Here is a 144179-nt window from a genome sequence, read left to right on the forward strand (position 1 = left end):
AAGCCTTTCTTTTGTAGTTGGAAATGAGGTATCCGTAGAGGTTGCATGACCCTTTAGTCCTGATTGGATTTTGTTGGCTCTTGGTTGTCCTCGCTTGGCTTTGGATGAAAGCTTGTGTTGCCTAATTTCTCTCGGTTGTTCTAGATCGAGCTACAATTTTGGGTAACCATATTTAAGTTTTACCTTCATAAAAACCTTGTGCTTCAAGTAGCTTGACTGGAATCATCCGATGCTTCATATGTCTTTCTTAGGTAGTTTTGTTGAAGTCTGACTTTGGCACCCGTACTTTTTGTGTAGCTTGCTTCCAAGGTCTTTTCTCCTACCTTTTGTTGTTGTTCTTTTGCCTACGTGAGTTGTTTGTTTTTTGTTGATAACTTGCCTTGCTCCTTGTATAACTTCTTTCTTGAGGTGATTAGATCTAAGCTATTACTTTAGACCTTTTCGCCCAGACATTAGTGTTTCCTTGGAAGTAGCCTTGAGTAGTGATTCACTCATTTGATGCTACCCACCCAACCACCTTTGGTTGTTGAAGTTGAGCCTGTGCTTGATGTATCCAAACTGAATCTCTGACTTTGATGTGCTCTTTGGATACCAATGCTTGGTTGATACCCTTCGGCTTCTTCTAGATGCTTTTTTGTGATGGAAACTTTGGTTGATAAATTTTTTTCTTCGGTTTCCATTGCATTGTTGATGGTGTGGCTCTTGATGCGGAGGCCATGTTGTAAGTTGGGTGGAGGTTTGTTGAAGGTAAAGTTGTCTTGCGAGGTTGATCTTCCTTAGTATTTACTATAGCTTTACCCTTTTCCACGATGGTTGGCAACTTCTCTGCATGGATTTGAGAAGCTCTTACCGTTGTCATTGTCAAAGCTTTTGGTTTTGTCAAAAGAAGATGTTCCTCCAGCTTTCTGTCACGACTAGACTCTCTTTATGTGATGGGAGTCAATTATGTGGAAAGTATCCTTGTACTCCCTAGTACGCAACTTGAGTACGACTTCTCCCATGCCAAAGCTAGGAATCATGTAATGTACCCAACATTTTCCAATACAAGTATTTCATTTACTTTGCAAATATTTGAGGTTTGCATTTTGAAAGAGCATTCTAGTGAACAATCGGATCAAAAATTGGACTTTAGAACTATTAATTATGAAACTTATTCACTTGAAAACAATAAGGTTGATGGGAAACTTAAGCCTAAAAATTGTATCTAAAGATAAGAGTTGACTCTTCTGTAAAGAGAGAGTAATTTTAGGAAAGGGAGAGCAATTTTGGGAAAGGAGGAGTAATTTTAGAGGAGAAGGAGTAGGAGGAGTACTTTTAGGAAAGAAAAAGAGGAAGAGCTTAGTTTAGAGCTCTTTTCTTGAGAGCCAAGTTTCATCCAAGAGGTTCGAAATCGCGAATTGAAATCCGTGTCTGTAAAAATAAAAATAAAAATAATAAAATAAAAATCAACCGTGAACGTGCACAAACTTATATGTCCTTCCTCTCTCTATTCTTAGCTGGCCTTGAGAGTCTATATAAAGACCCCTCTCCCTTCACTTTGAGAACACACACTCTTAGAAGCCGAAGCTCTCTTGCCTTGATGTCGGAGTTACCTTCTCTCCCTCAACCTCTCTCCCTCAAGCCATCTCCATCTCCAACTTCTTTCTCTACCATCATCGTGTTACCTCTCAAATTCTTCAGTTCTCTTTCTCACTTTGTCTCTTCTCTTTTGCGATATGATGGCCCCGAAGCGAGTGACTCGAAACTCGAAGGACTCTCATGTTACTCCACCTCCAAAAAAGATGCAGAGGAAGGCATCTACTGCTCCAAACGTGGCTCAAATGGAGGTATTGGTTGCGGAAGAAGTTGAAGCCGTCCAACCTCAACCACGAGAGGTAGTCGAACGTATTGCTAATCGGGTAAGATGAATTTATAATTTTGCATCATTATACATGATGACCGGTAACTCGAGCCTAAGAATTCCTTTAAACTGTCCAAAAAATGTGATTATATCACAAGAAACAAGCATATGATTTCATAGAGTAGAGAAGGAATTGTTTGATTTATGATCACTGTTTGATAAACTATCTCTTTTTTATATTAGAAGTTAATTAATTTTGTTTGAAAAATCACATAAAGAAAACAATTGCTGAAAGAATATCATGTTTCCAGATGGAACTCGCGGTTAGCGAGGTGATTCCGCGGTTAGCGAAGATTAAGCTGAGGTTATCAGCCCTCTTTTGTTCTCTTGCAGTTAGCAAGATACCTTGCGGATAGCAGGATGCCTTGCGGTTTCGAGATGCTTCCTTGCGGTTAGCGACTGGGAAGTATGCGCATTTTTCAGTTAGCGAATAAGTAAATCTTTTGCAAAGGCTTTGTTGGTTAGTCAGAGAAAGTCCGCGGATAGCGGCAACTCTTAAGAATAATTGAAAGATTCATTTTTGTTGAATTATAGGACTGTCTTCATTAGACCATGTTTGAAAAAGAAATGTTTTGGTGATGTTTGAAGGGCTGGATGAAAGAATCTGTGTATGGAATTACTTAAAGAATATTGTTTGTATATGTAAAACAGTGTGGTAGTAATTAGAAAACAAGTTAAAAAGTGTATGGGGTGGAAAGTGGGGGCTGGATCAAGTTGCCCGTCAAGGATAGGTGGTCTCGATTAGTCGAGAAACTCTCCACTCCCTCTTATTAAGAGAAGCTAAATTAGAGACTCATTGTGCCAAGAGTCGAGATGGCTCAAATCGACGTGACATAAAATTACTATTTAGTTTAGACTAAGTCTCATATCATATTTATGGTTTATGGATGGTGGCCTTGCCTCTTAAATGTGGGAAAAAAAGCGTTGTTTATGGATTCTAAATATGTCAATGGGATTTCATCTTTATGTTAGGGAATAGCTTCATTAGAATCCTAGACTTATCGACCTAGCTTGTGGCGTATGACCCTTATAACCACTTAAATGATGGATAGAGGACTTCCTCTCTTCTGTTGCTCGTATCTCTACTTTGTGGAAATAGAGTAGGGTGTTGTCAACGGAAAAGGAGAATAAAGGAAGGCCATCTATCAAGTCGCCCCAATCTTCTCGGGGTTGGGGACCTCACAATTGGTATCAGAGCCTTAGGTTTAAAGTTTGGTTTTTTAACCGTCTGTACTACTCTTGGGCTTGATTGCATGAACACTTGCTTGACACTATTACCCTATCTGTTTTGTAGCACGGGTTTATGGACACTAACTGCTTAACTATCTTTAAGGAAATATATCACACTGCTTTCCAATCACCAATATTCGAATTTCGTGAGAATGTGTTCCGCATCCTCGACAAGGTTTTTGCACCTCACATCAATTTTGATCCACCAAATGCATGGTTATATACAAGTCATTGGGTTCGTGGAATAATCTTTGCTATTCGAGCATGTCACATTGAACACTTGGAGATTGACTTTCATCAAATCAAGTGGGTTGGAGAATTGAAGCTGGTTTCATACTTTCAATTTTACAAAGCACCACTGACTGTCATGGCCCCTGATGGAGTCACAAATCGTAATCGATGGGTTTATGACAGAGTGACATCAGTTATTCCTACCAATTGACTTGTTATTGACAATCACACTCGATCAACCTTCAAGGAAAAAGATTTCATTGGCTACCCCAAGCTTCCTCTTGTGTTTCGCTTCTTACATCCACATCATCAACCACCAATCTTTTACGACATGTCGGCTGATGTGTATTACAACTATGGTTGAGATCTCTATTGTATATTATTATGGAGAGATCTTTTGTAGACCCCTATATGGATTTTTGATGAGTTTATGAATAGTAATGTTTTGCTTCAAAAGAATTGTTTGACTGGTTAAGTCATTTGATTGAGTTGTTTTTCTACAAGGAAATTGTTTGACTGGTTAAGTCATAAAAGTGAGTTTTTTCTTTTTTGGTTGGATTGGATGAGTCATGAATGATTAAGTCATTGACCAAGTTCTGATGGGCTGGGCAAGTCATGATTGGTTAAGTCATGTGACTCAGTTTTGATGGATTGAATAAGTCAGAATTGGTTGTCATATGGTTAAGTTTTAATAGACTGGGTAAGTCAAAATTGGTAAAGTTATGTGGTTAAACCTTTAGTGGACTGGATAAGTCTAAGTCTAGAAAATACCCTAATGTTTTGGGTTGTTACAAATATTAATGTTAATATATGCATATACTCAGGAGAACCCTCAAATCCCTCCTATAATGGAAAACCCTCAGAACGATGCTATCTATACGGAGATTCAGGAGAAGAAGTTATTGGTGAAACAAATGCAACCACCTTCTTTTAAAGGAGAGGGTATTGATATTGAGAAGTATGCAAAAGTATGGATTGAAGCTATGGATGATTACTTCTTGGCTACAAAGACTACACCTGCAAATCAAGCGATGCTAGGGATGTTTCGTCTCTCTGGTGAAGCGAAATTATGGTGGAAACAACATTGTTGTGACATGGGAGTATAGGAGAACTCCGAGAGTTGGAGGGGAATTAAGCAGGCAGTGAAGGAAAGATACTTACCTACTACACACGAAGCATTGAAGATGAATGAGTTCTTTAGCTTGAAACAATACAGTTTAACCTTGGAAGAGTACTACTCAAAGTTTGTAGGGCTTAGGCATTATGCTCCGCCAATGACCATAGAGCAGCAGGTAGCCCATTTTTGTCAAGGTTTAAGAGAACCAATCAGCTCACGATTAGAAGCCATGAAACCTACTACTGTGCAAGATGCTTTACTACGAGCTAAGCTCTTAATGAAGGAGCAAGGGATTAGAAGGAGAGTTGAACAAAATTAGAGCTTTAATGGTGCCAGACGTCCAATAAGGCTTCCCAATAATAATGGACAACAACCACAAAGATCTTATGTTGCTAATGCTCAAACTCCTTCACGCTTGGATGTTTGATGCTTTGAATGTGGAGAGTTGGAACATTATTGGAACAGATGTCCACGTCTGACTAATAGAGTAGCAGTAACAATTGAAGGAGATAAAAGACACCATCCTTTTGGACATAACAATGGACGAGGTGGTGGATGAGGTAGAGGACGAGGAAGAGCAACAAGAGCCTTTGGAAGAGGTCAAGGTAGGAATGCCCATATACATGCAGTTTTAGGAGAGCCTACCCTTGGTGAAGAAGAAGAGAGCAAGAATTTATGCAGCTATTGAGAACCCTGGAGCCCAAAGACAATTTGTTGTTATTCAAACACCAAAAACCCATCAAGGTAGACCTTTTAATCTCCTCATTGATTGTGGCATTACTCCATTCTTTTCTATTCCTAAAATGCTTGCGAAAGTTGAGCCTAAATAAAAAACAAGCTAAACCCATGACAATAGAATTGGCTAATGGGAAAACCGTGGTATCAAGATATTCTGTGGGAACCCTTGACTTTGAACTAGGAGGACATGCTACTTTAGCTTTCTTTAGAACCTTAGCAGTTGGGATGTATGGTGGAATTCTTGGGATGGATTGTTTATCTAAGAATCACACTAGCATCCATTGTGGCCCAGGTAGTATGAGCTTTAGAGATAGAAAAGCATAGCAAGTCGAAGTACAGGTAAATAATGAGATTCCAAAGATTCAATTAGTTAAAGCCAACCGTCTACTCAAAGGTATGAAGGCCAGACAACAAATATTTGTGGTCAAGCTGAACAAGATGGATTCAAAATCAAGCGTTACAAAACCCTCTTGGCTTCATGAATATTCAGATGTCTTCCCTAAAGATCTCACCTCTCTTCCTTCAAATTGAGAGATTGATCATGAGATAGAGATTCTTCCAAGAAGTAAGCCAATGTCAAAGAGACCTTATAAAATGGCGCTACCAGAGGTCATTGAATTGAAAGAACAGCTTCATCAACTTATAAGACAAGGATTTATTAGATCGAGTAAATCAAGTTGGGGAGCTCCAATACTCTTTTAGAAGAAGAAAGATGGGACTTTATGACTCTGCATTGATTACAGAGGACTAAACCAGGTAACAGTTAAGAACAACTATCCTATCCCACGGATCGATGAATTGTTGGACAGACTACATGGTTTGAAGGTCTTCTTAAAGATATACCTAAGATCTGGTTATTATCAAATCACAATAAAGGAATCAGATATTCCAAAGACAGCTTTCAACACCCGATATGGACATTTTGAGTTCATAGTAATGTCATTTGGTTTCACTAATGCTCCGGCTACATTCAATAGATTGATGCAGGATATTTTCAGGTCGTTCCTAGATGACTTCGTTCTTGTCTTCTTTGATGATATTCTAATCTACTCAAAGGATGAAGAAGAACATGAAGACCACCTGAGAAAGGGGTTGGATATTCTTCGAGAACACAAGCTATATGCAAAGATGAGAAAATGTTCATATTTCACTCCAAGGATTGAGTATTTGGGATTTATTGTTTTGCATGAAGGAATCTCAATGGACCCTGCTAAAGTTCAAGACATTGTTGAATGGCCTCAGCCATCAAATGCAAGTGAGCTTAGAGGATTCTTGTGAATCATAGGATGGTATAGAATCTTTATAAAGGATTATGCAGTGATTGCTTCACCCTTGACCGATCTTTTGAAGAAAGGAGTGAAGATAAGTTGGGGACCACTACACCAAGAAAGATTTGATCAACTTAAGCAGTATGTGACTACAACACCATGCCTAAAGCTACCAGATTTTAACCAGGCCTTTGAAGTCGTCATTGATGCTAGTGGAATAGTAGTTGGAGGAGTATTAGCTCAAAAAGGCAGACCAATAGCTTTCACCTCACGTAAGCTTAAGGTTCATGAAAGGAACTACCCCACCCATGACCTTGAACTATTGGCAATCATTCACGCTCTGAAGCTATGGAGACACTACTTATTGGGAAGGAAGTTTCGACTCATAACCGACCATAAGAGCTCAAAGTGGATTTTTACACAAGCAACTTTGAATATGCGACAAAGACGATGGGTAGAACTTTTGCAAGAATTTGACTTTGACATTATCTATTGTCCCGAAAAAGAAAACACGGTTGCAGATTCACTCAGTTGAAAACCTTTTTTGAGCCTCATATCTATACCCAACAACCCAATCATTGAAAAGATTAAGGAAGTTGCGTCATCTGATCTAGAGTATCAAAGACAGGAATTTACAACAGTGGGAGAATAAAAACATCAGACTATGCCAGGTACAGTTCCTCCCCTTAACCTTGTTCGATCTGGGGATTCAAGAACATACCTTCAATGTTATACTTCTCGCATGATGCACCTTGTCTCTACTATAGAGATAGGTTATGTGTACTCAAGGACCCTAACTTAAAGAAGGCTATCTTATTTGAGGCCCTTGATAGCCCTACTTCAGGACACCTAGGATATGCGAAGACTCTCAATGCCGTACACAAAAGTTTCTATTGGACTGGGCAAAAGACAGATATTCTACGTTATGTTTGTCAATGCTTGACATGCCAAAGGATTAAAGCTGAGAGAAATAAACTTCCCGGTAAAATTCAACCATTGGACATTCCGCAAATGAAATGGGAATGCATAGGTATGGACTTCATCATTGGATTACCTACGGTACAAGGAGGTTATAATTCACTCATGGTAGTTGTTGACCTACGCACGAAGGTTGCGCATCTCATACCAGTCAAGACAACCTTTACCGCCTCTGACATTGCACGACTATTTGTTAAGAGATTTTTAGATTGCATGGATTGCCCAACGGATTGTAAGCGATCGAGATGTGAAGTTCATTCAAAGTTTTGGACCTCACTCTTCAAGACAATTGGAACAAAGTTAAACTTTAGTACCGCATGCCATCCTCAATCAGATGGTCAAACAGAAAGAGTTAACCAAGTCATTGAAGATATTCTTAGAGCTTATTGCAGTAGAGAACCTAAGCGATGGATTCAATTTTTACCTCTAGTGGAGTATTCTTACAATGCTTCTCATCATCAAAGCATTGGTATGACCCCATTTCGTGGCTTGTATGGTCAAGAATGTCTCTCCACTCAACTTTTCTGACCCTACCATCAGAGTTGAAGCGTCAAAGAAAATGCTGGAAGAAATGAAAAATCAAACAAAAGCCATCCGAAAGGATATTCAGGCAGCTCAGGATCGTCAAAAGCAGTATGCGGATAGTAAGAGATCCGAAAAAAGATTTAAAGAAGGTGACAAGGTTTTTCTTCGGATTTATCCAAAGAGAAGTACCCTATCACTTGGAAAGTACAAGAAGCTTAGTCCATGTTATTGTGGCCCTTATGAAGTGACCAAGTGTTTAGAAATCCAAGCTTACAAGTTGAAGTTGCCAGCTCACATCATAGTCCATGATGTATTTCATGTAAGCTTATTAAAACCCTACATCCCTAGTGATAATCAACTCCTCAATGATGAACAATTTTTCATGCCTACTCAAAACATCTTGGAACTCCAACCTTCTAGAATTTTAGAGTCTCGAGAGAAGATCCTTTGAAATAGAGTTACACCTTATTCAGTGGCAAGACTATCCTGAAGAAGATGCAACATGTGAAGATGAAGCCACCTTAAAGAAGGACTATCCTCACTTTTTCTCGAGATGAGGATATCCCGAATCCCTAAGTTGGGGAGATTGTAATGTACCCAACATTTTTCAATAAAGATATTTCATTTACTTTGCAAATATTTGAGGTTTGCATTTTATTAAGTCAAAGAGCATTCTAATGGAACGATCGGATCAAAAAACGGACTTTAGAGCTATTAATTATGAACCTTATTCACTTGAAAACAATAAGGTTGATGGGAAACTTAAGCCTCAAGATTGTAACTAAAGATAAGAGTCGACTCTTTTGGAAAGAGAGTAATTTTAGGAAAGGGAGAGCAATTTTAGGAAAAGGGGAGTAATTTTAAAGGAGAAGGAGTAGGAGGAGTACTTTTAGGAAAGAAAGAGAGGAGGAGCTTAGTTTAAAGCTCTTTTCTTGGGAGCCAAGTTTCATCCAAGAGGTTCTAAATCGCGCATCAAAATCCGTGTCCGCAAAAAAAAAAAAAAAAAAAAATCAGCCGTGAACGTGCGTGAACTTATCTTTCCTTCCTCTCTCTATTCTTAGCTGGCCTTGAGAGCCTATATAAAGACCCCTCTCCCTTCACTTTGAGGACACACACTCTTAGAAGCAAAATCTCTCTTGCTTTGACGTCGGAGTTACCTTCTCTCCCTCAACCTCTCTCTCTCAAGCTCTTACCCTCAAGCCATCTCCATCTCCAACTTCTTTCTCTACCATCATCGTGTTACCTCTCAAATTCTTGAGTTCTCTTTCTCACTTTCTCTCTTTTCTTTTGTGATACGATGGCCCCAAAGCGAGTGACTCAAAGCTTGAAGAACGCTCATGCCGCTCCACCTCCAAAAACTGATGCAGAGGAAGGCATCAACTACTCCAAACGTGGCTCAAGCGGAGGTATTGTTTGCAGAAGAAGTCAAAGCCGTCCAACCTCAACCACGAGAGGTAGTCGAACGTGTTGCTAATAGGGTAAGATGAATTTATAATTTTGCATCATTATACATGATGACCGGTAAGTCAAGCCTAAGAATTTTCTTAAACTGTCGAGAAAACGTGATTATATCACAAGAAACAACCATACGATTTCATAGAGTAGAGGAGGAATTGTTTGATTTATGATTACTGTTTTATAAACTATCTCTATTTGATATTAGAAGTTAGTTAGTCTTGTTTGAGAAATCACATAAAGAAAACAATTGCTGAAAGAATATCTTGTTTCCAGATGGAACTCTCGATCAGCGAGGTGATTCCGTGGTTAGCGGAGATTAATCTGAGATTATCAGCTCTCTTTTTGTCTCTTGCGGTTAGCAAGATGCTTGCGGTTTCAGGATGCTCCCTTGCGATTAGCGACTGGGAAAGTATGCGCCTTTTGCAGTTAGCGAATAAGTAAATCCTTTGCAAAGGCTCTGTTGGTTAGACACAGAAAGTCCGCGGGTAGCGGCAACTCGTAAGAATAATTGAAAGATTCATTTTTGTTGAATTATAGGACTATCTTTATTAGACCATGTTTGAGAATGAAATATTTTGGTGATGTTTGAAGGGCTGTATGAAAGAATATGTGTCTGGAATTAATTAAAGAAAATTGTTTGTGTATGTAAAACAGTGTGATAGTAATTAGAAAACAAGCTAAAAAGTGTGAGTATTGGGTGGAAAGTGAGGGCTGTCTCAGGTTGCTGGTCAAGGATGGGTGGTCTCAATTAGTCAAGAAACTCTCCACTCCCTCTTATTAAGAGAAGTGAAATTAGAGACTCATTGTGCCAAGAGTCGAGATGGCCCAAATCTACATGACATAAAATTACTATTTAGTTTAAACTAAGTCTCATATCATATTTATGGTTTATGGATGACGGCCGTGCCTCTTAAACGTGGAGAAAAAGGCGTTGTTTATGGATAGTTTATCTTTATGTTAGGAAACAACTTCATTAGAATCCTAGAGTTATCGATCTGGCTTGTGGCGTATGACCCTTATAACCACGTAAATGATGGATAGAGGACTTCCTCTCTTCTGTTGCTCGTATCTCTACTTTGTGGAAACGGAGTAGGGTGTTGTCAACGAAAAAGGAGAATAAATGAAGGCCATTTATCAAGTCGCCCCAATCTTCTCGGGGTTGGAGACTTCACAAATCTGCATTTTTGAACTTGTGTACACGATCTCCTCTAGCTCGGTGATTGGCGGCTTTTCCATCGTTATCCACGTACCATAAGACATTAGATCCTTTGTGGATTTTGGATCTATCACAACTGAACATACGATTTTGAGTCTTGTTTCTCTGCATATGATGGATTCAATTGTCATAGGAGACAGTCGATCTTCTTCCTTATCCTTGTTCTTCTCTTGATCTTGCCTTTGTTGAACATAAGATGTTGAATTTGAAAACTCTTTTCCTTCATTTGTTTTCTTTTGTGCTTTTTTTGAAATCAACTTCTTTGAAATAGCTTTTGTCAATTCTTCAGGTATGTCAATGATGACATATTCTTGTAGTTGCTCTTCTTCCTTTATTTGCACTTTGGTATCATGTTCCAAGACATAGCCATATGTCTAACATTTTTTACTTTCACACTCACAGACCTCATTAGCTTCCCCTTCAACACCTTTATTGTAAATAAGGGAGTGACGTCACAGCCACTTGAAAGTTCATCTTTAGCATCATTTTGTGATTTGTCACTCCTCAGATCATGGTATTCATTGGCTTCATAGAGGTTTTTAGTTTCTTGGACTGCCAAAACCATTAGAAAGGGTCTTATATCATAGCCCTCTTCATTGCAAAATTTGGTAATTGTTACCTCATTTACGCAGACATCAAGAGTCACCAATATTTGATCCCACATAAAGGGTTGACCTTGGAGCTATAACACCCAATGTCATCCATGAAAACGCGAATGAACTTACCCAAGAAGGGACCAAACACTCTATTCATCCATCCTTGAAAGGTAGCATATGCATTACCAGCCCAAAAGGCATTCTTTTGTAGGCAAAACAACCCCAAGGAGTAATGAAGGTTGTCTTCAATCGATCTTCAATCGCTACCAAGATCTGAAAATAGCCAAAAAATCCATCCATGATTGAGTAACGTTCATGAACTGCAACCTGATTGGGATTTCATCTAGAAAGGGTAGTGGATAATGATTCCTTTTTGTGGCAGCATTCAAAGGTTTGAAATCAACACAAATCCTAAATCTTCCGCTCTTCTTGGGCACAATAACAATTGGAGAGACCCATTCGGACTCCTCCACTTGAAAGATGAAATCTGCTTCCAAAAGCTTCGTCACCTCTTCATGAAGTGCCTTCTCATGAATGACCCCCAATCTCCTAAGCTTTTGGAGATGAAGCATGGATTTCACAGAGCAGTGTCTTTGAGCTGCTTTGGAAAGCTCACAATCAGGAGATGTAGTGAACCTGATAAGGCCACTATCATACAATACGACACCTGGCCTAAGATCTTAGATAGTGAATGAAATTTGGGTATCAAACCAGCACAAAGTAGCATAATTTAATAAACCTTCAATGTACTGAATTCAACTTAAATAAAAATTGAGCACTACCATGAATTAGAAGTACGCATTTTTTCCCCTCACGGAGAGATCTTCAGTTCAAGCCCCGTCAGATAGATCTTACAAGTCTCATGGGTGGGTTGGTTGGTGGGTGTAAGAAGAGCAAACCGGAATAACCTTTATATCACCCAGATGTGGTAAATTGTTTATGTCAGTTCCCTCTTGAGTAGGTCGTAAGTTCAAACCCCGTCGCATAGGTCTTACAGGTCTCTTGGAATTGTTCCTACGACGTTGAAAACTTCTTCTTCTCTTTTCCTCTCTCTCTAGGCATATGGTATATATAAAGACGAGCAATTCACTTCTGATATCTTTCTCATGGTACAATCAAACGTTTAAGCAACCTGTTTTAAAGACTCTTTGGTTCATGTCTAAAAGGGCCTCGAGGATTTCTTTTAGTGTCTTTTTTAAGTGGACATTGCATTTTGGTAAAAACCTAGGAAAACAGGCACTCAACTGTCCTGTTTTGGGACAAAACTAGTATTAAGGAGCACCCAATACATCATTTCTTTTATCAAACACAAAAGCCAAACCTCTCCTTTATCAAGTAGAGTAAGGGGTACCGGCTGGAGGAAATTCAAAAAACTCACCGAGATACCCGTCTGCAAAGCAAGGAGCCTCTTCTATTTTTGTTGTCAAAAGTCTGTACAATGCAGTGAGCTGCTCAACAAGCCCAAAAGCTGCGAGGTCCATCCCAAATTTAAGTTACTGGTGACACCTTATACAAAAGCACCCGAAACGTCTGTACAATGCAGTGAGCTGCTCAACAAGCCCAAAAGCTGCAAGGTCCATCCCAAATTCAAGTTACTGGTAACACCTTATACAAGCTGACACATCCATGATCACCCACAAATACATACATACACCAAAACTGCGAGCATATATGACAATTTTTAAACAAACCGATATCTAAAACATCTGACCACATTCTCTCGCAAGTGCGGCTTTTCAAAATACAAGTCTACTTCTTGAGGAGCAACTTCATGACAGTACAGCCCATAGTCCCCATCATTGCACCCTTCAAATATCTGTTTTGCTAGCCACTCCTTTTCGCAGGCCCTCAAGTGAGCATCCTCCTCCTTCGTACCTTCCCCTACCAAGCGATAAACAAAAACTTTCTTCCTTTGGCCAATCCGGAAAGCTCTACTTATGGCTTGCCGGGATACCATGGGGTTCCATTGCACATCAAGAAGCACAATCCTGGAGGCCCCAATCAAAGAGACACCTTCCCCACAAGTTTTAATAGAGGCAAAGAGAATTTTGGCCTTGGAATCCTCATTGAACCTGTCTATTGTACTCTCCCTTTCTTCGAGCGATGTGCGCCCTTCGATCCTTAATATCTCTTTGTTGAGATGCCAACCCCATGTCTTCTTGAGTACCCTTTCAAGAAGATCAAAGGGATCCAAGTATTTGCTGAAGAGAACAACCTTCTCTTTCATTGGCACAGCTAGCTGCAACAGGTCGAGGATGAACATAATCTTGGAACTTGCTCTAGGATCCTCCTCATCATCATTCCATTGGATACCACTGCAATGTGCAGCATCATTGTCAACTTTGAGAAGCACTGGATGTATGCAAACTCTCATGAACTTGGTGAAGAAATCCAGCTGCTTCTCTGTCTTCCTTGCCAATGAGGAAAGCAACTCTTGCTGCTTGTCAGTCAGCTTTAAATATAATGTCAAATCAATTAGCCCGGGCAGATCTGCCAAAATCTGACCCTTGTACCAGTGTACAAAGGGCTCAGACAGCTGTCGAAGCTGGCTGATTGCTTGCCTTTTGTCTTCCTCTTCCCCCGACCTGATGGTCTCTCCCAAATCCTTGAATATATCTGACTCCACGGCCTCTCTTCCTGATCGTTTCCTAGGGCTTTTGGATGGGGTGGAACCCCCCTTTGCAGAGAAGGATTTTGCTTTCAGAAAGTTTTCCAGCAGCCTCTTTGTGCATGAAACATTAGAGCTCATGAATTCCGGTTTCACAAGATGATAAAGATTATACAGCTCGTCAAAGTTATTTTGAAAGAGCGTGCCTGAAAGGAGCACACGCCGCTTGGTGCGCACTAGTGACAAGCTTTGAGTGATCTGGGCTTTCTTGTTTCTGGGGAAATGGCCTTCGTCCAGTATAAGGATTCCCGGAGCATCTACAAGCAACTTCCTTATCTCTGGGAAAGCTGCCGCATCTTTGTCACCTGTCAATGTGGAAAATGCTGAATAGCCTACCATCAAAACACTCTTTTCTGCCTTCCATTGTCGAAGCATCTGAAGTTGGCGATGTCGCTTGAGCTGATGGCCCAAAGCATCTGTGTTGCTGTAGTCCTCCCCTTCCACTGATTTGGCTTCTTGAAGATTGAAAATCACGATATCATCAACCTTCCACTTGTGAAATTCTCTCACCCAAACAGAGAGCATTCCCTTGGGTGCAACAATGAGGGGCTTCTCATCTGGAAAAGCAGTCTGAAAGCTCTGAAGAAAGGCAATCACCGTGAAAGACTTGCCTGTTCCAGGTGCATGTGCCAAAATGCAGCCACTTGGTTCATCCTGAACAAGATTTCGTTCAAGAAATCTGAGACCCTCCTCTTGGTGCGTGCGTAATTTGTCCTTGTACTGTGGATGCAATGCGAGAGGTTTGATTGTCGGTTTGTGCACACACAGACTTTCCGATTCATCGGAACACTGCTCCACTGCTGGTGCCCTCGGCAATTTTGCCACAGCCAGTTCCTTTCCAGTGTGCCTTCTACTGGACTTCTGCAGATCAACAAAAGCACCAATGCATGGTCTCAAGAAAAAAGCCTTAAAGATAAATGAAAAATAATGTTAAAACCAAGAATCAAAGCCAAATCGGATGTCAAAAGGATGTGCAAGCTGCAACCCCTGAACCCATGGTAATCAACAAACACAAATTCCATCCCTACATCCCCCCACTAAGAGAATAAGCAGTAAAAAATATTCAATGAAGCTATTCGTATTACAGGAGTCTCCTCAGCTTATTGCTTTTAAGAGTCTACTGAGAGGTATTAACTTCACCTAAGGAAGACGGGACCTTCTGGGTTGACCTTCCTGTCATTTGATGATATTGGTATCCTAATTCTTGTTTTGGGTTTTATGACGTCTGTCCTTGTTGTGGGTTTTATGGCGTCTGTCTTCCCGCAAGTCACTTGCCCATGTATATCACTGGCTATGACAATTTATAGGATTAGGGTTTTTGCATAATTTCCTGGACGTAACTGATCATTCCGTTCGTTTGGCCAATCACCGATTCTCTCTCTCTCTAGCCAATCTCATCATCAAGCCAGAATCCTTCTATGCCGCATTGCCATGCATTGACTTTCTCTCTCTAGAGATCGCTGATTTTCTCTAAACCTGAATTTTTTTTCCTTTGGACTAGAGATTTTCTCTCTCTAGAGTCTACTGATTTTTTGCCACTAGAACAATGCAGAATTTTCTCGTTCTAATAACAAAGATTGTCTTGAAAAAATAATATAAAAGAAGCGCTTTTTCTTTTTTTTTTAGAAAACTGCCAGCACTTGAAGAAGCAGACCAGGGGTAGGAGGGTTTGCTTTTGGTGCGCCTTGCCTCTACGAGACACAAAAGTGGGTTAACACATCATAAAGAAGGAACTAGTCTTTAAAGAAGTTGCTCCAACTCCCTAGAAAAGAACCCAAAGTTCGTGAACTCTCACTTTGGATACCCCGCAACGAATTATCACATCCTTTGACATTTCTACGCTACGCTTGCCTTCGAAGAGATGGCACAGTACCGATCTGAATGAAGGTGTGCAGGGATTAGGTGGGCCCCAATTTCAATGCCAGAGGGACCAATTATGTCAAGAGCTTCAACGCCAGGCTCCTAGAGCAGACGCTTTTGTCACTAGTTTCCTCTGGACTAAGAGGCCACAATTATCTACACTCTTAGAGCAGTGCCCTTGAGAGACCCATCTCGCTGACTAGTTATGGACGTGACAGCGACCAAGTACCTCTGTTCAGAGGCCCAGGTACTGCGGGACTTGCTTCGGTCTTCCCTTCAGTTGCATATCCAATCAATTTCCACATTATGAAGTTAGCACGATGTGATATTTTCTTGGGCATGCCTTGTGGTTCTACAAGCACTATAGCAAGCTCATGCAAGAGAACGAAAGATTCAATTGAAGCACAAAAATAAGGAGTTATTGAATGATTTGAGTCTTCTCATAGGTAAAGGAGCGACGATGACATCCTGAATGAATCTTCTAGTCCTCGGATTAAGTTTTATTTTATATATTTTTACAACACTATATGAATATGATGACCATAACTGATGACCTGGAATGGATGATGGCATTTTTCCATCACATCATGAGGGTGTTCACTACAAAAACTCTCCACCGACTTTGGATGGACGATCGCATTCAAAGAGACATCAACTGGGAACTTGCCCTTTGATGAGGTCCAATCTCATTTGCATTGGAATGGTGTAAATGCGTGACATACTTACTTTCCATATTGTTGGGAGTACAAAATTTTTGGCCATTGACAAACTTGCAAACGCACTCACGGTGTCTATAGCTAGCATATCCATGAGTTGGGGACTTGGCCTCTAATGAGGCCAAGTCCCCAACTCGCAGTGTCTGTAGCTAGCATATCCCTTTTTACACACTACCACCGTTGCACATGTATGCATGCATGTATGTTCCTTTGTGGGATTAAATTTGGGGAAACCTTGTGCAATGTAAAGATGTGTGGACATTTTTTTTCTCGTTGCTATATCCTTCAAGCAAGGACGCTTTGATTTTGAAGGGTGATATGTGACAGGTTTTTGCGTCAAGATCATTGCATTTGTTTGGCAATCATAGATTCTCTCTCTCCTAGAAAGGTGGCCCCTGCGAATTTGTTCGTCAAAGCCACAATCCTTCTACGCCACGCATTAACTTTCTCTCTCCTCTCTGTAGAGAGCGCTGATTCTAAACCTGAATTTTTTAATCTCTACTGCATATTTTCTCTCTCTAGAGTCTACTAATTTTTTTTGCTACAATGGAGCAGAATATTTTCTCTCTGCTGATTTTTTTCACTAGATTGCACAATATTCTCTCTCTAAGAACAAAGATTTTCTCTCTAAAATTGAATCTAGATATAGTATACAAAAGCGCCTTTCCTCCGTGCTATTGTTGCGGATCCTCTGGACTTATAAAAGCAACCCTCCGGGGTGTAATTGCTTGAACGCACTCTCTCAAATTTCAGTTAGTGTGCTCAGATTTCAGCCCTCCGAATTTTGTATCAAAAAATATCAATTGAATAAAGAAATACGGGACCAAGGGACACTGACAGTGGCAATTCATATCATATTGTATACGAGGGCTTCCCGTCCAATATCTTCTCTCAATCTCCGTTCGCTCTCAGCTTTAGTTCAGTTATTCAAGTTGTTTGTAGTTATGAAATGTTCCACGATTCTCCAGATTGTAGTTGTCTACGTGTTTTTGTTAGACATTGGTCTTACTTTCATCTCTTTCTCATCGCTTATGGCAGCCCAAAGCACTCATGGAGCTTATCACCTCTCCATGTACCTTGATATTGTATGACCATTGTAACAAGCATGACCACCTTGTTTCGCTTTATAGTTACTTGATAAGGGAGTAAGAGCCAAGCTAGATTCGGACCCGACTGGCGAGCACAAGTCCGACGTGGCAGTAGCACAAAATGTGGCAAAATTCGAGGCAAGAATGTTGTTGGATTTTGAGGCATGGTTTTGTCAAAGTTTCAAGCCCTAGTCCAGTGGTGGCTCTAGTATCTCCCAAGAGCACATTAGGGAGTGCAGGCTGTTTTGTGGTTGTGCCCTGGCCACACCTGAGGTGGAAGTATTTTCTCGACGGTGCACTCCACTGTTATGCCCACCCAGTAGGCTGACATGAGGCACGACCCCTGTTCCTAGGGTTACCCAAGGTCAAAGTCTCCTGTGTTTTGCATTTTCCCTTATAAAATGCGGGTAGTATGTGACATACTGCCCACGTTTTATTAGGCTCATGCATGTTTTATAGGGCCGTGAGGTTTCTTGGCTAAGTACGGCACTTTTGAGTTTCCCTTATGTATGCAGGACCCCCAACCCCCCCTTTTGTATTTGCATATCAGTGAGTAGTAGAGCTTGCCAATGTTTTGGGTCACACGCGCTCTCTAGCATGTGTTATGTGCCAAACCACCTCTCTAGCATTTTCTCTCACCAACATTTTTCCACTCAACGTTTTTGCATGCGATCGCATTCTCTCTAGCACTTCAATTTTCCACTTCTCCCCCTCCCTTGTTTTGGAGATTGCACAGCATGTCACGTACACATGGGTCTGTGTGCCACGTAGACATGCGTCATTGACTTCTAGAGCCAATTTTCCCTATTCCTAGATAGGAGTGTCTAGAATCCTACGAGGATTAGAACCAACAATTTTGTGAGCCTGTTCGCAAGACCTACATGTCCAGACGAGTCCATTAGATTAGGTTTTCCAGTTTTGGAACCCTCTATGCATAAATGGTTTGTACACTCGTTTTGACTAATCTTATTATACTATGGTGGGCATCTGGCATGACGTGCATATAATTTTAGGCTAGAGGAATCCAAGGAGCCATTCCCCGCGTCAGTCGGATTCTCAGGTGGGCGTGCGACAATTTCTATCACAAACAGCTGACGTGTCAAGCCACTGAAGAATGGAGCCCAACCTGCAGATCCTGGCCGAGGGGCCTAAACCCTAGTCCCTAAGTGAAGAAGCAGAGGCAGCAGAAGAAGTTTTACCAACTTGCAAAGTCTTGCCGAGTGGCCTATTTTTTAAGAGGAGTTCCCGCCAACTTATGGGACCCTGTCCGGGCCCAAGTGACCCAAAGGCATTTAAAAAAAGCAAGCCCACATACACAAGCATGTAGAAGCTGATGACGTGGCATCATGTACGGAATTCCGAATTTTACACTAGTTGCTGATGTGGCAGATTGCACAAATTTCCGCGTTTTACGCTGGCTGCTGACGTGGCAGAGGTGTACGGATTTCCGCAAAACGCACTGGCAGCTTTTTGGGTGTGGCACTTTTGGAACATATGCTTTTGAGTTTATTGCTTTTCATGTAGCTACTTTTGAGGCCAAGGGCCTTTAAATATGTGCGCAACGCTCATTCTCTGGCACGCTTCGGTGAGAAGGTGCAGAGCGCGAGTACCAGCATTGTACGAGTTCAAGCAATAAAAAGAAAAACCGAAAGGGACGCCAAGGTTTGGGGCCATTACTCTCTTTCCGCCACTCCGTGTCACGTGTGCTCTCTCTCTCTTTCAATTTCAGTTGTTATTGAAGTGCTAAAAGTCTGTTTAGTTTGTTATTTTCTATTGGCACGTGGTGCCCGTCCTGTGACAGTTTCACCAAGAAACTAACCCCCATTCAAACTTATTAATAAATCATTTTTATGATTTATTTTGAAGGAATTTGATAGAGGTTTTGTCCTAACTAGCCCTTCAGTGATTTATAAACCCAAATCCTTGCCTATAAAGGGAGCCAGGCACCCATCGATTGGCATCAGATTGCATAGCGCCAACAGTGGAGCTTCTCTAGCGTTTTGCTCCAAATCAGCCTTGGCGTTTCTTGCAGCTCCAGATCAGCCCTAGCGTTTTTGCAGATTTCAGCCAGCAATTCCAGATTTCAACTCTAGCGCTAGCTCCATACTTGCAGACCAGCCAGCGTTTTCAGATTTCAGCTCTTCTGTAACCGGAAGTGTGCGAGATCCACGAGCGCTAGCCTCTCAGATGCAGTCCGTTACTTCGGCAACCCATTGAGCTTCTCCTCGGCCGTTCCCTCGCCGCATCGAGTGCTCCCATTGCTATCCATCATAGCCATCATCAAGATCTGCGTTTTCAACCCTTCATTTGAAATTGTGTACAAGGGGGGTTCAACCCTTCCTTGAGTTTTCAACCCTTCATGATTCTTCTCACATCGGGAGTGCAATTCGGCCCCAAATCTACACCTGATGGTCATCCGCAATCCCACATCGAGAAGGATCCAAAGGTGCATCAAATCAGCCCCAAAGGTGTTTCATCTTAAAGAGTTACTACAACCACATTCCCCATTCTAGTCAGTAGAGTCAGCACTTGAGGTATTGCATGTGTGTACATTCCATTTATGCAATGTAACAAACTGTTGACGTGTCGACCTACTGAAGAACGGAGCTACCGGCCGAAGGGCCTAAACCCTAAGAAGAACAAGTAACAAAAGAAGTGTCACAAAGTGATGACGTGGTTGCCCAAGAGCAGAAACCCTAACCCTAATTTCTGCCAGAAACCCTAACTGCTGAAACCCTAATTTTGGAGACCCTAACCCTAAAACCTGCAAACCCTAATTCTGCTGCCAAAAACCCTAAAACTGCAGAAACCCTAACCCTAACCCTTAGGGCAGATTTTCGCATTTTGCGTTGGCTGAAGACGTGGCAAGCTGTACGGATTTCCGGGATTTACGCTAGCAGCTTTTGGCTTTGCTTTTGGACCAGAAGCTTTTGAGTTTTAAAAGCTTTTTACTATAGCTGCTTTTTAGGCCAAGGGCCTTTAAATATGAGGCTAGGGCTCATTCTCTGGGATGCTTCCTGGAGAAGGTGCAGAGTCTGGAGTACCGGCTTGTACTTTGATGATGCAATATAAAGAAATACCGAAAGGGGCGCCAAGGTTTGGGGCCAATACTCTCTGGGGTGGAATTCTGCCACTCTGTGTCGCGTGTCGTCTCTCTCTCTCTCAGTTCACTTGTTATTGAACAGCTGTTATTGAAGTGCTAAAAGTCTGCAGAGTCTGTTCTTTTCTATCGGCACGTGGTGCCCGCCTTCTGACATGCAATCTAAAGCAAATACCATCGGGTCTCTCTCTCTCTCTCTCTCTCTCTCTCTCTCTCTCTCTCTCTCTCTCTCTCTCTCTCTCTCTCTCTCTCTCTCTCTCTCTCTCCATATGTGATTCGAGCTAGGAGACGACCTAGAGCAGAGTGATATCATGCTCGATGGACACACCAAAGGGAGATCTACCGGATTCAAACACAGCATGAGCAGACCAAGCAGAGTGAGATACAAAAGAGTCTTCTCCGACCCGCCTGCTATACTACAAGGGCTCTTCACACCTTACCCCCCTATGCATGATATCCTACACTCCCAGTTTTCTATCGAATGGAGCTAGTTTGCATCTCATGATTGTACCTCCTAGTTTCACAGTTCCATCCCCTCATCATACTGGCACATGTATTACCCCACCTCCTATCAGATTACTGCACCCTTGTACCACCTTACCTCTAGCAGTCTTATATTACTTTAGTTCCGTTCTTTTTAAGCACTTCTATTCTTTTTTGGATACCCAGAGGATATATGGTTTTGTCTCATAAACCAAGTTCAACCTCTAGAAGACGTTAATAAAGCTCTCTCTCTCTCTCTCTCTCTCTCTCTCTCTCTCTCTCTCTCTCTCTCTCTCTCTCTCTCTCTCTCTCTCTCTTTTCAGGGAAAAATAAAAGGAACCATCATTCAAGCTAAAAGGAATCACTAATGCAAGGAAAGGACGTAAAGGATTTGTAGAAGTGTAAAACCTAGATCTTCACCATTTAAATTCCGCTGCACCTGACATTGTATCAAGGCTTTGAAGATTTTGCACTAATCCACTAATCCGCAGAAATCCTCTCATGTTTTTGGTTGTGTTGGCAACCCTTCAGTGTATACTCCTCCCTCTCTTGGAACAGCACGCGTGCCATTGCGCGTAGGACAGTGTGCCTTGAGCGTTGGAAAATAGCAACCAATTGTATACGCGGCGTTACATGTGGGGTGCGTCAACGAGGGGCTAGATAGTCTCCCGCAGAATAGTCTGCAACCTTCCTTGAACCAAGAGCGGAAATCCTTGCATGGTCAAGACTTGTAGCGGTATGGAGACCTCCACCAACCAAGAAGGCGAGCAAGTTTCACCCACGGATCCTCCCATGAGTCCTCTCTCTACCCCTCCATCCTTGCCACCCAATCCCATGGCTTCCATGATGTGGATGATGATGGAGATGATGATGCGGCTAGAAGAAGCACGTCGAGTAGATCTTGTAGAAGCGGCGGAGCAAGAGGAACATTGATTGGTGGCCGAAGCCGAGGCTCGTAGACGGGAGCGTGAGGAGGACGCCAAGGCTCGTAGACGCGAGCGAGAGGCTGAGGCCGAGGGCGGTGCCATCCGATACCTTTTCTTTGGAGCCGGATTATGAAAAGCTTTCCACGACCAATGCTATACGGACGACCAATGAACCAATTCTTGAGAAGATTACGTTCAGTAAGTATGACGATAAGATGGATGCTATTGTCCTTTATTCTTGGTTGCATCAATTTACATCTCATTTTGCGGTTGTTAAAAAGTTTGATAATAACAAAGTTCTCTTGGCTTCCATGCATCTCACGGGCGATGCCATTACCTCGAAGGATGAGTGCATGGAGACGAAGGAAGAAGCCCACAAGGCGGCTCACTCTGTTAGAGTTCAAATTCCTGTCCGGTGGTAGCTCCGATATCTCCCAGGAGCAGATTAGGGAGTGAGGGCTGTTTTGTGGATGTGCTCAGCCGTATCTGAGATAGACATACCTATTCTCAGTGATGCACTCCACAACGTTGCTCACCCAGTAGGCTGGCATGAGGAGGGATCCCCGTTTCTAGGGTTTCTCGGGGTCAGAAGTGAGTTTACATATCTATTAGCATTTTTTAGCCATTTATCAAGATCGTGGGGTTTTGCAGAAGGTAGGGAAATTCTGGGAATTGCCTATATATGCAACCCACCCCGTTGTACTTTTGGCATGTGTTGTGATCATTGCAGAGCTTCGGCGTTTGGGCACACTCTCTCTCTCTAGCGTTTTCTACTGCTAGTGTTTCCTGTGTGTGCAGCTTCACCCTCTCTCTAGCGTTTTTTTCCACCAACTCTCTCTCTCTCTCTCTCTCTCTCTCTCTCTCTCTCTCTCTCTCTCTCTCTCTCTCTCTCTCTCTCTCTCTCTCTCTCTCTCTCTCTCTCGCATTTCCACTTGCGATCTCTCCCTCCCTTGCTAGCGCTTCCATTCCCTTACCGTGTGCACATCCTCTCGGTGTGGCATTTCTTGCAAAGAATTCCCATGCCCGTTCGGTGGGCGATACACGCTAGGAGCTTGAGTATGAGGAGATCCATCGCGATAGATCCAAGATCTATTGGCTGCCTAGTCTGGAGAGGAGGTTTGCTCGCGGTTGCAGACAACTTCGTCATCCAGTTCAGTATTTTCCGTTGCACCTTTGACATGGTATCAGAGCCACGGCGTGCTCTTGAATTGGATCGCTGACTTGTGCGCGTTTTTGGTACTGAATTTCCGCGGCGGAAAGAGATTGTTTGCTGTTTTTCTGCATTTTTCACTCATTTGGGGCTGATTTCGGCTGTAGTGGGCAGATTTGCAGATTCTCTCACTTCTACCTCGACCTAGCCTCGTCAAATGCCTAATTTCTCCAACACCATGGAGAGGAGTGATGATTCTGATACAAATTCAGCCTGTGATAACGAAGTACACAATGAGGGTACAACCGGCGGTGGTGGTGAACTACCCATCAACGAGGAGTGGGGAGATTGGTCCCAGTTCTACTCCGGCGTGGATGATCAACCAATCAAGATACCTACCCTTCCTACTTTTCCCGTTGATTGGCAATTGAATGGAGACAACTATCAACGCTACCATGATGACAGTCTTCGACTCTTACTAGCTGAGGTTTTGTCTCGAGCAACTTTCAAAGCCAAAGGACCCTATGGGAGCAAATTTATGGGAGCGTGTCAATGCTCGAATCCGGTCTTTAATTATCCTCAACAGTACACCATCAATTATTAGCCACATAAGACGAAAGATGCAAAGTTGATTTGGGAAAGGCTTTCTTCACTTAATGATCGAGTTTCTTCAATGAAGCGGATAGCCCTCAAGGTGCAGTTGAGAACCCTCGATGCGAAGCACTCTTCCATGCGGGATCATATCAACAAGATGCACGACATTCAACAAGAGATACTTTGTTACAGGCTTGGGCACCCCAAGTCGGGAATCTGATACGACACACGAGAGAATCCCTTAAAACACTTAACAACTTTAAATCACAGTTCAATTCACTCGACACAGCCTGGCGTAGTTCCATGCCTAGAAGTATTGGCCCCAAAAGCTGGCACCCCTCTCGGCATTTATTTTTATATTAATGCTTGAGCAAAGTACAACTTCCGAGGGGACCACTGCGTCGAGATGCTCTGCAGAGTAAGGCCTTTAAGGGTCCATTTATTCTTACAAGGGATGCCCCAAAAGCAGTAAACTCAAAAGCAAATTGTACCAAAAGCATCTGGTCCCAAAATCTGTCATAAAAGCAATCAGCGCAAATTACGAAAATCCGTACAGCATGCCACGTCATTAGCTGCAACGCTTTTTGCGAAAAAACAATACGTAGCCACGTCAACAGTAATCAACGTGAATTCCAAGGGTTTCCGTACAGCTTGTCCACGTCAGCAATTTGTATAGTGCTGCCACGTCATCAATTTGAGACATACCCCCCTCTTGAAAGAATTGTAATCCCCCTATATTACGCCTGCATAATTAGACATGAGCCCTAAACCAATTCGGTAGACACTGACTCCAAGTACCGACACACTAGACGACACAAATCCAGCACTTGTACAAAGACGACAGTCACATCACATTCACATTCAAGTCATATCACATAGAATCCATTCAGATCTAGGACCATAATTCTCGGCAACGTATTTAGCAATCGCATCTAGATCCGCATCGGACCTCACTAATGTCAGATTAAGTAATCCCATATTGCGATCATGTCCATAGATTTCTCGAGACCGAAATGTTGCAATCATTTTGTCAATCATTCCATCTGCACTCAAGCACAATCATGTGTGAGTAATCATTTCCGGGAATTCCAATCCATCAATCAGATACTGAGTTCCTACTGAACAGACTGTTTCAATCATTCAGTTCTAGCTATATGGCCATCTCATCCCTCGGGAACTCTTGATGCGCTAACAACAGTTCCATTCAATCATTCATCATGATTTAAAATGCATGATTCTTATCGTTATTAGGTTCATTCTCGAGCTATCATTGCTCCAAATTTATCATCATCTCATTCTCGATCCTATTTTGTTCACAAATAGCACGATCTTCCATAAACTTTTTTTCTTTTTTCCGAGAAAAAGATCCTTCTAGTAGTTAATGAAAATTGCCCATAGGGCTACAACCACCTCTGCAAGAGAGGGCTACAACAATCATGATGGGGAGTGTAACAAACTGCTGACGTGTCAAAGCCTAAAGAATGGAGCCAACTTACAAATGATGTGGCTGCCCGAGAGCAGAAACCCTAACCCTAATTTTTGCCAAAAACCCTAACTGCTGAAACCCTAATTCTGGAAACCCTAACCCTAAAACCTGCAAACCCTAATTCTGGAAACCCTAACCCTAAAACCTGCAAACCCTAATTCTAGAAACCCTAAGAAGAACAAGCAACAGAAGAAGAAGTCCTACCAACTTATGGGGACCCCGTCCGATGGGGCCCGAAGTGACATAAAGGCATTAAAAATAAAGCAGAACACACTCAAAAGACTTTACACATCAAAATATGATGATGTGGCACCTGTACGGACGTCTCGGAATTCGCGGCGGATTTTTAGGGAAATCCCGAAATTTTAGGAAAATGATATTTTTGAGGTCAGCTTTTCATATTTGATGTTTTTAGGCTTTGGGCCTTTAAATATGAGCCTTGGGGGCCCTCTCTGGCACTCTTTAGCGTGCAGATTGCAGAGCAAGTGCTCCTCGGCTGTTGAATTTTGTGAATCGGCAATAATATAAAGAAATACCGAAAGGGGCGCCAAGGTTTGGGGCCAATACTCTCTGGGGTGGAATTCCGCCACTCCGTGTCGCGTGTCGTCTCTCTCTCTCTTTCAGTTCAGTTGTTATTGAAGTGCTAAAAGTGTGTTCAGTCTGTTCTTCTCTATTGGCACGTGGTGCCTGCCTTGTGACAGTGGTATCAGAGCATCAGGCGTGTGCTTTTTTGAAAGCATACCGGTCCTACACAAGAGCAGACAGAGCTATGGGAATTTTATTCGAGGTATCTTGGGCACTCCCACCCTTACTTCATCGCGCATCAGGCGCGCTCCCGTCTTCACCGCAGTGTCTTGCAGGGCATAAGCCAATTAAGATCACTTGCAAGAGAAGGATCCAGATTTGTTTCAAGTCACTGTTTTTCTCAGAAGCAGTGCCATGCAGGTGTTGATGTCTACAGCTACCAAGCAGCATACTCCAAGTACTTGGCAAGCTTTCAAGAAAATTTTTGCCCGAAGTTATATGGTTTCTGACATCTTCCTTCGGAGTGCAACTTCTGGCAAAGTGGGGTATCCTGAAATGCTTGCCATGGAAAGCCTAGCAGATTATGACTTGAAATTTCTCGACATCTCCCAGTAGATGTCTCTTCACGAGCAAATGACCTTGGAGGTTTAGTGTGATTGCTATCTCTTGGGACTACCATCGCCGCCAAAGAAACACTGTCTGTCCAAGAGCTGATGGACCATGCCGTGCTCGACTACGACCTCATGGAAGGAACCTAACCCTAATTTTTGGTGCAGGTTTCAAGATAGAAAGTCAATCGACTTTTCGAGCTCGACTAATGTCGAGATTGCTTTTTAAGTTTGAGTTTTGTTTGATCTTGTTTGGTGATCCTGTTTGGAATTTGTTTAAAATGGATGGTATCTGCTTTGAACCTGTTTTGGTGCCGATTTGAATTGTTTGACTCTCGTTTGATACTGGTTTCAATGGTTGGTGATTTCACTCCCGTGTGGAGAAGTAAGAAATACTGTTTTGGTATTGTTTGAACCTCGGAACGACGCAGGCCGATGCCTGGGGAGCGTTTCGTTGTATGTTTGAAAACCTCCGGACGACGCAGGCCAATGCCTGGGGAGCATTTGGTTGTATGCTTGTAAAATAATTGTTGTTGTGACTCTCGGCCCGGACCTGGATGGTTATGCGGGAGGAGTATTAAGAAGTCTGAGCAGTGGTTACTCTCAGCACCTCCAAACGACGTAGGCTGCGGTCTGGGGGGGGGTTTTGGTTGTAAAAGGCCTCTATATCTCCCAGCCCGGACCTTTTTAGGTTATGCGGGAGGAGTGATGAGGGAGTCGTTGAATATCTCCCGGCCCGGACCTTGTTAGGTTATGCAAGAGGAGTGTTCATCGGCGGCTTTATGTTTCTATGTCTTGTAACATGCATATGTGATCATTTGTGTTGCATTGTGATGTGCCAACCACTGAATATTCCTAATTGGATGAGATTGAATGGGTATGTAATTTTAGTGCATCAAGACACCCGTGGAAGATCAGTACGGTCTAGGTGTGATGGCTAATTTTACTACGCCCGAATATCAAGAGTTCCGATCTGGACGAAGGGAGAAGCTAACTCCTTGATCAAAACAGCCGATAGGAGCAGCTAACTCCTTGATCAAAAGAGCAGAAAGGAGAAGCTAACTCCTTAATAAAAAGAGCAAATTGATTGACCCTTGGAATGACCCTCGGAAATTTTGAGCTAACTTGAGTTGTTTTGCAGATATGCTGTAATCACGGACGATTACTCTCTTTCAAGAAGGGGAGATGTAACAAATTGATGACGTGTCAAAGCCTAAAGAATGGAGTCAACTTACAGATGATGTGGCTGCCAGAGAGCAGAAACCCTAACCCTAATTTATACCAACCCTGACTGCTGAAACCTTGATTCTTGAAACCCTAACCCTAAAACCTGCAAACCCTAATTCTGGAAACCCTAACCCTAAAACCTGCAAACCCTAATTCTAGAAACCCTAAGAAGAACAAGCAACAGAAGAAGAAGTCCTACCAACTTATGGGGACCCCGTCCGATGGGGCCCGAAGTGACATAAAGGCATTAAAAATAAAGCAGAACACACTCAAAAGACTTTACACATCAAAATATGATGATGTGGCACCTGTACGGACGTCTCGGAATTCGCGGCGGATTTTTAGGGAAATCCCGAAATTTTAGGAAAATGATATTTTTGGGGTCAGTTTTTCATATTTGATGCTTTTAAGGCTTCGGGCCTTTAAATATGAGCCTTGGGAACCCTCTCTGGCACTTTTTAGCGTGCAGATTGCAGAGCAGGTGCTCCTCGGTTGTTGTACTTTGTGAATCGGCAATAATATAAAGAAATACCGAAAGGGGCGCCAAGGTTTGGGGCCAATACTCTCTGGGGTGGAATTCCCCCACTCCGTGTCGCGTGTCGTCTCTCTCTCTCTTTCAATTCAGTTGTTATGGAAGTGCTAAAAGTGTGTTCAGTCTGTTCTTTTCTATTGGCACGTGGTGCCCGCCTTGTGACAAGGAGACTCTCCCAATGAAAAAACAGCATATGTACAATGAGGCTAAATCAAGAGATGGAAGGAGGGAAGAGCCACACAGGTGGACTGTAGTGCCATCTGAGCACACCCTGGACCAAAGTGAAGAAAGGCCCAGGACGTCAGAGTCGAAGGAAAGCCTCTCTGCGCTCCCGCATGCGGTCAGAGCTGCCCTGAAGTCGCTCGAACTGTCCTTTGAGAGTATGGATCAGCTCTAGCCATAGATCCCGAACAGTCTTTGCTAAAGGTACAAGGCGAGCCTCGAAGGTGCGGAAGCAACGGGCCTGCCAGATGAACCAGAGTGTCAGGCCACTGATGAGCTCCCAACACTCCTCTCTCTCACTGCACCACTCCTGTGGAGTAACCTCTGTAGCAGGCTGGAGTGTAGGTCGACCCCCCTGCATCACTATCATCCTGCTGGTGGAGGATAGCTCAAACTGAAGTGCCGGGCCCGTGAGAGTAGACCAAGCAACTGCTCCCCATGTGTACTGCTGAGCGGTGGAAAGAGTTTGCATCAGTCGAAGAACACGAAGCCACACCTGCTGTGCCAATGGACAGTCCCAAAGACAATGACGCTGACTCTCCACAAGATGGTCACAAGCTGCACGTGCGGCCGAGAGACCACTATGTACAAGCCAACTCCCAATTGTTGTAGCTCGGTGTGCTACCAGCCACTGGAACAAAGTAACTCGCCTCCGCTGTCTGGAGTCCCACAACCTCTCCCAAAAAGCTGCCAAGAACTCAATTGTGAGACCCTCCTCTTGCCAATGAGGTGCTGCAGCAGGACGAGCCTCTCTCTGCGCTGCCAGTATGTGACGTCCCAGTCGAACAGTGTACTGAAAGAAAGGGACACCTGGATGGTCTGCTGAGGAGAAAGGGTCCCTCCAAAGCCACTCTCCAAGATCCCATTGTACTCGTGCCAGTGGACAGCTCTCCCAAGCCCACGGTCTCCAGTGGCTAGTCTCGAGAGTTGTTGGGTCGGGATCTATGACACAAGTCCTCCCACAGATGCCCACCACTCGGATCCTCTGAAAACAACACTCTGCGACCTACGGAGCCTCTACTGCTGCAACTCTGTGTAAACGTCCCTCACCCTGTAGCTCAAAAAACAGGAAGGGTACAGTCTCTGAGCAGGCCCGAACTAAGATGAGAACCTCCAGTCGTGTGAAGGCTCCCATCCATCTGGGCGCTGCTGACTCGAGAGGTGTGAGCCACTCAGACAGGTGTGAGCCACTCAGCTGGTACTGCCTCTAAGATGTCCTTACACATGCTCTGCACCCCTCTCATGCCCTATAGCTGAATGCCTTGAAGCTCCTCTGACAAGCCTGAAAACTGTAACCAGTCACATAAAGAGCGTGCCGGACCCTCTGCCATGGGACGCCAGGAAACATGAGGCCGACTACCAACCAAGTGGCCTCTCTCAGTGCTAACCATGGGGTTCTAAACAAGGGGTTGTCTCAGACGCTCCTCCGTGCAAGTAGGTTGACGATGCTCTAGGCCTCTCTGCATTTGCTCCCAAGATCGGGGTAGACTCACAGCAAAGCGGTCCTCCAGTTTCCTGCTCAAGCCAACTCTGCGCATCTCTGTGAAAATCCATCTAGTCGAGGGCCGCCAGGGGCCTTCAGCTTGAGGCACCCTAGTACTAAGCCGTTGAAGCAAGAACTCCTTCCAGGGCTCCTCACGTGGAAGAAGTCCTCCGACGATAAACTTCCCAAGAAGGGCTCTACTCTGCTATGTTGGGTCTATGATCCCCAACCCTCCTTGAGAACAAGGAAAAGTAATGACCTACCATGCCACTTTGGCTCGGGCTATTTGAGTGTCACGCACTGACCAAAGGAAGTTCCTAATCAGCCTCTCTACCTGGCTGATACAAGAACTCGAGAAGATCCAACAAGAAGTGAAGTACCACAGAGTAGCCAACAACACATGGTTGGCCACTACAACTCTGCCTGAGCTGCCGGAGAAAGTCGTACGCTCCAATGTAACAACTTCCTCCTGATAGACAGGAGGAGGGGAGCAATCTGCTGCTCGAGAGACTAGTCCAAACCAACCTGACAGCCCAAGTATCGAACTGCAATCCCTAGGGGAATCCACCTGAAACCCTCACCTCGCATCCAATCTGGCGTAGGAGCACTACCAACCGAGAAAGACACTATCTAGATGCACAACAGAAAGTCTCAAGAGCCTGCTCACACCTGTGAAGGTTGGCCTCCTGGCCATCCAAGTACAAGGCTGGGTCTCTACAAACTCAGCGTCTAGTAGCTCATCTCCCCGAATAGGGAGCGCTAAGCCACGTAAACCAACCTGTTGTGAAACCAAAAACCTGCTCATCGCCTCAGCATAGAACAGAAAGAGGAAGGGGGCAAGAGGGCAGCCCTGTCTAACCGAACGTGTGAGCATGAATCAATCACCTCTACCTCCTGACAAAAGTAACTGACTGTGTGTCTGTCTGTACAAAGCTGACACCCCTCTGATCCAAGCATCTGAGAAGCCAATCCTACGTAGAGTGCCCTCCAAAAAGTCCCAGTCAACTCTGTCATAGGCCTTCTCAAAATCAAGAAGAATCACCAGATCCTCACCACGGAGCCGCACGAGGACAGAAGCCTCCCAAAAAGTAAAGATGTTGTCAAGGATACTATGCTCCTTGACAAAACCTGTCTGAGTCCCATGTATAATGCTCTCTAGAAGTGGCTGAATCCTCAAACTGAGAGCCTTGGCAAGAATTTTGTAGGCTGAGTTGAGGATGGTGATGGGGCGCCAAAGAACGGAAGGCTCTCCCTTCCCTAAGTAAAAGGAACCTTGAGCACAGTTCGGAGCACTCATCTTGAGAAAGAACAACATTCATTCCGCTGCACCTTACAGAAAATTTGTTTGATAAGCTACAATTGGGGAACATGAAAAACCCAAATATAAATTGCACATGAGGAGTTTTGTTGAACGTTGACTACTTGTCTAAGCTAGGATCTAGTTGAAAATTCTAATCGCAAATTCTACCAAATTTTAGAGCTTTCATCTCTTCAATTTGTGCAGAAAAAAATGCAATTAATCAGTTGTATTGATCGAAAGCTCTTCTAAAGAAGAATAATTCATTAATACAAAGTCCTTTCGGAGGGGGGTCGGCTCCCAAAAGTCCTCCGGCGAAGATATCCTAAAGACCGCGTTTCGCACAACGTTTGGTCTTTATGAATATCTAGTCATGCCTTTTGGCTTGACTAATGCACCGGCCACGTTCAATCGATTAATGGAGAAAATCTTTAAACCCTACCGCAAATTCACTGGAGTGTTCTTTGATGATATCATCATCTACTCCAAGTCCTTGGAGGAACACAAGCAACATCTCCAAGTGATTTTTCAAGCATTGAGGGAGAACAAGCTTTTTCTCAACCAAAAAAAAAGTGAATTTTTTCTTCAAGAGATTCAATATTTAGGTCATATTATCTCTCAAGATGGTATTCGTATGGATCCATCAAAATTAGAGGTAATAAAAGTATGGCCTAATCCAAGGAATCTACATGAGCTAAGAAGCTTTATTGGTATGTGTGCACACTATAGACGCTTCATAGCTAAATTTTCTCAACTAGCAGGACCATTACATGACTTGACAAAGAAGAACGTTAAGTATTCATGGATTGCTAAGGAGAAAAATTCTTTTCACATGCTCAAAGAGAAGCTTACCTCCCAACCAATCCTCATGCTTCCGGATCTCTCAAAGCCATTTGAGGTCTAATGTGATGCTTGTGGTGATTGCCTTGGAGCAGTCTTGCTTCAAGAAGGGCATGCCATAGCATATGAGAGCCGAAGACTCAATACAAATGAACGTATCTTAGGCATTTATGAGAAAGAGCTTTTAGTTGTTCTACATGTCCTAGACACATGGAAGCACTATTTATGAAGGACTCCATTTATTCTACGAACCCACCACCAAAGTCTCAAGTACTTCATGACGCAAACCAAGCTTTTCGACAAACAAACGAGGTGGGCAAATTTTCTTTCGCAATTTAATTTTCATATTGCTTAAATTGCTGGTAAGCACAATCAAGTGGCTGATGCACTTTCACGACGACCAAAAGTTAATGCGGTGTCTATAGCAACTCACAATGATCTATCTTCTATGATAGATAAGTATGCTACTGACCCTGACTTTAGAGATATAATGTCAGTCCTTGTTTTGGGAAAGAAAGAGGAACCATTCACCTTGTAGGATGGTTATCTTCTCCACGACAATAGGCTATGTGTTATCGACTTCCTTCGTGAGAAAGTCGTGTATGAATCCCATGCCCTTCCCTATGCGAGACATAGAGGCATTCAACCTACTCTCCAAGGAGTAGAAACGTACTTCTATTGGCCTACCATGAAAGTGGACATACAAGAGTATGTTTCAAAATGTGTAGTATACCAAAAGACCAAGTATGATAGAGAGAAGCAGCCTGGATTACTCCAACCATTGCCTATCCCAAATTCACCATGGGAAAGGAGAGTATATCCATGGATTTCATCTTTGGATTACCCAAGTCTATCCATGGGAATACGGGACTATGGACAATAGTCAACTGTTTAGCAAGCAAGCACACTTTATTCTTGTCAAAAAAACTAGTAAGGCACACCAAATGGCAACTCTCTTCATATCACACGTTTTCAAACACCATGGATTGCCAACATCCATCGTGTCAGATAGAGATCCTAGAATAACCAATAATTTCTAAAAAGGTCTCTTTGAAAATCTAGGAACAAGAGTGAATTTCTCTTCGGCCTATCACCCACAAACGGATGGCCAAAGTGAAATAGCCAATCTTACGATACTCGATCTACTAAAGACTTATGCTATCGAAGTAGATCAACGCTCACAATGGGAGAAGTACTTACCTCTTGTAGAGTATGCGTACAATAACACTATCCATACTTCTACGGGAAAAGCACCTTTTGAAACCATTGAGGGAAGACCTAAAAGTCCCTTGCTACTTAAAAGTACATGGGAAGATCTTCGCTGCCGATGAGTACAGCTGTGACCTACAAGAAGAATTTATAAAGATTAAGGAGGCTATATCTATCTCTCAACAAAGGCAAAAAGCTGTTGCTGACAAGCACAAACGATTGGGTATTACTTAAGTTTCCTAAGGCTCGATTGAGGCAAATGACGGGCAAAAATTCTAAGAGCAATCAAAAGTATTATGCTAAATTAGCAAAAAGATACTATGGTCCTTTTCAAATCTTGAAGCCAATCAATCAAATGGCTTATCAACTCAAGTTGCCCAACCATTGGCTCATACACAATGCTTTTCATGTAAGCCTACTTAAGCCCTACAAAGGAGAGCCACCAAGTGAACCAATTATTGAAGACCCTCGCGAAATCGAAGACCAAGAAGAGGTGCTACAACCCGAAGCTATCCTTCGGCGTGAAGACGAAGTACTACGATATGGTAAGATTATCCGATGGTATCTTATTAAGTTCAAAAATTATCCTTTTAAAGATGCTAGATGGATGCAAGAAATACAACTTAAGGATAGTATGAACCTTGTCAATGCTTACAATGCTACAATAGAGTAAGCAAATGTATAAATTTCTTTTAAATGACCAATGTTTTTGTCTTATAAGACTAGTTCTTTTTTTTTATTGTGCACAAATTTAAGTAGTATGACGACGTCTCTCAAATACGAGGTAGAACTTGTTACTCTACTTCGGAGAATGGAATGGACTAAAGAGCAGACAGGATTGCGGCAAGACACGATTGTGGCAAATATGTGTCACGTGACACATCCAACCCTATGTGTCCGTGGACAAGCTACAGCATGACCAGGGTTCAGTTCAATCAAGTCAATCTAGAATAGGGAGTCTGTTCGCAGATCGTGCATGTCCAGACACTTAGAGTAGATGCATATCCTCTGGTTGCACACAGCATGTCATCAGCATTACCATCAAAATCCATCAAGAGCATTTTCCAGTGCATTAAACCCATTTTCCCTATTTTTGACATTTTTCACTTATTATTTTAAGTGACTTTTGTTGGAAAGGAGGTATGGCAATTTTGCTAAACAAGTATATCAAGAAACCTAGTACTAGCACTTTCGGGTAGAAGAGGCAGCAGGAGCACCTTGCTCAATAGGAAACTTCTCAACAAGACCCCACCAGAGGCCTAGCGTTTTCTGCAAGAGATAGTAGAACCTAGCGTTTTTGGATTCAAGACCAACCCTAGCGTTTTGCACAGCAGATCAGCCCCGGCGACCACAGTAAACAGCAGATCCCCTAGCGTTAACAGATTCCACAGCAAGAAGACAATTCAGCCCTAGCGTTTTTGAATTGCAGTTCAGCCCTTAGCGTTCTGCAGTTCCATCGCGACAAGATCAACAAGTAGACCAGTGCTTTCAGTTTTCAGCAGTCAGATACCGCATTAGAGTCACCGAACCTCGCAGATCTCACCTTCCCACAGCAAATCCTCGCCGCACGGTGAGATCATCAAGGTTTACAGTTTCAGCCCAGAAAATGCAGATTTCAGCATCTGCGTTTTCAGTGCGTCATCGTCGATTCGTCATCATCGACATCGTCACCGACACAGAGTCAAAATTCAACAGATAAAGATTTGCAGATTTCAGCCCTTAGAGTTTTCAGATTTCAGCCCGTCTCGTCGTCGACATCGTCGGCAAGTCCAAGCATTGTAGAGATTTGTGCAATCAATAGTAGACCGCTCTCGCCATAGAGAGTGGGGCCTTCGGAGGAGGGTTTTGACAACATTCTAGTGTTGTATTCTTCTCTCTCTAACTCTCAGTCTCAGCACCTTCATTCACAGTGTTCACCACTTTGTTTGTGTCCATTGCACTCTCTCATTAGAGGAACGGAAGGCTCTCCCTTCCGTAAGTAAAAGGAACCCTTGAGGACAATTCGGAGCACTCATCTTGAGCAAAGTGCAACATTCACTTCCGTTGCACCTTACATTGGTATCAGAGCTTTGGCAGTGTTCTGTATCATTCAAGGAAAGAACCACAGAATTTTTATTTTTATTTTTTGGCTTGTTGTGGCCGCATGCAACCTAAGTCCACTTAGGCGTGTGGATTCCTAATCGTGTTTTTGAAGAGTGACAAGAAACCCAAGAAAGAAGGGCTTGTCCAGCCTCCCCTTGTGCCTCTTTTCACTCATTGAGAGCGGACAGTGCACTTCACGGCCGGCCAATTGACATGAGGTGGGAAAAAGCAACCTTGGTGTGAGCGCAAGGCCGCAAAGGGATGCGCCCGCGGAAAAGAGCAGAACTCGGGTGAAGAGAATATCCTTCTCTAGCACAGAATGCAAGCAAAAGAAGAACCTCAAGACCCTCAAGAACCCCAACAACCCAAGACCCGCAAGGACCCAAGTTCCTCGTGAACTTAAGAACCCAAGACTTCAATGGATGGTCATCACCCGAAGCGGAATGGATACTTCGCATGGATGTAATGAGCATGGGAGTGGCAAAGAAGAGTTTTCCCCACCAGGAGGTTTTTCTGACCCTCCCCCTTCCCCATCTAAGCCAAGGGTTGCACTAACTCCTAAGGAGGCTTTTGATCAAATGATTATGAACAGGAGGATAGAATGAGAAGCGCAACGCGTCGCCTTGGAGCGCCAGCGCAAAGCAAGAACAGCAGAAAGAAGGGCAGCCATAGACCGTGAATACGAAGAAAGAATGGTAGCCATAGCACGTGAACACGAAGAAAGAAAAGCAGAAATGGATCGCGAGAACAAAGCAAGACAAGCAATGAATAACCGACACATGAAAGAGATGTTGCGATTCTTTTCTCATGTGCAGGCACAGATGCAAGAGATTCTGGAAAAGAAGACTCTCTCAGACTCTTCTTCTCCAAAGCATGACACACAAGATTTGCATGATGATAAGCATGATGAATTGAATGATAATGATAAGCATGATGATTTGGATGACAATGACAAGCATGATGATTTGCATGATGATCAAGATGTGATTTCTCATGAGCATGATGATTTGCATGATCAAGATGTGATTTCTCACAAGCATGATGATTTGCATGAAGATAATGTGATTGTTCACAAGGATGATGTGTTAGTTGATACTTTCTCTAGTGAAGCTAACCTCATTGCAGATTCGATCAATCACGAAGAACCGATCTTGGCTCTCGAGTCGAGGTCCACAGAACTCCCACAAGAAGATTCGATCTAACACGAAGAACCGATCTTGGCTCTCGAGCCTAGGTCCAAAGAACCCCCACAAGAAGTATTCTGTGTTCGTATGATTAGTCAGCAAGCATTGTTCGAGTGTTTCATTCCTGATCGTTTCCTGTATTTTAGTCAGCGGTGTCTTTATGTGATCCCTTTTCATAGGCATGCCATATTGTACGTTGAGCACGATTCACTCATGAATGAGCACGGATATATGCGAATTTCTCATGAAAAGCTGAAAAGTATGCATTCAAGGAAGTCATATTCCATGTCTCTTCCTTGGCATGACACAGTATCCGAAAGAGCACAAGAAGGATTGAGCATCAAGCATGGGCATTTCCATTGTGTTTTTCCACAGTTGATTGATTTAGATCAAAAAGTCAAGATTCGACCCCATTGTTTACGTGTGGTTTGGCACTCTGTCTCTATTCATCTGCATTGCATGCTCGAAGGAATAGAATTTTTCCAGTCACTTTACATAGAATGGGTATGTTCATGTTTTTGTGTTGGAATTGGTTTCAAGAATTTTCATCCTCCGAGATTCTTGAAGAAGGTAGACGCATGACTATCGACAAAGTTGAAGCATTGAAGGAGACTCAGAAGACTTTGTGTCGCTTTCGGCACGGCCCAAAGAAGCAAGCGTTGCAGACCTTTACGAGGTTCAAGTATCGCATGACCCACGCATCGGAGTGGGCCGGTGAAGAGTCCTTTCCAAGATTCCAGACGCTATTGACGATCTCCCTCGACTCCATAAAGTTCGGTACCAGTACCTCACTTTGAAAAGGAGGGGATGTCACGTGACACATCCAACCCTATGTATCCGGGGACAAGCTACAGCATGACCAGGGTTCAGTTCAGTCAAGTCAGTCTAGAATAGGAAGTGATCTGGCAGTTTTGCGAGTCTGTTCGCAGACTGTGCATGTCCAGACACTTAGAGTAGATGCATATCCTCTGGTTGCACACAGCATGATCATCAGCATTACCATCAGAAGCATTTTCCAGTGCATTAAACCTATTTTCCCTATTTTTGACATTTTTCACTTATTATTTTAAGTGACTTTTGTTGGAAAGTAGATAGGACAATTTTGCTAAGCAAGTATATCAAGAAACCTAGCGCTAGCACTTTCGCGTAAAAGAGGCGGCAAGAGCACCTTGCTCAACAGGCAACTTCTCAACAAGACCCCCACAGAGGCCTAGCGTTTTTGCAAGAGACAACAGAACCTAGCGTTTTTGGATTCAAGACCAGCCCTGGCGTTTTGCACAGCATATCAGCCCCGGCGACCACAGTAAACAGCAGATCTCCTAGCGTTAGCAGATTCCACAACAGGAAGACAATTCAGCCCTAGCGTTTTTGAACTGCAGTTCAGCCCTTAGTGTTTTGCAATTCCATCGCGACAAGATCAACAAGTAGACCAACGTTTTCAGTTTTCAGCAGTCAGATACCGCATTAAGAGTCACCGAACCTCGCAGATCTCACCTTCCCGCAGCAGATCCTCGCCACACTGTGAGATTCATCAAGGTTTACAGTTTCAGCCCAGAAAACGCAGATTTCATCATCTGCGTTTTCAGTGCGTCGTCGTCGCATCGTCGTCATCGACATCGTCACCGACATAGAGTCAGAATTCAGCAGATAAAGATTTGCAGATTTCAGCCCGTCTCGTCGTCGTCCTCATCGTCGTCGACATCATCGGCAAGTCCAAGCATTGTAGAGATTTGTGCGATCAATAGTAGACCGCTCTCGCCATAGAGAGTGGGGCCTTCGGAGGAGGGTTTTGACAACATTCTGGTCTCGTATTCTTCTCTCTCTATCTCTCAGTCTCAGCACCTTCATTCACAGTGTTCACCACTTTGTTTGTGTCCATTGCACTCTCTCATTAGAGGAAAGGAAGGCTCTTCCTTCCATAAGTAAAAGGAACACTTGAGCATAATTCGGAGCACTCATCTTGAGCAAAGTTCAACATTCACTTCCGTTGCACCTTACACTAAATCTCCCAAGCACCAAATGGATTAGTCAACCATCTTGGAAAGATGTCGTAGGGTAAAAAGGGATCCTCTACCCGCTAAGCAAGATTGACTAATGACTAAGGCTTTATCTGTTCTACCTCATAGTCAAGGACGACTATGATTTCAAGAGAGAGGTAATGTCATAAAATCTAATATCTAACCAACCCAAATGATTTTCTCATATTGAACTGATCATTTAATGTGTCACGTGACACATCCCAACCCTATGTGTCCGTGGACACCTACACCGCAGCAGGGTTCAGTCAGTCCGATCAAGTTAGATTAGCAGTGATCTGGCACTTTTGTGAGTCTATTCATAGACCGTGCATGCCCAATCACTTAGCATAGATGCATATCCTCCGGTTGCACACAGCATGATCATCGGAATTCCCATCAGAATCCATTAGCATCAATTAGGGGAATTTTCCAATACATTTAGCCTATTTTCCTATTTTTGGTTATTTTCACTTATTATTTTTAAGTGACTTTCCAACAAAAGTAGGTAGGGCAATTTTGCTAAGTTAATATATAAGCAAACCCAACTTAGCACTTTCTGGCAGAAGAGGCAGTAGGAGCTTCCCGCTCAACAGGCAACTTCTCAACAGTACCCCCCCTCAGCAGTAGACCCTCGCCATCAACTACTTCCCTTTGGCGTTTCCTTCCAGCAAGCCATCGCCTACGAGTCCTCTTGCCTGGCGTTTTCCAACCTCAGCAGATACATCCCAGCCAGCGTTTTTCAGCCTTGACAACAACGCCGGCATTACTTGCAATTCAGCGTTTTTTCAGCCTTGTCAAAAACGCCAGCTCAGCAGTAGCAAAAACGCAGAATTCAGCAGTTGGATTCTAGTTGTTTTCCGCCTTAGAACAATAGCAGATCAGCCCCCAAGTTGGTTGCAGATGTTCCCCCATTTTCAGCCATAAAAACGCAGCCAAAACAGTCATTTTCAGCCACCGAAACAGTCCAAGAAATTCAGCACATAAAAGATCACAAATTCAGCCATCGAGTCGTCATCGTCATCGGCATAGTCCCATTGCATCAGTCCATTGCATACGCATTGTACACCTTTGTGCAATCAAAGTAAACCACTCTCGCCGACGAGAGTGGGGCCTTCGGAGGAGGGTTTTACAACCTCTCAGTGTTGTATCTCTTCTCTCTCCTTCTCTCAGTCTCATTCACTTGCACGCACAATATCCACTCACTTTGTTCGTGACCACAGCACTCTACAAGACGGAAATCTCTCTCTTTCCCTAAGAACTAAAAGGAACCTTGAGCAATAAAGATCACTAATCTTGAGAAAATACAACATTCATTCCGCTGCACCTAACATTGGTATCAAAGCTTTGGAAGTGTTCTGCATTACTCAAGGAAAGAACCACAAGAATTTTTTTGCTTCTTGTGATCGCACGAACCCAAGTTTACTTGGGCATGGCGATTCCTAATCGAGTTTTGTTGAAGAGTGACAGGAATCCCAAGAAAGAAGGGCTTGTCGAGCCTCCCCTTGTGTCTCTTTTCACTCATTGAGAGCGGACCGTGCACTTAGCGGTCGGCCAATCGACATGAGGTGGGAAAAAGCAACCTTGGTGTGAGCGCAAGGCCGCCAAGGGGTGCGCCCGCAGAAAAGGGTAGAACTCGAGTGAAGAGAAGATCCTTCTCCAACGCGATTTGCAAGCAAAAGAAGACCTCAAGCGCCTCAAGAACCCTGGCTTCTCACGAATCAAGGACCTCAAGAACCTCAAGACCCTCAAGAATCCAAGTTCCTCGTGAACTTCAGAACCCAAGACCCGCAAGAACCCAAGTTCCTCGTGAACTTGAGAACCCAAGACCCCAAGAACCCACAAGAACCCACGATTGCAGAATGATCATCACTCGAAGCGGATTGGATACTTCGCTTGGAAGTGATGAGCATGAGAGAGGCGAAGAAGAATTTTCCCCACCAGGAGGTTTGTCCGACCCTTCCCCGTCTACGACAAAGATTGCACTAACTCCTATGGAGGAGTTGGACCAAGAAAGAGAAGCAGAAAGAAAAGCCTACGAAGAAGATATGGCAGCCATCGAGCGTAAGTACCAAGACAGAATGACAGCCATAGCGCGTGAGACCAAAGCACTACAAGAACAGAGCGACCGACAAAACAAAGAGTTCTTGCGACTTTTTTCTCAAGTACAGACGTACTTTGCACAGAATCACGGAAAGGAGACTGTCTCAGTCTCTTCTTCTCCAAAGCATGATACACAGGATTTGCATGATTGTGTGAAGCATGATGATGATTTGATTGACAATGACTTGCATGATGATTTGAAGCACAATGATAAGCATGATGATTTGGAAACCAATGATTTGCATAATGATTTGGACGACAATGACAAGCATGAGGATTTGCATGATCAAGATGTGATTTCTCTCACAAGCATGATTATTTGCATGATCAAGATGTGATTTCTCACAAGCATGATGAGTTGCATGAAGAAGATGTGATTGTTCACAAGAATGATGTGTTAGTTGATGCTTTTTCTAGTGAAGCTAACCTCGTTGTAGATTTGATCAATCACGAAGATCCGATCTTGGCTTTCGAGTCGAGGTCCAAAGAACCCCCACAAGAAGATTCGCTAGAGCCCAAAGAAGCGATCTTGGCTCTCGAGCCTCCGTCCAAAGAACCATCACAGGAAGTATTATGTGTTCGCATGATTGATACGCACGCATGTTCGAGTGTTTCATTCGTGAAGGTTTCCTGTATTTTAGTCAGCATCGTTATGTGATCCCTTTTCCTAGGCATGACATATTGTATGTTGAGCACGTTTCTCTCATGGATGAGCACGAATGTATGCGGATTGTGTATAAAAAGCTGAAAAGTTTGTATGTCAGGAAGTCACATTCCATGTCTCTTTCTTGGCATGACATAGTTTCCGAAAGAGCACATAATAGTATGAGCACCAAGCATGGGCATTTCCATTGTGATTTGCCACAGTTGATTGATTTAGATCAAACAGAAAAGATTCGACCTCATTGTCTGCATGTGTTTGATGAACGGGTTGTCACTCCGTCTCTCTGTTCATCTACATTGCATACACAGTCTTTAGAGAAGACAAGATTTATTTCCTTCACTTTACATGGAATGGGTATGTTCATGGTTTTGTGTTGGAGATGGTTTCAGGAATTTTCAGCCATGCAGATTCTTGAAGACGACAGAAGCAGGTCTCTAGACGAAGTTGACGCAAGAAAGGAGATTCAAATGACTTTGTGTCGCTTTCGGCGCGGCCCAGAGAAGCAAACGTTGCAGACCTTTATGAAATTCAAGTACCGCACGACCCACACATCAGAGTGGGCCGGCGAAGAGTCCCTTCCAGGATTCTGGATGCTAATGGCGATCTCCCTCGACGCCATACAGTTCGGTACCAGTACCTCACTTTGAAAAGGAGGGGATGTCACGTGACACATCCCAACCCTATGTGTCCGTGGACAAGCTACACCACAACAGGGTTCAGTCAGTCCGATCAAGTTAGCTTAGTAGTGATCTGGCACTTTTGTGAGTCTATTCATAGACCGTGCATGCCCAATCACTTAGCATAGATGCATATCCTCCGGTTGCACACAGCATGATCATCGAATTCCCATCAGAATCCATTAGCATCAGTTAGGGGAATTTTCCAATACATTTAGCCTATTTTCCTATTTTTGGTTATTTTCACTTATTATTTTTAAGTGACTTTCCAACAAAAGTAGGTAGGGCAATTTTGCTAAGTTAATATATAAGCAAACCCAAGTTAGCACTTTCTGGCAGAAGAGGCAGCAGGAGCTTCTCGCTCAACAGGCAACTTCTCAACAGTACCCCACCCTCAGCAGTAGACCCTCGCCATCCACTACTTCCCTTTGGCGTTTCCTTCCAGCAAGCCATCGCCTACGAGTCCTCTTGCCTCGCGTTTTCCAACCTCAACAGATACATCCCAGCCAGTGTTTTTCAGCCTTGACAACAACGCCAGCATTACTTGCAGATTCAGCGTTTTTTCAGCCTTGTCAAAAACGCCAGCTCAGCAGTAACAAAAACGCAGAATTCAGCAGTTGGATTCTAGCAGTTTTCTGCCTTAGAACAATAGCAGATCAGCCCCCAAGTTGGTTGCAGATGTTCCCCCATTTTCAGCCATAAAAACGCAGCCAAAACAGTCATTTTCAGCCACCGAAACAGTCCAAGAAATTCAGCACATAAAAGATCACAGATTCAGCCATCGAGTCGTCGTCTCATCGCCGTCGTAGTCATCGGCATAGTCCCATTGCATCAGTCCATTGCATACGCATTGTACGCCTTTGTGCAATCAAAGTAGACCACTCTCGCCGACAAGAGTGGGGCCTTCGGAGGAGGGTTTTACAACCTCTCGGTGTCGTATCTCTTCTCTCTCCTTCTCTCAGTCTCATTCACTTGCACGCACAATATCCACTCACTTTGTTCGTGACCACAGCACTCTACAAGACAGAAAGCTCTCTCTTTCCCTAAGAACTAAAAGGAACCTTGAGCAATAAAGATCACTAATCTTGAGAAAATACAACATTCATTCCGCTGCACCTGACATAATGTGGGAGAATAAACGGGAACAAGGGTTAGAATATAGACATGTTCTTACAGGTCTATCTAAACACGGGGCCAATGGTAAAGGAATCCAAATGAGAGATGGTCTGTAGGCTAGCCAATGGAGCTTAAAAGACCTTAGGGTTAGCTTCATTGAAGATGTCATGTGTCACAAAGTGATGACGTGGCTACGGACAACAGAAACCCTAATTTCTGCCAGAAACCCTAATTTCCGAAAATCGCGGAGGCAGAAAAAAAAATTTGCTTTTGAGCGACACAAATCTTGCTTTTTCTCTACGCAATGAGAAAGAGAGAGAATGCTTTTGCTTTCAAGTTTTGACTCTTTGTGAGAGAGAGAGAGAGCAGTTGCTTTTGATTTGAAGCTTTTGGGGCTCTGCTTTTGGCATCCCTTGTAAACATTTAAATAAGTGGTTTGGGCCTTCACTTCTCAGAGCATCTGGACGCAAAGTCTGAAAGTGAAACCCGAGCCACTCTCTTGTACTTTGAATTGATTAATACAAAAAGAAATACCGAAAGGGGCACCACTCTTTGGGGCCAATATCTCTAGGCAAGGAACTCTGCCGGGCCAGTGCAAATCTATTGTGATCTGTGATTGTTTTGAAGTGGTTATTTGGTGCTGTCGCGATTAATTCTTGACTTGGAGTGTCCAAGTTTGTTACAATGGTATCAGAGCATGGCCGATTTCTCTTCTACGGGAAATCCGATCCCCAATTTTTTCTCCGCAGCACCTATGGCTCAGTCGACTCCCTATGCATCTGGAGATGCGGGCAAGGATCACAACGAAGACTCTGACAGAGTATGGCCCGCCTCGGCCTAGTCAGGCGGAGCAAAGAGAGATGAAGCGTCGTCAATTGATCGATGATGCAACAAAGATGATGCTCAGTTTTGCGAAGGATCCGAAATTGGCAAAATATATGAGCGAGACTTCTTTTCAGGAAGTGCATACGCAGTGGCAGAAAACCACTACACAACCCCTGAAACCCGCTCTCAAGAAACCTTCTCATCATAAACAGTATTCAAAGAAGGAATTACAAGAGGTGGTTGATGCACGGATTGCTCAGCTTTTTGACGCACAAAAGAAAGCCAAAAAGCACGACAGAAAGCAGAAAAAAGGCACTGACTTCCCAGGATATTTGGGTCGTCAGTCGACATTCGACAAGACAAAGAAACAGAAGAAGCGTGTTCGATTTGAAGGAGTACCCAAGTCTTCTTCTTCTTCTTCTGACAGTTCTTCTAGCTCTTCAGATTCGAGCGAAGAAGACAGAAAAGGTAAAAAGCGAAGCAAGAAACAAAGCTTCGGAAAGGGCAAGAAAAAGGCAAGGAAGGCTAAATCTCGCCTAGAGCCTAACAATTCTACTGAGGACTCGTCTACAGACAGCTCAGATTCCGATGACGGAAACTTTTATGCGAACAAGAAGAATTTTTACAAAGCCAACCAGTATGACTTTCTCGAAGATAAAAGCAAGAAAGTCCGAGAGTTTAAAGGTGGCCACTCGATCAAGTTTGATACTTTTTCAGGATACTCACATGCTTCGAAGCTTTGTCTTTTATACAGCAGTTTGACATCGCTTTCGCGGGAGGACGCTATTCAGAGCACTCCAAGATTCGGAGAGCTACCTCTTACTCTAAGGGGAATGCCCGTACTTGGTGGTCCACGCTTCTTTTAAACAAGACTGCGCCAGTTAAATGGCTGAAATTTAAGAAGCTTTTTATTTCTTCTTGGTTGACGCAAGAATATGAACGAGATATACGAGCTGCTTGGAACCATCTTCGGATGACCAAGAAAGATACAATCAATGCTTACTGTGAAAGATTCTGGAGCTCTTTTCTACCCGCCTCTTCATTCAAGAAGATCTCGTTCAGAGAACAGATTGAGCAGTTTACCTTGGGTCTACCTACAGAGATCCGAGATCACTGCTTGGAACAGAAGTCAGCTTCTATTCAAGAGTTGATGAATCATGCGAAGCAGGGCTTTGCCATTCACTCTGGCAGTCTGACCTACCCCACAGATGAGACCATGACACTACGAGCCGAACAGACTTCTAGGAATGAAAGTAAAAAGAAAAAGAGCAACCCAGAGAACAAGGATGCACGACCCAAGCTTACTCTTGAGGAGCGAGCTCGCTTCATTAGAGAGGGGAAGTGCTTTGGATGCGGGGAACATGGACATATCTCCGCAAAGTGCCCTAAAAAGGCACAGAAAGAACAGAATGATAAAGACGACGACAAACCTGAGAGTTCGAGAGCAGCTGAGGAACGTGGTAGAAAAGGCAGATAGAAAAGCAGAACTGGTACCACATGGCGTGGGACCTGCACCGAATCTAATGAATGAAAGTACAAACTTTGCCGCTTTTGGGGCAAAGTGAAGGATCATGAAGCTCTTTTGAAGGAGCCAAGGCCAACTTCTTTTCACTTGGAATTGGCGGCTCGATTTGGAATTACGCTCGACAGACTGACGCCACAGGCGGAGGTAGTTCGACTGGCACCCGGATGGGATGTTTCCAGTACAGCGAGCAATAGTACTTCACCGTATTGCTCTCCACTGTTGTTGGATTTGAAGAAAGACGAACCTTGGAGAATGTGCATCGATTATAGCGCTCTCAACAAAATCACCATCAAGAAAAGATTTCCAATTCCTAGGATCGATGATATACTCGACAGGTCACAGGGATCCTCGTGCTTTAGCAGGATTGACTTGAAGAGTGGATATCATCAGATCCGAATCGCGCCGGGAGACGTCTACAAGGCAACCTTTCGGACGACTTTTGGGTTATTTGAGTTTTTGGTGATGCCTTTTGGCTTAACCAATGCTCCTGCGACATTTAACCGGATGATGGACAGGATTTTTTAAGAGTACAGGCTATTTGTTGGCACTTTCTTTAATGATATCATTGTTTTCTCCAAGAATGAAGCAGAACATAGAGATCATATGCTTCAGAGATACATTTTTTTTGGGACACTTTGTCTCAGCAACAAGAGTGCAAATGGATCCGGCCAAGATAGACACTATTCGTGATTGGCCCGATTTGAAGAATGTCCATGAAGTTGAAAGCTTCTTGGGACTGTGTTCGTACTACAGACGGTTCATTCGAAAGTTTGCAAAGGTTGCTTCCCCTTTGCATATCTGATACAGAAAGGAGTCCCTTTCTCGTGGGGATCCACAGAGGTGATTGCCTTTCAAACATTGAAAGAGAAATTGACTACAGGACCAGATTTGACTTTGCCGGACTTGCAGAAGTCATTTGAAGTATTTTGTGATGCTTATGGTCGTAGTCTGGGTGCGGTCTTGATGCAAGAAGGCCATGTCATTGCTTATGAGAGCCGATTGTTCTCTAGGCCGGAGATGACAGCGCAGATTTATGAGAAAGAGCTTTTGGTGGTTATCCATGCTCTTACTCAATGGCAGCATTACCTACTCGGAGCGGATTTTACTGTCTTCACAGACCATCAGAGTTTGCGCTACTTCTTGCCACAAAAGCAGCTTTCGGAAAAGCAGATGCGGTGGGTGAACATCTTGTCACAGTTTCACTTCCAGATTGTCCATGTGCAGAGACAAAAGAATATGGTGGCAGATGCTTTGTCTCAGAAGCTGTTGGTTTTGGCTATTTCCGCGATACATCATAGAAGCTTCGAGGATATGGTCGATCAGTATGCCACAGATACAGATTTTGCTGATATTTTCACACGGATACGGGATGGGGAGACAGTAGCAAGATACTCCCTTCGGGAAGGCTACTTGATGAGAAAACCATGTTGTGCGTTACACAGCCATTGAGGGTTATGACTGAATGCCACTGTCCACCTTTTTACAGGTCACCGCGGCATTGCTACCACCATGAAAGGGATAGAGAGATACTTCTTTGGGCCGAGACTCAAAAAGGATGTGGAAGAGTTTGTGCGCAGTATGCCAGAAGGTCAGGTTTGACAGGCGTAAGGCACAGGGATTGTTACAGCCTTTACCCATACTCACCCACCCCTGGGAAAGTATTGCAATGGATTTCATTTTTGATCTCCCGAGAACACAGAATGATCACGATGATTTTCCGATTACATGGCACGTCTGAGACGATTGTCTCAGACAGAGACCCCAGATTTATGAGTTTGTTTTGGAAGGCAATTTGGGAGAACATTGGCACGCGGTTGCAGTTCTCGTCATCGTTCCACTTGCAGACTGACGGGCAATCTGAGATTGCCAATTCAGTGGTTTTAGATTTATTGAAGTCTTGTATCTCGGATCAAAAGACTCAATGGGAAAAGAACTTACCTTTGGTGGAATTTGCCTACAATAACAAGATACACTCTTCGACGAGGAAGACGCCATTTGGGATTGTTGAAAGTGTTGCGAAGGTTCCATCCTTCCTGAGCACGAAAGATTAGATATTTGAAGCAGATGAATATTCGCGAGATTTGGATACGGCTTTTGCCAAGGTTCGCGAGACTTTGCAAAAGTCTCAAGAACGACAGAAAAAAGGCAACAGATCGCCATCGTCGCGATTTGAAATTGAAGGAGGATGATTGGGTGCTCTTACGTTTTAAGAAGGCACGCCTAAGAAAGAAAAAGAGAAAGGAGAGGCTTTTTCCAAAGCTTAGTATGCAATACTACGGACCTTTCCAGATTACTGAAAAGATAAATGATGTCTCCTTCCGATTGAAACTGCCAGATACTTGGAGGATTCACAATGCATTCCATTTGGGTCTCTTGAAACCTTTTAAGGGTGATGTGCCCGATGATGGGGAGCCTGATGAGCAACCCGAAGTGGAAGAAAACGAGGAGACCCTTGTTCCTGAGCAAATTTTGGCACATAAAGATACGAAGAAAGGTAAAGTCCGAAGGCGGTTCTTGGTTAAGTTCAAGAACTTTCCTGCATTTGATGCGAAGTGGATGGAGGAGGAGGACCTAGCAGATACTCCTCGGATTGTGAAACTTTACCTCGATGCTAGCATAGTCTACTCCAAACGGAACCTGGAAATTCAGCTTGGCCAAAGATCTGGTGCAATGGGATGCACAAGAGGGGAGTTACTCCGCTCCTTTGTCAACAGATGCCTTGATTTTGATACTAAAGTCACTGATGTCTCTTTGAGCTTCACGGATACTAAGAGCTGACAGTATTCTGCTGGATGACTTTATGAAATGGAATTCTTGATAATGATACTGATTTGTTCTTGACTTCTCTTAAGTGCAGGAACTGATAGACGAAATGACAGCAGCATTTTGGTCTGATTGATCTCGAATAGACATGGTTGCAATAGGGGTTAGTCAATCGGACATCGATAGGTCCCAATTGGACCTAGATGTGATTGGTAGCTACATTACCGATAAATCATGGTCTAAGATTCGAATGAATGTTGAATGTCATGTGATGTCATGTGATGTCGTGTGATGTGACTGTCGATTTTGTACATGTGCTAGATGTGTGTTCCTAGTACGTAGGTACTAACAGTCGGTGTCCGTTAAGACGGTTTATGGCTTTTGTCGGTTTTGTAGGCGTAATCGCCGTCGATTACAATGCTTTCAAGAGGGGGGTATGTCACAAAGTGATGACGTGGCTACAGACAACAGAAACCCTAATTTCTGCCAAAAACCCTAAAATTCCTGCAAACCCTAATTTCTGTCAAAAACCCTAATTTCCGGCAATCGCGGAGGCGGAAAAAAAAAATTTGGGTTTTGAGCGACGCAAATCTTGCTTTTTCTCTACGCAATGAGAAAGAGAGAGAGAGAATGCTTTTGCTTTCAAGTTTTGACTCTTTGTGAGAGAGAGAGAGCAGTTGCTTTTGATTTGAAGCTTTTGGGGCTCTGCTTTTGGCATCCCTTGTAAACATTTAAATAAGTGGTTTGGGCCTTCACTTCTCAGAGCATCTGGACGCAGAGTCTGAGAGTGAAACCCGAGCCACTCTCTTGTACTTTGAACTGATTAATACAAAAAGAAATACCAAAAGGGGCGCCAGTCTTTGGGGCCAATATCTCTAGGCACGGAACTCCGCCGGGCCAGTGCAAATCTATTGTGACCTGTGAATTGTTTTGAAGTGGTTATTTGGTGCTGTCACGATTGATTCTTGACTTGGAGTGTCCAAGTTTGTTACATCATGTGCACATCTAACCTAGTGTATGTGGACAAGCTACTTCAAGTCTAGGGTTCAGGTCAACTTAGAAAGTGTATTGGCACTTTTGTGAGCATGTGTGTAGGCCATGCATGTCCAAGCACTTAGGGTAGTTGCATATCCTCTCACAGCATGATCATCAATAATACAGTCAATAGCCATCATGAGCATTTTACAGTGCACAGAACCCATTTTCCCTATTTTAGCCATTTTTCAGTTATCATTAATAAGTGACTTTGTTGGGAAACTGGGTAGGGCAAATTTGCTAAGTTCTATAAAAGAAACCTAGCACTAGCACTATCTGGCAGAAGGGGCAGTAGGAGTTCACTAACTTACAGCGCACCTTCTCAGTAAGACCGGCAGGTGACCTAGCGTTTCCAACCAACAACAAATCAAGACTAGCGTTTTGACTCAGATTCAGCCTAGCATTTTCAGCAATAGCCGATCAGCTCTAGCGTTTTGCAGATCCTAGATCAGGCCTAGCGTTTTTGCAGATTCCCGGCGACAGATCAGCCCCAATCATAAGCATTTTCAGTTTTCAGCACTTAGACTCCACAAGATCAGCCCCAAACCTCGCAGGTCTCACCTACCCGCAACAGATCCTCGCCGCACGGTCGGATCAACCAGCGTTTTCAGTTTCAGCCCGCTGTTCACAGATTTCAGCATCTGCATATTCAGCGCATCGCCACGTCGTCGCCATCGCCGTCCTCGCCGGCATAGAGTCAGAATTTAACAGTTAGCAGATTTTCAGATTTCAGCCCCTAGCGTTTTCAGTTTTCAGCCCGTCTCGTCGCCATCATCATTGTCGTCGACATCGTTGGCAAGTCCATTGCATCTAGACCATTGTACCATATTTGTGCAATCTCTCGCCATAGAGAGGGGGGCCCTTGGAGGAGGGTTTGACAACAGTCTGGTGTCGTATTCTTCTCTCTCTCAGTCTCAGCACCTTCATTCACAGTGTGGAAGGCTCTCCCTTCCGTAAGTAAAAGGAACCCTTGAGCACAATTCGGAGCACTCATCTTGAGCAAAGTTCAACATTCGCTTCCACTGCACCTTACATTGGTATTAGAGCTTTGGCAGTGTTTCTGTATCACTCAAGGAAAGAACCACAAAAAAAAAAAATTGCTTGTTGCAGTCGCACGTAACCCAAGTCCACTTGGGCGTGTCCGTTGCTAATCATGTTTTTGAAGAGTGATAGGTAACCCAAGAAAGAAGGGCTTGTCCGGCCTCCCCTTGTTCCTCTTTTCACTCATTGAGAGCGGACCGTGCACTTAGCAGCCGGTCAATCGACGTGAGGTGGGAAAAAGCAACCTTGGTGTGAGCGCAAGGCTACCAAGGGGTGCGCCAACAGGGAAGAGTCGAGCTGGGTAAGAGAAAAAACTTCTCTAACACAGATTGCAAGCTAAAGAAAGACCTCAAGAACCCAAGTTCCTCGTGGACTTAAGTACCAAGAACTCAGTGTACGATCATCACCCGAAGCGGAATGGATACTTTGCGTGAAGGTGATGAGCATGGAGGTGGCGAAGAAGAATTTTCCCCACCAGGAGGTTTTTCCGACCCTCCCCCTCCCCATCTACGCCAAGGGTTGCGCCAAATCCTATGGAGGCTTCGGTCAAGACGATGATGGACATGATGTTATAACAAGAAGCGCGACGCACCACCTTGGAGCACGAGCACGAAGAAAGAAAGGAAACCTTGGATTGTGAGCGTGAGCAAGCATGCTTGGCGGCCAAGGAAAGAACGGCAGAATTGGATCGCGAGCGCGAAGAAAGACCGTTAGCCTTGGAGCGTGAGCTTGAGCAAGCATACTTAGCGGCCGAAGACAAAAGGGTAGCCTTGGAGCATGAGCGTGAGCAAGCGCGCTTGGCGGCCAAAGACAGACGAGCGGCCTTGGAGCTAGAGCGTGAGGCGCAGAAAAAAACAACGCATGCAAGAGTTGGTCCTACAGGCACTTACCTCGAAGCCCGAGCCGATCAAAGATGTTGGTAGTTCATCAAGTAGCTCAAGCAGAGATTTGGACTCCAACAACCCCATCACAGAGAAGTTGACGTTCAGTAAGTATGACGGTAAGATAGATGCTACTATTATTTATTCTTGGTTGCATCAATTTAATGCTTACTTTGCGACAACTAATGTCACAAACAGGAGCGCATAACAACATAAAATACATTCGGATAAATAGAATTTATCACTTATTACTGAAGCCAAAGGATATAAAGAGAAATAGATAGAGAGTGAGAAGATCGACACAGTACTGGGGACTAGAAGATGGGCTGGTCCCCCCCCCCGTAATAGTATCTTTATTACTGAGGAGAAGTCTATACAAGCACTTGAACCGAACGTATTACCACGTTCGTTCTAGAATAAGACTTGATGGTTCCCGGAAGCCTCAGCTTCCGATTCCTAGGGTAAAACTGTTAGGTGCAGCGGAATGAATGTTGTATTTTCTCAAGATTAGTGATCTTTATTGCTCAAGGTTCCTTTTAGTTTTTAGGGAAAGAGAGAGCTTTCCGTCTTATGGAGAGTGCTATGATCACAAACAAAGTGACTGGATATTGTGCGTGCAAGTGAATGAGACTGAGAGAAGGAGAGAGAAGAGATACGACACCCGAGAGGTTGTAAAACCCTCCTCCGAAGGCCCCACTCTCGTCGGCGAGAGTGGTCTATTCCTTGATTACACAAAGGTGTACAATGTGTATGCAATGGACTATGCAACTTGGTCTATGCCGATGACGACGACGGTGACGACGACGAAATCTGAGATCTTCTAATCACTGAATTTCGGGACTGTTTTGGTGGCTGAAAATGACTCTTTTGGCTGAGTTTTCTTGGCTGAAAGATGAGGTTTCTAAGGGCTGAAAACTGATGGTCTTTACGGGCTGAATCTGCTACACTTTAGGTGAATAATGCCGGTCTTAATTTGCTGCTGAAATCCAAAAACGCCAAGGGCTGAAATTGGTCCTTCTGTCGCCGGGGTTCTGCAAATGCAAAAACGCTAGGCTGATCTGCTATGTCGTGATGATGCAGGGGCTGATCTGCTGTGCACAAATCGCCAAGGCTGATCTGATGCAAAAACGCTAGGTCTTCTGTGGAGAAAACGCCAGAGTAGTCGCGGGGGTTTGTCTTGCTGAGAAGTTGCCTGTTGAGCAAGGTGCTCCTGCTGCCTCTTCTGCCAGAAAGTGCTAACTTGGGTTTGCATATATATTAACTAGGCAAAATTGCCCTACCTACTTTTGTTGGAAAGTCACTTAAAAATAATAAGTGAAAATAACCAAAAATAGGAAAATGGGCTAAATGCACTGGAAAATTTCCCTAACTGATGCTAATGGATTCTGATGGGAATTCCGATGATCATGTTGTGTGCAACCGGAGGATATGCATCTATGCTAAGTGACTGGGCATGCACGGTCTACGAATAGACTCACAAAAGTGCCAGATCACTGCTAATCTAACTTGACTACACTGACTGAACCCTGCTGTGGTGTAGCTTGTCCACGGACACATAGGATTGGGATGTGTCACGTGACATCCCCTCCTTTTCAAAGTGAGGTACTGGTACCGAACTCTATGGCGTCGAGGGAGATCGCCAAGAGCATCCGGAATCCTGGAAGGGACTCTTCGCCGGCCCACTCTGATGTGTGGGTCGTGCGGTACTTGAATGAATGTCTGCAAAGCCTTCTTCTTTGGGCCGCGTCGAAAGCGACACAAAGTCTTCTGAGTTTCCTTTCTTGCTTCAACTTCGTCTAGAGTCTTGCTTCTTTCGTCTTCAAGAATCTCCATGGTTGAAAATTCCTGAAACTATCTCCAACACAAAACCATGAACATACCTATTCCATGTAAAGTGAAGGAAAAAAATCTTGTCTTCTCGAAAGACTATGTATGCAATGTAGATGAACATAAAGACAGAGTGACAACCCGTTCATCAAACACATGCAAACAATGCGATCGAATCTTTTCTGTTTGATCAAAATCAATCAACTGTGGCAAATCACAATGAAAATGCCCATGCTTGGTGCTCATAGTGTCATGTGCTCGTTCGGAAACTGTGTCATACCAAGGAAGAGACATGGACTGTGACTTCCTGACATACAAACTTTTCAGCTTTTCATGGACAATCCGCATACATTCGTGCTCATCCATGAGAGAAACGTGCTCAACATACAATGTCATGCCTAGTAAAAGGGATCACATAACGATGCTGACTAAAATACAGGAAACCTTCACGAATGAAACACTCGAACAATGCGTGCATATCAATCATGCGAACACATAATACTTCCTATGATGGTTCTTTGGACCGAGGCTCAAGAGCCAAGATCGCTTCTTCGGGCTCTAGCGAATCTTCTTGTGGGGGTTCTTTGGACCTCGACTCGAAAGCCAAGATTCGTTCTGCGTGATTGATCGACTCTACAACGAGGTTAGCTTCGCTAGGAAAAGCATCCACTAACACATCATCCTTGTGAACAATCACATCATCTTCATGCAACTCATCATGCTTGTGAGAAATCACATCTTGATCATGCAAATCATCATGCTTGTCTTTATCATCCAAATCATCATGCTTATCATTGTCATTCAAAACATCATCATGCTTCACACAATCATGCAAATCTTGTGTGTCATGCTTTGGAGAAGAAGAGACTGAGAGAGTCTTCTTTTCCGGAATCTCTTGCATCGGTGTCGACACTTGAGAAAAGAGTCGCAACATCTCTTGCATTCGTGCTTTCTTCTCGCGATAAAATTCTGCTTGTCTTGCTTTGTTCGCTCGATCAAATTCTGCTTCTCTTGCTTTGGCTTCTAAGCGTGCTTGCTCGTTCTCACGCGCTATGATTGTCATTCTTTCTTGGTACTCACGCTCGATGGTTGCGATTCTTTGTTCACTTTCTAACTTCCTGTCCATCATCCTCTTGTCGAAAGCCTCCATAGGAGTTAGTGCAATCCGTGTCGTAGATGGGGAAGGGTCGGAAAAACCTCCTGGTGGGGAAAATTCTTCTTCGCCTCTTTCATGCTCATCACCTCCAAGTGAAGTATCCATTCCGCTTCGAGTGATGATCATTCTAAAGTCGTGGGTTCTGGTGGGTTCTTGGGGTCTTGGGTTCTTAAGTCCACGAGAAACTTGGGTTCTTGCGGGTCTTGGGTTCTTAAGTTCACAAGGAACTTGGGTTCTTGAGGGTCTTGAGGTTCTTGAGATGTTCTTTCGCATGCAAATCGCGTTGGAGAAGGATCTTCTCATCACCCGAGTTCTACCCTTTTCTGCGAGCGCACCCATTGGCGGCCTTGCACTCACACCAAGGTTGCTTTTTCCCACCTCACGTCCATTGGCCGGCCGCTAAGTGCACGGTCCGCTCTCAATGAGTGAAAAGAGACACAAGGGGAGGTTGGACAAGCCATTCTTTCTTGGGATTCCTGTCACTCTTCAACAAAACACAATTAGGAATCGCCACGCCCAAGTAAACTTGGGTTCGTGCGATTGCAACAAGCAAAAAAATTCTTGTGGTTCTTGTGGTTCTTTCCTTGAGTAATGCAGAACACTTCCAAAGCTCCGATACCAATGTTAGGTGCAGCGGAATGAATGTTGTATTTTCTCAAGATTAGTGATCTTTATTGCTCAAGGTTCCTTTTAGTTCTTAGGGAAAAAGAGAGCTTTCCGTCTTATGGAGAGTGCTATGATCACAAACAAAGTGACTGGATATTGTGCGTGCAAGTGAATGAGACTGAGAGAAGGAGAGAGAAGAGATACGACACCCGAGAGGTTGTAAAACCCTCCTCCGAAGGCCCCACTCTCGTCGGCGAGAGTGGTCTATTCCTTGATTGCACAAAGGTGTACAATGCGTATGCAATGGACTATGCAACTTGGTCTATGCCGATGACGACGACGGTGACGACAACGATGACGACGACGAAATCTGAGATCTTCTAATCGCTGAATTTCGGGACTGTTTTGGTGGCTGAAAATGACTGTTTTGGCTGCGTTTTCTTGGCTGAAAAATGAGGTTTCTTAGGGCTGAAAACTGATGGTCTTTATGGGCTGAATCTACTACACTTTAGGTGAATAATGCCGGTCTTAATTTGCTGCTGAAATCCAAAAACGCCAGGGGCTGAAATTGGTCCTTCTGTCGCCAGGGTTCTGCAAATGCAAAAACGCTAGGCTGATCTGCTGTGTCGTGATGATGCCGGGGCTGATCTGCTGTGCACAAATCGCCAAGGCTGATCTGATGCAAAAACGCTAGGTCTTCTGTGGAGAAAACGCCAGAGTAGTCGCACGGGTTGGTCTTGCTGAGAAGTTGCTTGTTGAGCAAGGTGCTCCTGCTGCCTCTTCTGCCAGAAAGTGCTAACTTGGGTTTGCATATATATTAACTAGGCAAAATTGCCCTACCTACTTTTGTTGGAAAGTCACTTAAAAATAATAAGTGAAAATAACCAAAAATAGGAAAATGGGCTAAATGCATTGGAAAATTTCCCTAACTGATGCTAATGGATTCTGATGGAATTCCGATGATCATGCTGTGTGCAACCGGAGGATATGCATCTATGCTAAGTGACTGGGCATGCACGGTCTACGAATAGACTCACAAAAGTGCCAGATCAGTGCTAATCTAACTTGACTAAACTGACTGAACCCTGCTATGGTGTAGCTTCTCCACGGACACATAGGGTTGGGATGTGTCACATGACAAAAACCCTATTCCAAGGAACTTCCGTTCCTTATTCCAAATCCTTGAGAACCAAGGTTCTCACCTTCCAGACTTAGGGCATGATATCCCTGCAACTCTCTTTTCCAACTCTGTTTCCAAAGTCCTCTTCCCGCAGAACAACTCTGCTTTCCCAGACACGAAGTTCTTGGGAATCCCAACTTCCGGATCACAACTTGAGAGACTACGTCCCTCCGATCCGTGGATCTACTTCCCAAACTCGGGTACGAAACCCTTGGGCTGATCTGGCTCTAGTTCCTCAGAGCGCTTTTCTCCTGCAGAGGCTCATGCCTTCCTCTGCTCCTACTCCCTCAGTAAGAGGCAGTACACCTGCAAACAAATACTCATAGATCATAACATGAAAATGTTACCTTCAAAATCTTGACACTCGAAACGCAACTCGGTTCTTGAAAAGCAATTCCCCGGAAGAGATCTCTACATAGAAAATCCTCTCTTCCAATCCTACACACAAAAGAGGTGTGTTCTCGGGTTCCTTCTCATAAATCAGCCCCGTCTACAATGTTTATGGATACTTATTTCCAATGCTCCCTGTCACCCATCCGATGTGACGCATCAGAAGCACCCGTTCCTGGTGGCCTTACAGATATTCCCTTTCACAGTGCTCCTGTCATTACTTTGAATGACGCACTAGGAATACTCCGTACTCGGATGTCTCCAGTGAGAAAAACCCTCGCACTTAAAATTCCAATAATTCATTTAGAATTATTTTTCCTTGGTGTTCCAAGCGAGAAAACCCTCTCACTTATAAATCGAATAATTCATTTAGAATTATTTTTCTGTCAGATAAAGCCAATTTAGCAGCATCCCTCTCACTTATAAACGGTTGTCCTCCAGTGTAGAGGTCCAACTGAACTGCTTGGAAGAAACCGGAAAAATTCCAAATCTTGCTCAATGGTGAGTTGGGCTAGTCCTTTCTCAGTAGAGAACTTAAAAATTAAATTAAACAAAAATTCAATAATTCAATAATTCAATACTTACCTTACCGGATCATGTCTTTCCTCTAGTACCTCGAGGATATCCTTCACCTTTCATTAAACTTACGAGTCATGTAAGAACTCGTCGTTCGCGTCTTTCCAACAGATTGGAAGTTTCCTCATCCAAGAATCTATTAACTCAATTCCACCTTCTCAATTCCGAGAAGAATAATCCTCCTAGAAATCAATCTAGATCTATGTCCTTGCGCATAACCTTGCGCTATTAGTCCTGACGATATAAAACCTCTTGTGTCCTCCAGCATAGGGTATGTCGAGAGCATTAAGCTCGATGTCTTTCTTTCACAATTTGCGATCACATTAAAGAAGGTTCTTGTTCCGGGCCGTCGCTCAACGTAGGCGGATAGTTCCAATCCGAAGATTCCTTGTGCACGGCGGCACTTCCGCCAACAGTGTTTTCCAGACGCCCATTAGAGTCTCTTCCTTACAGAATCATAAAAAATGATTCACCTTGCGAGCATCAATGACGCCTTGCAAAATCTCAGGCAGATAGGATTCTAGCCATAGCATTTTCTGAACGTACATTCAAACCCGGTTCACAATAGAGCGAACACTCTTTGATTCTCAGGGATGTTCTCCCATATGTAATTCTTACCATTTTGAAACGGTTGGTGAACTATATTCTTACGAACATAATAGTTCATTCCAGCAACGTATAAATGCTACTTGACCTGCTCATGGAGAAACATATACAGCAACCAAAAGTTGCTACTGTAATGGTAAAAGCACATAGCGTACTCAATGATCAACGACCATCAGAAAACCTCTTCTCCGTAGAGAACTCAAATTCCTTCTACCGAACACACCTCAAATACAGATTCTCGTGTCGGAATATCCTTGCGCGCAAAAAGGCGCTCAAGAGAGTATAACAAACTCTCGTCCAGTTCCTAAAAAGGAAGTTGATTCATCTCATTCCGTTCAGCAGAAAAAAATTCAACTGGTAGATGACCCACCTTGGCATAGGTCTGCATCTTCATGTGTTATCCATGTACCCAAAGGTGTACATAATTCTTAAGTTGTGTTAGAGTTTCGGTGAACTTGGGAAATTACCTTCTCTTTGTAAGCTCCTTAGAGCAAAGACGCTCACCTGACAATTCCTTGGCTCGATCTTAGAACAAAACCCGCTCATCAAATAATCTAGGATTTTAATCCTTGAATTCCTCGAGCACAGGCCGTAGTCGTCGCTTGTTCCTTCCCTCATAAAGAGAGTGTTCATTCACTTGTGTGAAAAGCACTACCATATCTTCCCTTACCGGGTAGGGGGTGTTGGTTCATAAGGTACTCAAGCTTAGTGAAAGCTTTTCTTGGTTGAAGTCTTGGAATGGTTCCTTCCTTTCTGACGTCCTACCCGCAATAGCAAGTAATTTGTTGGTGAACTACCAGATACGAAATCAATAGTTGACCTTCCGGATGGTTGAGCAAACCAATTCATTGCATAAAGCAATGTTTCAATTCAATTCTACTCTCATAAACACTCGAGAGTGATCAGTCCTGGTTAGACACATACATATCTCGTAAAAGCAATACGCAGTTTATGGGTTCCTCAAAGATTTAACTTTGATCAAAGACCTACCCTCTTACTTAAAGTTTGAGGGTCTTCCTTTCAAAAAACTCAAGAGTTGGATTGAATTCCCTTACTCCAAACTTTCTCCGGATAGCAGCATATCCTTCGAGGAGAGGTAACAAAAGTTCGTTGTTTTTGTGTTCAATGGTTCCCGTCCCATTGTGGGGATTAGATTCCATGTACACTGAGGTGTACACTTTCAGCTTTTATTGCTGACTCCACCATCTGCTGCAAAGTATCTTGCAAATGGGTTTACAAAATTCGGGCAAAAGTCCTTCGTTAAATTTGTTTATCTTTCCTTCCTCAGAGAGGATCAAGAGTGGAGCTACCTTGGCAAGAGTGAACCACTACTTGTCACGTGACACATCCCAACCCTATGTGTCCGTGGACAAGCTACACTACAACAGGGTTCAGTCAGTTCAGTCAAGTTTAGATTAGCAGTGATTTGGCACTTTTGTGAGTCTATTCGTAGACCGTGCATGCCCAGTCACTTAGCATAGATGCATATCCTCCGGTTGCACACAGCATGATCATCGGAATTCCCATCAGAATCCATTAGCATCAGTTAGGGGAATTTTCCAATGCATTTAGCCTATTTTCCTATTTATTGGGATTTTCACTTATTATTTTTAAGTGACTTTCCAACAAAAGTAGGTAGGGCAATTTTGCTAAGTTAATATATAAGAAAACCCAAGTTAGCACTTTCTGGCAGAAGAGGCAGCAGGAGCTTCCCGCTCAACAGGCAACTTCTCAGCAGAACCCCCCTCTCAGCATAGCCATCGCCATCAAGTCCAACCCTTTCTAGCGTTTGTTCCCCCTTCAGGCAACCCCAAAGCCCAGCGTTTTTGGGATTGCAAAGCATCAGCAGAATCAGCGTTTTGACATCAGCAATTTCAGCCAAGCTAGCGTTTTTTTCTGGCGTTTTTGCATTGCTGCAGCGTTTTGACTTTCAGCCCCAACCTGCCGCCGCAGATACACAACATTTTCAGCCTTTAGCAAGATAGCAGATACATCCCAGATTGGTTGCCGAAGTTCCCCCATCTTTAGCCCAAGAAAACGCAGCCAAAACAGTCATTTTCAGCCACCGAAACAGTCCCAAAATTCAGCGATTAGAAGATCTCAGATTTCAGCCATCAAGTCGTCGTCGTCACCACCGTCGTCGTCGTCGGCATAGTCCCATTGCATCAGTCCATTGCATACGCATTGTACACCTTTGTGCAATCAAAGTAGACCACTCTCGCCGACGAGAGTGGGGCCTTTGGAGGAGGGTTTTACAACCTCTCGGTGTCATATCTCTTCTCTCTCCTTCTCTCAGTCTCAATCACTTGCACGCCTGCTTACTTCTCTCTTGGCTTGTCATGGCTTCTTCCTGTATCTTCCCAGAGTCGTCCCCCTTTACAGAGAAAGAGAGGAGACCATGCTCTGATACCACTGTCACAAACCGGAGCGCATAACAATAAAAAATACATTCGGATAAATAGAATTTATTACTTATTACTGAAGCCAAAGGATATAGAGAGAAATAGATAGAGAGTGAGAAGATCGACACAGTACTCGGGACCAGAAGATGGGTCGGTCCCCCCCCCCGTAATAGTATCTTTATTACTGAGGAAAAGTCTATACAAGCACTTGAACCGAACGTATTACCACGTTCATTCTAGAATAAGACTTGATGGTTCCCGGAAGCCTCAGCTTCCGATTCCTAGGACAAAACCCTATTCCAAGAAACTTCCGTTCCTTATTCCAAATCCTTGAGAACCAAGGTTCTCGCCTCTGGATCTCACCTTCCAGACTCAGGGCATGATATCCCTACAACTCTCTTTTCCAACTCTGTTTCCAGAGTCCTCTTCCCACAGAACAACTCTGCTTTCCCGGACACAAAGTTCTTGGAAATCCCAACTTCCAGATCACAACTTGAGAGACTACCTCCCTCCATCCGTGGATCTACTTCCCAAACTCGGGTACGAAACCCTTGGGCTGATCTGGCTCTAGTTCCTCAGAGCGCTTTTCTCCTGCAGAGGCTCATGCCCTTTCTCTGCTCCTACTCCCTCACTAAGAGGAAGTACACCTGCAAACAAATACTCATAGATCATAACATGAAAATGTTACCTTCAAAATCTCGACGCTCGAAACGCAACTCGGTTCTCGAAAAGCAATTCCTCGAAAGAGATCTCTACATAGAAAATCCTCTCTTCCAATCCTACGCACAAAAGAGGTGTGTTCTCGGGTTCCTTCTCATAAATCAGCCCCGTCTACGATGTTTATGGGCTGAAAACAGAGAAAAACAGCAGCTTGTCGCGACGGAAACACGCTCCGTAGGCACTTCTTCGCGAGGGAACTCACGCACTAGGTCTTGGCGACATCGGGTACACTTGGGAAAGTCCTGGGCATCACTGGCAACTGTCTTCTTTGTGGGTGAACTCTGCAGCAGCATCTCCTTCTTGCAAAAACTGGTCCTCCCTCTGAGTGAGTGCATGTGATGCTTTTATAGTTCCTAGCCACGGGCACGAATAGCTGCTCGCGTAGAGATCGCGGCCGGGTTTTTTTTTTTTTCCAAACAAAAAAAATCTTTTTTTTTTCGCTGTTCTGCCAGAAAAAGAGATAGAAAACGCTGGCTGATCTGTGGCCTTATTTATCAGATGGCTACCCACTTATTAAATGGGCGGCCGGCATATTTTAAAAATAGTCTGAATCTGCCCAAAAACTCAATAAAACCCTATAAGTTAAAAACAATGCTTTCACAGCACTTCCCAGGCGTCCCTGGATGCAATCACACGCACAGTTGCAATGCAAACATAGACTTCCTCGCGAGAAAGCATCTGCTTTCCCAAAAAGCAATCCTGCTTTCTCAGAAAGCATCTGTTTTTCCTCAAAGTTTCCTCTGAACCCATCTTCATTCAAGTGCTTGCTTTTCCTTGTGCACAATTCCAACACAATTCGAAATTTCCTCTCGACTATGGGTATCCCCTTTCCGATGCACCCGTCACCCACCTTGTGACGCATCAGGAATACCCATCACCTAGTCCTTTCCTACCGAACTTACGGTACAATCTCCTTCGCAATGCTCTATGTCTCTCATGAAGTGTTATGGTCATGTGAATGGTCAACACATGGTGGTCTTGTTTGATTCTCGTAGTATGCATGATGTGATTGGTGACTCTCTTGTCAAAAGAGCCGCTTGGAGGTTAGCAAGACATCTCCTCTCAAGGTGTCGATCTTCGCTCCCGGTATAGACTCTTTCATTACACGAGAGTGCCTTGATGTGTTATTCCCTGTTCAACAAGCCTCCTTCTGCAGAAAATTTGTAGTGTCTCCTCTTTCAGGATGTGATATGATTCTAGGCATTAGATGGTTTCGTGAGAATAACCCTCTCATTGATTGGGCGGACAAAACTCTCACTCTAAATGCCAAAAGTGACTCTCTCGTCATCATTCGCGGTGAGGAAGTTGATCATTCTTTACCTCTCATTTCTAATGTGCAGGCAAAGATTAAAAAGAAACAGGAGGAGGAGACTCTCAGAGTCTTTTCTTCTCCAAAGCACGACACATGTTTTGCATGATACAGATGTGATTATTCACAAGGATGATGATTTGCTTGATAAAGATGTGATTGTTCACAAGGATGATGGTTTAGATGATGGTTTTTCCAATGAAGCTAACCTCATTGCACATACGATCAATCATGCAAAACCGATCTTGGCTCTCGAGTCGAGGTCCAAAGAAATCACTCAGAAAGTATTGTGTGTTCGCATGATTAGTCAACACGCATTGTTTGAGTGTTTCATTCGTGACGGTTTCTTGTATTTTCTTCACCGTCTTTACGTGTTTCCTTTCCACAGGCATGCCGTATTGTACAATGCACATGATTTACTCATGGATGAGCACGAAAGTATGCGGATTTCTCTTGAAAGAGCACAAGAAAGATTGACCACAAGCATCGGCATTTTCATTGTGATTTGCCACAGTTGATAGATTTAGGACGACAAGTCAAGAGTCGATCTCACTTTTTGCGTGTGTTTGATGAACGGTTTGGCACTCCATCACTTCGTTCATCTACATTGCATACACAGTCATTTAGGATGACTAGTATTTTTCCAGTTACTCTACATGGAATGGGTATGTTCATGATTTTGTGTTGAAAGTGGTTTCAGGAATTTTTCTCCTCGGAGATTCTTGAAGGTGAACCTACGCCCATAGACGCAGTTGGGGCATTGAAGCAGCCACAAATCCCTTTGTGTCGCTTTCGGCACGGCCCAAAGAAGCAAGCGTTGCAGACCTTTATGAAGTTCAAGTATCGCACGACCCACGCATCAGAGTGGTTTGGTGAAGAGTCCTTCCCCGGATTCCAGACGTTGGCACTCTCCCTCGACGCCATACAGTTCGGTACTAATACCTCACTTTGTAAAGGAGGGGATGTCACATGCACATCTAACCCTATGTGCATGTGGACAAGCTACTTCAGGTCTAAGATTCAGGTTAGCTTAGGAAGTGTTCTAGCACCTTTGTGTGTCACATGACACATCCCAACCCTATGTGTCTGTGGACAAGCTACAGCACAGCAGGGTTCAGTCAGTCTAGATTAACAGTGATCTGGCACTTTTGTGAGTGTATTCGTAGACCGTGCATGCCCAGTCACTTAGCATAGATGCATATCCTCCGGTTGCACACAACACTATCATCGGAATTCCCATCAGAATCCATTAGCATCAGTTACGGGAATTTTCCAGTGCATTTAGCCTATTTTCCTATTTATTGGTTATTTTCACTTATTATTTTTAAGTGACTTTCCAACAAAAGTAGGTAGGGTAATTCTGCTAAGTTAATATATAAGCAAACCCAAGTGCTAACTTTCTGGCAAAAGAGGCAGCAGGAGCTTCCCGCTCAACAAGTCCCTTCTCAGCAGTACCCTCCAGAGCCTAGCGTTTTGGATAAAGACCTCTGCCGGTGTGTCCTCTTGCAGTACCGCGGCAACACGAGATCCCCCGCATCTTCCCCCCTTGCATCGTCGCCAAGACCACCAGCAGTAGCGTTTTTGCTCACCAAACCTCAGCACCAACATCAGCGTTTCAGCCTATGCACTAACGCCAGTACACTTCAGCCATTCAGCGTTTTGGTGGCGTTTTTCCACAGCTTGGCACCACAGCCTAGCAGCGTTTTTCAGCAGGTATAACAGCCCATAAAAACGCAGCCTTGACTCCGATCCTCAGCGTTTTTAGCTTGCGAAAACAGGCCATAAAAACGCAGCCTTGAACCAGGTTGTTCCAGCATTTTACCCAGCCCTAAGTCCCTTGCCAAAACAGGGATTTTCAGCCGTGTGAAGCAACCCCAAGACCACTCAGAACCATCAACAGTTTCCCCCCTTTGGACAGCAGATAGAAGTAGACCAATTCAGCCCCGAACAGTCCAAGAAATTCAGCAGATAGAAGAATACAGATTTCAGCCATCGAGTCGTCGTCGTCATCACCGTCGTCGTCATCGGCATAGTCCCATTGCATCAATCCATTGCATACGCATTGTACACCTTGTGCATTCAAAGAATAGACCACTCTCGCCGACGAGAGTGGGGCCTTCGGAGGAGGGTTTTACAAACCTCTCGGGTGTCGTATCTCTTCTCTCTCCTTCTCTCAGTCTCATTCACTTGCACGCACAATATCCACTCACTTTGTTCATGAACACAACACTCTACAGACGGAAAGCTCTCTCTTTCCCTAAGAACTAAAAGGAACCTTGAGCAATAAAGATCACTAATCTTGAGAAAATACAACATTCATTCCACAGCACCTTACATTGTGAGCCTGTGCGCAGGCCATGCATGTCCAGGCACTTAAGACTCAAGAGTAGTTGCATATCCTTTGGTTGCACACAGCATGATCATCAGTATTACAGTCAATAGCCATCATTAGCATTTTACAGTGCACATGACCCATTTTTCCTATTTTAGCCATTTTTCACTTACTATTAATAAGTGACTTTGTTGGGAAACTGGGTAGGGCAAATTTGTTGAGTTCTATAAAAGAAACCTAGCACTAGCACTATCTGGCAGAAGAGGCAGCAAGAGTTCACCAACTTACAGTGCACCTTCTCAGCAAGACCAGCAGGTGACCTAGCGTTTTCACCCAACAACAGATCAAGACCAGCGTTTTGGCTCACATTCAGCCTAGCGTTTTCAGCAGTAGCAGATCAGTCCTGGCGTTTTGCAGATCCCATATAAGGCCTAGCGTTTTTGCAGATAGCATTAGCATTTTTTAGATTCCCGGCGACAAATCAGCCCAAGTTATTAGCGTTTTCAGTTTTCAGCACTTAGACTCCGGAAGATCAGCCCCAAACCTCGCAGATCCCACCTACCCGCAGCAGATCTTTGCCGCACAGTCAGATCAGCCAACGTTTTGAGTTTTAGCCCGCTGTCCGCAGATTCAACATCTGCGTTTTTAGAATATCTTCGTCGCGTCATCACCATCGCTGTCCTCGCCAACATAGAGTCAGAATTCAACAGTTAGCAGATTTTAAAATTTCAGCCCCTAGCGTTTTCAGTTTTCAGCCCGTCTCGTCGCCGTCATCATTGTCGTCAACATCGTCGGCAAGTCCATTGCATCTAGACCATTGTACCAGATTTGTGCAATCAATAGCATAGACCTCTCTCGCCATAGAGAGGGGGGCCCTTGGAGGAGGGTTTGACAACAGTCTGGTGTCGTATTCTTCTCTCTCTCTCTCTCTCTCTCTCTCTCTCTCTCTCTCTCTCTCTCTCTCTCTCTCTCTCTCTCTCAACACCTTCATTCACACTGTCATTCACTTTGTTTGTGATCATTTGCACTCTCTCACTAAAGGAACGGAAGGCTCTCCCTTCCGTAAGTAAAAGGAACCCTTGAGCACAGTTCGGAGCAATCATCTTGAGCAAAGTTCAACATTCACTTCCGTTGCACCTTACAGAAGACCTCCAAAGGTTAGCGTTGAAAAGTCCTTTGACCTTAGGTAAGCTAGGGCTGAGCTTGAGGTGAAAACCCGGCCCAAGCTTGAGGTGCTTGTCGTGCTTGAAGACTAAGGTGTTTGAGGTGCTTGTCGTGCTTGCCGACCAGGGAGCTTGAGATGCTTGTGGGGACATTACCCAAGCTTGAGGTGCTTTGCATGCTTGCTGACTAAGGTGCTTGAGGGTAAGGTGTACCACAAAGTCACAACTATCCCTACAAGGAGAGGGCGAGCCCTACAAGAGGTGACTAGAGAGAGAACACACACCCCCCACACAAGGCAAGCTCGGTACAAAGAAAGCAAAAAGAACACTTGTCAAGCTCCTCCTCACGTTGCCCTCATGGTGTGCCTAAAGCCTATTGGTTAGCCTCCCAAGAGATCCAATGATAAATTAGTAGATTCAATTAATTGTTTTTGCATTTATCAAGTTCTCTCTCTCAAAGGGAAAAGGGGGACACTTGTCCCAAGGCTAGCATGCTTGCTTGATATGCGTCCTGCATGTGATTGGACAGGCTTGCAAGGGTCCAATGAGCTTTAAGATTGTGCTAGAAGAGGGGGTTGACCAAAGCAAGTAGAGGGCATGCTTGAGGGGTATACTCTCCCACGCACACTCTCATGGTGTAAAGTACAAAGTGCAAGAGCTCAATCTCCTTCTCCAAGCTAGTAGAGAAGTTGAGAGCCTACACCAACACTCTTTGCTATGGAATGCAAATCCAACCAAGAGCCATGCTTCAATGCTTAAGCTTGTCATCTTCTCCATCTTTATTACCATGCTAGCAAGAAGAGTGATGATAAGTGAAGAACTAATTCTTTCTCCTATAAAATGTTTCTTCTTCCTCTTCCCTACCCTCATTCCCCGCTAGCTCTCTCAACCTTCGAAGGTGTTTGAGGCCTTGGGACTGAGGCTTGGGATAGTTAATGCTTTCTACAAAGTTTATCTTATGCTCGTGATGCATAAAGCTTTCCATCTTCATTGCATCACTTAGGTCACAAGGAACACAAAAGATTGTATTGTACCAAGTCTCTCTTGATGGGAGAAACTATAATACAAATGCCTATTGGAGGGGGGACCGCCGGCTCCACATAAATCCGGTCCTCAATTGTTCTAATGTTCTCTAAACTCTCTGTCTTGCAAAAGTATTGTTCATGCCAAGTTAACTAAGTACCATGTTTATGTTGCTACCATCAATAAAGTTCACCCTTTATGCTCACAAAGTAATCTCACAAAAGTGCTTTATCTAATTTCCTAATTCCGCTACTCTCAAAGTTCATAAGCCATTTCCATTACAATTAGAAAGCATGAGTACAATCAATTTGACACAATTTACAACAAACTTGAAGTTAAGGTGGATGTTAACTGCATAATTGACTCAAACTCAATGCATTTGATCCTAGAAAATGATAAAACATTAAAGAACATGAAGTCCAATCACCTCTCCCCAAACATAGTTAAAGATGTACTCTGCATCTTGGCCAATAAGGCCACATTTACTGCACACCAGCCCCATGTCATCTCTTTTGTAGAAGTCATGAGTGCACCCATCATTATGGCTGTTGTCTGCCTCCACCCGGCTATTCTTAGTTTCCTACAAAGACACAACAAGGAGACTAAGAGTGTATGTCATCAGGAAAAAAAATAACCCTCAACCCAACAAGGGACACTCCAAATCAGACAGTAAAAGTTCTGCTACTTTTATCATGCAAGGTCCACTGAATTCAATGCAAAGTGCCCAGAATCTGGTAGTTGCAATATCCTCAAGCTAATCTTGTCGAATGAGGTAATATTGCTGATCAAAGAAATACTTACTCGGCAGCATTAATGCAATATAACAGCAAAGAGATACTCACATTTGTACAAGCAAGTGAGAGTTCCATGGCATCCCAAAGGTTTTTCAGTCCATCATCATCCTCAATATCAGACTCCGAGACAGCCTTCTCACCTCTGCCTGGTACCAAAAATTCTTCCCACTGCCTTTTATCAGCCTCAACCTCTTTTAGCTCTTCAATGTCTCTGCTAAAATTTAAAGGAGGGGCATTCTCTGGCTCAACCTTGTTTGACTCATCAGCAACTTTCTCTTGTCTGAGTCCCAATTCAGAGGACTCTTCAGCCACTTGCACATGGTGCAGCCCTAAAGACGAGGAGTTCTCCAGCCCTAGCTCTGTTGCCTCTACAAAAACCACTTCATCTCTGGTGAATTTGGCAAACGAAGGCTTCTCTTGCTCCAACTCCTTTGGTCCTTCAGCAACCACCTCTCTACTAAGCTTTAAAGACGACAAATCAGCTGACGCAGCCTCTTTTGACCTCATCGGGCCCATTTCTGGTGTGACTTCATTACGACCACCTCTGAGCTTCTCCTTTACGAAAGCAGGAGTCGTAGGAAACTGAAGAACAACTCCATGCTGTGTGAGCCTCTGCAAGAAGGAGGCAAAAACTTGTGAGGCCTGAGCAAGTGCTACCCCTGGGCAGGGCAGCTGAGGTGATGGCTTATACTGCATTTCGAAGCCTCCTTTTACCGCTAGATTTCCTACATCATCCATAATAATTCCTGACTTGTATTCAGGAATAGGTACATGCTCGATGGGAATGGGTGCATGTTCTATGGGAATCGGGACATGTTCAATGGGAGAAGATAGAGGTGAACCAATTGCATCTGGCAACATAGGAATTGGGAGATGATTTTGCTTAGGGGAGGATGTTAGGTCGACTGGTATTGGGGGCAGAGGCTGAAAATTAACAAACCCTGTGCAGCAGTTACTCTCAGGGCGTAGCTTCCGGGCTTTCAGTTCTTCATAGCAGCTCTGGGCATCATTAAGCGTCTTCTCAAAGAATTCCAATTCCTGGGCAAGTTTTTCGCTCATTTTAAGCTTTCGTCTCTGCTTGCCAGCACCTGCCCATACCAAGGCAAATTTTAGAATGTGAAGGAGACTACACTCATATTTCGAAGTATGACTTACAGTAAAAATCCATGCTACTCTGACCAATCATCAATCCTACAATGTGGAAGTCCAGAACACAAATTCACTAAAAGTGCAAACATGCAAGTCACATTGTGTGCACTCTCGTACATCTCCATTGGCATTAACTCACAAGGGCACATGAAAATGCATCGTCTTCTTCATGTTTCAGTACTCAGATTTTGCTTGATTCAGGCCCGGAAAACCCAATAACTCACACAGGCCCATGAAAATGCATCGTTTGCTTCATGTCTCACTACTTCAGATTTCACTTGATTCAGGTCTGGAAAACCCGATAAAGGCTGTTGAAGCAGAGGACATTTTCAACCTGCTAGTTAGGATCCTAATATGGCAGGACTTAAAGCAAAATTGTTGGCTCAGAATGCTGATGTAAGGACATCAGCAGAGATACAATGTAAATTTCCTAGCCTTCCCTCAAAAAACTCCCAAGCAGAAACAACATACAAAAATTGGTTGCCCTTTTACTCTAAATGCACACAAATAAGCAGGGTAGTAATTAGCGCATTTCACCTTGAAGGTTATACAAAGTAAAACGTTGGTTCCACAATTATTTATTAGTGAGTCTTTGCCAAAGTTGGACCTCAATGCAGAAAAGTGGCAGCCCAAGGGAGATCCTGGGTTAAACCTAGTCTGTAGGGGCACCTAGGATGTGCATGTGCCACGTACCTGCATATGTGTGTGTGTGTGTGTGTGTGTGTGTGTGTGAGAGAGAGAGAGAGAGAGACCTCCCAAATTGTCCTTCAGATTTATCTCATCTCTAAGCCTCTTCCTCATGAATACAGAGGTCGGTCATGAAATCCCACTCGAATACCTAAACAGATACATCGGAATGCTGCCGCACGCCTTTGAGGAGGCTTTCTCAGTATCGGCATTTGCGCCCACAAAACTGCCGTGGGAGAGGGGGAACATAGCCCAAATGTGTTTGGTGTGAGGCTACATAGCTAATAAGCGAGGTTGTGCACATAATGAGCCTCAGTGCTGCAGGCTGCAGCACTTCGCTCGACATAGCCATGGCCCATCCCATGCATCAGTACTGCAGCGCTTGAAGACTTCAAGTATGCCAATTATCGACTCAAATTCATAAATACCGGGAGCACGCGATTAGTTATGTCCGAATTGCGACAATGTCCTGTGAAATTAATCGTGATGTAGGTAAAGAATGCCTTTGTAAATTGTTCAAAACCTCTTTCCCAGTGAGAGCCTTTGTAATTGTTTAAAACAGTGACAAGCTACAGCCTCTTCCCATTGAGACCTCCACGTTAGTGACACCCCCATTCCAAGAGGGATCAATGGCATGAGAACATCAGCAATTCTTGGCCGTCTATTTACCAAGGGGGGCAAAATTTGGGGAATCTCAAGATTTGATCCCACCATCTCCCATTCACGTGTTGGCACTATCGTCATGCTACCACTCGTCTTTTTTATGTGACAGGAGACTTTGTTAGTCTTCAAGCATTCCTCGATATCGTGCGACTTTAGTTCACATCGAGTTCAAAGTTCACATGTAGTTCACAAAATTACATAGTTTTGTTAGTATACATGCAATGCCAACCTGTCTGTTTTGTTTATCATCATGTATACGACACAGTTTGTAAGGCCCCCCATATGAGGAGAAGCCAATAGTGCACATATAGTTGGTGGATTGGTCCCCAAGCAAGGGTTCAAGGGCAACACCCCCAAGACAAATTTTAAAGGAATATTCCTTGTGATATTAAGCCATATCTACATGCCATTAGTACTATGGTTGGTGACCGCGGACGATGGGTTGGAATAGTCAATACTACACATGCCACACATACACATTTAGCTACCACCCAATTGTAGCACCATATAATGAACCATGGCATCTTATATTGAGAGATAACCAGCTCTTTGTATTCGTGCCTAATAGCTCTAGTTAATTATATCGCCATTTAAGCTCTACCTTTAGAGTACATGGTAGTTGACGCCATCACTTTGTAAAAGTGCTAATTTAAATCTTGATTTGTCACTAATTTACTTTGCATCATATCTCTCCCTACTCTCCTTGCTACAAGATCCTATTTGTTCTACATTTCTTACATGGTATTAGAGGTTTAGGTACTTATAGCTAAGATTGTACAAGAAGTATGTATATTACCTTGCAAAATCCATGTTTTTATGTTGTCTTCTTCAAATATTGTTGCTAGTGCTACTCCGATACGCATGCATCCACCACCGGCCTTCACAGAAGGCAAGCTCGATGGCTCTAGCTACACTCTGTGGAAATTCAAAAAAATGGTAATTTTGGATTCATATGAATTATTGGATACAATATTGAGGCAAAATGGTGCTAACACAGAGCCTGCTATAACAACTAATCAAGAGGCCAAGTCTTGTAATTAATCCAAATGCTACTCTTCTATATGCCTGAATGAGAAGAAATGCATATGTATTGTGCATAATTTTCATGTGTGTAAGTGATTGTGTTCTCACTTTGACTCAGCATATCACTAAAGCACATGAAGCTTAGAGCATATTGGCTTGCCAATATAAGGCGCACAATCACACCAGAATTCAAAAGCTAGAAAATCAACTTGAAGCTGAGAAACTTGTTGACGGAGAGAAGATGGAAGCCTTTCTCAAGTGAATTAAGGATCTCCAAGGTCAATTAGCTATTGTTGGTGTGGCTATTTCTCTGAAAGATTTATCTTTACGCTACATTTCCATACTTCCAGATAGATATGATGGTTTTGATATGACACTCAACACTCGGATTCATCCAACCCCTCTTACATTTGAAGAACTAAGTGCAACGTTGTTTGAAGGGGAGCTACGACTTAGGACTATGGATGGTGGGGGTGAGACTTATTTCACGGCCAATGCAAAAGGCAAGGGAACTACTTTAAATGCCGCTAAGACGAAGCCCAAGAAAAAGAAATGTATGGGTAGCTCTTTTTATTGTGACAAGAGAGGTCATGTTGTTAAAAACTACAGAAAGAAGAAAGCATATAAAAAGAACGACACCATGAAAGCTTCTTAGAAAGAAAGAGAATCCACCAACAATGTTGAGGCAGAGCTTGAATCTTGGACCGCCATAGAAGAGATATGCTCATCAACACAAATTCCTTTTGTTAATGGTACTTGGATTCTAAATAGTGGAGCATCTTGACATAGGACAAGTGAGAAAGATTAGTATAGTTCTTGGAATCCTCTACAAGAACCCATCAGTGTAATTGTTGGAAATAATGTAGCATGTTCAACAAAAGGGTTTGGAGAAATTTCTTTATTAGTAGCTACAAGTGAAACTAAGAAAAACTATGATGTGTCGTATGTGCCAAAAATCAAGAATAAATTTCTCTCGATAGTTGCAATCGCTGATCGTGGTCTTGAAGTTTGTTTCAAGAAAACTGGAGCAAAAATCTTGGGTTCTCAAGGCAATACATTGGGAAAGAGAATAAGGCGCAACAATCTTTACGAGCTTTTTGTACTTACGATAACTACAAAAAAAAGGTACAAGTGAGTCATTGCATGAGCGATTTGTTCACCAACCTCACATACTTGATTCATATCTGAGATTTGACGCATGTGTGTAACCATCCGAGATCTATGCATCTCTTTTAGCACAACAATACTTATGCACGATGGGCAAGCAACGAAGGAAGGCATTACCACGAAAGACTAATAATCAACCACAGTCTCCTATACATTTGGTACATGTAGATCGTTGTGGAAAAATGTCTACTGTATGCTTCGGGTGGATTTATCTATTTTTTGTTGCTAGTCAACGACTTTAGTAGAAAGATGTGGGTGTATTTCATTCGTGAGAAGTTTGAAGCTTTTGGAAAATTTAAAGTGCGGCACAAGCTTGTAGAAAATGAGACAAAAAAGAAGGTCAAGAAACTTCGAAGAATTCGTTTCAGATGAATTCGACAACTATTCCAAGGAGCATGTCATCAAGCGTCACCTTACTAGTGTTTACACACCACAACAGAATGGAGTTGTGAAACTTCGCAATTGGACTGTGGTAGAGATGGAATGATGCATGCTCAAAGCCAAGGATATGTCAGAGGCCTTGGGCCAAATCAATAAATACCATAGTTTATATTCTCAATCAAAGCTACACAAAGGCTTCGATAGGAAAAACATGTCAATAAACCTATTTTGGTAAGAAACTTTAGGTCTTGCAGTTCAAAACTTTTGGGTGTTTTTGTTATGTACATGTTTCTAATTCCAAAAGAACAAAGCTAGAAGCCAAAAGCAAGAAGTGTATCTATTTAGGATATGGTGAAGAGTCTAAAGCATATAGACTCTACAATCTAGAGGCAAAGAAGATATACACTAGTAGCGAGGTGGTCTTTGAAGAAGTGCCACATTTGGTGGAGAAACAGAGTTGTCCACTTTCTCATCAAACAAAGAAATAACCCAACTTGTGTCGGATCAAAGTCATGCAAAAATTGAGGAGGAGGAGTTGTCAAATGATGAAAACTCAAGTGCCACATTTGGTGGAGAAACAGAGTTGTCCACTTTCTCATCAAACAAAGAAATAACCCAACTTGTGTCAAATCAAAGTCAGGCAAAAATTGAGGAGGAGGAGTTGTCAGATGATGAAAACTCAATCAGAATTAACCAACTTGTTGTAGCATCATAGGAGAAGCCACTACCAAAGTGGACTCAATATCTCTTTGATGATCGAAATCCTCATGTTCACAATCCTCGTGAAGAAGAAAATGATTTGTGAAGGTCAAAGAGGATAAAGGAGCAAAAAAGAACGCCTGAACACATTGTGAACATGGATCTTTTGACTGAAATTGTGGGCTTTGTAAAGGATCCAACCACCATCAAAGAGGCCATGGATGATCCAAACTAGAAAGAAGTAATGTAGTCAGAATATGACAGCATAACAAAGAAAAACACATGGCAAATAGTGGATCAACCACCAAAGAAGAAGGTCATTCGCACCAAATGGGTTTACAAAGTGGATCAACCACCAAAGAAGAAGGTCACTGGCACCAAATGGGTTTACAAATTCAAACACAAGACCGATGGCTCATTGAAAAACTATAAAGAAAGTTAGTACCACAAGGTTTTTCACAAATTGAAGGGTTTGATGGAGGAGGTTTACATAAAGCAGCCACTAGGGTTTGACTTGCCCCATTAAAAAACAAAGGTTTGTAAGTTGAAAAAGGTTTTATATGGCCTAAAGCTGTCGCCCAAGAGCATGATATGTAAGGATAGATAAGTATTTCAAAAATCTTGGCTAAAAAAGGAGTGCTTTTGATGTAAATTTGTATGTATTAAGAGAGAATGGAAAGCAACCCATCGTTATCTTTTACGTAGATGACTTGATTATTACAGTGACTACAAAGAGCTCCTTCCACAAACTAGAAAGAGTTTGAGCTCTGAGTTCCGAATAACAAACTTGGGACTTTTACATTATTGCTTGGGGATTGAGGTTTGGCAATTCACAAAGAGCATCTTCATCTTCTAACAAAAGTATGCAACAAAATTATAAAACCATTTGGGATGCTAGATTGTAAAGCTGTGAACAATCCAATGGAGGTGAATATGATAGAGGATTATTCTTCCTCAGTAGACATCAAGAAGTACAAGAAGCTTGTGGGAAGCTTGATTTTCTTGTGTGATACTAAAAATTCTAAAGCATTTGGGATGTTGGATTGTAAAATTGGGATCTTGGATTGTAAAATTGTGACCGCAATCCTTTGGAGGTGAATTGATGGAGGATTTTTCTCCCTTAGTCGACATCAAGAAGTACAGAAAGCTTGTGGAAAGTTTGATTTTCTTGTGTAATACTAGATCAGACACTTGTTTTGCAATTGGTGTTTTGAGCAGGTTTTTCAACCAACCTAGGGGATCTCATTGGAAGGTGGCCCGTAGGGATTTAATATTTACATAATCACGTAAAATTTCTTATGATTACTAAGTGTGATTATCATATTAACATAATGACAGTTAACATGATCACAATGAAGCCTGTTAGGGATGACCTGATAACCCACGAAAAGCCCACCAGGAACATTAAAATACCTGTGGGCTCGCTCGGAAATACAAAAAGCCCGATGGACACGCAACTTGATAAATAGGTGGGCCTGCTCGATATTTTTGGAGCCTTGGAAAGAGACAGAGCTTCACACACACACACACACACACACACACCTCACATGTACGTAGAGGAGAGAGTGAGTCAGGGGGTCATGTGGGAGCATGCTATGTGTCACAATGCATGGCAATAGTAGAGTACCTAACCACATGACTCATGTGTTTGTGTTGTGTGTGTTGTGTGGTAGCATGTCTTATGTCGTATTGTACGGCAATAACAAGGTACCTTACCACAAAACGTGGTTGTGTGCGTTAGCTGTTCTACGGAACATTGCTTACCATGGGGCATTACCTCGATTACGTGGGGAATATGACGTCCTTGTGATAAGTATTGGCTCATCGTGTGGGTACTACATCAATAACGCGGCGATACTAGTGCGAACTACTATGAATCAATGTTTTATGATTTGAGATAGTTTTTTTGAAGTGTTATATGTTTTTAGCCTGATATTTTGATAGTTTAACATGTGTGAGACCGTCGATGTGTTATACACTTGTTTATAAATTGTTTTTGTATTGTTCGATGCAAAATTGACTCCTGAACAATGAAAAAATTTAATGTGGGCTATTTGGAAGGAGTGCATATATGCAATTTCCTTGTGTGCAGATGCCTGAATCTAGCAAATAAATGAGAGTGACATCTTTATTAAAGATTCTATTGTAGACATGTAGTAGTGTTAGTGTGTATACGCGCTTCACCAGGGGCACTTTTCTCCCACTGGGTTTTTCCCCCTGGACATCCGATGTGAAAGGACACCTTATCTCTGAGGGTTTCATATAAGCTTTGTAGCTCTAAGTTTGTATACACTATTATTCTAATACAGAGAGAGAGACTACAGAGATCTCGTACACAAGCTCCGTGTCTTCTCCTTCTCCATCTTCTTCCTACTCTGAGTTGTTGTCTTCCTTCTGTTTCCTGTTTCATCATCTTCAACAATTGGTATCAGAGCGAGGTGATTTCCAGAGCCTCTACTTGCGTTTTCGCGTCCGCGCGCGCAATTGCAGTTTTCAGGCAGTTTTCGGAAAATTTGCTCGTGGGAGCATCTCGACGTTCTGGGAGTATTCTTAGCAGGTGACCTACAGTTTTACCCCCCTTTCGAAGTCGTTCGAGCCCTCAGAATTTTTTTCTAAGCAACGTAGCAGAAGTTACCTTTCGGAGGCGTTTAGATCAAGAGGGTGTGCTTTTTGACATATTTTCTTCAGGTAAACAGTTCTTTTGGGAAGCAGCTTGTCTTAGCTTTGTGCTGAGATTTTGTGTAGAGTTTTGCTTGCATTGGAGAGTAGATTTGTGAATCTCTTGGAGGTTCTTTTGCTCTCTTGTCTGCATCCACAGTATGGCTCAATCTACGGAGAAAGAGATTTTTGGTGCGTTTACATCCGAAGACAAATTGGATGGTACCAACTATTCTCTTTGGTCTTTTATGGCCAAAAATGTTTTGGTTGGTAAAGGATTGTGGGATTATGTATCTGGAGATGAAGTTCGTCCAGTTAGCATTGCACCTGCCACGCCTGGTCGTGGTGCAGCTGTTGGTGCAGGACCCTCACAAGTCACTCCAGAGCAAAAGAGATGGGATACTAAAGATGCACAAGCTATGGCTGTGATTGCCTTAACCATAAAGAGGACAATCACACCACATATCAGATCTTGCAGAACTTCTGAGGATGCTTGGAACACTCTACAAGCTATGTTTGGAGGAAGAAATGCTGCCAGAATAGAGTTTTTGAAGAAACAACTTGACAAAATACAGATGGACGAAGGTGACGATATTGTCAAGCATCTTACAAAAATCAGGGATCTTAAAGAGAAATTGCTTAGCATTGATGAAGTGATTCCAGAGAAGGACTTGGTTTCCAAAACACTCAATTCACTACCACCATCTTATCTGACTTTTCAGACTTCTTTGACTCTGTCTTTGCGAGCTAATCCTGAGCCTCTTCATTTTGAAGAGTTAGTGGCTTTGCTATTGCAGGAGGATCAATCACGTAAGAACAAGTCTTTACAGGTGGATGGTATGGATCATGCTCTTATTGTACAGAACAAAAACAAGGGTAAAGAGAGTGCTCATTACTCCAAGTCTAGTGCAGGACAATCTTTAGAGAGTCTAAAGGTGATTCCGACAAGTCCAAGAAGAAAGGTAAATGTCACTACTGCAAGAAACCTGGTCACTACATTAGTGAGTGTAAAAAGCGAATTGCTAAAGAAAAGAAGAAAGAGTCAAGTTTGGTTGTTTCAGCTTCTGGTGATTCTTCTACAGCTAAAGAAGAGTCTGCAAACTTTGTGCAGGATTCTTATGCTTTTGTAGTATGTTCAGATTTTTCTGCTTACAGTGTTGACAAGACACAAATGATTTGGTACTTTGATAGTGGTGCATCCAGGCATATTACTTCAAGGAAGGATTTGTTTTGTTCATTGGATGCAGCTCCAGCAAGAAAGAAGGTGACATGTGCAAATAATGCTTCTTATCCAATCAAAGGCGTTGGTAAGATTTTGATTAGCATTTCAGATGGTTGAGATTTATGCTTGCCAGATGTCTTATATGTTCCAGGGATCAAGAAGAATTTGTTGTCTGTATCCTCTCTTGCAAAAAATGGTCTTCGGGTCATTTTTGAGGATGACAGATGTGTTGTACGAGATCGAGAGAATGGTTATTCTCTTATCACTACAGGTGCGCTGGAAAATGGACTATTTGTGCTAGATCGTTATGAAAAGCAGATTCAGGTATGTATTGTAGAAACAAAGACTCAGGCCATGCAGGATGCTGAGTTGTGGCATGCTAGATTTGGGCATGTTAGTTATGGCAGTTTGATGACTTTACAACGTCATAATATGGTGCATGATTTGTCTTTATTGGAGATGCCACCAAGACATGTATGTGAAGGTTGCGTTCTTGGAAAGATGCACAGATTTGCATTTTCGCAGGATGGTTCAGTTAGAGGGACACGAAAGTTGCAGCTTGTACACAGTGATGTATGTGGTCCTATGAGGACGCCATCTATAGGAAACAGCCTTTAATTTGTGACCTTCATTGATGACTTTTCCAGGTTTTGTTGGGTGTATCCACTCAAAGCAAAGTCAGACGTGCTTGCAGTTTTTCAACATTATGTCGCCATGGTTGAAAATGAAACAGGTTGCAAAGTACAGACTCTTCGTACCGATCGAGGAGGTGAATACATGTCAGGTGCATTTAAGGATTTTTTGGGAAAGAAAGGCATTAAACACCAATGCACTATGCCATACACACCACAACAGAATGGTGTTGCAGAAAGGAAGAACAGGTCTTTAATGGAGACGGCTAGATGTATGCTCAAGGCTAAGAGTTTGCCTCATAAGCTATGGATGGAGGCAGTTGCTTGTGCAGCACATGTTTTGAACAGGTGTCCTACTCGTGCCTTGAAGACCATTACTCCATATGAAGCTTGGTATGACAGAAAACCTTCAGTCAGTTATCTTCGTGTTTTTGGTTGTCTTGCTTATGCTCACATCCCTCAGCAGTTACGTGGGAAGCTTGATGATAAGGCAATCAAATGTATATTTGTGGGGTACAATAGTGGAAGTAAAGGTTATAGACTTTACAATCCTGCTACAAACAAGATTTTTGAAAGTCGTGATGTAATTTTTGCAGAAACTACTTCTCAACCTATGGTTGCTTTTGATGTACCTCATATGCAGACACATGATGTATTTGAAGGTTTGCTTCCTTATTTTGTGGAGAATCAAGAATCACAACAGGTTGATAATCTTGATCAATCTTTTGATCAGCATGTGACACCTCATGATGTAGAGGAAATTGTGCGTGAAGAGAAAGAAGTTCTCAGGGAAGAAAGAACCTTGCCTAAATGGGTTCAGAAAACTTTGCAGGATAGCAAGTTGGATGCACCGTTGCCACGAAAAACACGTGCTGGTACCACTTTTGGCAGAGAGCAAGTAGATTTGGCTTGCTTTAGCACTCTTTGTGATGCAGATGAGCCTGATTCATTTGAACAAGCTTTAGAGTGTGTTCAGTGGAAAGATGCTATGCAGCAAGAAATTGATTCTATTCATAAGAATCATACATGGGATCTAGTGGACTTGCCTACAGGTAAAAAGCCTATTGGTACAAAGTGGGTTTTTAAGGTAAAAAGGAAACAAGATGGTATTGTTGACAGGTACAAAGCAAGGCTTGTAGCAAAAGGCTATGCGCAACAGAAAGGCATAGATTATGATGAAACCTTTGCTCCTACTTCGCGTGCGTCCACAGTTAGATCACTAGTTGCAATTACTGCTCATCATGGTTGGAAAGTGCATCAGTTGGATATCAAAACTGCTTTTTTGAATGGTGATTTGCAGGAAGAAGTTTATGTAAGTCAACCAAGTGGTTTTGTTGTAAAAGGTCAAGAGCAAAAGGTATGTAGATTGCGTAAAGCTTTGTATGGTCTCAAACAGGCTCCAAGAGCATGGTATGAGAAGATACATACTTATTTGATTGGCCAGGGATTTCAGAATAGTCCAACAGAAAGTACTTTGTATGTCAAAAAGAGAGATGGAGTTCTCATTACGCTAACACTTTATGTGGATGATATGATTCTTACAGGCAATACTGCAGATGAAATTGAAGCGTTTAAAGATGCTTTGAGAAAAACCTTTGAGATGTCTGATCTTGGTTTGCTACATTATTACTTGGGTATTCAGTTTGTGCAATCAGAGGATGGCATATACATGCTGCAGGCAAAATATTTGCATAAAATTTTGGACAAGTTTGGTATGCAAAATTGTAAACCAATCTCTACACCTGTAGAAACTGGATCAAAGTTGAGCATGCACGATGCTGGAGAACCTTTTGATGTACATACTTATGCAGCAGCCGTTGGTTGCTTGATATATTTGGCAGGAAACACTCGTCCAAACATTCAATTTGGGGTTTCACAAGCAAGCAGATTTATGCACAGCCTAGGTATGCATCATTGGCAGGCTGTGAAGCGCATACTTCGTTACCTTTCAGGTACCCCTAATCTTGCCATGTTCTTTCCAAGGGGGGATATGTATGGAAAGAACAGTTCTATGCAGCTTCTTGGTTACAACGATTCAGATTGGGCTGGTGATTTTGACACACGACATTCCACAAGTGGCAATTGTTTTTTCTTGGGAAATGCATGTATATCTTGGCTAAGCAAGAAGCAACCCACAGTGGCTACATCAACTTGTGAAGCTGAGTACAGGGCAGCTTTCACGGCAATAGTTGATTGTGTATGGATACACAGGTTATTGGCAAATCTTTGTGAGTGTCAACAGGCACCCACTACCATTGTCACTGACAGTCAGAGTGCTATGGCAGTTGCAAGGAATCCAGTATTTCATGCAAGAACAAAGCACATAGAGGTTCACTACCACTATGTCAGGGAAAGGCTACATGCAGGGGAGATCACACCAACTTACTGTCCTACACAGGATAACATTGCAGATCTATTTACGAAGGCGTTATCACGAGAAAAGTTTGAAGCTTTCCGAAAAGTTTTGGGCTTACTCTCATACACATGATGATCTGCTACCTTGTACAGATTCACACTATCACTACAGGGGGGATTTGTAGACATGTAGTAGTGTTAGTGTGTATACGCGCTTCACCAGGGGCACTTTTCTCCCACTGGGTTTTTCCCCCTGGACATCCGATGTGAAAGGACACCTTATCTCTTAGGGTTTCATATAAGCTTTGTAGCTCTAAGTTTGTATACACTATTATTCTAATACAGAGAGAGAGACTACAGAGATCTCGTACACAAGCTCTGTGTCTTCTCCTTCTCCATCTTCTTCCTACTCTGAGTTGCTGTCTTCCTTCTGTTTCCTGTTTCATCATCTTCAACATCTATTAGCACTATTTGGGAGAACACAAAGCACAACTTGCGTAGAGAAGGTCAGTACGAGTTACGAATGCCAAAAGGGATCAAAGAATTTGATCCACAACATAGAATCAGAACTGTGCTTGGTAGTATGAAGGTGTGTGCGTGTATGTCGCACGTGTCAATGCAAGGAACTTGCCGATACACCGTGTACGAGCCACAAATGGCTCCAAGCACACAACAATCCTAAACTAGTAAGCTCAAAGAAGGCGATGGTGTGTCACTCACCGCTCTACGCTTGCTTCATGGAGGATTCCTCGCCGCGAAGAAGAAGGAGCCGTCGCTTCGCCGCGCTCAACCGCTTCGCCGCCGCCGTGCCTTCGTAATGCTCGATCGCCCACACACACTGTCTCTCTCTCTCTCTCTCTCTCTCACACACACACACACACACACACACACACACACACACACACACACACACAAGGAGGTGAAGAAGAAGAAGATGGAGATGGAGCAAGAGCACTCTTCTATTGCACAAATGAGAGAATGGGTGGATTTTAGGTTTAGTTGACTTTTATATGAGCTCGCCCCATTCACACTTGGGCACCCATGATTAGCCAACTAATCCCTTGAATGTTCCAGTTAGAGTGCGCCTCTCATCGGCGATCACTCTTACCCTTTTCCTATTGGACCGACAAGCCCGGTACCTGACTCTACCAATAAATAATACAATGTCCGCCGTAGGTTACAACGTCCGTCTCGTAGGTGATAGGGTGTCCGTGAGCCGTGAGGGTTAACATGCCCCCCTTCCTGATGTAGATTCCGTCCTCGGAAGCTATTGAGTTGAAGCTCGTTCGTCGAGGTGGAAGAGCATTTGAGATGAATGTCCTTAGCCTTCTTCAGTCTCACTGCAAAATCAAACAACATTGGCACAGTAATTGCGTTCTCATAAGCGATTAAAAAGCATATGTAGTTTTAGGCAGACAAATTGATTGGTAATAGAATTTTAAACAATTTGTCAGCAATAAACATTAAATTGCAATATAATCAAAAGCATAAACATATGTAAAGGTAAAAAATTAAACAAGTCTGGGGTCGCTAATTTAACGGTCGAAAGGTACTAGAGATCGACTATTAATACCATGGGTAAGCTTCTTAATTTTCTTTGGTCAATTAAGTTGTTTAATCGCGAGAGCCAAGTATTTCATGTTCAAGGGCTAACTAGAGGCTATACCTAGAAGACCTTGTAGTTATGCTACAATAAAAGGATTCAATTTTAATGTGTGTGCTTATTTTATATGCCTTGGGTTTTTTGCTTTTCAAGGAAAAGCGCCCACACTGGGAACCTCTAGGGCTCTAGTACCATAGGCGATATATGTGAGTGAAGTACCCAATCAAGCTGAGATTTCTCTTCCAGCTTAAGATTTTACAAATGTGGCACTTTGATTTTTTGTTTGTTCATTTTCATCATTTTAATTTTGTAACTTTGGGGGGTCATATAACACTGATACACCTCCCCAGGCTCATCACACTAGTAAACTCCCTTTATAATACTTAAGCTAAAGGTCAATAGGGTCAAGCCCACTAGAAAGCCCTAGTACATTTCACACAATGCTGCCTAAATCGGATTAAGAACCTAAGTAACCATTGATTATTAGGAAGGCATTCCCCATGGTATTAAGAGAAGATCTCTAACACCTAACTTGGTCAAACTAGCTTAGTCGGACTGCTTGATTTTTAAATCTAGACAAGTGATTATGATAAAAAATTCATTGAATTTAATGTTTGGTACTAAGTAAATGTGATGAATATTATGCTACCAATCACAATCAAAGCAGACAAACATGGATGCAAAAAGATAAGGGGCAATGCTAATGGACAAGAAACACCTGTTTGTGTCGATGGTCGCGCTTGATTTGAAGAGTGAGTCGAGATAAAGATTCCATGAAGGTACACATCCTAACAACAGCAACACGCTCCTGTACACACTAGGAAACACAAAGAATACCTCTAGGAGGCACATCAGTGGGAAAAAGGAACTTTGCTAATCACTTAACTCTTAAGCAGAAACACTCCTATTGTACTAATCCTACCTACCCTCTATCGCTCGAGTGATGAGGATCAAAGGTGTTTAATGACATAGGTTTCTGCTTCAATGTACCAGATGTGAATGTGTAGGTCTGGGCCAATGTTTTGACTTTTATTGTGCATACTCGTTTTCTAATTGCTCTTGCTCTTTTCTTTTTTTTTGGTGAGTATAAGTCTTTATATATACATTCCCTAAGATTGGTGATTCAGAGGTCAGGGAAAAAAGGTTGAGAGGGGAGCAAGTGAATGATGGATGTCAGCAAACACTACCCTCTTCCTTGGGTAGATCATGCCGTTTGAAATGAGCTCGTCACCCTTTGAAACCAATTGTTCCAGTTGGTAATAGGTGGGGATTTTTTTCAATAGTTTTCTATTACCTTAGGTGCCTCATCGAGTTGCAAGGGTGGTAAGGCTCTCTCCCAGGATTGAACTTGAAGTGGTTCATTAGGTGATTCTTGAACACTGGGAGGTGTGGATTCCTTTGTAGCTTTATGGAGGTCCACTATTGTAGGTGGAGGCTGTGGAAAAGCTTTTACCTCTATGGATGCATTACATGAGGAGCTAGAAGCTTCATGGGACTCCCCTCTTCTTGAGCTAGGTGGAATAAATTGTTCTTTCTTCTGTACCCAAACTAGCTCTGGAGAGGGAGTGTAGCGTTCTGTGATTTTTTTCTTTCCACGATCGTTAATTTGTTTTGGAGCTACAGGATTGCGCTCACATGGGTCAGGTGACACGTAAGAACACAATCTACGTTTTGGCACCCAGATTTGATCATTTCCTTGATGGTAGCCTTGGGCTTCCAATAGTCGTTTAGGAATCCAACGCCACGTTTTCTTACATTTCTTGGAGCGATCAGTGGGACATTTCTTACAAGGCTTCTGGTTTTCAGCACTAGCCATGGTCGCTAAAGAAGCTTTAGGGACCCACTTGAATGTTTTCTTCGTTACATTAGGATGAGTCTTGTCAGAAGCTATATGCATTGCTTGTAGCATATTTAAGGGTACGGGCATTTCATCCCCCTCAGGTGTTACCCATGTCGTCCCCCTGTTTCCCCAAGTGTCTATGGTTGCTGCTAAGTGGACCCAATCCACATTGTCCGACTCAATCATCCCAGGTAGTACATCCATATAAGGAGAATCTTCCCCAACGTCAGTGTCCGCTTTACACGTGTAACAATATTGCAATGGGGCCGAGTGAACTGTGGTGTCAGATCTATGATCAATTATAAACCTGTTTCCTAGAGGATGTGCTCGACCCGTCACAAGATCCACTCGAATGACAGAATCTTGGAACTGCAGGTAGACATGGTTTTTAGACCAGTCATGCACCATTTTTGCTTTCCTCATGAAAGGACGTCCTAAGATCATCTCCGATGCCATAGTGTGTTTGGAGAAATCCATAACAATAAAGGTAAATCTTATTTTATGTCCAAAGACCTTGATCTTGAGATCTTCTAGCATCCCAATAGGTTTAACAATAGATCCATTGGCCATCTTCACTACTATGGTTGTGGTCACAAGGTGAGGTCTTCCCATAGTTTCCTAGCAATTTTTAGTCACAATGCTAACCCCAGCGCCACCATCAAGGATTCCCTTCACAGTTAATCCCTTAGTAGTGATTGGTATGGTCGCATTGGATTCATCACCCTCAAAGTATTGTCCCGACTTGTTAACATGTATTTCTATAACAAGGTTCTCATCTAGGTTGGGTTGTGGATCTATGTGTTGCTCCTCTATTGGCATCTCCGCAACTCCATCCATCTGTGCAAATTGTGGTAGCCCAAACTTTAGTTCTCCATTGAGGAAGGCTCGAAGAGTTGAGACTAGCTCAGGGTCTTTATATAGTTTGGACATGATGGTGGTTCTAACTTCTGAAGACATGAAATCCATCAATTTGGCAATGTTTAACGGCACCTTTTCGCCTTGAGTCCCTTGACGTGGGGAAGATGGGATCTCCATTTCTTCGATAGGATCAAGTAGTCCCTCTGTAAACATTATTTCCATCAAGAAGTGAGTACGCCCACTTTCCCATGACTTTAAGTCACTTTCTTCTTGGATGACACTAGGTGTGTCCTAGGGTCTATGGACTTGGTGAGGTTGTTGTTGCGTAGGGAACACGGTGTCTGTAATCTGGATCTTCCTAGGTGTTGGTTCTAGATTGGGTATCTTCTACCAAACTCCTTAATTGCTTGACTCGCTCGGCCTCCTCTGTAGGGTTTGGATAAGTTCCTATCTTCTTTTTGGATCCTGACCATTGTGGCTCATGAAGATCTTCCTTGTTGGTTTCTATGTTAGTGGTCGTTTTGGTCTCCATGGTTTCACCTGAATCAGAATCTTCTTCAGCGTCGTTCATATATACGGGGTCATCACCAGTCCCTATGTTGGTCTTTGAACTGGGGTCTGACTTCGCTGCTTTTTGCGATCTCTTTCTTTGTGTTTTCTTCTTTTTCTGAGATTGGGCAATTGATGCCGTGTCTCTTTCCTCAAGAATATAATTTTGTTTTTGGAGCATCGATCGTGTGAGTACGTTTACTCGTACCACGGGTGCACTTTGTGATGGCTCCTCGATAACTTCAATCAAGTTTAATGGCGTGATCTTCGGTGCATTTGGATTATTTGGACATTGGGCAATCAAATGATCTATGCCACATCGATTACACATGAGTATCGGCATTATAGACGTGCTTGCTTGATTGGTTTGCATTAGTGTGGCGTTCTTTTGTAGCCTAATAGGACACTCGGCTACACGATGTGGACCTCCACACTCATAGCATTGAAGAGGTGGTCTCTTAGCAGTGTAGTTGATATTTTGGTCTCTTGCTGCAAGAGTAGCTACTTGATATACAGGTTTGACTTGTCCCCAATAGTTCTCCATGTAGTATTGTGGACTTTCTTCAAGCACATCCATCCCATAGGCGATATTAGGATCTATATCTTCCTCATAGCCTTCCAAACAAGAAATAGATGACTCACAACCCACTTGATTCACAGAAGTGATTCTCGGATGTGGTGGTTGTGGTCCTAGCACTGGAGGTGGTAAGGGTGTTGTTTGAACAACATTTTGGGCCCTAGGGACCATATGTTGTGATGTTTGTTCAAGAGGTGGGGCCGGCATCAATGCAGGCACTCGAGGTGTGTCTGTCCATGCTAAGGTTGGTCTATTGGCCATCGCACACTTAAATACTATGCAATCCTTAGCTTGATGACCATACCTCCCACATGCATTGCAGTTCCCATTGAATTTTACTCTAAAAGTAGGGCATTCACTGGTACTATGCGGTCCATAGCATACTGAGCACCATTGCTGCTCGCTTCTTGGATACATATGATTGTTTTGCGGAGCAAGATTGTCTCTAAGACTCTCTTGAATAGCCTTGGTGAGATCTGCTAAAGTCATCTCAGATATCTTTGGCTCCTTAGCAATAGGATTTAGGGTCATTGGCTGATGCCCTGATGCTTGCGAGCTAATAGATTTAGGCTCAACAGACACTCTTTCTCTTTGAATCATTAAATTATCCTCCAATTGGATCGCATTGGTGGTGACTGCTTCCCAAGTGGTGATACCTCTAATGACTAGGCCATTGTAGATATGCTCATGTCGCAATCCCCTAATGAATCTATCAAGAAATTGGTTATTGTTGAAGCGCTCATTTGGATTACAACGAGAATTCAAATGCTTCAAGCGACTTATAAAGTCTCTCACCAACTCTCCTTCCTCTCGTTGGGCTTTCTGAAGCTAAGAGGCTACACCCCAAAGCACTCCCTCTCGTATGTATTCTTTTAAGAACAGTTTCCTAAGAGTAGGGTAAATCGTTTTTTCTTCCACCCTTAGGGTTCTATACCAATCCCCAGCCTTTCCACTTAAGGTTAGGCTTAAAGCATTGCTCTTATGTAGGTCATTGTGTTCTCCTAGAGAATCACATATTTGTTCAAACACTTCGATATGCTTCCTCACATCCCCGTCTCCGCTAAATTTTTGTGTGAGCTTGGCTATTTGTACTGCCTTACTTCTAGGCTCTCTATTAGGAGTGTTACGCATATTCTGAGCAATAGATCGACCTATAGCTTGAGCAAATGTTGCCAAGTCACCTAAGTGAGGAGGTATCGTGGGTGAAGGCGCTCCAGAGACTACATGTGGAGTAGGTATTGGCATTGGGCTTGGCGCATAGGAAGCCCTTGGGTTTGACGTTGGGTACGATGTTGTGCCATGTGGTGGTCCATAGTCCATATGGGTGGCCCTAGGCATAGCAGACATCGGATGTGACATGCTAATGCTAGCCGGTATAGTCCCATGGAAATAAGAACTTGTGTATTGTGGTTGTGGACCATAGGTAGTTGAAACAATGGGAGGAGTAGGGACTACATCAGTGTGATGACCCAGAGGTGCATACGATTGGTGCGCACTTGTAGGTACTATTGTAGGCATTGAGCTACCATGTAGTGGTGCTTTACTAACAAACGAGGTCCATGGTGTGTTTCTTGGCATGCCCATCATTGGGGTAGGCATGTTATCCGTGGTGTTATCCATGGAAAGATGAGCTAGACTTGGAAAAGTAAAGCTATCACTTGTGGGCTCAGATTGCATTGAGACCCCTGGCGAAACAACATATGGGGGATCGATGGGACTCACTGGGGGAGTCTCCATTTGTGATAGAGTGGGTTGTTTCCCTTTGACTGTGTCTAAAAATCGCATAGGACTCGTCGAAGTTATGTTTATTCCTCAATTTTGCCTCTCGGACTGGATAATCCTATGGATGACATTGTAGATCATGTGTTGTTGTTCCTCTAGACTAGTGGCACTAGATGTGGATTGTACAACTTCTAACCAACCCACATGGTATGTGTAGCCCATGTATACGTCGGTCAAAGTTTTCATGTGTAGGTCATATTCCCAATTTTCATTGAGAAATACCCCATCCAAACTTGGTGTACTAGAGGGTTACAGTGAGGTGGATGCAATGTTGCTTCCCGTGTTTTGACTTTTAGTCACCGCTACCTTAGAGGCGACTTTGGAAGGTGGTAGCTCGGTAGGGCCCTCATTAAATGAGGTAGGTAGAATGTCCACGTGGACACTCTCAGGGAGTGTGGGGTCTACAGGAGATGTGAATGGTGATTCTACTTCCCCACCCCCTTCGTTTACTTCACTAGCCATAGGTTCAGAGCGCGTAGCTCTACTAAAAGTTTCCATCAAACGGCTAAAAACACTAGTTCCAGGTTGTTGGGCCCAGGTAGGTACGGTTTCATTTGTTTCCCTGGGACTTTGTGTAAGATGCTCTTCCATAATATCGTAGTCAGAGGAAGAGTCGCTAGCCGCTATATTTGGGTCTTGGGTTGCACTACCTTGGGTGCCCGCCGAGGGCGTAGACCCTAGCGTGGAAGGATAGTGAGTACCCCCGTAAATCGAAGCACTAGCTAGTTGTTCGGACTCTAGCACACGACCAGAGCGTAGATACATGTGCTTTGGGTACCCTACAAGTGTTGGCAAGTGTGCGCTCCTTGCCGCACTGTCAAAGCAAGGGACTTGCCAATACACCGTGTGCGAGCCACAAACGGCTCCAAGCACACAACAAGCCTAAACTAGCAAGCTCAAGAAAACAAAGGGTGTGTCACTCACCGCTCTACGCTCGCCTTCGTGGTGGATTCCTCGCCGCGATGAAGAAGAAGCTGCAGTCGTGCCGCGCTCAACCGCTTCGCCACCGTCGTGCCTTCGTAATGCTCGATCGCACACACACTCTCCCTCTCTCTCTCTCTCTCTCTCACACACACACACACACACAAGGAGGTGAAGAAGAAGAAGATGGAGATGGAGCAAGAGCACTCTTCAATTGCACAAATGAGAGAATGAGTAAAAATTAGGTTTAGTTGGCTTTTATAGGAGCTCACCCCATTCACACTTGGGCGCCCATGCTTAGCCAACTAATCCCTTGAATGTTCATGTTAGAGTGCGCCTCTCATCGGCGATCACTCTTACCCTTCCCTATTGGTCCGACAAGCCCGGTACCTGACTCTAAATAATACAACGTTTATAGATCATAGGGTGTCCGTGTGCCGTGAGGGTTAACATGCCCCCCTTCCTGATGTAGATTCCGTCCTCGGAAGCTATTGAGTTGAAGCTGGTTCGTCGAGGTGGAAGAGCATTTGAGATGAATGTCCTTAGCCTTCTTCAGTCACTGCAAAATCAAAAAACATTGGCACAGTAATTGCATTCTCTCAAAAAGCATATGCAGTTTTAGGTAGACAAATTGATTGGTAAAAGAATTTCAAACAATTTGGTAGCAATGAACATTAAATTGCAATGTAATCAAATGCATAAACAGATGGAAAGGTAAAAAATTAAACAAGTCTGGGGTCGCTAATTTGACGGTCAAAAAGCACTAGAGATCGAATATTAATACCATGGGTAAGCTTCTTAATTTTCTGTGGTCAATTAAGTTGTTTAATCGCGAGAGCCAAGTATTCATGTTCGAGGGCTGACTAGAGGCTATATCTAGAAAACCTTGTAGTTAAGCTACCATAAAAGGAATTTCTCATGAAATCATCGCCTGACTGATTACTTTTTCTTTGACCCCCCAAAGTCTTTTCACAGAGATTCAATTATGAAGTGGGTGCTTATTTTGTATGCCTTGGGTTTTTTGCTTTTTAAGGAAAAGCGCCCACACTGGGAACCTCTAGGGCTCTAGTACCATAGGCGATACATGTGAGTGAAGTACCAATTTAAGCAGGGATTTCTCTTCCAGCTTAAAATTTTACATTGTGGCACTTTGATTTTTTGTTTGTTCATTTTCAGCATTTAAATTTTGTAACTTTGGGGGGTCATATAACACTGTTACCCTCCCCAGGCTCATCACATTAGTAAACTCCCTTTATAATACTTAAGCTAAAGGTCAATAGGGTTAAGCCCACTAGAAAGCCCTAGTACATTTCATACAATGCTGCCTAAATCGGATTAAGAACCTAAGTAACCATTGCTTATTAGGAAGGCATTCCCCATGGTATTAAGAGAAGATTTCTAATACCTAGCTTGGTCAAACTAGCTTAGTCGGACTGCTTGAATTTTACACCTAGACAAGTGATTATGACAAAACATTACATTGAATTAAATGTTTGATACTAAGCCAATGCACTGAATATTATGCTACCAATCACAATCAAAGCAGACAAACATAGATGCAAAAAAAAATAAGGGCAATGCTAATGGACAAGAAACACCTGTTTGTGTTGATGGTCGCGCTTGATCTGAAGTGTGAACGAGAGAAAGGTTCCATGAAGGTCCAAATCCTATCAATAGCAACACGCTCCTGTACACACTAGGAAACAAAAGGAATACCTCCAGGAGGCACATTAGTGGGAAAAGAGAACTTCGCTAATCTCTCAACTCTAAAACATAGACACTCCTATCGTACTAATCTTACCTACCCTCCATCACTCAAGTGATGAGGATCAAAGGTGTTTCATGGCATAGGTTTCTGTTTCATTGTACCAGATGTGACATGTGTAGGTCTGAGTCAATGTTTTGACTTTTAAGGTGCATACTCGTTTGCTAATTGCTCTTGCTCTTTATTTTTTGTTTTTTGTGAGTATAAAGCTTTATATGTACATTCCCTAAGATCGGAGATTAAGAGGTCAGGGAGAAAGGTTGAGAGGGAAGCAAATGAATGATGACTGTCAGCAAACACTCCCCCCTTCCTTGGGTAGATCATACCATTTGAAATGAGCTTGTCACCCTTTGAAACCAATTGTTCGAGTTGGTAATAGGTGAGGATTTTTGCCAGTAGTTTTCTATTACCCTAGGTGCCTCGTCAAGCTGCAAGGGTGGTAAGGTACTCTCCCAGGATCGAACTTGAAGTGGTTCATCAGGTGATTCTTGAACACTGGGAGGTGTGGATTCTTTTGTAGCTTCATGGAGGTCCACTACTATAGATGGAGGCGGTGTAGAAGCTTTTACCTCTATGGATGTATTACATGAGGAGCTAGAAGCTTCATGGGACTCCCCCCTTCCTGAGCTAGGTGGAACAAATCGTTCTTTCTTTGGTACCCAAACTAGCTCGGGAGCGGGTGTGTAGCATTCTGTGATTTTTTTCTTTCCACGATCATTGATTCGTTTTGGAGCTACGGGATTGGGCTCACTTGGGTCAGGTGATAGGTAAGAGCACAATCTACGTTTTGGCACCCAGATTTGATCATTTCCTTGATAGTAGCCTTGGGCTTCCAATAGTCGTTTAGGGATCCATCGCAACATTTTCTTACTTTTCTTGGAGCGAGTGGTACGTTTCTTACAAGGCTTCTGTTTTTTAGCACTAGGTATGGTCACTAAAGAAGCTTTAGGGACCCACTTGTATGTTTTCTTCGTTACATTAGGATGAGTCTTGTCGGAAGTGATACGCATTGCTTGTAGCATATTTAAGGGTATAGGCATTTCATCCCCCTCAGGTGTTACCCATGTCGTCCCCCTGTTTCCCCAAGTGTCTATGGTTGATGCTAGGTGGACCCAATCCACATTGTCCGACTCAGTCATACCCGGTAACACATCCATGTAAGGAGAATCTTGGCCAATGTCTGTATCCTTCTTACAAGTGTAACAATATTGTAGTGGGGCCGAGTGAACTGTGGTGTCAGAGCGATGATCAATAATGGTTTTACTCCCTAAGGGGTGTACCTTACCAGTCACCAAATCCACTCTAAGCACAGAGTCTTGGAATTGCAAATAGACATGATTTTTAGACCAATCATGAACCATTTGTGCTTCCCTCATGAATGGTCGTCCTAAAATCATTTCATATGACATAAGGTGTTTAGATAAATCCATTACAATGAACGTATGTCGTACCTTGTGTCCTAGAACTTTGATCTTAAGATCCTTGAGCATCCCCATAGGTTTGGCTATGGTACCATTTGCCATCTTTACCACAATGTTAGTAACACTGAGGCGGGGTTTTCCCATGGATTCCCAACAATCTTTTGTAACGATGCTAACTCCCGCACCACCATCAAGAATTCCCTTTATAGTTAATCCCTTGGTAGTGATGGGTAGGGTCGCATTAAACTCGTCGCCTTCAAAATACTGCCCTAATTCGTTAATGGGTACCTCGATCACAGACTCGTGTCCATCTAAGTCAAGTGATTGCACATGATTTTCCTCATCAATCATAATCGAGTCAGGCCTATTTGGTTGCGCAAACTGCGGTAATCCCGTTCGTAGCTCTCCGTTAAGGAATGCTCGAAGTGCAAGGAATAACTCAGGATCTCCATACAGCTTTGCTATGATCGTGGTTCGGACCTCAGAAGACATGAAGTCCACTAGTTTGGCAACATTCATTGGCGTTTTGCAGGGTGTAGGTCCTTGACTAGGAACTGGTGAGGATGGAATCTCATATTCCTCAATGGGATCAGGTATTCCTTCGTTAAACATCCTTTCCAACAAGAAGGGTGTATGCTCACTTTCTGATGTCCCGTCCTCACTCCCTTCTTGGATGATACTAGATATGGCTAACGGTCTATGCTTCATGTGGGGTGGATGAACTTGCGTGGGAAACACTGTGTCATGAATTTTGACCTGCATGGGTTCTGGTTCTAGTTTCCTTTGAGTCTTCTCCACTAAACCTCTTAGATGTTTCACCTGCTCAATTTCGTCTACTGGGTTTGGGTACGTCCCAATCTTCTTTTTACGATTCTTCCCTTTTTGCCCCTGCGGTTTATCTTGGGGGTCTTGGATTGGATTTGGAAACACTTGTGGTGTTTTCAGAGGCTCTTTATGGTTTTCTCTTATTCGGTTTTCATTTGGTTCCATGTTACGGTTTTCTTTGTCGGTCTTTCCCTTTGTGGTATTGGTTCTAGTCTCCATTGTCTCGACTGAATCTGAATCATCCTCGAGGTCATTCATATACACGGGGTCATCTCCTGTTCCTATGTTTGTTTTGGAACTTGGCTTTGAATTTTCCGTATTCTGCGACTTCTTCCTTCGTGTCTTCTTTTTCTTTGCTTGGATAACTGACGCGGTATCTCTCTCTTCGAGGATATGGCATGGCCCTTGAAGCATGGACCGTGTAATCGCATAAGCGGGTGCGACGGGTGGTATTGGCAATGTCACACTAGCAATTTCGACCAAATTTAGGGGTGTGATTTTAGGCGCATTTGGGTTATAGGGGCATTGGGCAATCAAGTGATCTATGCCACAACGATTACATGTGAGTATTGGCATTGCAGACGTGCTCCCTTGATTCATTTGCATCTGTGCAGCATTCTTTTGCAGCCTAATAGGGCACTCCGCTGCTCGATGTGGTCCACCACACTCGTAGCATTGAAGAGGTGGCCTCCTAGCCTGGGTGTTGATATTTTGACCTCTGGATGCGAGAGCAGCAGCTTGATAAACCGGCTTGACTTGTCCCCAACAATCTTCCATGTAGTATATAGGACACTCTTCCAATGTATCAAGTCCGTAGGCAATACTAGTGTCTATTTCCTCCTCACAGCCATCTGGATAAGCATTTGATGGCTCGCAACCCACTTGGTTCAAAGGGGCGACTCTTGGATGCGGGGGCTGCGGTCCTAGCACAGGAGGTGGTAGCGGTGTAGCTTGTACAACATTTTGAGATCTAGGGACCATGTGTTGCGGTAGTTGCTCAACAGGTGGAGTAGGCATCAATACAGGAGCTCGAGGAGCATCCGTCCAGGCTACAGGTGGTCTATTTGCCATCATACGTTTGATCATTAAACAATCCTTAGCTTGGTGACCATACCTACCACATGCGTTGCAAGTTCCATTAAATTTTACTCTAAACGTAGGGCACTCACTAGTGCTATGTGGACCTAAGCAAATGGAACACCATTGTTGCTCCCTTCTTGGATACATGTGACTATTTTGAGGGGGTCGGTTATCCTTAAGAGACTCTTGGATTGCCTTGGTGAGGTCTGTCAAGAATGTCTCAAATACCTTTGGCTCATTGGCAATGGGCTTTGCAGTCATGGGTTCATACTCAATGGCTTGTGAGCTAGTGGATCTCGTGTCAGTAGACACCCTCATGCCTGCTATCATCAAGTTGTCCTCTAATTGGATTGCATTGGCAGTGACATCTTCCCAGGTTGTGATACCTCTAATCACTAGTCCATTATAGATTCCTTCATTCCTCAACCCTCGAATGAATCGATCAAGCAGTTGGTTATTGTTGAAGCGCTCATTTACAGGGCAACGAGAGTTTAAGTGCTTTAGACGACTAATGAAGTCCCTTACTGACTCTCCTTCCTTACGTTCGGCCTTCTGTAGCTGAGATGCTACACCCCAAAGCACACCTTCTCGTATGTACTCCTTTAGAAACAACCTTCGAAGGGTAGGGTAGATTGTTTTCTCGTCCACCCTTAGGGTCCTATACCAATCTCCAGCCTTCCCACTTAATGTCAAGCTTAAGGCATTGCACTTATGTAGTTCGTTGCGTTCCCCTAAGGAATCACATACTTGTTCAAACACTTCAATGTGTTTTCTAGCATCTTCGTCCCCATTGAATTTTTGCGTGAGTTTGGCAATTTGTACTGTCTTACTTCTAGGCTCTCTATCAGATGCGTGACGCATATTTTCCGCGATAGATCGACCTATGGTTTGAGCAAACGCTGCCAAGTCACCTATGTGAGGAGGCATGGCCGGTGGAGGTACTCTTGGAATCATATGTGGGAGAGGGACGGGTACCGGTCTTGGCATATGTGTGGATGATGCAGGATATGGAACATAACCGGGCATAGGTCCACTCGGATAAGAGCTAGGGAGCGGCACTCGAGGAGCATAAGCAAGTGGTACAATTGGAGGTGTGGGGGCCATGTGTGCATAAGGGGCTAGAGGCACATATGGTCGAGGCCCCATATTAGGTACTACGACACTAGGTAGTGGCACTGCACTAACCGTAGATGTCATCGGTACATTCTCTGTCAGGCTTATCCCTGGAGTGAGCACTGTGTTTTCCTTAATAGAGGGTTGAGCCAAGTTAGGGAAGCTAAAGTTTTCGCTCGGAGGCTCAGATTGCATAGAGACCCCAGGTGAAATGACGTAAGATGGGTCCATGGGGCTCATTAGAGGAGTCTCCATTTGTGATAGAGTAGGTTGTTGACCCTTGCTCGTATCCAGAAATCTCATGGGGCCAGTTGAGAGTATATTTACCCCTCGGTTTTGCCTTTCGGATTGAATAATTCCATGGATAACATTACAGATCATTTTTTGTTGATCTTCGATGCTCGTGGCACTAGAGGTGGATTGTACAATCTCTATCCATCCTACATGGTAGGTGTGGCCAGAGTGTAGATCCGTCAACACCTCAGTGTGGAGGTCGTATGTCCAATGATCATTAATGAACAATCCTTCTAGAGTCGACGTGTTAACGGTTTCTTTTGAGGTAGAAGCAATGTTGCTCCCCGTGGTTTTACTTGTCACCAACGGTACTCTAGAGGGAACTTCTGAAGGAGGCAGCTCAACAGGGCCTTCTTGGTAAGAAGTTGGCAGGATATCCACATGGACACTCTTTGGGGGTGTGGGGTCCACGTGCAATGTGAAAGGAGAGTCCACTTCCCCACCCCCTTCGTGTGCTTCATTTGCATCAGGTTCCGAGCGAGTAGCTCTACCTAATGTTTCCATGAAACGGCTAAACATACTAGTACTAGGATGTGGAGCTTCGGGAGGTGCATGGCCTTCTCTCTCAGTGTTTTGGGTAGGGTATGCTTCCATGATTTCTGAGTCAGAGGAGGAATCACTAGCGGCTATTTTAGGGTCTTGGGTGGTGCTACCTTGTGTCCCCGCTGAGGGTCTAGAGCTTATCGTGGATGGGTAATGGGTGTCCGTATGAACAGAGGCACCCTCAATATACTCGTGTTCTAGCACCCGCCCAGAGCGTAAGTGCATGTGCTTTTGATACCCTAAGGTGTCAAAAAGCTGCTCTAGGAGGCCTCGTGACTAGTTTTTAGTGTGTTTTTTGTTTGTTTTTTTGCTAGATTTTTTAGAGCGTGTCGTGGAATGGGCCGTGTGATAGCTCGAAATGAGCGTATCGGTCAGAGGGTCGTGCTGTGCTTTACAGCCCTCTGTTTGGTCACTCTATGCCCTCGGAATCCCTAAAACTGTCAATTTCCAGTAGGGAACTAGGCCCAAACTAGAAAGTCTAAGGGTGCAAGTGGGAAGAGAAAGGAGGAGAGTGGAGGACTTGTCCCACATCCTCTCATTCTCTCTTTAGGGAGTAGGGTATATATATAAGAGTGAGTCTAGTATATGTCATAAGACTGTGGACTGAGGCCTGGGCTTGGGCTTGGGCTCGGGCTCGGGCTCGGGCTTGGAAAAATGATCCCGATCTATCTTTTATACAAACCAACCCGTCCGATTTAAGAGTCACGTTTTTTATTTTCGAAAAATTTCACCGCCCGCTCACTCGCGTTTTTATTTTTCGACATTTTTTTAAAAAATATTTTTTTTCCAGAAATATTTTTTTTTCCAGAAATATTTATTTTCGCAAAAAAACCTTTTTTTTTTAAATGCAAAAAATACAGAACTTGAAAACACAGAAATTGAAAATGCAGAAATGCAGAAAATTGAAAAACGCAAAAAATGCAGAAATTGAAAATGCAGAAATGCAAAAAATTGAAAAAACGCAGAAATGCAGAAAATTGCAGAAATTGAAAACGCCGATTTTGAAAATGCAGAAATTGCAGAAATTGAAAAAACGCAAGAAATGCAGAAAATTGAAAAAGCACAGACAATAGCAGAAATTGAAACTTGACAGAAAATGCAGAAAACGCAAAAAACAGAAATCTCCACACACTCCTTCCCTGCCTTTCCTATGATAGAAGTTGCACCACAAGGAAGCGTAAAGTGCTAACCGAGCTTAGTGTAGGGCATATCCCCGGCAACGGCGCCAAAAATGTGCGCTCCTTGCCGCACTGTCGAAGCAAGGGACTTGCCAATACACCGTGTGCGAGCCACAAACGGCTCCAAGCACACAACAAGCCTAAACTAGCAAGCTCAAGAAAACAAAGGGTGTGTCACTCACCGCTCTACGCTCGCCTTCGTGGTGGATTCCTCGTCGCGATGAAGAAGAAGCTGCAGTCGTGCCGCGCTCAACCGCTTCGCCGCCGTCGTGCCTTCGTAATGCTCGATCGCACACACACTCTCCCTCTCTCTCTCTCTCACACACACACACACAAGGAGGTGAAGAAGAAGAAGATGGAGATGGAGCAAGAGCACTCTTCAATTGCACAAATGAGAGAATGAGTAAAAATTAGGTTTAGTTGGCTTTTATAGGAGCTCACCCCATTCACACTTGGGCGCCCATGCTTAGCCAACTAATCCCTTGAATGTTCATGTTAGAGTGCGCCTCTCATCGGCGATCACTCTTACCCTTCCCTATTGGTCCGACAAGCCCGGTACCTGACTCTAAATAATACAACGTTTATAGATCATAGGGTGTCCGTGTGCCGTGAGGGTTAACAGCAAGTACCCTTAAAGGTTACTTGCTTTGTTTTGTGGGTGTTTTGCATCCCGTTTTCTACTTGATTTTTTCTTGTTTTTGATGTTTTTTGAATTTTTTTTAATGTTTGATTTTTTTGATTAAAGTGTGTGATAGCTCGAAACGAGCGTATCACTTAGAGGGTCGCTGTGTGCTTTACAACACAATTTTCGGGCATCTGACGTTCCGTTGGTCCTAAAAAAATCAATTTTTAGCTACGTGTGAAGCTAAAATTTGTTTTTTTAAAAGGCGACTGAGGCCTAGGCTTGAGCGTGAGCTTGGGCTTGGGTCTGGGAGATATTCCCGATCTCGGTCCTACCTTTAATTTTTTTTATTTTTTTAAATATATTTTTTTAAAATTTTAAAAAAAGGATAAGGTCGCCATGGCCTGCGCGAGAGCACACACACACACTCTATCTACCTACTTCTAACTAATATACCTACTCTTACACACTAACACACTCTATTAACTCTCACTAATCTACTTCCTACTTATTGTACACAGAAAACTAACTACCTTAATACACAGAGAATAAACACAGAACCTTTGAAATCTCTATTAACAAAGAAAACTAACTACCTTAATACACAGAGAATAAACACAGAACCTTTGAAAACACCATTAATAAAAAAACACACACAGTATAACACCAAATCCCTCTTCTTAACACACACACACACACTCCTTCCTTACCTTTCCTACAATAGAAATTGCACCACGGAGAAGCACAGAGTGCTACTCGAGCTTCATGTATGGCATTCCCCGGCAGCGGAGCCAAAAATGTGCGCATATGTCGCACGTGTCAATGCAAGGAACTTGCCGATACACCGTGTGTGAGCCACAAATGGCTCAAAGCACACAACAAACCTAAACTAGTAAGCTCAAAGAAGGCGATGGTGTGTCACTCACCGCTTTACGCTTGCTTCGTGGAGGATTCCTCGCCGCGAAGAAGAAGGAGCCGCCGCTTCGCCGCGCTCAACCGCTTCGTCGCCGCCGTGACTTCGTAATGCTTGATCGCCCACACACACACACACACTCTCTCTCTCTCTCTCTCACATACACACACACACACAATGAGGTGAAGAAGAAGAAGATGGAGATGGAGATGGAGCAAGAGCACTCTTCTATTGCACAAATGAGAGAATGAGTGGATTTTAGGTTTAGTTGACTTTTATATGAGCTCGCCCCATTCATACTTGGGCGCCGATGCTTAGCCAACTAATCCCTTGAATGTTCCAGTTAGAGTGCGCCTCTCATCGGCGATCACTCTTACCCTTTTCCTATTGGACCGACAAGCCCGATACCTGACTCTACCAATAAATAATACAATGTCCGCCGTAGGTTACAACGTCCGTCTCATAGGTGATAGGGTGTCCGTGAGCCGTGAGGGTTAACAAGGTGTGCTGCAGAGACTGGAAAGAAGACCTCCCTCCCACTTGTAATATGACCAAATTAGACTTGTGGGACAAACAATGGGAGGAGAAGAAGGTGAAGATAAAGCACGTAAAAGTCCAAGATCAATCCACTTTGCCGAAGCGAATCAAGATGGTGCAAGATGCATAAGGGGCCATCGATGGCCAATCAGATGCCAATGGCATCAGCACATTCATGTGCACATTGTTGAATGCCAAGTGTGAAAATTTAATAGGCATTCCTCACAAAGCCCTAGTAGAAGGTGCCAGGATTGGAGTAGGCTCGTTTGGTGTCTGTAAATTATATACTATTAAAAGCATATCCTTCTTTCTAGAGCATATCACTTACGTAGAAAAATGCTACAAAGGAGGGACAAAAGCGAAGTTTGACAGCTTCCAAACAGAGCAAGGCATGCAAACATTGCACCTCTCTATTGCTAGATGCATCGGCTTTACTACAGAGGCCCCCTGAATCACACTCTTTCCATACTATACTGGCGGCACATTGGGAGAACTGATGTGCCGTGTGCCCTTCTCGCAAGACGCGGTTAGGTGTTGCATGCATCGGCTTTAGTATGGATGGAAGAATTTGCCCCCTACAAGTCAGAGATAGAGTCTACACGTCTCAAATCAATGATTAAGCAAATGCCAGCCATTTTACATGCTCTAGTCGATGGCATTGCGGGCGTTCACTATGCTGGCATAGTGCAGTGCGATTTGCATCCCTATAATATAATGTTAGATTTTGTCCATACGAATAAACCTCGCATCGGCATTATTGATTGGGGTATGATGTTGAGAACCCTAGCCAAGCGAGTTGCCAATAATTTTGTACATAATGGGGCTTAGTCTTCGTTTTCAATTTTGGAGGCAAAGAAAACAAGAGAACATGAGCTATAAAAGCAGCCATGGATTTCTCCAGAGATATATAATCCACAGTGTTGCCAATAGTTTTTTACATAATGGGGCTCAGTCTTTGTTTTCAATTTTGGAGGCAAAGGAAGCTGGAGAACATGAGCTGTAAAAGCGGCCATGGATTTCTCTAGAGATATATGATCCATAGTGTTCAGATGCATACACAAAGGCTAGCGATATTTATGCATTAGGATTTTTATACGAGATGTTGATAGACTTTTGGAGTGCAACTAGAAAAGTTTACTTCCTAGATGAAGTTTTTTTCACGCCAACCAAGATACTCTTAGGGCTATAAATTATGTAAAAGGTGGACATTTGGATGAAGTCAAGAGAGTGTGAAGCCACACAAAATGCTTCTACAATTTTGCTATTCTTTAAAGAGCATTTAAAGACAAACCCTAATCTGGTTCAATGATCAGTAATTGAACTTACACCATCTTTTTATCCGCCTTAAAACATTTTGAAGGGTGTTATTGATTATTGTAAATGATTTGCCATCTGGGTTTATTATTTGAGCCATCCATCTATAATCAATCGTAATATTGTTGTAAACATGAGTTGAAGTATATTCGGATCAATTGTCTATAGTCAATCAAGTTGTCTCCAACGTTGGCTAAAGTGTTTGAGTTGAAGTATATTTGGATCAATTGTCTATAGTCAATCGAGTTGTCTACTGTGAAGCATTTTGATATCTTTGGTGTGATGTGACCTTGTCATGGTTTATTAACACTTTGAAATGAAGAGTTACATAGTAGTGAATTGAGAGAAAAAACAATCCCAAGATATTTAATATTTTTCTATTTGGCAATTGCAGTTTTGAGACACCATGGCTGAGGAAGAGTAGGCATGTGAAGCACAAACGGTGCCAACAGATCAACACCAATTGGCTTTCAATGCTTTTCAATGCATGAAGTCTCTAGCACAGGGCATGTCTACGCAACAAGTGACACACACAGCTCATCAACTATCAAAATGGGCAAATCCAAACCACGTGCAATGGAAAGAGATCAACAAAGAAGTAACAAAGGAATAATTAAGACAATATGGCCGTGTGAAGACGCAGAGATCAAGAAATATCAGTGGAAAGTGTAGAAGTTCCAACACCAAGAAATCAGGAAAAACACTGAGAGGATCTACTTAGAAGTTTGTAGACATCCATCACACAATGCAGATTATGCATTGTACTTTGCAAAAATATTATACACACAATTTTTCCAGCAACGTCCAATAGACTTATCCTCAAAGGAGACAACTGTGGCCACACATGATACAAGGGAGCGTTGTGTGACATTCACACGAGAAGAGCATTAATTGTTGAAGGTGCCAATCTAAATTTGAAAAAGGAAAAAGAAATTTTGACAACACAACTGGCATAGAAGGATGCAGTGTGCAAAGTCAAGTATCAACAGACAATTTCAACATAGCTGACATGCGCATCCTGTATAAATCAAGCACTCTTTGTCGTTTCAAGATGAACTTCACAACTTACTGTGCTATGTCAATTATTTTGGCACACCATATAGTTTCTTCACTAGTATACCAATCTTCAAGTTTCAACTATGCGTATTGCAACCATTCGCATAAATGTGTGGAAAGCACTTTTTGATTATGTTACCATCATTTTTACACTTATTTGCATTGTCCATGACTCCTTAGAAGACATGTTCAACATCGATTTCTTTAATTACATTAATTAAGATCTCAACAATATATTTGCCACTTTTAATAACATCAAAACTGTCAGTAGCTTTTATGAACGTCTCTCCCCCTGGACAAACCAACATAACATTGATGAGTGGTCTTCTTTTGAACATTTGACCAACCATCAGTGACAATTGTGCATCCTAAGAGCGATAATATATTTCCAATATTTATTTTGGAAACACGCTCATTTATCCAAGAGATCATTCTATATCATGTGGGACAAAGGGGCTGAAAATCCTAGACTGTACTCATTTATTTTCTTCCATGCATGTTTCCAATGATGGCTGTCAATGATGACTAATGCACTCCAAGTGAAAACTATTGCTTTTGCAAGTGCATTTTGTTCAACCCAAAAATAGGATACAAATTACAACCATGATGATATTTGATAAAGCTTGATCACAAACTTGTTTAGACTCTTAGAAGACTCTCTCTAGAGCAATGATTAATGATAATACAATGGCTAGAAAATTCTTAATGGGTTTGACAAACAACTCGGGGTCAAGCTCTAGCTCAAATGGTACAATGGCACCGATGTTCACAAATGTCTCTTCAAATTCTATTAACAGGTTTCCCTTTTGGAGCTTTGATTGTTCCTCCTCGTGTACAGTATTGAGTTGCCAAGTAGCTCGTTGCTCATTGCTAGGTTGCTTGCTTCATAGGAGACCATTCCCAATGTTTCATTCCTCCTCCTTTTTTTGAAAATTTTGGTATATCTAAACTTTTAGAAAGGATCCGAGTAAAGAAAACATCATCTTTTCCTTGTACCCTACCTATTGTTAGGTGTCTTCTTGAATTCATTATTCGAAACTGCACTAGTTGGTTATTGAAGAAACATGGATGGTGGTCCACAAGGTTGGTTGAGTGGATCTAGACTTCTAGACCACCATCTGATTCTGAGGAGGCATTGATGTTGCATTTTCTTTCATGATCAGTCTATAGGTTGCCTCTTACTCTAGGTCCTCTTTTCTAGAGGTAAGTATCTCTTGTCCATAAGGTGTTAACTGATAGTGTTTTCTTGTGTCTTTGTCATAGATTGTCTTCTTGACTTTGAGTAATCTAGATTTGACCAGCTTGTGACATATAGAGGCATTGGCATCCATCCAACTGGGTTTGGTTGGTTCACTCTTAGTTTGACCTCAAACAAGATTTCAACAGGTTCTCCAAATTGCAGCTCATGGTTAGCTTTATTCGAAAAAATTTTCTCTGGGATTTTGGAGGCTGGGATGGATAGTTGGAGGACATGATTGGTGTACCTCATGAGTTTTCCTAGTTGATCCTTCCACTGGCCCATCATATCTCTAAAATTTTCCCAATCCTTCTTCTATTCATAACTATCATCTTACTTCTGAATAGTCTCCAGTACAGTGCTCCAGATGGCATTTGTATGTTCATGCCAAATGTGGAGCTAAAGAACAATTGTGATGGCCATATTGTCAGCAGGTTCATTATACATAGAATAAATAGATGGGTAAATTTTGGGAAACACATCCTCTTACATATGCATTGCATACATTAAGACAAGTAAATTTAAATCGGTTTTGATATACTACATGACTATGTCATTTTTTCCATCATCATTTTTCTTGTGATTCTGACTAGATAAACTAGTTGTTTGTTGAGGGATTGTTCTTGCTCTCTCATTGTGATCCTAGTGATCTTTCCTTTACTACTTGAAGCTTTATTCTCCAGCAAGGCAGATACTCTATGATCAAGAATTCTCCTAGCAATCTACATTTGTTGAAGATTTAAGTTCATTTGATCCCTCACTACCTTTATACACTTGTAAGCATGTAAATTTCCCACTAGGAATTCATGCTGTAGTCTTAGGCTTTGCATGAATGTGGTTAGTTTTTTGATTTGTGGTCACATGTACCTTGGGTAGTACATATTTTGGTACTCTGCTCATAACCTATATAGCATTTGTATAAGAAGGGAGTTGGAATTCTTGTTCATCATGAAAGCTCTAAGCTTTCCATTGAGCTACCATCCTCCTGGCTCCCACATATAACATCTCAAATCTTTCCAAGTCCATATAAGCATTTCATCCTTCATATATGCATGGATCTGGAACTTGTTTTTCCTTCTTAACTGAGCATTCAAGCTTAGAAATTGATTTAAAATCAATGAGTTGGTATGGGTATCTAAATCTTGCTCAATATGAATTGATTCACCCTCCTTGTCCATTTTTGCAAACTCCTTCTAGTTGTGCTTCTCATTAATCTGCTACTTCTAAGTTTGATCTTGTTGTTCAAATTTCTTGTTTGGAGCTTGTTGTTTCTGCTCCTTGTTTTGCGTTAGTATTGTTGGTCGTCGTTCCTCTACCTTGATCTTGGTCATCATCATCGTTGTCATTGTCTTTTCTGAAGAATGAGTCTGGTTGTGGGTCAATGGTGTCATCCTCTTTGTCATCTTCTTCCTCCTTATCATCTTGATCCTCTTCCTCCAGATCTAACGAATGGTCAATGTCATGTTGTGCTTGGAGGTGCTTGATAATCAGTTGATTGGCTAGGGTAGAGGTGTATTCTAAAGTAGCAGCTTCCAATACCATATACATGGTGGAATATCCCCTTAGGAGTGATGTGGTGAATAAGAGACAACACGTAGCAGGGAAGTGCTATGCCCTATGGACATGATCAATCAACAAAGGTAAGCAAGCCCCAAGATTTGCAAAAAGATGTAGGTTGCTTCTTGCTCAACCATGACATGCATGAGTTGTTGAGCATGAAACAAAAACCACTCGTGGACACTCATGTGTCCTAGCAACCAACCCAATACGAGTCAAAAAAAGCATGTAGATCTAGCGACAACGATCCCCCTTGGGGATAAAACAACCCAAGATGTAGAGTGCCACTCAAGCTAGCAAAAGATCCTCTGAATTGTTTGCCAATGCCTACACCCTAGGCTACTATGCATAAATCTACTCACTTGTGAGACTGCAAACTAAATATGGGACCTTATAATGCATACATAAACGAGGCAATCCATTGCTAATTGGTAGAGGGTAACATCTGCAGGACGTTGAGCATCATGTAGAGCTAACCTCAAACCTATTTCCAGTCCTATTTCTATAGGAGTGGCAATTGGTTTTTGACCATCCTGTCCAAATCCGTGCTAAGCAAAGACAATACAATACCCTCATCACACTGCTTAAACTGAATGCCCAAATAATGATGCAAAAGCCCAAAATATCATGTCTCAAATGTGGCATTTAAATCAGCCTTCAATTCAACAATATGTGTCTCATTTGGAACAAAGAGTAGTAAATCATTCACATACATGACAATGATAATGTAGACATCATTGACACACTTTAGACACAAATCCCTCTCAGTTGGACTATCTTGAAACCCCCTACAGTCAAATGATTATCCATTTTTCTCATACCAATCACGAGAAGATTGCTTTAACACTAGAATGGTAACCTAACACAACATAAAAGTGTCCTTTCAGGGTTTTGGGAAAAAATTCCAAAACCATAGTAGATCCACTCATTTTGAAAAATCCTTTCATGAGCTTATAGTTCAATAACTACTACATATGGAAAAAATGAGAAACTTGTAATTTTTCTCATCCCTTGGTCACTACAAGCCTCCAAAGTTGATGGACCAGTGCATTTTGCCCAAAACAACAATTTCTTACGGTTGATTGCATATAAATAAGAGTGGAAATTTTTGTAGGACATGAGATAAAATGCCCCGTTAACTTCAATGGGTTGGTGACCAAAACATATGGTTGCTTTTACCTCACTGATTTTTTGTTTGGGCAAAAAAATAGGTACAAAAAAGTTACCTTTTTGCCATTCTGCGGACCTATCATAAAAGTTTCTATAGTCACGCTCAATACAGATACTATATACATGTTTTCTGAGTTCCCTTTGGGCCTTTGGATTCAAAAGGAGCCATGGAGCATGTCAAAAGGATAATGGATCTCTTACAATTGGAACCTTGGGGGCAATGATAAAGTGCTAAATATAACAAACATGAAAAAACTGGGTTTAGCATTATGACCTCTAGAAACCCATAGAAACTACTCAATATCTAGCCAAGTTTGTAGTCTATGATTAGATATGGTTACTACCTACAAAATACACACAATTGGCCTAAGAAACGAGCAATATTGAGAAAGTTATACTTGCTACTCTAAAATGTATCGTATTCTTCAGCAATCAAAAAACTCAACCATCATCATATACTATGCTATATAGCATATTAGGTCCCCCAAAACTCAAGGAAGATTAGCTTTATGTTATACATTACACTTACACAATCAAAATTGAATTTGGATATCAAGAAAGCCACCAAAAAAATCATAAAAGTGCTAATTTTGGCCAAAAAACAGGATTATGCAATTCTTGTAATTAATTGGTCATAACTTTCAATTTTAACACTTAGCTCTCCCTACAAGCATCAAAACATGTTGAGAACTATGAAGGCCTAACCTCTAGCCATCGAAACCTCACAAATATGAAGTTTAGAGTGGTATAGTTGCCAAAAATTGAAAAAAAGCCAAAAACAGAACCCGTTTTTTCACACAGTTTAGGTTCAAAAATGTTGTACAAGAGTAAGGTTAATGGTGAGATCGATACTCAAGAAAAAATGCTAAGTTTTTTTCAGCTCATATTTTGTGGATATATAGCACCTAGAAATTCATTTTCATACTCTTCAAATAATTCAAGAAAAATGGTCACTTAACAGGACACAAAAGTGTCCAAGGACATAAAAGTGTCCTGTTACCATTCTAGTGTTAAACCATACAATTCTATATTACATTTGCACTCTATTTTTTCCTTTTCTTTCTTGACAAAACCACGAGGCTACATTACATACAGCCCTTCATACAAGTCTCTATTCAAGAAAGTCGTTTTAATGTCCAAATGATGTGCATCCCATCCAAAATAAGCTGCCAATGCACAAATAAAATGAGTATTAGTCATACAAAATGTGGAAGAAAAAGTTTCTTCATAATCAATGCCCTTTAGTTATGCATAAACTTTTGCAACAAGTCTTGCCTTGTAGCTACCAATACTTACTTTTCAGCTTATAAACCCACTTTATACCAATGGCCTTCTTGCCAAAAGGCAAGTCACATAAGATCAATTATGTTGCTCTTCCCAAGTGCATCATATTAATCTTGCATACCTCTAGCTTCCTTGTTTTCACCCTTATCCTCATCAAGTGCATCATTTACATCTTCATATGAAATAGGCTAATCTGTGACATCACTTGAAACCTTCGTAGGCTGAATATTTTCCTCATTTGGACTTACATTTGCATTCCCACCATCGAAAAGAGGAAACAAGGTATTAAAAATATCATCTGAGCTTACATCTCTTGCTTTAGTACAAGACAACAAGGGTTCAACTGCATCTTCCACAAAAACAACATCTCAAGAAGTCAATATACATTTTGATTGTGGATGATATACCTTGTAACCCTTGCTCTCAACACTATAGCAAACAAAGATACATTGTATAGCCTAATCATCTAATTTCTTACACTTTTGTTGCAACACTAGAGCATGAGCTAAGTAACCAAAACCATGCATATGACCAATGGATGGCTTCTTTTCAGGGAGTAGAGGTTTGGAGTGAGATTTCGGAGAGAGCTTTTTTTTTCAAAAAACTCTCTACTAACCAAATTTAATAAAAAATCTCACTTCAAATAGGGCTTTTTGAGGAAGCATTTTTTTTCCTCTGTCTCTCTGTCTCCTCTCTCTCACTCCATTCTATCTCAGAGACTCATGGTTCGAGGGGAGGGGTCTTTGGCTTTTGTGGGGCCATAGTCCATTGAGTCGCTATAATATTTGTAGTATGGCCTTTGTGGAATAACCTTTGTGGTCTCGTGTCTGTGGTAGTGTGAGCTCTTTGGAGGCTTTTTGTAGTGGCTCACTAGTCTATTCCAAATTCCAAGGGGCACCCAAACAACTTTTTCATAAGAGACCCAATCATTATAGTCTGGTAGTTATGTACATTCGTTACATCCCCTCCTTTATGCAAAGGGTTGACCCAATTAGTACTCCAATCACAGTGCATACCATTTTGAAGTGCAATGTTGAACATATCACACATCCACTCATGTGTAAAATCTCCCATCCATTTAATCATTTTTGGCTTTGATACCTTTAAGATCTCCCGCTTTGCGAGTGGTTTGAGCCCATCGCACACATCCTCAATAGTGAAAAAAGAGAGCATACATTAGAGTGAACCATAAATGGCATTTTTTCCAGCTCATATAGCTTCTTAGAATGTGTGTACATATCCACAAGACTCAAGTTGCCAAAAATCTCAACCCGCTTGCCCTTCAAGTTTCTCCAAAATCTTCCACATGCATGTGCCTTTTCTTGGACTTGGAAAAATTGATGTTATACTTTCCACCTTCTTCTCTTCTTTTGAATCAATGCCTTGTATGTATGCAAATGACTTTGATTGTTGTCTTTGTCCATAGTTGCATCAAGCTTTATCAAGGACTTTCGAGCTTCTTGACGTTCTTTATCAAACCACCTTTTGTGTGATCTATATTTATCAATACCATGGATATGCTTTATGGAAAATCATTCTTCGGCACAAGAACTAATAAATTTCTTGAAAGATTCCCATTTAGTTTCCAATGGTGCATCAAATTGAAGCTTTGTCATCCATAACCCATTTCAATATACATTGGTGCTCATTTGAGATCCATACATAGTGATAACTTCTCTTCCCTTTGGCTAAGATCATCATGCTTAGTTGCTTCTCCACATGCAAGGTCAATACATAAGGTTCGGTGGTCTGATTCCGGGGTCCATTGTCCAAGAGTAAAACACTTTATTTGATATATGATGGCTTCGAAGAGTAGCATATAGTCAATCAAGCTATCTCCATTATGTTTTCTACATGTAAATCCATCGGTTCCACTCCACAAAGATACACCATATTCAATGAGCATACATGTGCTATTGCACATGTGTAAAAGTAACTTTCCATAGTGATCTATATCTTTCTCATCCATTGAAGTACGATCATACAAGTGAACTTTCTACAACTCCCTTGAAATGTATGGCATATCAAATTGTTGAGTATCATGTTGCAATGTTTTTATGCGAGCATTCATATCCCCAAAGACAATAACATCACCTTTGCCTTTAAAATAAATAATTTGCTCCTCTAAATTAAAAAAATATTTGATCTCTATCCATGCAAGCATAAAATGGGAAATCATGATAAGGAGTGTAGCAACTGACTACAAAAATGGATGCTCTTTTTTAAATCATAATTTTCAGCCGTACAAATGTTTGTGCTTGTTATCTTTCACAATTGATACAAAATATTCCAATCCTTTCTTAACCATACATGCTACCCCTCCTTGCCCTGTTTGTTGCTTGAGATTATTTGACCGCACCAATGAATCTACATTGTAATCCTCCAATCCATTAATCCTTTGTGTATCATGCTCTTAAGTTTCAACAAGAAGTACAACATTGGATTTGCTTGTTAGTTCATTTATGCCAACCCCCGTATTCCATGGGTATCCATTACAATTCCAAAAGCATACTATCAATTGTAACTCGGCCTCATAGGTTGCACGTTCCTATTCACTTAAGGGACTTGCCTCCTCCTCGGGAACATTCTCTTCATGAGAGATCTCCTTGTTTTTCTTATTCCTCTTCTCATATGCCTTGCGACGAAGATTTTGTTGCTTAATAGTGAGATCTTCACATACAAAATATTTTTTATCCCTCAAATAGATCCAGCTATTATCAAGGATAATCTTTCAATTGGTCTCATCCGGCTTGGAGCATATGATTGGTCGTTCTCTTGAGCGAGGAGCTCCTTGCTTACCCACTCTATGTGCTCCATAAACCACTACTTCTGACATGCCAAAGTGGGTTTTGAAGAAATTTTTGATAACAATGGCAAGAGAAGAAGGTGTCTCTAACTTCTCTTTGGGAATTCCACGAAGAACAATGTTCTTGGAATGTTGCTCTTGTTCCTTCAACTCCTCTACATCCACATTCTCAATAATATTTGTTTGAGCCATAGCTTTCATGAGGGAGGAATTAGAAAGCACATTGTCACCACATACATCAGACCAAGACTTGTTTGTATTTACATTTTTCATGCCACGTACTTCCCGCCTCATGGTGTCAAATTTCTCCTCTTTCAATACATGGTCATGCTAGAGAGAGAGAGAGAGAGAGAGAGAGAGAGAGAGAGAGAGAGAGAGAGAGAGAGAGAGAGAGAGAGAGAGAGAGAGAGAGAGAGAGGAATATAGATAAGGGACCAAGATATCAACACAGACTGATTTGTACTAAAAAATTACTCCAATTTGAAATGAATTTGAGGTTCATCCATATTCTTTCTCCAAGCTATCACTGTTATTGCCAATTCATGAGACATTGTCCATCTCCCCTAGTATGCTACCTTCGGATGCTACAACTAATGTGACACTTGGAAGAGGGAGGGAAGAGGGATGCCCCATCTTTCCATAGTATGCACAATATTAATGTCTCTAGCAATCCTTTGCTATATGTCTGGGCTTTCTACATTTATAGCATTCCTTGATATCTTTGTTGGATACAAAACTAGATGCAATGCTAGGGAATGGAAAACTAAATGCAAGGTTGGTTAATGGTGATGTGCTCCTCCCCTTGAACAATTTTTTTTTCTCTCATGGTTCTAGATGGAGCGGTCTTACCACTTGAAGACTTTTGAACGACAGTGCTTATCTCCTCCTAAGAGTAGCACAATATCAAACCATCCTGTAAATGAGACTGAGTGCATACATTGCAAAAAGTTGTGCTTGGATACAAAATTTTGGCTTTAAATTAGAAGAGTTTAGCGAGAAAAAATCTTCTTAAAGCTCTCTTTGGTGCTTTATAAACTTTCCTTGAAGCTTGAAGCTTGAAGCTTGAAGCTTTTGACACTTCAAACACCTTTGTTGAAACATCAATGGTCCTCCTCAAAGATTTTTCTTCAATTTTCTGTGTAAAGAAAACTTTGAGGTGGTTTGCAATCCTTTGGACACCTCTTTTGAAGCTTGACCTTTTTGTTCTTTGAAGTCTTTCCAAGCTAGAATCTTTTCTACTCTACCTACCGTGAGAGTAAACCCTTGATAGGGTAGCACCCTGTGCCAAAAGTGCTAAAAGGTGTGCTTGTGCTGCGAGAAAGGGTCCAACAAAAGGAAAAGGGAATTATGGGCCTTTTTGGATGCTTGGAGCCAAGGCCAGTGCATGAGAAGGGGAGCCCTACTAGCGACATTTTAGGCAAGCGGAGGCAATCGGGTAGGTCTTTGAGCAGGAAGGGGTAGCTGGGTAGATCTACAAGCAACAAATTTTTTTGGGTTTGACAAAAGCGTGATGCAAGAGGATAGTCTTGCTGGACACCATAGGATTTAGTATCAATTGAAGTCTAGGACCTCACATCCGCTCAATGCATGTGTTCTTAAACCAGACTTGACTAAGCTGACCCTCTAAGTTTAAGGACAACCCTTTAAACCACAAATCCCACGTGCTCTTGTAGACAATCCAAATTGACCTTAGTAGAGCTTTACACACACACACACACACACACACACACACACACACACACACACACACACACACACACACACACACACACACACACACACACACACACACACACACACACACACACACACACACAAAGATAGTAAGAAGATGAGGAAGTGAAGGATTCTATAGAAAGCTTGCAAGAAGGGGTTTGAATGGAGTTGATCAATGCATGGTAAAAATTAAGTCAAAAAAATTGATTCAAGATGCAAGCTAGGGGATATTGGATCAATTGATTGGAAATAAGGCTAGAGATTACTTCCAATCAATCTTACATAGAGAATGCTCTAGTGCATGTCCTAATTGCAACCTAAAGAAAATGAATGCCTCCTAATCAAGCTCGCCTAAGCCATGGAGATAGTGGCCTCTTGGGTCTATCAAGGATGTGCAACCCACTCGTAGATAAGCTAGAGCTCAATTAGTAAGAGATGCAGTTAGCTAAGAGAGAATTCTCTTGGACATAATGATAATTAAGAGATATTAATCACCCCAATATCTTTGATACCAATTGAAAGGATAGGGGAACTCAGCAAGTGTTGCATTCATACTAGCATAATTGATTAGCACACAAAATACTCAATGCAAGAGATGAAGAGAGAGAGAGAGAGAGTATGATCTTGGGGGGTCCACTTTTCAAAAATACCTATAACACATGCATTCAAAAGGTATTTAAAGACGCCTCTACACATATACTTCACCATGAATTAAAAGACCCCTCTTTCTTCATAAACCTTTAACTTTTTTTTTCAATTTTGTATTTTTCAAACCCTCTAATGTGTGTTTTTAAATTTTTTATAATGTAAGAAATCCCTTCAGGTGAACTCATGTGCTATACTTTCATATTTTGAGGTGGATTCCCCAAGTGTGTACTCAAAGAAAACTTGATTGATAATGAACTAGCAGCATATTTTATGTGTACAAGAATTAGCTACTTGTATATTAGTTGCTTATGATTAGGTGCACCTCTCAAGGGTCACATAAGAATCTTTCCCAAGGGTCAAAGGGGAAAATTGAAAAGGGCAAGATTGAATCCACAAAATGGGGAAAGGGGGTGACTAAGAATAGATTTTGGAATCTTGTGCAACTCACCATGCCATGTATGCTAGGCCATGTTCCTCACATGATCATATAATGACTAAAGTGCTCACTTTAGAAGAGATGATTCACACGCCAGTTGTCGTTATAAGCCAAGGCCTCAATCCCCAATAATCAAAACACGTTTTAAAATATTGATGATTTTGATTATCAGTTCTTCGACAATGTTGACAAGGAGAAGAATCTCTAGATAAACAAAGCTTGCAATACCAAAGTTCTTTGTCATATTGCTTTTCCCACAATTGTCTGAAGTGTGACCATTTCTATCAGAATAAGAGAAATAGTAGGAAATCTAAGACAAGAGAAGTTACCACCATGACAACCCCTGCAATTGAAGAGAAAAAAGGGACTCCTTCGAGAAAGTATAACTTTCTTTGAGGTTGTGTTTTCTTGTGAGATCATTACCGTTACTTGATTTTCATGGCATCGTTCATATCCTGTATGACATTGAGGATACTCAATCAATGATATACAAGATTGATCAAAATTAATCACATCCTTGCTCGATAGAATTGTAACAATATTATCACAAGAAGTTTCTAGATCCTCAACTATTTTCATGGAATATCATCACTAGCATCGGCGAATTGATTGACGATATTCTTGAAGCATTTGGTACGTTTTGTCTTAGGATTTCCAACGCTATGTTGTAATCTGATAAGTTTACAAAGATAAAGTACTGTAATTGATATCTTTTCAAAATTTGTTCACATATTCCCATACAACTTTTGATGTTGGAAAATGACAGACATCAGGCATATATGAAACTTTTGAAGAGTAGAAAGAATATACTAAGGAGCAACTTCATTACGTCAAACCGAATCGTTATAGTTGATCTACCATTTCTTGAAGATAGCTCTTTCGATCACAAGAATGTTATCTTTGTGTGTATAAAGAGGTTGAGATGTGCATTCATAATTACACCAAGAAAACATAGAAAATCTCATCTCCCTCAAGGATCAATAACATCTTTACTTTCCATTCAAGAAATCCTTTTCCTTGAAAGTGAGGAACAGATCTTTATAAAAAAAAAACCCATTGATTATTATAGAATTTGACATCTTTTGGTGAGAGAATATGCACAGTATAAGACCATAAAGTTCGCACACTATACACGAGACGATGAGATTGTAGCACAGTAGAGTCGTTCACAAAAAGAGTACCACAAACGCAAATACCGATGCCTCAAATAAAGAAAACTCAAGTTCTAATGAGACGCATGGCCCAAAAGATACAAAAAGCTCACAAAAAGTTATCACTAAGAATAAAGTAGCCAAAAAATAGACGAAACATATGACGTACAAACAAAATCTATTGCCTTGCTTTTTATGCCCAAAGAACGGATAAAAACTGCACTATAGAAGTTTGCACAACTCCAAACTCTATTTTCTGTAACACTGGAACCAAATCAAAGAGAATGAGCAGCTCTAGAATTTTTGGTAAAGTTTGAGTAGAAGAATGTCAAAAATTAATCGATAGTTAGAGGTGTCAAAAAATCATTAGGTATCTACAATGATGATACACCATGACTACAAATTAATCATAACGATCACCAAGGAGAGTTATACATAGCTTGAAAATCATGATATAATACCCAAAACATGTACAACATACACAATACACCAAACATAGACATCAAAATCACAGAAATCATGACCATGATAACCATTATACCTGCATACTTCCTTTCATTTTCATGGAGTGGTTTTCCATAGTGAATTTGTGGTAGCTCTGATACTTTGTTGAGACACAGAGGCAGAGAAGATGTAGAGACAACAAAGACACCATGTATGTTCCCAAAGGCTAAATCATATTCATCACGAGTTATGTATATAAAAGTGAGGCCTATTCTAGCTAGGGCAAGCTATACATAGCTCCAACATAAAAACCGATCTTGCTAAACTCATGTGATAGATTAACACGATTACATAGTACACTCCCCAATAATACATTGTAAATACATATTATCATTTATTTTCAACTAAACTCTACTTTTTGTCAAATTTGTTATTGATGAAAAATAATGGTACGTTACTCATCTAGTTACAAAACTTTCGAATATTTTCATCAAACACGCTTTGAATTTTGTGTGCATGGAGGATATTTTAAAGATGCATACATCAGCAGAGATTTATGCATAACTTGACATTGAAGTATTCCTTTTTTTCCCCAAAATAATATTCAAATGCATTCATAAACTCTATGCTAATAAAACATAAGTTTCTTTTATAACGAGATAGATAGATAGATAGATAGATAGAGAGAGAGAGAGAGAGAGAGAGAGAGAGAGAGAGAGAGAGAGAGAGAGAGAGAGAGAGAGAGAGATGCTACATACACTTGTCGAATAGAAATTTTTGACCTACATAATGTTAGGAAATAAGACGTAGCTAAATAGATATTTGAGTAGATTACTTAATGGAGAGAGATAGATTTCACACACAAGAGATTTAGAGTAGAGAGAGAGAGAGAGAGAGAGAGAGAGAGAGAGAGAGAGAGAGAGAGAGTACACATGATCTACGTGGTTCACCCAATGTGGGCTACGTCCACGGGAAAGCAGCCACTCAATGGCTTTAGTACTTCAAAACAAGAAGTAGTTTACAAAGGGATTATACCCTTAATAGAGCTCCCGCCTTGCTTCACTCTCACCACCTCACACTCACCTTGTTGCATCAACTTCACACTACGAAATGTGTGTAGAAATGGCCTCCTTTAATAGGCCAAAAGGGCTGCCCTTTTTGGAATTTCCTAGTGCATTATGGGCTTACCATACTACAGTGAAGATAGGTACAAGGTTTACTCCATTTCATTTGGTATATGGAAAGGAAGCACTATTGCCTGTGGAAGTACAGTTGCCTACGGTCAAGATGCTAGAGAAGTTGCTTGGGCCGCCTAGTGATGCATTCAAAGAGAGGCTCTTACAATTACAAGAGGTTCAGCTGGATAGGATGAGCGCATTGGAACATTATGGGCAGATGCAAGATAAGGCTTTAGAAAAGATAAATGAAAAGGTCAAAAGTAAGGGTATCAAGAAACATGACTTCGTTTTGCGCTACAACAGCTAGACAAGACATTCCAAAAGAAGTTTCAAATTAAGTGGAAAGGCCCTTTCAAGGTAGTGGAGTGTTTTCAGAATGGTACATATCAGTTAGCTAACCTGGATGGGATTCTACATAAATCAAGGGTAAATGGATTGCGTCTTAAATTGTATCATGCTAGATTGATGATGGTGGAGCAAGATGAGTTGTCTGCAGAACAAGTAATGTCTGTGAGGGATGAGGAGACATGTGACACGACAAGTCTCATATCTCTTTTTGCTGCTGCTGATCATAAATGATCTAGCAGACTAGGGGATTGGCAAATTATGTAGGATTTTTTTGGAAGAAGTGATTGTGCATATGTACATACACATGCATGGTGCATCGAATAAAGGATTGCCCATTTTCCATAGCCAGGTGTTTACGTGGCGCCCACATGTGAACAGGTAGGACAACGTGTACATAGTACATCGATTTTCATTATCACCAATACCAATGTGTTTTTTCTATAATAATGAGGAGTTGATAGCGCATAAAACTTCTCAAGGAAGCTATCAACGGGCCGACAACATGAGGTAAGCAGGTGCGTCAGATGGCATCTAGTGGCGTCAGGAGGTCGAATGGGGTCAATACTTGCACGTGGGTAAGCGAGGACACAACGTGGGTGTTTAATTGTGATGATTATGCAGAAAGGTCATCATGAGGACTATATTTGGGGGCCACTTCACGTGGTTGGGGGATGCATTATTGGAAAAAGTTGAGTGCCAGGTGTGCGGATGGATGTAGAAGGGTGACAAAAATGCACTGCGTGGCTTGTTTTTGGCATGTTCGGGGTCCGTTTGAGGTCAACTAAAATTCCAAAGGTGCCCAAGCAATAAAGTGAAGTGTAAACACTGAAGAAACCAGCAAAGTGTGGAGAGAAGAGGAGGAACATTCGCAACTCAACTTTTGCTGGTTTTGGAGCCTGTTTTGGCCATAAACTGCTCATCCAAGGTCGGATTTGAGCACTTTGATAATGTAGATTGGGATTCTTGGCCACTGCGTACGCAATGTTGCTGTCCATTTTTCCAAATTCCTTACTTTTTCCTGTTGTTTTGGTTGTGTAAGTTTCTCCTGTGAGCGAAGTCTCTCTTCAAATTTGTGATTGTATCTGGTATATTTCATCCATATTGTGTGAGCTATTTGCCCCATTGGTGTTGGCCCAAGCTCAATTGTATCTAAACATAAAAAATCTTCCTCTTTTGAGCTGAGTTTTTGTGTGTGTGTGTGTGTGTGTGTGTGTGTGTCTATTGTTGAGTGGGCAAATGGGTAGTCTCTCTCCTCTCACTCCATCGGTGTGTTCCCTGTCTCGGCCACCGGGTGGGTTGTGTAAGCCGAGTGGTGCCCCATAGTGTGTGTGTGTGCGTGCGTGCGTGTGTGTGTCATCTAAGAGTTTTTTCGGGTCATTATAGAGGCATTGTGTGTTACATCCCGCTCACAATGACGTCTCTCAAACACCAAGTAGAATTTGTCACTCTACTTGGGAGAATGAAATGGATTAGAGAGCAGACATGCTTGCGGCAGCTATGTCTCCCAAGCACCAAATGGATTAGGCATCCATCTTGGAAAGATGTCGTAGGGTAAAAAGGGATCCTCTATCTGCTAAGAAAAATTGACTAATGACTAAGGCTTTATCTCTTCTACCTCATAGTAGTCGAGGATGACTATGATTTCAAGAGATAGGTAATGTCATAAAATCTAATATCTAACCAACACAAATGATTTTCTCATAATATACTGATCATTTAATGTGGGAGAATAAACACGAACAAGGGTTAAGATATAGACATGTGCTTATAGATCTATCTCAACATAGGGACCAATGGTAAAGGGGCCCAAATGAGAGATGGTATGTCAAAGCGCAAAGCTAACCAATGGATCTTAAAGACCTTAGGGTACCTTCATTGAAGACCTCCAAAGGTTAGTGTTAAAAAGTTCTTTTACCTTAGGTATGCTAGGGTTGAGCTTGAGGTGGGAACCCGGCCAATGCTTAAGGTGTTTGTCGTGCTTGTCATGCTTGATGACTAAAGTGCTTGAGGTGCATGGGTGCTTGTTGTGCTTGCCGACTAGGGAGCTTGAGGTGCTTGTGGGAACAACACCCAAGCTCGAGGTGATTTGTCATGCTTGCTGACTAGGGTGCTCGAGATAAGGTGTGCAAAAGTTAATCATCAATCCCTACAAGGAGGGGGCGAGCCCTACAAGAGGGGGATGAGAGAGAACACACACACACTCACACAAGGCAAGCTTTGTACAAAGAAAGCAAAAGGGACACTTGTCAAGTTCCTCCTCATGGTGTGCCTAAAGCCTATTGGTTGGCCACCCAAGGGGTCCAATGATGGATTAGTAGATGTAATTAATTGTTTTTTAATCTATCAAGTCCTCTCTCTCAAAGGGGAAAGGGGGGCACTTGTCCCAAGACTATTATGCTTGCTTGGTATGACTCTTGCTTGTGATTGCCTAGGTGTGAGGGTTCCAATGAGCTTCAAGCATGCACTACAAGGGGGGTTGACCAAATCAAGTAGGGGGCATGCTTGGGGAGTATACTCTCTCTCTCTCTCTCTCTCTCTCTCTCTCTCTCTCTCTCTCTCATTGTGCATTGTGCAAAGTGCAAGAGCTCCCTCTCCTCTCTAAGCAAGTAGAGAGCTTGAGAGCCTACACCAACACTCTTTGCTATGGAATGCAAATCCAACCAAGAGCCATGCTTCAATGCTTAAGCTTGCCATCTTCTCCATCTTCATTACTATGCTATTATGTATGCTAGCAAGAAGAGTGATGATAAGTGAGGAACTAATTCTTTCTCCTATGAAATGTTTCTTTTTCCTCTTCCCTACCCTCATTCCATGCTAGCTCTCTCCACCTTTGAAGGTGTTTGAGGTGTTGGGACTGAGGCTTGGGAAAGTTAATGCTTTTCACAAAGTTTATGTTATGCTCATGATGCATGATGCTTTCCATCTTCATTGCATCACCTAGGTCACAAGGAACACAAAGATTGTACTGTAACAAGTCTCTCTTGATGGGAGAAACTATAATACAGATGCATATTGGAGGGGGGACCGGATTTACATAAATCCGGTCCTCAATTGTTGTCATGTTCTCTAAACTCTCTCTCTCTTGCAAAAGTATTGTTCATACCAAGTTAACTAAATGATGTGTTTATGTTGCTACCATCAATTAAGTTCACCTGCTTTGCTCACAAAGTAATTTCCTAAAAAAAGTACTTCTCTGATTTTTGCTACGCTCAAAGTTAATAGGCCCTTTTCATTACATTGTTCTTTATGTGGATGATTTGTTGATCATTGGTCCCAAGGAGGCACATAGTGCTGAATTTAAGGCTGATTTGAATGCTAATTTCAAGATGAAATATTTGGGGTTGTTCCATCATTACTTGGGCATATAGTTCAAGCAGTGTGATGGTGGTATTGCCTTGTGTCACAAAAGCTACATAGAGACATTGCTATGTAAGTTTGGACTTGAGGATTGCAAACCTTTTGCTACTCCCATGGAAAGAGGTTTGAAATTGAGTCTTCATGATGTTGGTGATCGTGCAGATGTCACTCTTTAACAAACTATTGTTGGATGTCTCATTTATGTATGCAACATGAGGCCGGATATTTAATTTACAGTCTCACAGGTCAGCAGATTTATGCATAGCCCAGGGTCTAAGAATTGGCAGGTTGTCAAGAGGAATTTTTGCTACTTGAGTGGCACTTTGCATATTGGCTTGTTTTATTCCAAGGGGGGATCATTGCCACTAGATTTACATTCTTTTTTGGACTCATATTGAGCTGGTTGTTATGACACGCGAGTGTCCACAAGTGGTTTTTGTTCCATGCTTGGCAGTTCATGTATTTCATGGTTGAGCAAGAAGCAACCTACTGTGGCCACTTTGGTTGTGAGGCTCAGTATAGGGCAGTCTTCACAGCTACGGTGAGTGTGTATGGCTCAGATGCCTTATGGTTGATTTGGGTGTTGGACAAGACATTGGCAACATCATCTACACTGACAGTCAGAGTGCATTGGCAGTTGCGAGGAACTTAGTTTTTATGGTCGCACAAAGCACATTCAGGTGCATTACCACTATGTCAGGGAGAGGGTCTTAGCAGGAGAGATCGGCTTGGCTTATGTGCCAACACAGGACAACCTTGTAGATCTTTTCACAAAGGCATTGTCTCGTGAGAAGTTCAAAGTTTTTTGCAAAGTTTTGGGCTTGCTCCCCTTTGTGGATTGATCCTGTCCTCAGGGCATGGCACTTCCCTTTACTCTTCGTGCCAGCCCTCGTTCACTGCATCACTCCCATGGGGATTTGTTACCATATACATCTGGTAGTGATGTGTGTGAACATGCTAGGACCGCCGGGGCATTTTTCCCTCTTTAGGAGGTTTTTTCCCCTGTGCATTTTATATACGCCCATCACTCTAGGGCTATCTATCTTTCCATTGCACACTAAGTAATACACTCTCTATTGTGTGTCTTGAGCTTCCTTCGTCTTCTCCAAGCTGTGTCCGTTTCCCTGCAACCCTAATTCTAACATCTCTGGCAAGAAAAACTCGCTCTTTTGGCATTAGTAACCAACATATGAGCACGCAATGCTTGAAAGACCTATAGCAGATGGTGTCAATGTTCTAATTCATCCTTGGAGAAAACTACAATATCATCAAAGAAAGTGCCCACATAAGATCAATGCACTCGGAAAATCATATCCATCATTCAGTTGAAAGTTGTTGGAGCATTGGTAAGTCCAAAAGGCATCACCAAAAATTCGTATAAACCAAAGCTTGTTCGAAAGGCTATCTTGTAGACATCTCCCAGAGAAATTCTGATCTGATGATATCCGTTCTTCAAATAAATCATGTTGAAACAAGAGGATCCCTGAAGTCTATCAAGAATATCATCGATCCTTGAAATCGGGAATCTGTTCTTGATGGTGATTTTATTGAGAGCTCTATATTCAATGCACATTCTCCAAGATCTATCTTTATTTAGTACCAATAAAAATCAAAGAACAGTAAGGTGAAGTACTAGGCTGGATGAGAACCCTTTCAAGAAGTTCTTTCACTTGGGTCATGATTTCTTTATGTTGGGCTCAACTAACATGGTAAGGTGGCCGCTTCAATGGTGTGGTTTCAGGAAACACATCAATAGTGTGGTCCTCAAGACAAGATGGAGGTAACTCGTCTAGCAGGCCTTCTGAGAGACAGTCAGTATGTGTGTGCAAAAATTCTTGTCGTTCTTTGTCCAATTCAAACATGTTCATTCAATGTTCATCGTTCAATTCTTTCAAATGGATAGAGTAAACAAGAGACTAAATTTCATCAATTTTGAAATGGCCAAATCCAATACAATAGGGATGGACTCACCCTTCAATTTTACATCAAGTACGATAGTCGACCATGACGTTGTTCTTATGGTACCAAGGGATTCCTATAAGGATGTAATACCCTTCCAAAGGCATGATGTAAAATTCCTTGTGCCCTAAACACCCTGATAATGCAAACAAAGTTTGCCAATGAGACAGGTGTAATGGCTACATCCCGTCCAGGTGTTGCTAGATTTGCCTCTGTCGGTGGCCATATCCTATTGGGTGTAATCTCAAGTTGAGCCACCAATTCAGGTGAACTAAAGTTGGCCTTGGCTCCTCCATCAAATAAGATGAGGGCTTCATAATCTTTTACTTTGCCCCATGCATGGCAAAGTTCCATACTTTTATCCATCTAGCTTGGGTCCGGTTCCCATGCAATCCGACACCAGTCTTGCTTTCATCTTGCTTTTTCTGCCACGTTCTTCTGCTGCTCTAGAACTCTCATGCCTATCTTCAGTCTGTCCTTGTTGTGCCTTTTTGCATCACTATGTAGAGATGTGCCCTTGTTCCCTTAAACAAAAACACTCCCCTCTTTGAGATAGTTGGCTCTCTCTTCCATAGTCAAACGGGGTCGTGATCTTTCTTTTTTTGGGATTTCTTCTTCTTTTTATAATCATTGGTCAAGGTCTGTCTAGGAGAAGGTGGAGTATAAAGATGCATACACCAGTCTTCAGTGGACTAGTGTTTTCATTGAGGAGAGTAGTAGAGACTAGATTAATGAGAGCTCATGTAACCTTGGAGGATTGGACAAAATGTGTTCACGGGTTTAGTTTCAGAAGCCTCAAACAAAGCTGTGGTTGTTTGGAACTCTAGTTCTTCAACTATGCTTTATGGGGTTCAAAATATGGGGATCCTCAGTAGTTCAAAATATGGGGATCCTCAGTAGACCACCATGGAAGATCTGGTAACATTAATGGATGGAGATGGATGGAGAGGCCTCTAGTCTTTATGATCTCTTGGATTATTCGGGCTAAGGGCTCAATGCCAGATGAGATTATCCGAGCCGAGCTAGCTGCCCCCCTCTCATAGTCGAGGCCCATACTATATTAGTTTCCTTCATAAAAAATTTATGGGACCTCCCTAGGACAAACATGCTCCGCCAACCCTTGAGTCATCCCGATAGAGCACGCTACAAGGGGGACCCATCATGTTGTACAGGCAGGTGACATCATGGTTTCAAGCACATAGTTTTTGCATGGATAGATTTCCCCCATTCCAATACTCCTTGGATGCACCCTCCCTTTCTCTCACAAGGACAAAGATCACTAGACTTATACGTCAAGATTTGATTCAACTGGATACCATAAGCACATGGATAGAGGTGGTAGAAGAGTTGTGCATGAAGATGGATTTCTATAGAGAGCATCTTCTCCAAATAATGAGGATGGATATGTGATCAGACCGGCCTATATGAATGCTCATTTATCCTATGGGATATGAAGTGTATTGGTCAGATGTGCACATCCTTGTATCACCTAGAGATTGAGACCAGCAAATTTAGGAGAGTACCAACAAAGGCCAAGACGTGCCAGTTATGTCATATAGAGCCAAAGACAAAGTTACATCACATTTCTCATTGTCCGGTATACGATGAGATACGAGGCCGCTTTCATTGTCTATTTAGAGAGGGATTTGGACCGTTGGCTAGAGTCATGAGATATCCAGATCAGAGATACCTCGGATTGTTTTTGCTAGAGCTGCACACACACAGGGAGAGTCCCTCAAGGAGATTAGGCAGAGGGAGAAATTCCCAAAGGAAGATCATTTTAGAGTAGAGACTCCACAGCCAAATGGGCATGCTTCACAATAGACTTCAGAGCCCACCTATACCATATGTATATTAGTTTACAGAGCCATTGAGCTTGGGAGAGATAGACACCCATGTCTACTAGGGCGGCCACAACTTTGACAGAGGCTCCATCGCAGGACCAAGACTATTCTAGCACCACATGGGAGACGCCTAGTGGGACTATTTACAGAGGTGGACACTGCCGAAGCTCTTCAGAGTCCCATGCAATACTTTCTCAGACATCGTCGGATGTCAAGCGTCTCGGGCACTGATGATGAAGATGGTGATGTGATTTTAGTCTTTCATTTTACTTAATTTACTTTTAACTTATTTTTATTTTTGTACCCAGACATTGGATTAGATCTACCAAGATTGTATCCGTTTGGTGTCATAGCTATAGGACATTTTGGCCTTTTTGAAGATGTTTAATATAGCAATTCCTCTCATTTCATTTCTCTCTCTTGTAGACATCTTCACACCACCTTGAAATTGAGACTGGTGATACCACCAGCTAACAAAATATGTCGTCTATGCCATACAGAGCTAGAGATGAAGATGCATTATATATGTCAATGCACAGTGTATTACTGCTAATAGTGCTCGCTTCCACTGTCAATTCAGAGAAGGCTTCGGACCCTTCTCTAGAGTCATGAGCTATCAGGATCAGAGATGTCTTAGATTGTATCTACTTGAGTTACACAGACACAAAGACAGTTTACTGAGGAGATATGGCCAGAGACAATCCCAAAGATGGATTATGTATTTCTTCACACCAGACACTAGATAGATAGACGAGCAGCTACCACTACAAATCTCAATTCACACTCACACATGCGATACCCTCATTCTATTGGATATAGGGAGATAAAGATGCCCACGGCTGAGAAGAGGAGCTCCACAACATCGACGGAGACTACAATAGAGGATTCGAGTCATACTATCTCGACATCCAGACTACATATGAGGATGGATTCATCACCCATTGTGTCTCTCTCTTGTATTGCACACCATTGTATCAGTAATCACATATAACCCACACAGTTTTAGCTGGTAACACTTCTAGATTCAATTTAGTATCTCTTTTTTTGTACTCAGACATAGTATCAGATTCATGGATTTGTAACACATTGCTCTCATAGGTCATTTTGGCCTTGTGAAGACGTTAATATATTATTTCATTTCATCATCTCTCTCTCTCTCTCTCATTGTGTGTGTGTGTGTGTGTGTGTGTGTGTGTTCCAATAACAATATAGCATATACACCAAAGAATCCTTACAAATTACAAAAGACACTAGAAACTATGTCAATGAAAAGGTGGTACAATTCCCATTCATAGTACAAAACAATCTTTATATGCAAGTACAAGAGAATCAAGAGCCTCAAGATATATAAGTCCACCACCGTAAAGCCAAGGAACTTTGAAAATCATAGTTGAGAAGGTAACCCTCATCTGCACCCGTGGAAACAAATAAACATATAGTTAGCATTGGCACCGTATGCAACTGATCCATGGGTATCCCACATGTTATACATGTCACCCAACTATATTGGTTTCAAAGACAAATAATAAGAAAGGTAAAGCTAACCATAACATATATTTAGAGATGGTTTCATTAACAAGGGGTTGCAGAAACACCATGTGGAGTCCCTTTGGCTTTGCAAGATCTCATAAGATAAGGCTGGAGACGAGTTTTATGAAGATTTTTAGCCCCGAAGTGGGCCACATATACCCGTTTCTTAACTTTACAGAGTTTGGCATTAATTGCTGCTATTTTTTCTGGGTCAGTAATAGTGCTCATATGTGTAGTTAATCTATACTTTGAAGTTGCATGTAACGCAAAGAGATGTTAGTAAGTATTTACTACACCTTCCTAGATGGAGTCGAAAAAACCAAAAGATAGTAAGTATGAATGCTCAATTCCCCTTCATCATAAACACGTAGAGGTGGGATATTTTAGAATCCCCCAGTTGTTCTAAAGGCCAAGGGAGTGTTCCGCCAAGGCCCATTAAAAAACATAAAATTGATGCAGTAAGCAACGATATTCAGCCACATGAGCAGCTATAAGGTAACCATTCACGACCATATTCGGCCATATTTCACAATCCTTCACAACCATTTTCGGCCACAACCATTCTTAACCAGATTCACAACCAACCATTCACAACCATATTCGGCCACATGAGCAGCCTTATTAAAGATCTGTCACACAACAATCAAAACACGCATAGACCGTATTTGAGCAAGAAAGGCAAACTCAATAAAAAAACCCAGAGGCACCTCATCAAAAGCATAACCGCAGCATCTGCTTCAGAAAAATAGACCAAGCCGCTTATCTTAAACCTCTCAAAAGTAAGCCAGTACCTACCATATAATATAGGGTCATCCACCAAGTTGTAAGAAATAACTACTATCCTTACTTTTTTAGTTAAAAAATCTCAAGGCAACCATTATCCTCCATTGAAGGAAGGATACAACCTTTCCATGTATTGCATTGCGGATATACACGCCTATGACAGGTCAGTCAACATATATTGAAAGAATTTCCTAAACTTGAAAGGAGAGTGAAAACCAATACCGAAGATACCAAAGTGTCATATACATGCCTATTACAGGTTGGTCATATATTGAAAGAATTCCATAAACTCAAAAGGGGAGTAAAAAACCAGTGCCGCAGATACCAAAGGGTCAGTGGAGGTTTCCAACCATACAACATTCATATTTTGACTTAGTATAGCCAAGACATGCATGAGATATATTTCCATATCAAAAAGTGAATCACAACACATTAAAGAAGCTTGAACAATAGTCGTATATCAGTGTCTTAAGTCACATGAGATTCAGTCGGACCAGCCAGGTCCACAATAGCTTGCTTGTCTTTGCCTTTTGCCATAGATCCAGCCTCTCTAACAATACAAACCCTTGCGGGCAAAACCCTCACAATCCCAAGGTTCAGACAACCCTTCACTAGTACACACAAACACCACAAAAGCACATAGGTACCAATGCTAAGTGAGCATGGAAGCTCACCTTTTCTAGGGTATGGTGGTAGTAGCCAAATTCCTTCCACAGCAGTATGGTGGGTCTGATCTTCATGAGGGAGAAGACCATCGGCACCGCCTCTCACACACACACACACACACACACACACACACACACACACACACACACACACACACACACACACACACACACACACACACACACACACACACACACACACACACACACACACACACACACACACACACACACACACGCACACGCACACACACACACACACACTGCTATAGGGCAGATGCCTCCAAGAGGGAGCCACCACATCATCAAGAAGATGAGAACAAGGTATACAGAGTTAGGCAATCTAGCTCAAAACCCCACTATCCGACTTAACTCCTAAAGTGTTAGGTACCATACATTAAGAGTCCACCCACTAATTTCCCATTTAGAAATTCACCTAGTGAATTCAAACTATTATTCACAAGAAATTTCCCAGGACAATACTACTTACTGAGACCAGTCCCCCGCTAATTATACCTAGGAAGTGGCAACAAGCCACTCCTATGTACCAGAAGGAGTTAAATTGCACATAAACAGTAGCATGTGTGTGTGTGTGTGTGTGTGTGTGTGTATTATGAAAATCCCCTTTGATATACAAACTGTATAATTAAATTACATTAAATACCAACAAAGTACAAAACACTTGTGATATATGACAAACATCTTTATTAATAAAGATCCAAATACAATAGTAAGGTAACAAGGTTGTGGCGAGGAATCCTCTAAGGAACAAAGATTGAGGTTTATGCCTACCACCATCCAGCAAGACAGATGCATTAGCACACATTCTCACATTGTGAGAAGACAGGTACAATGCAACCTCAGTCGCTTGTTATCGTTGTCAATCCCAAAACAAAATCTCGCACACTAAATGTCAGTACATTTTATTATGGATATATTACAACTTTCTTGGATAGTCGGGCAAGATATGGTCTAGTTCTGGACAATGGTTTTTTATGATTAGTTACAAGGTACTCTAGTTCCTGTTTTTCACGGTCTAATTCCATTTTCCTATTGATAGCTGCCATCTTGGTTGGGTCTGTACAAGTATGCATCCTAGTTGTAAGTTTGTATGTAAAATCCATGGTACTAGCTTTTTCCTGAAATACACATCTATTCATGAGATATTGGCAATCATTGTAAACTATTATAAAGGCAGAAATTGAAATATATCCTATGTTTATTGCATACCTACAGTAAAATATGAGCAATTTGACCATTATGACTAACAAAGTACTCTCTATTTATGAAAGATACTTCAAGTATGATAATTTCTTCTATTACAGAAAAAGAATGGTCATATGTATCACATTCCAAGCCAAGAATATGTCACTCTATGTGAACCAGAGTACGGGTCAATTAATATTACTACACCATTAAAAATTTTGAATCATTTTGTTTGTAATTAGTATAAATTCTTTAAAAAATCATATATCAACCATATGACAGTTATTGTGTTATGTCCAATCCACCTCGACAATCTCGATTATACCCATGTAAGTAAGAAATTTAGCCATCGGCTCTTTTTTGACAACTTGTACTATACCCTCATCTAGTTCACCATGCTAAAGTGTCCTGGATTATGTTATATCCTGCTTTCATTACCATATAAATACAAAAGCATGCCATTTATGTAATATTCCAAAAAAAGACAAGGACTTAAATCCCAGCAGAGCAGCAGCCAAAACTACAATCCTTGTTATGCAACCCAACAGTAATTTAGAGATCCACAAAACCTAAAAAAGTTACGTGTTGTATTTCTTATTATTGAGTTATCAACCAATGCCTCTTTTATGCATAGTGTGTATATGTGTATGAAACCCGGTATACAAAACGAGCCAGAAAAAACGAAATACAATTTTTCATGTAGAATTCGAGACGCCAATCACTTGTAGAATCCCAGATGTTGAAAAAAAAACAGCAGTCACTCCCAATATAAACACTTTTATGATTTCGAGATCCACAAAAAAGTGTAGCAACATACCTTTTTTATGTTACTTACTGAGTTATTCACAATCAAACAAGTCTCAGTATACATAGTGACCAACATGACAAAAATATGTGTGTGAATTACAATACGTATCAAAACTCAGTAACAAATTACGTCTGCATGGAGTATATAAATTAAGGGAATAGATTGACCTTTTCTTGCGAGTTAGTTTTAATTATTTGAGAGTCAGATAGCTATAGACATCACCATGTGTGTGTGCGTGTGTGTTTATTTATTAGAGGCACAAAGAACAAAACTCTTTCCAATAATCCTAGTAGGTAAACACCTACCTGTTGATTCGAAATAGCGGCCATGTTCCAATATGAGAATGCACGCAAAAGGAGTCGATATCCTTCCACCCAGGATACCAAGTGGTAGCAGCAGCCCGAGAAGTACATTTTGTTGACAAGACCTCTTGAGTGTGTGTGTGTGTGTGGGAAATCCAAAAATTTATTACAAAACACTATATGAATGAATCTTCCTTTAGATTTATTATTTTTAATCATTTGTTTAAGTGAATTATCTTTAGTAAACATAGTCCGAACCTGCTCCTCATTTGAGAAGAATTGAAAAGCCTTCGATGTATCCCCAATATCTTCAGTACCTCAAGTTTGCCGGGGTTTCTTATGTGCAGTAGAAGATGCACTACCAGGTGCATGCAAAATTTTCTTCATGGGTTCCTTGCCTTTTAAAGGTCTGAGGATATTTTTGATGGTATTGGCTATGGGTGTGTTGGCAAGCTTGGGCAGCAAAGGGTTTCTTGGAGAATATAAGACCAACCCGCGAGCAGCTTCAAGCATATGTTCATGAAAATGATAGTAGACTATAATAGCATGTCGTACTTCCATAGGTAAAGTAGCAACCGATGCTATAAATGCATAAACTTGTGCTGGTCCAGAGGTGAAGGGAAAAAACTTTGATAGATTTTGAAATACATACCATTACAGATGGTCAACCCATAGTATAGATGCATTACAGGTTGAACTAGGGTCAAGTTTTTTGCATGTGCATTTGACAAAGGGTCTATATGTATTCCAACAATTTCTAGGAAACCTTCTTGTGTCTTTAACACTTGTTTGAGTCTACCAGAGCAAAAGAAATCTATTGAAGCTCAAAAGAAAGATCATAAGACAAAAGATGTTTAGCCTGTAAAGCTGTGGTTCTACACTGTTCCACTACTTCCACAGGAATACTGCAGAGTAATGCCAAACAACTGATCAAAAAAGGTGTGCAATGTTTGATAAGCTCAAAGTTTCAAAGTTGGTTGTCGAGCCGAATGGAATCAAATTCAACTTGTCTAGGAGGAGTAAGAGGGACTACACCGGAAAAGATATGTGAAATAAACTTTTCAGCCTTAGATGATGCCGGATTACCTGAGAGGGCTTCTTATTCTTGTGGATCAAGGAGATCAAATTCTAAGAGAGGATTGATCACATTTTCAGATTGTTTTATTTCCAAAGGCAAGATAGGGATGTTATTTATAAAATATAGTTTGTTAACAATAGTAGGGAGAGATGAAAAGTAGAAGTCTAAGAACCACTAGAAAAAGCTTCAGATTCAAAATCTAAAAGCCTTTTATGGAACTCGGGTGCTTTGAAACATGAGAGAATACATTGTGTGGTCGTAGGTGGAATTGGAATCCTCTATTTGCTAGTATATCCCAATTTTGTTAGGGAGGAGATCCATCCTACCTGTTAAAAGGAAATTAATATTTAGTAACCTTTAAGTACTTAATATAATTTAATTATACAGGATCAGTCGACCAAGAGTGATCGGGGAGACAGTATGGTGTGCGTGTTTAATATGAAAATCCCCTTTGATATACAAACTATATAAATAAATTATATTAAACACCGACAGAATACAAAACACATGTGACATATGTCAAACATTTTATATTAATAGTGATCCCAATACAATCATTTGCTACGAAGGTTGTGGCGATGAATCCTCTAAGGAACAAGTGTGAAGTTTATACGTGCCACCATCCAACAACACAAATGCATTAGAACACATTTTGACATTGCGAGAAGACAGGTACAATGCAACCTCAACCGCTTGTTATCGCTGTCAATCCCAAAAAAATTCCCGTACACTAAATGTCAGTACATTTTATTCTGGATATATTACAACTTTCTTGGCCAAACGGGCAAGATATGGTCGAGTTCTAGACAATGGTTTATGATTAGTTACAAGGTACTCCAGTTCCTATTTTTCACGTTCTAATTCCATTTTTCTATTGATAGCTGCCATCTTGGCTGGGTCAATACAAGTATGCATCCTAGCTGTACGTTTGTAAGTAAAATCCATGGTATTAGCTTTTTCCTGAAAAACACATCTATTAATGAGATATTGGCAATCATTGTAAGATATAATAAAGGCAAAAATTAAAATATGTCCTATGTATATTGCAAAACTTTAATAAAATATGAGCAATATGACCATTATGAATAACAAAGCACCCTCTATTTATGAGAGATACCTCTAGTATGATAATTTTTTCTATTATAGAAATTGAATGGTCTTATGTATCACATTCTAAGCCAAGTATGTCACTCTATGTGAACCAGAGTATAGGTCAATTAATACTACTATAACTGTAAAAATTAATTCACAGCATTTTGTTTGTAATTAGTATAAATTCTCAAAAAAACCATATATCAACATATGACAATTACTGTTTTATGTCCAATCCATTTCGGCAACCTCAGTTATGTAATGCATCTAAGAAACCAGGTAAGGTTATGGGTAACCCCCATGTATGTAATGTTATGATTACCATATATCAATCTTGGACTCTACAGTATAAGCTTCTCTAGACTTTGCTTTATGTAAACACCAGATATTGCCAAACTCAATACCATCTAAGTTTTTTTGTTGTATCCATACGAGATGCCAAAATATTCTTCTATAACACAAGCCCAGCAATCTCCAACTTATGCTACTATCAAAGTGCTAACAAACTGTTTTTTTATGCATGTTATTCAAAAAATTCACACTCGGTGCCAACACCTACAGATATTTATCATAAAAACCAAGCAGATGTAGTTTTCCATCCCTGAGTAATGAGTAATAGGTACAAACCACATTCTAGAAATTACTACCAACAAAGGGTCTTCAACAAACAGAAATCTGAATCGCTATGGGATGGTAATGATGCAGTACATGTAAGATCACATGCTGGCATCCTTTAGAGTTACAATCAAGGTCTATTAATGTGAAATTTAGTCGAGCCATACGATTACTATGCCTATAGTGTGTGTGTGTGTGTGTGTGTTTGTTTGTGTGAATTTATGTGTGTAAACACTTTAGAATAAGCTGCTTCTAAATTAAATGCAAAAAACAATGTATAGAATCCCTTTTTTTTATCTTGTACAGAATGCTTCATCATAAGTTAGAGTCCGGTTATGGAAAATCTCACATTTTATGCCAAAGTTATCTATCAGACGATCCAAAAATTTATGTAAAGTCAACCACCAATATACCCATCTCTTAAGACCAGATAATGACTATGTCCATCTTATTACGACCATTCCCGTGTTGTATATAGGTATAGAGTCAGCCAAGCAAATCTATGTAGTGCTTGAATGAATAGATACTGCCATATTATATGTAGGTGTAAAAAACCAGAATTTGATACCTTTGTTGATGTGACATTGTAAATATCAAGCCCATGTATGCATTAAAAAAATACCATATATTCTCAACATGCCTATACCAAAAAGTAAGTTTTTGTCTCGTATTTATTATTCGCCTCATCGTAACAAACCATAAAAAAATTTAACGATACTATAGATCAAGTGATGTATTTAGAGATAGACACAACTAGTATTTAAACCAGCTTTCATTCATTCAAGATGTATCACAAGAGGAAATAGTAGATCTCAGTAGGTGTGAAGACCTACCTAATGGTTAGAAGTGGCCACCATGTGTGAGGTACCGTAGAAGAAGTTTTAAAATATGGATATGTTGTCGAACCAAGAGAACCCGCACGGCCTTGGTGTATTCGGCTTATCCACAATCAGATACAGGCTATGCACATTGGTGTGTATGTGAATGTGTACGAGTGTTTGTGAGTGTGTGTTCCCGAACTATAACTGCACGTGTATGCTCTTGTGATGAGCCGACAGTACTATGTTAAGCGAATACCTGTAGGTACTATGCGTGCAACATGCACTATGAGATATCGTGCAGAACAGAGTAGGGATGCATGCAAGGATGCACCGGATTTATAAAAATGACAGAAGGACTCATAAAGAATGTGCACCACTTGAAGCATGGAGAACCATAAATATGGTTTGCTTTATTTAGGATTAGAGCCGCTACCAAATATCTCTGGCCAGCTTAGCATAGTCCCATACACACGTTACAAGAAAAATAGGTAGCTCCAAATTAGAACTATAAAGGTTTGCATCAAGCAATATCAATTTACAGTGAGTGCCACAGTTTGTAAATGGTAACACCATGGATTATTGCCAAAAACCGAACACCGATATCCTTTCGATTATATTCTGCTCAAAAGATTGCTTGAAGATACCATACCTCTTGAAGGAGTTTTTGTCTGCACAATAATATATATAATTAATCTTGTTACCATATATATTATATTGTAAAGTTGGTATCCAGATTATCCTAACATAAAGTATTAAAATATTAACTCAGCATATGGGATCTTAAGGTCCGATATTTATCGGATATGTATTATGTATAAGGGTGTTACTCTGATAAGTCTTCTGGACCCACCAATGTTATGTGTGTGTGTGTGTGTTGTGTGTGTGTGTAGTTGTTCTATCATAGATAATAAGACATAATTGAACTTTTAACATTCAAAAGACAACTGGCTTTAGAACAAAGGAAATGATAAGTACAAAACAATTTGGTCTTATAAATATTTTTGTACAATGATTGTAAGAATGAAGCACCATTCTAGTATACAATTTAACAAAAGAACTTCCCAAGCAGTAGGTAAATGTGTAATCCAGTGTTGGACAGCTCGCTATATCCAAAAAAAACTTTCCAAGATAAGGTAGAGTCCTTACCTGCATCCACCCAAACAAGACAACAAATATGTTAGCCTTGGATGTGTTTTACAGGTATCAATGGAATATACAAGTTGTTATCCATGTCCACCTTACAATTTTTTTTAAAAAAACTTACAAGCTTAGTCCATAGTATTTTGTAAAAATGTTTTCTCCTTTTTTTTTTTTAATCCCAAAGTCTTTTTTAGTAAAAGAGTATCATTTTGACTAGAAAGCCATCACCCCTTTTAATCCAAGTGTCAGAATCCCCCCCTCTTTTTATATATTTTCAATAGTTTTATCAGTTTATGAAAGCTCCACCAAATGCAGTTTATAAAAAGTTCCATTTACAATTCTTATAAAGTAACACGTTAATTTTCGTTTGTTTTTTTAGGTTAGATATCCATCATGGTAGATGTACTCCAAATCATCCTAGAATTTGTAAATCACTTACCATAAACTTCTCTTAAGCAATTCAAGTGACAAAGAGCCCTAATACATGCCAGGCCGTAATCCAAACCATGAAGCTTTTAAGGGAAAAGATATAACTTGCTTAAAGTGCTAGTAGTACATCAATATCCAAAGCTATAAAGAGGAGCAACAACTGCCCAAGTGCATGCAGAAGCTGTAATGCATAACCTAACCTAATAAAGTATAGATGAAGTATTGCAACAGCGTGCAACCGGGCATAACTCCCCTAAGAACCAGTTTTTGTCTAAAAAAACAGTGCGCAGTAGGAAAGGAAACCATCACTACCCATGTAAGTACCCATAGCCAATCAATATCATTGCTCAGTAGGGTCAAAAAACCCACCCATGTAAGTACCAATGGCCATCCAATGTACAAGGCCCATCAAGGTTTCTCATTAATAGTGATACAAACTTTGAAAAAACGACAGTATCAAGAAAATCACGAGGCCTTATGATGTTCAGTAAGCCATCAAAGTATGACCGGTTATTGTTGACAGAGAGTTGCTATGCTAAGTAAAAGCGGCAGCAAAATCCCTTGAAAGAGCTAATGTTGCTGTAGAGCAGCCCCCCCAAAAAAAAAAGTTTATATAGAGATTATATACCGCAACAGTTGGTAACATATGTCTGAAAAAACTTTGAACACAGTAATCACGAAGCTTAACAACAACCCAAAAAATCCAATAGAAGGGTAAACAAGCCATGCCAAAAATATCATCATCATATATACTCAAGGACCATGACCAGGATCCATTTATGCAGAGCAGAAACCACATCAAGAACCACAATATGAAAACTAGCTACAACGTCATTAACATAGTGAAATAACACTCCCCTTTTTTAAAAAAATAGGTCTGCAAAGAAATATGCAAGGGCAGAGTGGCCAACTTGAGAAACCTATGTTGCAAGCTCCATACTTCAGTGTAAAACAGCCACACAATTTCTACTTAATGTAAGCAGCACAACAACCAAAGCTAAGTGAGGGGTATAGTTGCACCCTCACCTCTTTAAATAGAGGAAGGAGGACGGCCGCCAGTCTGGTGTAATGAGTAGAGTGCCATGAATGGAGAGACCCCCCCAGCTACAGCGAGGCTGCCTATAAGCAGAATGAGAGAGCTACACAAGGTGCCTTCACAAAAAGTAATACTAAAGGCAGTAAACCACCCCCCCTTTGTAAAGACCACCTTGTACCTCAGAAGGGTTAATTCCCATGGTGGAGTCCTAATAAAGTGAAGCTTTAAGTGTCCAATATGCTAATGGTCCTTAAGTAATACAATGTGTGTGTGTGTGTGTGTGTGTGTGTGTGTATCCATTTGTAGGTGAGTGTAGGTGTGAGATTAGGCATAAAGGCTTGCTATAATGCAAGTGCAGACACTCTGTAGCAACGGGTTGTGCATGCACAAATATCGCAAGGTATGTGTATAAATACATTAAGCAGAGCTCGCGTCCCAGCTTGCGACCCAATGGGTAGCACTTACTTCACATGCTAATTTTATCAAGGACACCAACTTTACTTAATAGCTATCCACCATGGGAAGTCCGAGTTTAAGAATATGGTAGGTACTCAATACCAACTGCCATATTAAGATAAGCAAAATGTAATCCAGCTATATATCGAAAGTCCAGTTAAATATCCAAGGTTATCTTTAAGTGAATTACAAAGCCAATAGGGAATATAAAAATCCGTGAATTTATTGAAAAGCAATCTTCCACTTTATTTACAAGGTAGTTAAAGTTTTGCAGATATGAAAACTCTCTCATGCAAATACTGTATCTTTGATCCTGATCATTGTCCAATCATACATTGCTTAAAGGATTCCCAGTGGACCGCGTACTTCTTGAAGCAATTTTTGCTTGTATCTACAATTAATTAATCATGTTAGAGTTAGACTCTCTTATGATATACAGTAACCGACAATAACTGCTTATTATTTTATATTTATCACTGGCTTAAAAGGTCAAACCCTGTACATTATTGTGTGTAAAAGTAGTTGTTTTCCCTGTAACCATTTGAAATCCACCAATGCTATAAGTGTGCGCGCGCGCGTGCGCTCGTTTGAATACTAGGGTCTGATTTTTGTCAGGACATGCACTATAATTATGTAAGGGTTTGTTCTTCTGATAAACAATCGGGACCAACTAATGTAGTGTGTGTGTGTGTGTGCACGTGCGTGCGTGCCCACCCTGACCCAGGCATCATAACTAATGATTTTAGTAGGCTCATTAGATATGGGCCTACTTCGTTCGTAAAAGAATAAGTAATGCAACATCAAAACTTGGCATCAGGCCATTCTTTTTTACTCAAAGCAACCATTATGGTAGAAATCAAAACTCTTCTATGGAAGCCTTTAGCTTGAAACTTCCTAATAAGAACCCCAGTTTGTTCTAAGGCTAAATACATTAGAGGAAGAGTAAATAATTAAATGTAGAATACTTAAACAAGTATGTAGAGTAATTTTGAAAGTTTTGTTGCTCTTGTTCATTACAAACTCAGCGGCAGTAAGCTTAACTTGATCCCGTTTCTAGAAAAACCTAGTAGAGAAGTTACCATCAAAGGGAGTATCAATATTCATTTCAATAGACAAATAGTTAGTGCATTTAGTGACGGCAATACCACTGATAGTTTTTTGTTCTAAAAAGGTGGGTTCAATCCCTAGACAAGGAGGTTGGGATTATTAATACTTAATATGTCATCCATAAATCTAAAAGTGAGATCACATTGTATAAGCATAGATAGCCCTTCTGCTTGGGAAGTTTGGCAAATAATCCATTTATATTCAAAATATAGTAAATAAAGGTTACACATAGCAGGAGAACAAGAGAATTCCATAGGAATGCCACACGTTTGATGAAAGCAGTTATTACCAAGTAAGATATAGTGGTGGTTTAGAACCCACTGAATGCCTACTTGAAACTGAATACGATTCATATGAAGAAGGGAAGGCTTTCCCACTTTTTTAACCCACTTGGCTGACTTAACAAAGGAGAAGCCGAAGAACCCTTCTTTGGCTTTATTAGAGAAGGCCAAGTCTACGAGACAATTCAATACATTCATGAGACCATATTCACCTACTAGAGGGATAGTTTTGTAGCATTGGGTAATATCAGTTGTATTTACTGAATAAATGGGAGATGGAAGGTTCAAGAGGAATTCGGGCGAGTTACCAACCAACCAAAAGGGTTGGATGTCCACTCCTGAGAAGCGCCTTACATCTTCTCTTTTAATAGCACATATGTTTTTGAGCTGTTCACATACCAAATTGAGCCCTTCAGTAACGTGTTTCGTAATATTAAAAAAAAAGACAATTGGAGGAATCTGGGAGCCCTTCAGTAACCTGTTTTGAAATATAAAAAATAAGGCAATTGGAGGCATCTGAGATCCATCAAAATCTACTCTTATGACTTATAAAAGATGGGAAGTTTGGTAGTTTCTACCTGAAATCCTAATTCAGTCATACTTTTACATGTTCTCTGTATAATAATATCCAAGTTTTCTTCAATGTAACAAAACTCACCACCTTTGAGTCGGTTTTCAGTCGCTTCAAAGGCAAGCTTTTTGCAGATGATAGATGCCATGTTAGATGCTTTATCTAAACCCACAATGAACCATTTTGACTTAAGCTTGCAAAAGGCTAAGGAAAGATCAGTGGAGATCCATGTAGGCTCAGTATGTAACCAATCATGTGGTAGTTGTGAAACCAGCATGGCAAAGAAAGTCGCCAAAGTTTTGTTCAATTCATGTTGAATTGATAACTCCAATTGGATTTTACTCACCAAGTTGGCCAGACATACAATAAGTGCCTTTAAAGCAATATGAGGATTATGTGGGTGAGGGGGTATGTGATTGAGGCCTTTGGAAAGGGGGCATATTCTTACAGAGACGTTCTCAATAATAGAGAGATCCGTGGTACATACGTGCATTCCAAGATTGCCAAATTCCATCGTAGATCCATCCCATAAATGACAATCACATGACAAGGGTTTCTCCTTCCTAAGAAAATCATTAGAGTATACCAGATGTAGTATAGATTCAGTAAATCTCCATCATATCCTAACCTGGCTTAGTAGATCCAAATTACCAAAGGTAGACATAAAGCATTTGTTAAATACAAAAGGAGGTGAAAAGAATTCTAAAATTTTGTTGGCGTAGACGCAATGAACAAAAATTCTGTGCATACTTTCCTCATGAGATATAAGATGCATTCTGCCAACCCCATTACACTGTACCTGCATTTACAAATCCAACAAGTGTTTGACAGGATAGCCTCTGCCTTGGTAAAAGAGGATTTTGGAGTCAAAAAAGATGTGTAAGAAGAAGTGGGGGAGATTAGAGAGTTGGGTCTTTTAAGACTAGGGGAATCATCAACATATCAATATTAGGTTTTACCAAGCCAAGGAGAGTTTTAATACTAAGTTAGTTAACATAAGTAGTCAAAAGTAGCCCTGGTTTTTCTACAGCCAGCTCTTTGAGAAGAGAGAGCATAAGGGAGCAAAACTGAATGAAAGCCATCTGAGCTAACACAAGTTCCTTGGCTTGGCCTTCTAGCCAAGGGGCAGAAAAGGGAGAGGTAGTAAGCTAAGGAGTGTCAGGAAACATGACATCCAAGTTGTTGAGGGCATATCATATAGCATGATCAAACCAGATAATGCTTGATTCACAAGAGGCCTTAGGGTCAAGAAACCAACAAGCGCATTTGACATAGGGCCTGTAAATGTTCCAAATAGACTCAGTGTAGTATTCGGAGTTATTTTTGGAGAACTCCATCAAGCCCTGTGTACGCACATACAAACCAGTGTTGGAGCCACATTTCTTTGTATCAAGAAACCGCATAGTGAAAGGGGCTTTAATAAGGTCACCTTTTATCAAGAGACTGGACGCCTCTTAATACTTTGAGTCGTGCTTCTTCCATTGAAGATGCCGGAAGATTGGCTAAACAAACCCAGGTTTCGATAGAGATAGGAGCTAGAAAACCTTTGTTGGGAAGGGCCCAAAGGTGATGGTCCACACCAAGGGATTCGATTTCAACTTGTTTGGAAGGCAAGAAGGGAAAAAGCCGAGAAACTGTAGGGACCATTTCCATAAGAGAGGTCTTACTGAGAGAGCACATCTCTTTGTGAAAGTCCTTCATAGCATTTATGGCCAAGGGGTCCCTACAAAATAAACAGTTTGATACTGTTTGTACCGGGATCGATGGAGTTGAAACAAACCCAGGGGTGAGACCACATAATTTGCGTGTATAATTGGTCAGTTCAACACCTTTAGAAGAGAATTTGTCTAACTCTCCTTTGTGTGCAAGTGTCAAGGCGGGAATGTTTTCAATGAATTCAGAAAAATCTGCTACCCCTTCCTTAGAGTTTTTGATAAGTTGGGCGAGAGTATGGACACACTTATCAAACGATGTGGTTTGAACCAAGGAGTTGGCTAGACCAGCTAAAGCCCCTGCTATTAGTTCAGATGTCGTAGGGTCATGAATGCATCTAAGTACTTAAAGCTAGGCTTTAGAAAGAGGCTCCGTAGGAAGCTCTAACCCTTGAGATAGTGCTAAGTTTTGCATAGTCCATAAAATGTTAATTAGAGATATATACAACCAAAGGAAAATAACTGGTAGCCTCTTCAGCCTTCAACTGACTAGGAGAACCTATAAAGGTCATGTGAAGAGAGCCCCATCCCACAAGGATCAGTCCAAGGTAAAATATCTAGGACAAAAACCAAGGGATAAAATCTAGTAACTAGGTCTTTGAATAGTATCAATACTACTCTTGGTGTTAGGTCTGTGTGTATTCTAATAACAATATAACATATACACTAAAGAATCCTTAAAAATTACAAAAGAGACTAGAAACTATGTCAATAAAACGGTGGTATAATTCCCATTCATAGTACAGAACTGTCTTTATACACAAGTACAATAGAATTAAGAGCCTGAAGATATATAAGTCCGCCATCTTCAAGCCAAGAAATTTTGAAAACCATAGTTGAGAAGGTAACCCTCACCTCCACCCATGGAAATAACACAACATATAGTTAGCATTGACATTGTATCCAGGTGATGCATGGGTATCCCACGTTATAGATGTCACCAAACTAGATTGGTTTCAAAGACAAATAATAAGAAAGGTAAAACTAACCATAACATATATTCAGAGATGGTTTCATTTACAAGGGGTTGCAGGGAAACCATGTAGAGCCCCTTATGCTTTGCAAGCTCTCATGAGATAAGGTTGGAGACGAGTTTTATGAAGCTTTTTACCCCCGAAGTGGGCCACATATACTTGTTTCTTAACTTTATAGAGTTTGGCATTAATTGATGCTATTTTTTATGGGTCAGTAATAGTGCTCATAGGTGCAGTCAATCAATACTTTGGAGTTGCCTGTAACACAAAGAGATGTTAGTAAGTATGTACTACACCTTCCTAGATGGAGTCAAAAAAACTACATAAAAAAATATAAGTATGAATGCTCAATTCCCCTTAATCATAAACACATAAAGGTGGGATAATTCAGAATCCCCCAGTTGTTCCAAAGGCCAAGGAAGTGTGCTGCCAAGGTCCATTAAAAAATATAAAATTAATGCAATAAGCAACCATATTCGGCCACATGAGTAGCTATAATGTAACCATTCATGACCATATTCGGCCATATTTCACAACCCTTCACAACCATATTCGGCCACAACCACTCTTAACCATATTAAAAACCAACCATTCACAACCATATTTGGCCACATGAGCAACTTTGTATTACATCAAGAAGGTACTAGAAAGGTTTGCAATGCAAAACCAGTTTCTACATCTTTGGCTGGTCACTTTAAACTAATGAAGGATATGTGTCCAAAGACACAAGAGGAGATAGCCTATATGTCTAAAGTTCCATATGTTGCAGCGGTAGGTCCTCTAATGTATGCTATGGTCTGGACAAGGCCAGACATTGCACATGCAGTGGGAGTTGTGAGTAGGTTCATGGACAACCCAGGTACAGAGCATTGGCAGGCTGTGAAGTGGATACTTAGGTATCTAAAAGGGACAACAATAAATGCTTTGTATTTTGGAGGAGCTAATATTTTTGTTCAAGGGTATGCTGATGCAGATATGGCAGGTGACAAAGATACTCGAAGGAGAACTACGGGCTATGTCTTCACGGTTGAAGGCACAACAGTAAGCTACGCTTCAAAGCTGCAGAAAGTGGTTTCACTTTCTACCACGGAAGCAAAGTATGTAGCAATGACAGAGGCAAGCAAAGAAATTCTGTGTGTACCCACTTACCATTGAATCTTTCATTTAAGACATTACACTGCGGGTAATAAGGAGTGGTATGCTGGTGCCTAATCTTCATATTTGGGCATAAAAAGTCTAGCAGTTTAGCTCTAAACCCTGGCCCCTTATCTGAAAGTAGCTCTAGTGGCACCCCAAACTTGCAACATATTTCATCGTACACAAATTTTGCCACATCCTTTGCAGTGATTTGTTTTACTGCTATAGCCTCTGCCCATCTAGAGAGATAGTCCACTGCAGTCAAAATATAACTTTTGCCCCTGCTTGTGATAGGTAACGGGCCTATTGCATCAATCCCCCACTTTTCAAACACATCAAATGCCATAATGTCTTTTTGTAGCTTTGGCTTCCACACTCTCTTCCCAAATGCTTGACACCTATTGCAAGACCTACACCAATGGTGAACATCCTTGTGCAACCTAGGCCATACATACCCCTCTTGCAGGATCTTATGCAAGGAGATTTTTAGAGAAAAATGTCCACCACATGCGCCTGCATGATTCTCTTCCAACACTCTATAAAGCTCCTCCCACCAAGGTACACGTCTCAACATGAGATCAATCCCTTTCATGTATAAGACATCACCAATCAATCTGTACTTATATGTTCTACACACAAAACCATACTTCTTAGACTTCTAAATGTCCTTCGGAATGATGCCTGTTAGCAAAAACTCCTCTTCTTGAGCCAAACTTTCCCGGCCATGATAAAGAGGTAAATTGGTCCTCAACACAAAAAGCTCACCAATCATGCTTTTAGCTGCTTCATGTGCCTCTCCATTTAGAGCACGTCCAATGTGTGTGATGCTCCATGCTTCAAACCTTTTTAACAAGCCTTTAATTCTGAAACACATTTCCTTCAATGAGATGTTCTTTCTCTTCCACACACCCAACACTTGCTTCACAACTAACAAGGCATCACCTTTTATGCTCAACCTTCTAATCCCCTGCTTCAAACAAATGTGTAGTCCGGCTTCCAAAGTAGCATATTCAGCCTCATTGTTACTATGTGCATCCAACTTGAACCCTCTCTTGCATACTAGCTTCCTCTATGGATGATAAAGTGCTATACCCCCATCATGGCTCTTTCTATATGAGACATCAAAGAACAACACATGTGCATTGCTGATCTGTGGCACTTCTTTAACTACCCTTCTCACCACCTCTTCCTTAACAAGGAGGGGATTCTCCTTGTAAGTCAACAAATCAGCTAGGGTAGCTCTTATACTATCTTCCACTAAAAAAGAGAACTCAAACTCTTGCAGCTCAATTACCCATTTCTTTACCACATTTGACATGTTAGTGCCATTAATTAATTGTGGCAAAAAGGTGTAACACGTTAAGAAAACAAAAGGTCATGGTAGCAAGTAATGATGAAATCGTCGACAAGCAAATATTACAATGGCCATCACTAGCTCTACTTCTGAGAATTTTCTCTCTGCTACCAACTTCACTTGGCTTGCACAATACACTGGCTTCATATAATGGCTTCCCTTCCCCTTTTGCAATAGCATGTCTCCAATGGCATCACCCCCGACTGATGGATTTACATAAAACACTTGCTCCCAATCAGGAGCCTGCATGGCTGATAGTCCCCCCTAACACCTCTTTCACCTCTTGATACACTTCTTCACACTTGTCATCCCATTGCAATGGATCATGATTTGCTACTTGTTGTAATGGATAAAGGAGCTGTGAAGACAATGGAATAAACCGCGCCATGTAATTCACTTTGTGTATAAAGGTTTCCAATTGCTTCGTACTCGTAGGTGATGGAAGAAGAATAATAGACTTAACCTTGTTTGGATCAGCCTCAATGCCATTTTCTGACACCATATGGCCCAATAACTTCACCCTTGGCTGTGCTAGATAAAATTTCTTTGGATTTAGTTGTCCTCCACATTCATCATATCGAGCCAATACCATCTGCATCTTCTCATGGTGTTCAACCCTACTGCTGTAGACACAGAAGTCATCCATAAAAGCGTTAACACAACTACCAGTGAATGGTTCCAATACCCAATTTGCTCTCTCTTGATAGAAAGATGGTCCATTTGACAACCCAAATGGCAATACCGCGTAGCAATAACAGCCCCATGGCGTAATGAAAGTTGTCTTTGTTCGGTCTTTAAGATCAATCTTCAATTGAAAATAACATGAAAAACCATCACACACACTGTACCTCTCATAACCTGCCACTGAATCTAAGATCTAATTGATGAATGGAAGAGGATATGGGTTCTTCTTAGTGGCTACGTTTAAGGGTTTAAAATCTACACAAATCCTCCACTTCCCATACTTCTTTGGGCTAACTACTACTGGACTCACCCATTCTGTGGTTTCCACTGGGACTATGAACCCTGCCTTCAATAACTTGTCCACCTCTTCCCGCAAGGCTTCCATCTGCTCTTGACCCATCCTTCTTAGCCTTTTGTCGCACTGGCTTAGCACCTTCTTTCAGCTCTATATGCATCTCTTCTCCTTTAAGCCCTCTAATCTCTTCATATGAAGTAATGAACAAATCATGAAAACTAGCTAGCATGTGCAAATATATGTCCTTCTCCATAGCTGAGAGGTCTCCACTGATTATGTGTGTCATCAGTTCCTACTTCTTTGACAATTCAACCTTAGTTTGCATCAGCCCTTCAAGCTCTTCATAAGGCCCTTCGCTTTCATCTTCAATCTCATTTGCAAATGCAACTAAACTAGACTCCTGGATTTCTTTGTCCATGAAAAGAAATGCAACATCAACATCCTCATCACTGTTGGTAGTTCTATCACTTTCATCATCAGTCACTATGGAATAGTCTTCATCACTAGACTCATCCTCATCTTCATAAAGCTCTTCCAATACTTTCCTTGTTTCTTTATTATATAGCTTCTTGGCACCTGTCTTTCCATAGAGGCTAATCGTACCACGTCTCCAATCTTGAATAGCTCCCATTGCACATAACCATGGTCTGCCCAGTATAATAGGATATGCTCCCAACCCCGATGGCATCACATGAAAATCAACCACCACCTTTGCATCATACACCTCCACTTCTAAGATCTTTACAACACCCAAACATTTTACTTTTTGATGGTTTGCCAATTTGATCCAAAAGCCTGACACCCCATTCACTGTAAGACCCATCTTCTCAATGCATGAGTGTGTTATGACACACTGGGCTCCGCCATCAACATAACCTTGTCCTAGATTTTTTCTTTTGTGCCACACATCTATTATTGGGCAAATGTCTGGTAGCTCATCCATCGCCGATATCTTCATTGAACCTCTCTCTGGTTATTTGTCCATTGGGTTAACCATCCTCTTCCACTGTCGCTTTAGCTTGGACACCATTTCTATAGGCTGACCAAAAGTAACATCTGCTTTCCTTCTTGTCAGATCCTCCTTCAAGTCATAGCTTAATTGCCCATCCCCTAGTGGAAAATGTGAAACATGAAACTTGCAACAAGCCCTTCTTATCCTCTTGGCCTTGACATCCTCGCCTTCATGGCTCTTTCCCTTCTTCTTGCTAGGACCTAAGACATTTCTTCCTTCCTTATCCTGTGTGGTCCTCTTCCCAATAGACATCACCAACGTATCCTCCAGCTTTGCTTCCTTCTCCAAGGTGACCACACTTATCACTTTTGTCTTTCCCTTTTCCTCTTGGGTTAATCCACTGGTTCCTTCTTCTCCCTTAATCTCAATGCCATAATCATTTGACCTAGTTAGCACCTGTCTTGGAAATGGATACATGTCTCCCCCCATCCTTGGTGGCTTATCACATTGCGGGTTGATGTGGCCCAACTCTTCGCAATTATAACACATGGGTGTCTGCCTCCAGACTCTACCATTGCTTTGTGCAGCACCATTCATGGGTCTTTCTTCACCTCCTGGGCTGATTTGTAAACATCTCCTGACCTCAATTATTTCCCACATTACCTAGCATGTTGATGAGATTCTTCATTAAATCTACCACTTGCCTCATGTCTTGCCTTAGCCCATCATCTTGCACTGTTGTAGTGACCACTGCTGGCATAACCTGAGGAGTAACAGAAACCATTGGTTCATGATGAACCCCTGGCATGCAACCTTGCAATGAATCCATAGGATAAAACTTGGGCCTCCTGGGCAAAGATTCTACTCCTAGCTGGCTCATTCTTCTTAGCTTCCACTCTTTGTTCCTCGCTACCTCTAGTGCATCTTCATATGTCCTAGGCTTCTTTAGCTCCACTCTCAAATGTATATTCTCCCAAAGACCAACCAAGAACGTGTCCTTCTTCATCATGTCAGGTGGAGGTACTTGTGGTGCTAAGGCCTTGCACATCCACTCCCATGCCATTGAAAACTTACGTATGTATGCATCTACTGGCTCACCTTCCCTTTGCACCAAACCCTGTACTTCTTGCCACACTTTGTCAGGATCTTCTGTCTTCACAAACTCCACTTCAAATCCATGACTTAGATTGTCCCAACTTAATCTCATAGCTAGATCAGCCACATCCAACTCCTCCTCAAATGCTTTGGACCAAACTCGTGCATCACTCTTCAAACAAATATGAAGAAGACGTAACATCTGTGCCGAATCATGAATCTGATTGC

At 42.0% G+C, this 144179-nt stretch overlaps 1 protein-coding gene across 1 annotated transcript; it reads right to left on the reverse strand.

The window, feature by feature from the left end:
• Window positions 1-12646: 12646 nt before the first annotated feature.
• LOC147448519 (protein CHROMATIN REMODELING 35-like) lies at window positions 12647-69566 on the reverse strand. The gene is made up of 4 exons (XM_086521090.1): window positions 69168-69566; window positions 67315-68354; window positions 66900-67052; window positions 12647-14786 (listed from the first exon to the last, which is right to left on the reverse strand). Exons 1-4 carry the CDS (start codon window positions 69214-69216, stop codon window positions 12939-12941), a joined length of 3090 nt encoding a protein of 1029 aa, XP_086377216.1. The 5' UTR covers window positions 69217-69566; the 3' UTR covers window positions 12647-12938.
• Window positions 69567-144179: the final 74613 nt, after the last annotated feature.

The sequence above is a fragment of the Adiantum capillus-veneris genome, chromosome 10 (genome assembly GCF_014529385.1).
Source record: "Adiantum capillus-veneris isolate H3 chromosome 10, ASM1452938v2, whole genome shotgun sequence".
Lineage (NCBI taxonomy): Eukaryota > Viridiplantae > Streptophyta > Polypodiopsida > Polypodiales > Pteridaceae > Adiantum > Adiantum capillus-veneris.

Excerpts from the sequence above, each read along its gene's own strand:
- LOC147448519 (XM_086521090.1), bottom strand. The coding sequence starts at position 69,216 with ATGAGGAAGAGGCTTAGAGATGAGATAAATCTGAAGGACAATTTGGGA. Across the intron at positions 68,355-69,167 it reads TCTGAAGGACAATTTGGGAG|GTGCTGGCAAGCAGAGACGA; the intron begins GTCTCTCTCTCT and ends TGGTATGGGCAG. Across the intron at positions 67,053-67,314 it reads TCTCACTTGCTTGTACAAAT|GAAACTAAGAATAGCCGGGT; the intron begins GTGAGTATCTCT and ends GTGTCTTTGTAG.